Source organism: Ovis canadensis, chromosome 14, assembly GCF_042477335.2.
Source record: "Ovis canadensis isolate MfBH-ARS-UI-01 breed Bighorn chromosome 14, ARS-UI_OviCan_v2, whole genome shotgun sequence".
In the NCBI taxonomy this organism is placed as follows: domain Eukaryota; kingdom Metazoa; phylum Chordata; class Mammalia; order Artiodactyla; family Bovidae; genus Ovis; species Ovis canadensis.
In genome coordinates this window covers 71,429,738-71,533,080 of record NC_091258.1, presented here as the reverse complement: position 1 = coordinate 71,533,080, position 103,343 = coordinate 71,429,738, and the positions used below count along the sequence as shown (strand labels likewise).

The following is a 103,343-nucleotide window of genomic DNA, read 5'->3' as shown; positions in this document are numbered from 1 at the left end:
TGAGAAATTTTTCAATATTCTTTTCGAGAACGTTCGGTGTATTTCAGCTGCAGGTGGGTCCTGCCAGATGACCGGGGCTGGACCTCCTTTCTCTTTTTCTGGTTTCACTGCTTATGGGGCGATCCTGTGGTGAACATGAAATTCATTTGGAAGGTGATCGTGTCACATCCAGGCTTCCCTGGTATCTCAGTGGTAAAGAGTCAGGCTGCAGTGCAGAAGATGCGAGTTCAGTACCTGGGTTGGGAAGATCCCCTGGAGAAGGAAATGGCAACCCGCTCCACTATTCTTGCCTGGGAAATCCTGTGGGATGAGAAACCCAGCAGGCTACAGTCTCTGGGGTCACAGAGTCGGAGACAACATAATGAGTCAACAACAGCATTTCAGAATCACATCTGGTGGAAGCTCGCCAGCTCTGGGGGCTTCATGCTCTCCCCTGCAGCCTGTGGAAGCAGCGATGGGGGAGGGGCTGGAGGGAGAACGGGAAACACTGTGACTTCTCATCAACCCCCCACCCCCGCCTATGGAGTCCACCTTCCCCTTCTTCGCCAGCCAATCTTCATCACCTGCTGCCTTCCTGGCTGCCTGTTGGGGCTTCCTCCTTCCTTCCCCACATTCGGGGCACTTCCTCCCTGATGGAGGCACCTGGACCTGGGCCGGAGGATGCGGACATGGTACCCCTGCTGCTGCACCCAGAGACTCTCCATTCCTTGAAGCTCGCCCCCACCCCGAGGCGCCAGGACCACAGCACCGACCTCACCTGTAGGGTGAATCTCCAAGGATCTCAGGTGACCATGGACAGAGCCACCCAGCTCAATGTCTCCTGTGAGTGTGGAGGGGTGGCTGAGTCCCTGAGGCAGTGGTGTGTGTGTATGTGTGTGTGTGAGTGTGTAGAGAGAAGGCCAGCCTACTCTTCTATGGGTCTGCACCCTGGGAGCTGAGGTGGGGAGTGGCCGTGAAGGACAGCCTCGCCCCCAACACTTCCTGGTTTCCCTCCTGGGGTGCTGGTCAGTTTCCATCCCACTCCTCCCTCTGCAGCAACCCCATGTCTTTCTGCCCCAGATGCCCTGAGGAACCTCCACATCAGCCTCCCCTTCAGAAACGTCACAGGTAAGACAGGACCTCTCCTCTCCAGGGCTGGGTCCTGCTCCTGGGACCGCCTCCAAGGTGAGTCAGGGGAGTGGGTTTGAGTGTGATCAGATATGGGAAGAGCAAGGAGAAAATCACCACCCTGCCCCACCTCCCATGCACTAAACCACACACACATGCAATACACACATACACATAAGCACAGATATTAATAGATCCTGGGAAGGCCAGAGAGTGAGACCTCAGCCTCCCCCAGCTCTCCCACTACGCTTTCCCCAAAGTCCCTCAAGATTCTGCAGAACACCTCGTCCCTTCTCATCTCAGAGAGCCAGGCACCGCAGCTGCTGTGTGTTGCTGACAGCCACCCCCTGCACAGCTGAGCTGGTTTCCAGGGTCTCCCGCCCTGGAGGCCACCCCCAACTCCAGCACCGGGATCCTGGAGATGCAGGACTTAGGACCGGCAGAAAGAGAGTTCACCTGGTGAGCTCAGAACCCTCTGGACTCCCAGCATGTTTCCAGAGGACAGACGTGCAGACATCACTGTGAGCTTCTCCCTGGAAATGCTTGACTCCAAATCTGTCTCCTTTCCACCCAAGGGTTTTAATCTTTTAATTTGTAGAGGTGACTGTGTGATGACCCAAAGAGTAAATTCCATTGCAAAGAGACTTTTATTCCTTTCATTTTCCAAGAATACATGGTCCCTCATCAGGACAGGGCCCAGGGGGAAGCACAAGGTTGTGCTCAAGGAGCAGGAGCAGGGAAGCCTTCCTTCGAGTTTCCATGGGAAACACAAGGCTTCTTGTTGTTGTTCAGTTGCTCGGTCACGTCCAACTCTTTGCAGGACAGCATGCTAGGCTTCCATGTCCTTCACCATCTCCCAGAGCTTGCTCAAACGCATTTTCATTTAGCTGATGATGCCATCCAACCATCTCATCCTCTGTTGTCCCCTTCTCCTTCTGCCTACAATTTCCCCCATCATCAGGGCCTTTTCTAAGGAGTTGGCTCTTCACACCGCGTGGCCGAAGTATTGGAACTTCAGCTTCAGCATCATTCCTTCTGTTAGGGAAAGTGCACTGACTGAAACCACCCACCCTGGCAAGGCACCACAATAACCATTTGCATGAGGTGTTCTACGACAGGAGGCCCTGGTAAGGAACACGGAGCTAATAAGCCTCCACCAACCAGAAGAGTTCTGGAAAGGTCAAATGGAGACACCACATGTCCCACCACCTCCCAGAATCCTTCTCTCTGGCATCCATCTTGGCGGAACAAGGCATGCACCACCAGCAAGGACTCTGAGCCAGAATGTTTGGCTAAAGACAACCAGGAAACTAATCCCATCACCATACTGCAAGCCATGTGACAGAGCTGTTCTCCTGGGTTCCCTTACTCTGCTGCTCTCCACCTGGGTGCCCTTTCCCAATAAAATATCTTGCTTTGTCAGCACATGTGCCTCCTTGGACAATTCATTTCTGAGTGTTAGACAAGAGCCCAGTTTCAGGCCCTGGAAGGGGTCCCTCTTCCTGCAACACTTCCAGCGAATATTCAGGGTTGATTTCCTTTAGGATGGACTGGTTGGATGTCCTTGCAGTCCAAGGGACTTTCAAGAATCTTCTCCAACACCACAGTTCAAAAGCATCAATTCTTTGGCACTCAGCTTTCTTTATAGTCCAACTCTCACCTCCATACATGACTACTGGAAAAACCATAGCTTTGACTATACCGAAATTTATCAATAAAGTAATGTCTCTGCTTTTCAATATGCTGGAAGGTTTGGAAGGAAATATAGCTTTTCTTCCAAGCATCTTTTAATTTCATGGCTGCAGTCACCATCTGCAGTGATTTTGGAGCCCCCCCAAATAAACTCTGTCATTGTTTCCCCATCTATTTGCCATGAAGTGATGGGATGAGATGCCATGAACTTAGTTTTTTGAATGTTGGGTTTTAAGCCAGCTTTTCCAGTCCCCTCTTTCACCTTCACGTAGAGGCTGTTTAGTTTCCTTCTCACTTTCCACCATAAGGGTGGTGTCATCTGCATATCTGAGGTTATTGTTATTTGTCCTGGCAATCTTGATTCCAGCTAGTGCTTCATCCAGCCCAGCATTTCTCATGATGTACTGTGCATATAAGTTAAAAAAGCAAGGTGACAAGATGCAGCTGCGACGTACTCCTTCCCTAATTTTGAACCAGTCTCTTATTCCATGTCTGGTTCTAACTGTTGCTTCTTGACCTGCAAACAGGTTGTAGGAGGCAGGTAAGGTAGTCTGGTCTTCTCATCTCTTGAGGAATTTCCCACAGTTTGTTGAGATCCACACAGTCAGTAAAGAGTCTGCCTGCAATGCTGGAGACCTGGTTCAACTCCTGGGTCAGGAAGTTCCCCTGCAGAAGGGATAGACTACCCACTCCAGTGTTCTTGGGCTTCCCTGGTGACTCAGCTGGTAAAGAATCCACTTGCAATGGGGGAGACCGGGGTTTGATCCCTGGGTTGGGGAGGTCCCCTGGAGAAGGGCATGGCAACTGACTTCCAGTTTTCTTGCCTGGAGAATCCCCATGGACAGAAGAGGCTTGCGGGCTGCAGTCCCTGGGGTCACAAAGCGTGGGACATGACTGAGGGAACAAGCACATCACAGCAGCACAGCACTTCTTTCCTGGTGAGTGTGGACGTGTTTCGCCATAAGGCCGGCATTTATTTAATTCTAGAAGGCAGCCTCAAAGAGTTCTGTCATTAGCCAAGTCAGTTTCCATCCCAGCACCATATATGAGGGCTCTGAGCTTTTTACCACCTCAGCTGCACTTGTGTTACCTGCAGGCTCAGTTTTCAGTGCTGCACTCCACTTGGTAGCATCTCATTACCCTTTTCATTTATTTCCCTTTGGTGCAATGACAGGGTAAAAGGCAGGAAGGCCAGGGGTCACTGAATGGAGGAAATAGGCTGCAAGTCTCAGACGTTTTGTCTCTCCCTTAAGCAGCAGGAGGAAACAAACTACACGTGTTAGATTTTTTCCCCTTATCTGTACAAATTAAAAAGTGGTTTCTTTTAAAATCCTTTGTTGCCATGATGACACCTGGTTCCACTTGAACTTAACTTTTCTCAGACTTTGAACTAACTAATGCATTTTTCTTATGGAAATGTTTGTCTTAAGCTGTGTTAATGAACTGTGTTCAGTTCAGTTCAGCTGCTCAGTTGTGTCCCACTCCTTTTGACCGCATGGACTGCAGCATGCCAGGCCTCCCAGGTCATCACTAACTCCCGGAGTTTACTCAGACTCATGTCCATTGAGTCAGTGATGCCATCCAAGCATCTCACCCTCTGTCGTCGCCTTCTCCTCCTGCCTTCAATCTTTTCCAGCATAAGGGTCTCTTCAAATGAGTCAGCTCTTCGAATTTTTGTCTCCAGGCTATGGGCTTCCCTCAGTTCAGTGGGTAAAACATCTGCCTGCAATGTGGGCGACCTGGGTTCCATCACTGGGTTGTGAAGATCCCCTGGAGAAGGGAAAGGCTACCCCCTCCAGTACTCTGGCCTGGAGAATTCCATGGGGGTCACAAAGAGTCACACATGACTGAGCGACTTTCACTTCACTTCTGTCTTCAAGTTGGTTCCACCTAACACTCAGAACTGACTTGACAAACCAGTATGTTTTACTCATGCAAATGTTCTCTAAGCTGCTTTACTGAGACTGTATTTGCTTGGAAACCTGCATTTCTTCAAGATTCATGTCGATCATGTTATGGCCCAGGATAACTCACCTTGTGCCAATGTTATCTCAAACTGCATGTTCTGAGTGAGGGGCCTGATGCCAGTCTCTGAGTTTTGAGACATTTCTTTTCTCCAATTAGCAGCCTGCTAGTAGCTATGTAACATCCAGCTAAAGACTAGCAGGGGGGCATTCTTTCTGCCCCCTTCTGATGTCTATGTCATAAGCTTTCTCTATCTCTTTTATATTTTAATACAACTTTATTACACAAGAGCTCTGCGGGATCAAGCCTTGCCCCAGACTGAATTCCTCTCCTCTGGAGGCCGAGAATCCTGGCGTCTTACACGGCTCAGCAACAACCATTGACAAAGATGTTGAACCATTTGACTTTGCTTTTGTGAAATCCCTGTTTGGTTTCTCACTTATTTAATAATAAAAATTGGGCAGTCTGTTTTGAAAAAATAAAAAGATTTGAGATCTTTATTCTTTATGTGTATTTTTAAAAATTGTAGTTAATGGTTTTATAATGTTGTGTTAGTTTCACAGTGCAGCAAATTGATTCTGTATACACACACACACACACACACACACACATACATATACATATATATATATATTCTGTTCAGGTTGTTTTCCATATATAATATATATAACATATATATTCTTTTCAGGTTGCTTTCTATCATAGCTTACTACAAGATGCTGAGTAATGTTCCCCATGTGATATATTTGGTACTTGTTGGTTATCTACTTTATATATAGTAGTGGGTACATGGTAATTTCAAACTTCTACTTTACCCTGTACAAAGTGAGTCTTTTGACTTGTGACTTTCTCTCCCCCTCTTCTCTCTCTCTCTTCTTTGCTGTGCAGGAGTCTAAAAATTATTTTATGAAATCCTCTCATCAGTGTTTTCATTTGTATGCAGTGTGCTGTCTGTCCACTTATGAAATCTTTGCAATATCAATATCTTTTAAGAATTAAAGTATAGATGATATATACATTTATGTTAGTTTCAGGTGTACAACAGAATGCCCCTCCACAAGATATATTCCAAAATGATCACCATGACAGGACCTAGTTACCAGCTGCCAGCATATACAGTGTTAATGACTGTAGTCAATTGCTATAGCTTTGTAGTAGAGTTGATATCAGAGAGTATCATACCTCCAGCTTTGTTCTTCTTTCTCAACATTGCTTTGACTATTTGATGTCTTTGATGGCTTCAATAAAATTTGAGGATTATTTGTTCTAGCCCTTTTCAAAATGCCATGGGTATTTTAGATAAGGATTGAATTGAATATGTATTGCAAGGCTACAACGGACATTTTCACAATTTTCCTTCTTCTGTTAGCATGGTATAGCTTTCAATTTCTTTGTGTCTTCTTCAGTTTCTTTCATCAATGGCTTATGTCTTTTCTTCTTGATGAAATTTATTCCTGGGTATTTTATTCTCTTTGATGCAATTGTCCATGGGAAAGTTTTAAAATGCTTTCTTTCTGGTAGATATCTTCCTGCATTTCCCCAGTACTACATACAATCATATTTTGTGTATATATTGGGGACAGCAGGAAAAAATGGTCCTTGAGGACAGGAACTAGCTTCACTCAGATACTAGGTATCATGTTGCAAAAACTCACCCTTCATTCTCACCAGAGAAGGCCTTTTCCTGGGTGTCTGTCTGGTGCCCATGCTGGTGGGGCCAGGAGTCATCTCCCCAGCCCTCCTCCCACTGTCCTGGGGTCTAGGACAGTCAACAGCACTTCCTCTCTCCAGCACAAGAAGGAGGCTCCAGGGCCACATTACTTTATCATCCAGCATCATTTAGCTTCCTCTTTGTCTCGTCTTTTTAAAGTTCACACCTCCAAAACTACCATTAATACTTCCGTGTCATGTGAATACCACCTCATAAAATATTACTATTGATTTGCTTTTAAAAATCCATGCATGGAACTTCCCTGGTGGTCCAGCGGTTAAGAACGCACCTGCCAATGCAGGAGACACCCGTTTGATCCCTGGTCTGGGAAGATTCCACATGTCCTTGAGCAACTAAGTCCAAGAACCACAACTGAGCCACTGAGCCCACAGTGGCAAATACTGAAGCCTGTGGGCCCAGAGCCTGTTCTCCACAACAAGAGAAGCCACCCCAATAGGAAGCCTGAGTCCCACAACTGGAGTGTAGACTCTGCTCCACGAAACTATGACTCAGCACAGCTAAAAATAAGTAAATAAATGAATAAACCTTTTTAAAAGTATAATATGTACACTTTTCACTGATAGGAAGTTGTAACTCTTTTGGAATATAAAAATGGTTGCTTCGTGTCCCCAGTTCAATTGTTTGGGTTATTTTATTTTCTATTAGAATAGTCATTAGCACTTAAAGATGCATTTGGTCCCTAAATAATGATGTGGGGTCTTTGAAAGGGTCCAGATGGCAGCGCAAGGTCTGGAGATTCTGAGAAACTGGGGGATCCAAGAAAGGCATACAAATGACACACTGGACATTGGGACATTTAAACTGATTGGTCAGAAATCACACACCTCTGGCCCCAAGCCAACCAAATAAGAACAGAGCAATTCTAATACAGATACAAATCTGCTGTTATTCCCATCTTTGTGGTTATGTCACACCCTTTCATTGTCTATGCTGAGAACTTTGTATCTCTATCTTTTTTTTTCTTAATTTTTTTTTTAATTTTAAAATCTTTAATTATTACATGGGTTGTATCTCTATCTTTTAAAATAAACTCTGCCTGTGTGTTTTTGAGTTTGTGGAATTCATTCTTCGGCTCCAGGATCAGAACACAGTTCCACGTTTCAGTGGGAGATAACTAACCAATCCAATCACATATCCTTGTCTAACTCAATGAAACTATGAGCCATGCCACGTAAAGCCACCCAAGACAGACGGCTCATGGTGGTGAGTTCTGACAAAACATGGTCTCCTGGAGAAGGGAATGGCAAACTACTTCTGTATACCTTGAGAACCCCATGAACAGTATGAAAAAGCAAAAAGATAGGACACTGAAACATGAACTCTCCAGGTCAGTAGGTGACCGAAATGTTACTGGAGATCAGTGGAAAAATAACTCCAGAAAGAATGACGAGCCGGAGCCTAAGCAAAAACACCACCCAGTTGTGGATGTGGCTGGTGATGGAAGTACAGTCCAGTGCTGTAAAAAATGATATTGCATAGGAACCTGGATGTTAGGTCCGTGAATCAAGGCAAATTGGAAGTGGTCAACAGGAGAGGGCAAGAGTGCACATTGACATTTTAGGAATCAGTGAACTAAAATGGACTGGAATGGGTGAATTTAACTCAGATGACCATTATATCTACTCTTGTAGGCAAGAATCTCTTAGAAGAAATGGAGTAGCCATCATAGTCAACAAAAGTGTCTGAAATGCAATACTTGGATGCAATCTCAAAAATGACGGAATGATCTCTGTTCATTTCCAAGGCAAACCATTCAATATCACATTAATCCAAGTCTGTGCTCCAACCAGTAATGCTGAAGAAGCTAAGTTGAATGGTTCTATGAAGACCTACAAGACCTTCTAGAATTAACACCCAAGAAAGATGTCCTTTTCATTATAGGGGACTGAAATGCAAAAGTAGGAAGTAAAGAAATACTAGAGTAAGAGGCAAATTAGTCATTGGAGTACAGAATGAAGCAGGGCAAAGGCTCATAGAGTTTTGCCAAGAGAACGCACTGGTCAGAGCAACACACTCTTCCAACAATAGAAGAGAAGACTACACATGGACATCACCAGATGGTCAACACCAAAATCAGATTGATGATATTCTTTGCAACCAAAGGTGGAGAAACTCTACACAGTCAGAAAAAAACAAGACGAGGAGCTGTCTGTGGCTCAGATCATGAATTCCTTATTGCCAAATTCAGACTGAAATTGAAGAAAGTGGGGAAAACCGCTAGACCATTCGGGTATGACCTAACTCAGATCCCTCACGATTATACAGTGGAAGTGACAAATAGATTTAAGGAATTAAATCTGATAGACAGAGTGCCTGACGAACTATGGACAATGGAGGTTCGTGACATTGTACAGGAGGCAGTGATCAAGACAATCCTCAAGAAAAAGAAATGCAAAAATGCAAAATGGTTATATGAGGAGGCCGTAAAAATAGCTGAGGAAAGAAGAGAAGTGAAAAGCAAAGGAGAAAAGGAAGGATATACCCATCTGAATGCAGTCTCAAAGAACAGCAAGGAGAAAAAAGAAAGCCTTCCTCAGTGATCAATGCAAAGAAACAGAGGAAAACAATAGAATGAGGAAGACTAGAGATCTCTTCAAGAAAATTAGAGGCACCAAGGGAACTTTTCATGCAAAGATGGGCACAATAAAGACAGAAATGGTATGGACCTAATAGGAACAGAAGATATTAAAGAGGTGGCAAGGATACACAGAAGAACTGTACAAAAAAGATCTTCATGACCCAGATAATTACGATGGTGTGATCACTCACCTAGAGCCAGTCATCCTGGAACACGAAGTCAAATGGGCCTTAGGAAGCATCACTACGAACAAAGCTAGTGGAAGTGATGGAATTTCAGTTGAGCAATTTCAAGTCCTAAACAACGATGCTGTGGAAGTGCTGCACTCAATATGCCAGCAAATCTGGAAAACTCGGCAGTGGCCACAGGACTGGAAAAGATCAGCTTTCATTCCAATCCCAAAGAAAGGCAATGCCAAAGAATGCTCAAACTACCGCACAATTGCACTCATCTCACATGCTAGTAAGGTAATGCTTAAAATTCTCCAAGCCAGGTTTCAGCAATACGTGAACTGTGAACTTTCAGATGTTCAAGCTGGATTTAGAAAAGGCAGAGGAACCAGAGATCAAATTGCCAACATCTGTTGGGTCATTGAAAAAGCAAGAGAGTTCCAGAAAAACATCTGCTTCTGCTTTATTGACTATGCCAAAGCCTTTGACTGTGTGGATCACAAGAAACTGTGGAAAATTCTGAAAGAGATGGGAATAGCAGACCACCTGACCTTCCTCTTGAGAAATCTGTCTGCAGATCAGCAAGCAACAGTTAGAACTGGACATGGAACAGTAGACTGGTTCCAAATCGGGAAAGGAGTACATCCAGTCTGTATATTGTCACCCTGCTTATTTAGCTTATATGCCAAGTATATCATGAGAAATGCTGGACTGGATGAAGCACAAGCTGGAATCAAGATTGTAGGGACAAATATCAATAACCTGAGATATGCAGATGACACCACCCTTGTGGCAGAAAGTGAAGAAGAACTAAAGAGCCTCTTGATGAAAGTGAAGTAGGAGAGTGAAAAAGTTGGCTTAAAACCGAACATTCAGAAAACTAAGATCATGGCATCCGGTCCCATCATGGCAAACAGATGGGGAAACAGTAGAAACAGTGGCAGACTTTATTTTGGGGGGCTCCAAATTCACTGGATATGGAGGTTGCAGCCATGAAATTAAAAGACGCTTACTCCTTGGCAGGAAAGTTATGACCAGCCTAGACAGCATATTTAAAAGCAGAGACATTACTTTGCCGATAAAGGTCTGTCTAGTCAAAGCCATGTTTTTCCAGTAGTCAGGTATGGATGTGAGAGTTGGACCATAAAGAAAGCTGACTGCTGAAGAATTGATGCTTTTGTATTGTGGTGTTAGAGAAGACTCTTGAGAGTCCTTGGACTGCAAGGAGATCCAGCCAGTCCATCCTAAAAGCACGGATGCTGAAGCTGAAACCCCAATACTTTAACCATCTGATGCAAGGCACTGACTCATTGGGAAAGCCGCTGATGCTGGAAAAGATTGAAGGTGGGAGGAAAAGGGGACAACAGAGGATGAGTTGGTAGGATGGCATCACCAACTCAATGGACATGAGTCTGAGTAAACTCCGGGAGTTGGTGATGGACAGGGAGGACTGGCATGCAGCAGTCCATGGGATCTCAAAGAATTGGACATGACAGAGTGACTGAACTGAACTGAATCATGTGTAACCAGCAGATCAGGTGTATATGTGACAACCTGGATGTGAAACAGGCATCTGAAACTGGAGGGGCAGTCTGGAAGGACTGAAGTCTTGTAGGATGTGATGCTATTTACAGGTGGACAGTGTCAACATTGAGTTGGATTGAGCTGAGTTGAATTCTGAGATGCACTGCTGGTGCCTCAGAATTGCTTGTGGGTGTGTGGTCAAACTGACAGACACATTGGAATTGGGCCCAGAATCATCTACATTCATTTTCTTGTACTAAATCTGGAAACCGAGTGTCATTTAACCTTACAGCACTTTGTGTGTCCCCTCCCAACACCCAGCCTTACAACTGTCTTTAAACCCTTTAATTGCCACATGTGGGGACTGGCCACCATTCGTCATGGCTGCTCTAGAACATGCATCCAAGCAGTGGAAATGTTTGGTCCTCATGTAAGAACCTGCTCAGCTTGCTGTATGAAGCTGTTTTCCTCTCCAATGTGTGGGCCAACTTACATTTCAACAACCACTGCTCCACACTTTCCCAGCAGTTGGCGTTTTGAGAGACTGTAATAGCTGGCTACTTGGAGCACGTGTAGTCATACCCTATTAGTGTCTTAACGTGCAGGTTCCTGGCTGCAGTGATGTGGGGCAGCTTTCCAGTCCTTGACGGTCCCCTTATACATTGTCCTCGATGAAATTCTTGCTCATTTGGGCCCATTTCTGTATATTTCTTTGACCTTAGGCATTTTAGATACTCATATTTTGGCTACTGTTACTTTGATGGTTATCTGTGTTTTCTGTATCTTCTCCCACCTGATGTCTTTCAATTCCGCACTCCCAGGGGTGTCTGTTATGAAGAGTTCTTCATTTTAATCCAGCTCGGGATTTCAGCGTCTCTCTTAGAGATGGTGTTCTTCCTGTGCTGTTCGGGAATCCTGCCCCACCACAGCTCATGGGGATACCTGCTGCAGTATCTTGCCGCAGCTCTGCTGTTTGTCTCTAAATAGGTCTCAGCCCAGCTGCACTTGATTTTGGTTCCCATATGAGCTAGGGGTGCAGCTTCACTTGACTGGCTTCAGATCCCCTGTCGCCCACAGAGTGATTGAAACATTTATCTCTTTGTCATTTCTTTCTCTCACCTTTGCTATTACACATGATGCTTCCCGTGGTTGGGGTTTATTTCTAGGTTCCCTATTCTGTTCCACTAGTCTACTGGACTATCCCTCTTTCAGTCCAAAAGTTTTGTTGTACTATGCTGTAATATACCCTGGAGAAGAGAATGGCAACCCAATCCAGTATTCTTGCCTGGACAACCCCATGGACTGAGGAGTCTTGTGGGCTACAGTCCATGGGGTGGCAAAGAGTCAGACATGACTGAGCGACTAAGCAAGCAGGCAGGCTGTAATGTATCTTCACAACTTGCAGAGCCAGGCCTCACACATTGTTCTTTTCAAGGTACCCTTGCCATTCTTGAAATGTCTGCTTCCTTATAAAGTTTACAGTGGAGTTACTGAGTTCCACAGATGTCCACTTGAGATGTGGTGACATACGTTTGGATTCTGCACATTATTTTGAGTAGAATGGACATTTATACTCTGTTTTTTCAAACCCTTAATGTGGTGTATTTTTCCATTTATATATGTCTTTAATATCCTTCAAGACAGATTTATAATTTTCTCCATTGAGATTTTGTATATCCTTTTGTTATATACCTTTCTAAATGTTAGATAGATTCCAGGTATATCCTAATTTTTGATGCATTTGTCAATGGTTCTCATACAGTTTTATATTACTGTGCTATGGGAATGTGATTGATCTGTTTTGACCGAGTTGCAAGGCATGTGGGAATCTTAGTTCCCTGCGAGGGGTCAAATCCCCATCTCCTGCTTTGGAAGGTGGGTGCTTGATCACTGGACCACAGGAGGTCTGCAATGATTTTTAAAATTGGAATATGTCTCAAGTCATCATGCTCTCTTGTTAAACCTCTAAATGGATCTGTATAAACTTTTGGATTTTTCTACAAACACAAACTTATATCAAGAGAAATCTCTTTCTTTTTCCTTTCAACTGTTACACCTTTTACCAATATTTATTGACTTGCTAGGGTGGAACCTATACTACTTTATTAAGTGTGATGTTTTCTAAAGACACCCTTCATCTTTTTAGGGAATTTCTCTTTTATTTCCAATGCACTGTGAATTTTATCACAAAGGCATTGGCAATCATCCAGTGCTCGTTTTTTTCATCTCTGGAGATTTAATCAGTAAACTGGGGACAGTAGCCACACTAGAAGCCACACTACATAGCGTATATTGCCACAGACGAAATGTAACATAAGTAATTGATTATGCAGGTTTTGAAAGGCCAGTGGAGCCTGTCAACCAGGGAACACTCTCTTAGCTTTGTACCACTCTAATCTAAGCTCCCAGCTTGACATTTTTCAAATCTTTTACATATATAGATACATATTCTCTTTGAGATACAGGTATAACATTGTATTAGTTTCAGGTGTATAATATAATGATTTTATATTACATACATATTGCAAAATGATCACCAAATATGCTTAATTAACATTTATATCGATAAGGCTAAAATTTTTGTGTGTGATGAGAAATTTTAAGATCTAATCTTTTGGCAACTTTCAAATATACAGTACAGTAGTGTCAACTGTATTAGTGTCCCTAAACATTTTAAATATAATCACCATGGTGTACATTACATGTCCATGACATTTTATTTTATTCCTGAAAATATGTACCTTCTGACCACTTTTGCCAGTTTTGCCATAGACTCCACTCTCTACCTCTGAGGACCACCAGTTATTTCTCTTTATCTGTGACTTTATGTTGTTTGTTTATTTTTCATTTTCACCTACTTGTGAGATCATACAGTATTCTTCCCCTGTCTAATGTACTTCATTACCCTAATGCCCTCGTGTACCATCCATGTATTGTAAAGGCAGGATTTCCTCCTCTTTTATAGCTGAAGAATGATCACGAGTACGCACACACCGCAGTCTCTTTACTCATTCCCTCATCATTGGATATGGAAGTTGTTTCCATGTCTTCAATAATGTACATAGCGCTTCCATGAACGTGGGGTGCATGTATCTTTTCAAATTGCCACTTTCATTTTCTTGAAAGGCCCCAAAGCGAAAGTGCCTGAGGCTCTATTTCTAGTTTAGAGGAACCTGCAGCGCTCCCCATAGTGGCTGCGCCAGCTCACACTCCCGCCAGCAGGGCCCAGGGGTTCCCTTCCCCCACGTGCTCACCAGCACCGCTTGTTTCCTGTCCTGTGACCGTCCCAGCTTGACATTTGCTGGACACCAGCTGCTGTGAAGGTGTGCTGCACAGCCCTGTGGCTCCTGGCCTTCTCCAGAGCCTGCTTGTCCAGCAATGTTTCCGCAACAGGTGAGGAATGAAGGCGAGAGCTCGTCTCCTCTTGTTCACCTGGACCCTGGGCAGGGCCAGTCCAAGGTTCGGTGGATCCTGACATTGACTCAAGGGTTCGGATCCCTCCTTAGGAAAAAAAAAAAAAACAGTGTCACCGAATACAATACAGACATGGCTCCCAAATACAAAATGTGACCCCCAGGTCTCCGGTGCGGCCCTGAAGTGTTTTCAGGGACTGAGAACAAAGAGCAAATGAACAAAGAAGCTGCCATATCTCTTATCAGTCAGTAAATTCCAAGAACTCATGAATCTGTGAGCCAGGAACTGTGGATGGAGGCCAAATACATATTTCCTAAAAGTCTCAATATCACAGGCACATCACATCTGAGTTTCTTTTGAATGAGAAATCTGTGTAATCAATCACAAAACATAAAATGCTGAAAACCAAAAGATAAGATATATATTGCAGACTATTTTTCTTTCTTCCATTTTCTGGTTTTTGTTTTTTTTTTACATCCATGCTCTAGGGCTTGTGGAGACTTAGTTCCCAGACCAGGGATTGAAGCTGGGCCAGAGGCAGTGAGAGTGCAGAGTGCTAAGCACTGGGCCACCATACCACTTTTCTCAGAAGTCAGGCACACATATCACACCTGCATAACACCTGTGCCCCATACTTTTGGTCTGATCCTCTTTGATTGCCTCGTTTGGGGAGAATAATCATGTATATTAATTAATATGAACAGTCTACTCATAAAGTGTTAGTTAGCTGTGTTTGACTCTTTGTGATCCCATGGACTGTAGCCTGTAAGAGCCCTCTGTCCATGGAATTCTCCCAGCAAGGATACTGGAGTGGGTTGCCATTCCCTTCTCCAGGGGATCTTCCTGACCCAGGAATCGAACCCTGGTCTTCACACTGAGGGCAGATTCTTTACCATCTGAGCTAGCAGGGAAGCCCATTATACGAGGAAGTGAGATTAATTATATTATATCTAAAATAGAATAGAAAGAAGATGCAGTATTTCCACTGGCACGATTGACGGACATTTCCTTTCGTGTCTGTAGTTTAAAAAAGTAAAAAATATATTAATATTTCTATCTAACTATAAAAGAAACTTTCCATCAGTCCCATGGCTTCTTCCTGAAAGTGTCTAAAATGTTTATGATCATAGTCAAACTTGTGAAACTTAAAGAATTTTTTCCCGAAAGGGCAGCAAGTTCACAGGTTTTTTCCATACATGACTTAAGCCTTCCTGTGGCTTTGAAAAGAAGGCCATCCAGAGTGAGGGGTCGTGAACTGTGTTTCTGTGTGAGGTCTGGACTTTGGGGTCCCAGCTGAATGGGCAAAGTTCTTCCTTTACCACCCCACTTTGCGTGGGCCTGTGTCCGGGTCGGCTGGTCGCACAGACCCTCAGATCCATGAAGACGCACAGCCCGTGTGCCCTGTTCTGGAAACCCTTCTGGGCAAAGGAGCTTTTCACGCTCAGCTTTCCTTCCTGGGTTCCACCCTCCACCGTGTGTGAGTCCTCCTGCCCAAGTCTGAATGGTTTTGAGAAATCTTTCAGTGTTCTTTTCCGGAAAGTCCAGAGTTTCTGTGTTGCAGGGTTGGTCCCACCCGATGACCAGGGCTGGAGCCCGTTTCTCTTTTCTGGTTGTGCGGGCCGCTGCGGGATCCCACCATGGACCTGAGCATCACTGGACGGGTGGTCATGTCAGAGCCACGTGCGGTGAAGCCTCTCAGCCTCTGGGGGCCTCAGGATCTCCGGCTGCAGCGTGGGGTGTGGGGTGGAGGGGTGGGACCTTCAGCCTTCTCAGGGCCGCCCCTCCTCCATGGCCTGGGGCGTCCAAGTTCCCCTTCTGTGCTTGGCCAAGGCTCTGTCTCCGTCACCCTCTGGCTTCCTGTTGGGGCTTCCTCGTTCCCTCCCCACATTTGGGGCACTTCCCTCCCCCGCAGAGGGACCTGAACTGGCTCTGTGCTGGCGGATGCCGACATGGTGCCCTTGCTGCTGCTGCTGCCCCTGCTGTGGGGGGGTGAGTGGGGGAGGGGTGGGGAACAGGGCTGACGGATGGAGGAGGGGGTCAAGTGTGGGGAGGGGCTGGAGCTCCCGCTGAGCCTCTGTGTCCCCCAGGGTCCCTGCAGGAGCTTCAAGGGTATGAGCTCCGAGTGCAGGAATCAGTGGTGGTGCAGGCATGCATGGACGTCCACGTGCCCTGCTCCTTCTCCTATCCCTGGAGTTCGGGAAATTCCTGGCATTCCTCTGACGAACCCTTCATCTACTGGTTCCGGGAAGGAGACCCCCATTACAGTGATGCTGTGGCCACAAACGACCGAAAGAAACGAGTGAAGTCAGAGACCCAGGGCCGATTCCACCTCCTTGGGGACCCCAGGGACAACGACTGCTCCCTGAGCATCCAAGAGGCCAGGCTGAGCGACTCAGGAGTCTACTACTTGCGAGTGGAGAGAGGACGATATGTGAAGTACAGTTACAGAGAGAAGAAGCTGAACTTGCAGGTGACAGGTGTGACAGGGGCCCCAGGAGAGGACCCTGGCCCGTGGAGGCTCCTCTATTAGAACGGGAATGGGGTATAGGAGCCCTCCCTGCTCCAGGTCTTGGGGTTTGAGGGTTCAGGAGAAACTCAGAACTGGGAATGAGTTGTGACCCTGACCCTCTGGGTTCCCACACCCCTGCGTCCAGGCATCTCCTTCTGTCTCCTCGTCTCCCTTTCTCCAGAGAAACCCGACATCCAGTTCCTGGAGCCTCTGGAGTCTGGCCGCCGCACACCTCTGACCTGCAGCCTGTCGCTGGTCTGTGATGGGCCACAGATTCTCCTGTTCTCCTGGGCGGGGGACACCCTTGATGCCATGAACCCAGACACCCTCCACTCCTCGGAGCTCACCCTCACCCCGAGGTTTCAGGACCACGGCACCAACCTCACCTGTCTGGTGACACTCCATGGAACGCAGGTGACCCTGGAGAGAACCGTCCAGCTCAACGTCTCCTGTGAGCTTGGAGGGGTGGCGGGGTCCCTGAGGGTGGTGGGGTGTGTGTGTGGGTGTCTGCGGTGTGTAGAGAGGAGGCTAGCCCATTCTTCTATGGGTCTGCGCCCTGGGAGCTGAGGTGGGGAGTGGCCGTGAAGGACAGCCTCCCCCCCCAGCACTTCCTGGTTTCCCTCCTGGGGTGCTGGTCAGTTTCCATCCCACTCCTCCCTCTGCAGCAACCCCATGTCTTTCTGCCCCAGATGCCCCGAGGAACCTCCGCATCAGCCTCTCCTTCAGAAACAGCACAGGTAGGACAGGACCTCTCCTCTCCAGGGCTGGGTCCTGCTCCTGGGACCACCACCAAGGAGTGGGGGGATGGGCTTGAGGGTGATCAGATATGGGAAGAGTAAGGAGACAATCCCCACCCCGCCCCACCTCCCATGCACTAGACCACACACACATGCAGTACACACAGAGACTCACACACACAGGCACACACACAGAATACATACACATGAACATTCACTGAGACACGCACAGAAAGGCCCATACACACAGGCACACACACATCACACATGTACACATATACACAGAGTTATACCCACAGCACAGGCACCCACCATGCACACATACACTCATGGACACATACACGTGCACTCATGCACATATACACACAGGCACACACACATACACCCCACACATTTACACACGCACACATCCTGTTCAAGGCCCATTTCCTTCACCATGGGTCTATTATGTGGCTTTCTTCCACAAAAGCCTCCTGAGTCCCATCTCCTGCTTCCTTCAGTGAATCAACTTCTCAAGCCTTGAGTCTCTGGGTTTTCTTTCCACCAAACAGCCCAGGCCTGTCCCGTTGAGACACCAAGCCTCCCCTGAAGATACGAGGCCCAGACACATTGGCTCAGCCTGCTTAGGGTGGAAAGGTCCAGCCCTGGGACCACAGGGAACCCACCTGGCTGGCTGGGGGAGGAGAGAGTGACGCCAGGAGATCCTGGAAGGAGGGAGGAGGAGACCTCAGCCTCCCCCAGCTCTCCCGCTGCACTTTTCCCCAAAGCCCTCAAGATTCTGCAGAACGCCTCGTCTGTTCTCATCTCAGAGGGCCAGGCACTGCAGCTGCTGTGTGTTGCTGACAGCAACCCCCCTGCACAGCTGAGCTGGTTCTGGGGATCCCCAGCCCTGGAGTCTACCCCCATCTCCAGCACCGGGGTCTTGGAAATACCACAAGCAGCAGCTGGAGATGGAGAAGTCACCTGCCAAGCGCAGAACCCTCTGGGCTCCCAGCAAGTTTTCTTCAGCCTCTCTGTGCAGAGTGAGTTGCAGGACAGGTGCTGGGGATGGGCAGCCTGGGCAGGTGTGTGCCTTTGGGAGGGCTGGGTCTGGGGACTGAGCTTCACCCCCTCTCCCTTCCCCAGAAGGCCCCCCTCCCTGCAGCTCTGAGACTGAGGAGCAGCAGGGCTCCTGGCCCCTGGTCCTCACCCTGATCAGAGGGGCCCTCATGGGGGCTGGCTTCCTCCTCACCTATGGCTTCACCTGGACCTACTACACCAGGTGAGCACAGCTGTCTCCCTGCGGGGAAGTCCAGAGAATGGCTCTGGAGTTGCCTGTGGGGCTTGGCGGTCCTGTCCTGCCTGCAGCTAAACTGTGTGACTCTCCAGGGACTTCCGTGTCGGTCCAGTGGTTGAGCCTGCGAGTTTCCACTGCAAGGGGCAGGGGTTCGATCCCGGGTTGGGGAACTAAGTTCACACATGCCTTGAGGCAGAGCCCAGAATGAATGAAATGGGTCTACCTCTCTGACCTGAGACCGTGTGGGCTCTGCAGGTGTGGCGGCCACTAGGGAGCTGGGCTGAGGGGTGTGGCCGAGCCTGCTCTCTGTCATGAGGAGATTCACCTGAGGATGCAGAGCCCAGAGGAGAGATGTGGGGACATCACTGGGAGGTTCTCCCTGGAAACTCTCGCCTCCAACCCTGTGTCGTTTGCATCCACGAGCCTTCATTTGTAGAGAAGACTGCGAGACAGTAGGAAGAGTCACTCCCACTGAAAGGAGACTTTCTGACTTAACTCGCTTAGTATGAGATTACTCATGTTTTCACATGTATCAATAACTCATTGTTGGTTCTGCTTGGTTTTTGTCTTGAAAATAGTATTTTACATATGACTATTCCTCCAGTTATGTATGGACTCTAAAATACGATGACATTGCCTTTGCTTGCAAATTTTGTCTCTTTCACAGTAATGTTGATGTGAATGGTGTGATGAAAATAGGAGGCCTAGCACTTTTCTCCTGGTGGGTGTGGAACTGCTTCATCATACATTTGGCATATATTTAGTTCGAGAAGGTAGCCTCAGAGAGTTCTTCTGAGTAGTTAGATGAGCTTATAGCCCGTGGTCATATATGAGGGTTCTGAGCTTCCTACACCCTCAGCAGTGCTTGTGCTACCTACATGGTCCGTTTTCAGCACTGCACTCCACTGTGGCAGTATCTCCTTGCCTTTTTAGTTTATTTCCCTCACGTGCAATGATGTTGAGCCATCTGAATATCTTCTTTAGGGAAATTCCTGTTTGGATCTTTGCCCATTGAAAAATAAAAATTGGGCAGTCTTTTTCTTGTTAATTGAGTTCTTTAGTCTGGATGTGACTTTTTAAAAATCAAAATATAACTGATTTATAATGCTGTATTTGTTTCACGGTACAGCAAGGTGGTTCAGTTATATACGTCTATTCTCCTCAGATTCTTTCCCGTTATACTTTTTTACAAGATTGTTAGTATACTTCCCTGGGCTAGACAGCTGGTCCTTGTTGGTTATCTATTTTAGATACAGCAGGGGAGCCTGGTGGGCTGCCAACTATGGGGTCACACAGAGTCAGACACGACTGAAGTGACTGAGCAGCAGCAGCAGCCGTGTGTATTTGTCAATCCCAACCTCCCAATTTATCCTTCCTCCCTCTGAAAAAATTTTAGGATTTTTACCCTTTAAGAAACTAAGAAATGTAAACAGAGTATTTCTAAATAAATATTAAAGAAAGCTTTTTGTTTGTTTGTTTGTTTTTGTTTGTTTGTTTCCAGAACTGGTTAATGGGAGGGTGTAAAATGTTTAGAGGCCCTGTCAAATTTGGGAAACCTTATGAAACACCAATTCTAAAGAGCATCAAGGTCACAGGTTATTTCCACACATGGCTTGAGCTTTCATGCGGCTTTGAAAACAAGGTCATGCAGTGTGAGGGGTCCTGAATGCCCTTCTCGTGAAGCCCAGGCTTCCGGGGTGCACTGAGTGGGGCAAGGCTCTCCCTTCAGCCACCCCGTTTTGCATGGGCCTGTGCCCTGGGGGTTGGTCCTACAGACCCTCAGGTCCACGAAGACCCATAGGCCTGTGCCATGTTTGGAAAACCCTTCTGGCAAAGGAGCCTTAATGCTCAAGTTTTCCTTCCTGGGCTCCATTCTCCACTGTTTTGGGGTCTGGAAACTTTTTCCTGCCTGAACTGGAGTGGTTTTGAGAAATTTTTCAATATTCTTTTCCAGAACGTTCGGTGTATTTCAGCTGCAGGTGGGTCCTGCCAGATGACCGGGGCTGGACTCCTTTCTCTTTTTCTGGTTTCACTGCTTATGGGGCGATCCTATGGTGAACATGAAATTCATTTGGAAGGTGATCATGTCACATCCAGGCTTCCCTGGTATCTCGGTGGTAAAGAGTCAGGCTGCAGTGCAGAAGATGCGAGTTCAGTACCTGGGTTGGGAAGATCCCCTGGAGAAGGAAATGGCAACCCGCTCCACTATCCTTGCCAGGGAAATCCTGTGGGATGAGAAACCCAGCAGGCTACAGCCTCTGGGGTCACAGAGTCGGAGACAACATAATGAGTCAACAACAGCATTTCAGAATCACATCTGGTGAAACCTCGCCAGCTCTGGGGGCTTCATGCTCTCCCCTGCAGCCTGTGGAAGGAGTGATGGGGGAGGGGTTGGAGGGAGAACGGGAAACACCGTGACTTCTCATCAACCCCCAGCCCCGCCTATGGAGTCCACCTTCCCCTTCTTCGCCAGCCAATCTTCATCACCTGCTGCCTTCCTGGCTGCCTGTTGGGGCTTCCTCCTTCCTTCCCCACATTCGGGGCACTTCCTCCCTGATGGAGGCACCTGGACCTGGGCTGGAGGATGCGGACGTGGTACCCCTGCTGCTGCACCCAGAGACTCTCCATTCCTTGAAGCTCGCCCCCACCCCGAGGCGCCAGGACCACAGCACCGACCTCACCTGTAGGGTGAATCTCCAAGGATCTCAGGTGACCATGGACAGAGCCACCCAGCTCAATGTCTCCTGTGAGTGTGGAGGGGTGGCTGAGTCCCTGAGGCAGTGGTGTGTGTGTGTGTGTGTGTGTGTGTGAGTGTGTAGAGAGAAGGCCAGCCTACTCTTCTATGGGTCTGCACCCTGGGAGCTGAGGTGGGGAGTGGCCGTGAAGGACAGCCTCCCCCCCCAGCACTTCCTGGTTTCCCTCCTGGGGTGCTGGTCAGTTTCCATCCCACTCCTCCCTCTGCAGCAAGCCCATGTCTTTCTGCCCCAGATGCCCCGAGGAACCGCCGCATCAGCCTCCCCTTCAGAAACAGCACAGGTAAGACAGGACCTCTCCTCTCCAGGGCTGGGTCCTGCTCCTGGGACCGCCTCCAAGGTGAGTCAGGGAGTGGGTTTGAGTGTGATCAGATATGGGAGGAGCAAGTAGAAAATCACCACCCTGCCCCACCTCCCATGCACTAAACCACACACACATGCAATACACACATACACATATGCACAGATATTAATAGATCCTGGGAAGGCCAGAGAGTGAGACCTCAGCCTCCCCCAGCTCTCCCACTACGCTTTCCCCAAAGCCCTCAAGATTCTGCAGAACACCTCGTCCCTTCTCATCTCAGAGAGCCAGGCACCACAGCTGCTGTGTGTTGCTGACAGCCACCCCCTGCACAGCAGAGCTGGTTTCCAGGGTCTCCCGCCCTGGAGGCCGCCCCCAACTCCAGCACCGGAATCCTGGAGATGCAGGACTTAGGACCTGCAGAAAGAGAGTTCACCTGGCGAGCTCAGAACCCTCTGGGCTCCCAGCACGTTTCCAGAGGACAGACGTGCAGACATCACTGTGAGCTTCTCCCTGGAAATGCTTGACTCCAAATCTGTCTCCTTTCCACCCAAGGGTTTTAATCTTTTAATTTGTAGAGGTGACTGTGTGATGACCCAAAGAGTAAATTCCACTGAAAAGAGACTTTCATTCCTTTCATTTTCCAAGAATACATGGTCCCTCATCAGGACAGGGCCCAGGGGGAAGCACAAGGTTGTGCTCAAGGAGCAGGAGCAGGGAAGCGTTTCTTTGAGTTTCCATGGGAAAGAAAAGGCTTCTTGTTGTTCAGTTGCTCGGTCACGTCCAACTCTTTGCAGGACAGCATGCTAGGCTTCCATGTCCTTCACCATCTCCCGGAGCTTGCTCAAATGCATTTTCATTTAGCTGATGATGCCATCCAACCATCTCATCCTCTGTTGTCCCCTTCTCCTTCTGCCTACAATTTCCCCCATCATCAGGGCCTTTTCTAAGGAGTTGGCTCTTCACACCAGGTGGCCGAAGTATTGGAACTTCAGCTTCAGCATCATTCCTTCTGTTAGGGAAAGCGCACTGACTGAAACCACCCACCCTGGCAAGGCACCACAGTAACCATTTGCATGAGGTGTTCTACGAGAGGAGGCCCTGGTAAGGAACACGGAGCTAATAAGCCTCCACCAACCAGAAGAGTTCTGGAAAGGTCAAATGGAGACACCACATGTCCCACCACCTCCCAGAATCCTTCTCTCTGGCATCCATCTTGGTGGAACAAGGCATGCACCACCGGCAAGGACTCTGAGCCAGAATGTTTGGCTAGAGACAACCAGGAAACTAATCCCATCACCATACAACCCAAGACTGCAAGCCATGTGACAGAGCTGTTCTCCTGGGTTCCCTTACCCTGCTGCTCTCCACCCGGGTGCCCTTTCCCAATAAAATATCTTGCTTTGTCAGCACATGTGCCTCCTCGGACAATTCATTTCTGAGTGTTAGACAAGAGCCCAGTTTCAGGCCCTGGAAGGGGTCCCTCTTCCAGCAACACTTCCAGCGAATATTCAGGGTTGATTTCCTTTAGGATGGACTGGTTGGATGTCCTTGCAGTCCAAGGGACTTTCAAGAATCTTCTCCAACACCACAGTTCAAAAGCATCAATTCTTTGGCACTCAGCTTTCTTTATAGTCCAGCTCTCACCTCCGTACATGACTATTGGAAAAACCATAGCTTCGACTATACCGAACTTTGTCAGTAAAGTAATGTCTCTGCTTTTCAATATGCTGTCTAGGTTTGGAAGGAAATATAGCTTTTCTTCCAAGCATCTTTTAATTTCATGGCTGCAGTCACCATCTGCAGTGATTTTGGAGCCCCCCCAAATAAACTGTCATTGTTTCCCCATCTATTTGCCGTGAAGTGATGGGATGAGATGCCATGAACTTAGTTTTTTGAATGTTGGGTTTTAAGCCAGCTTTTCCAGTCCCCTCTTTCACCTTCACGTAGAGGCTGTTTAGTTTCCTTCTCACTTTCCACCATAAGGGTGGTGTCACTTGCATATCTGAGGTTATTGTTATTTGTCCTGGCAATCGAGATTCCAGCTAGTGCTTCATCCAGCCCAGCATTTCTCATGATGTACTGTGCATATAAGTTAAAAAAGCAAGGTGACAATGTGCAGCTGTGACGTACTCCTTCCCCAATTTTGAACCAGTCTCTTGTTCCATGTCTGGTTCTAACTGTTGCTTCTTGACCTGCAAACAGGTTGTAGGAGGCAGGTAAGGTAGTCTGGTCTTCTCATCTCTTGAGGAATTTCCCACAGTTTGTTGAGATCCACACAGTCAGTAAAGAGTCTGCCTGCAATGCTGGAGACCTGGTTCAACTCCTGGGTCAGGAAGTTCCCTGGAGAAGGGATAGACTACCCACTCGTGTTCTTGGGCTTCCCTGGTGACTCAGCTGGTAAAGAATCCACTTGCAATGGGGGAGACCGGGGTTTGATCCCTGGGTTGGGGAGGTCCCCTGGAGAAGGGCATGGCAACTGACTTCCAGTTTTCTTGCCTGGAGAATCCCCATGGACAGAAGAGGCTTGCGGGCTGCAGTCCCTGGGGTCACAAAGCGTGGGACATGACTGAGGGAACAAGCACATCACAGCAGCACAGCACTTCTTTCCTGGTGAGTGTGGACGTGTTTCGCCATAAGGCCGGCATTTATTTAATTCTAGAAGGCAGCCTCAAAGAGTTCTGTCATTAGCCAAGTCAGTTTCCATCCCAGCACCATATATGAGGGCTCTGAGCTTTTTACCACCTCAGCTGCACTTGTGTTACCTGCAGGCTCAGTTTTCAGTGCTGCACTCCACTTGGTAGCATCTCATTACCCTTTTCATTTATTTCCCTTTGGTGCAATTGACAGGGTAAAAGGCAGGAAGGCCAGGGGTCACTGAATGGAGGAAATAGGCTGCAAGTCTCAGACATGTTTTGTCTCTCCCTTAAGCAGCAGGAGGAAACAAACTACACGTGTTAGATTTTTTCCCCTTATCTGTACAAATTTAAAAAGAGGTTTCTTTTAAAATTCTTTGTTGCCATGATGACACCTGGTTCCACTTGAACTTAACTTTTCTCAGACTTTGAACTAACTAATGCATTTTTCTCATGGAAATGTTTGTCTTAAGCTGTGTTAATGAACTATGTTCAGTTCGGTTCAGTTGCTCAGTTGTGTCCCACTCCCTTTTACCGCATGGACTGCAGCATGCCAGGCCTCCCAGGTCATCACTAACTCCCGGAGTTTACTCAGACTCATGTCCATTGAGTCAGTGATGCCATCCAAGCATCTCACCCTCTGTCGTCGCCTTCTCCTCCTGCCTTCAATCTTTTCCAGCATAAGGGTCTCTTCAAATGAGTCAGCTCTTCGAATTTTTGTCTCCAGGCTATGGGCTTCCCTCATGGTTCAGTGGGTAAAGAATCTGCCTGCAATGTGGGCGACCTGGGTTCCATCACTGGGTTGTGAAGATCCCCTGGAGAAGGGAAAGGCTACCCCCTCCAGTACTCTGGCCTGGAGAATTCCATGGGGGTCACAAAGAGTCACACATGACTGAGCGACTTTCACTTCACTTCTGTCTTCAAGTTGGTTCCACCTAACACTCAGAACTGACTTGACAAACCAGTATGTTTTACTCATGCAAATGTTCTCTAAGCTGCTTTACTGAGACTGTATTTGCTTGGAAACCTGCATTTCTTCAAGATCCATGTCAATCATTTTATGGCCCGGGATAACTCACCTTGTGCCAATGTTATCTCAAAATGCATGTTCTGAGTGAGGGGCCTGATGCCAGTCTCTGAGTTTTGAGACATTTCTTTTCTCCAATTAGCAGCCTGCTAGTAGCTATGTAACATCCAGCTAAAGACTAGCAGGGGGGCATTCTTTCTGCCCCCTTCTGATGTCTATGTCATAAGCTTTCTCTATCTCTTTTATACTTTAATACAACTTTGTTACACAAGAGCTCTGCGGGATCAAGCCTTGCCCCAGATTGAATTCCTCTCCTCTGGAGGCCGAGAATCCTGGCGTCTTACACGGCTCAGCAACAACCATTGACAAAGATGTTGAACCATTTGACTTTGCTTTTGTGAAATCCCTGTTTGGTTTCTCACTTATTTAATAATAAAAATTGGGCAGTCTGTTTTGAAAAAATAAAAAGATTTGAGATCTTTATTCTTTATGTGTATTTTTAAAAATTGTAGTTAATGGTTTTATAATGTTGTGTTAGTTTCACAGTGCAGCAAATTGATTCTGTATACACACACACACACACACACACACATACATATACATATATATATATTCTGTTCAGGTTGTTTTCCATATATAATATATATAACATATATATTCTTTTCAGGTTGCTTTCTATCATAGCTTACTACAAGATGCTGAGTAATGTTCCCCATGTGATATATTTGGTACTTGTTGGTTATCTACTTTATATATAGTAGTGGGTACATGGTAATTCCAAACTTCTACTTTACCCTGTACAAAGTGAGACTTTTGACTTGTGACTTTCTCTCCCCCTCTTCTCTCTCTCTTCTTTGCTGTGCAGGAGTCTAAAAATTATTTTATGAAATCCTCTCATCAGTGTTTTCATTTGTATGCAGTGTGCTGTCTGTCCACTTATGAAATCTTTGCATATCTCAATATCTTTTAAGAATTAAAGTATAGATGATATATACATTTAAGTTAGTTTCAGGTGTACAACAGAATGCCCCTCCACACAATATATTCCAAAATGATCACCATGACAGGACCTAGTTACCAGCTGCCAGCATATACAGTGTTAATGACTGTAGTCAATTGCTAGAGCTTTGTAGTAGAGTTGATATCAGAGAGTATCATACCTCCAGCTTTGTTCTTCTTTCTCAACATTGCTTTGACTATTTGATGTCTTTGATGGCTTCAATAAAATTTGAGGATTATTTGTTCTAGCCCTTTTCAAAATGCCATGGGTATTTTAGATAAGGATTGAATTGAATATGTATTGCAAGGCTACAATGGACATTTTCACAATTTTCCTTCTTCTGTTAGCATGGTATAGCTTTCAATTTCTTTGTGTCTTCTTCAGTTTCTTTCATCAATGGCTTATGTCTTTTCTTCTTGATGAAATTTATTCCTGGGTATTTTATTCTCTTTGATGCAATTGTCCATGGGAAAGTTTTAAAATGCTTTCTTTCTGGTAGATATCTTCCTGCATTTCCCCAGTACTACATACAATCATATTTTGTGTATATATTGGGGACAGCAGGAAAAAATGGTCCTTGAGGACAGGAAATAGCTTCACTCAGATACTAGGTATCATGTTGCAAAAACTCACCCTTCATTCTCACCAGAGAAGGCCTTTTCCTGGGTGTCTGTCTGGTGCCCATGCTGGTGGGGCTAGGAGTCATCTCCCCAGCCCTCCTCCCACTGTCCTGGGGTCTAGGACAGTCAACAGCGCTTCCTCTTTCCAGCACAAGAAGGAGGCTCCAGGGCCACATTACTTTATCATCCAGCATCATTTAGCTTCCTCTTTGTCTCGTCTTTTTAAAGTTCACACCTCCAAAACTACCATTAATACTTCCGTGTCATGTGAATACCACCTCATAAAATATTACTATTGATTTGCTTTTAAAAATCTATGCATGGAACTTCCCTGGTGGTCCAGCGGTTAAGAACGCACCTGCCAATGCAGGAGACACCCGTTTGATCCCTGGTCTGGGAAGATTCCACATGTCCTTGAGCAACTAAGTCCAAGAACCACAAATGAGCCACTGAGCCCACAGTGGCAAATACTGAAGCCTGTGGGTCCAGAGCCTGTTCTCCACAACAAGAGATGCCACCCCAACAGGAAGCCTGAGTCCCACAACTGGAGTGTAGACCCTGCTCCCTGAAACTATGACTCAGCACAGCCAAAAATAAGTAAATAAATGAATAAACCTTTTTAAAAGTATAATATGTACACTTTTCACTGATAGGAAATTGTAACTCTTTTGGAATATAAAAATGGTTGCTTCGTGTCCCCAGTTCAATTGTTTGGGTTATTTTATTTTCTATTAGAATAGTCATTAGCACTTAATGATGCATTTGGTCCCTAAATAATGATGTGGGGTCTTTGAAAGGGTCCAGATGGCAGCGCAAGGTCTGGAGATTCTGAGAAACTGGGGGATCCAAGAAAGGCATACAAATGACACACTGGACATTGGGACATTTAAACTGATTGGTCAGAAATCACACACCTCTGGCCCCAAGCCAACCAAATAAGAACAGAGCAATTCTAATACAGATACAAATCTGCTGTTATTCCCATCTTTGTGGTTATGTCACACCCTCTCATTGTCTATGCTGAGAACTTTGTATCTCTATCTTTTAAAATAAACTCTGCCTGTGTGAGTGTTTTTGAATTTGCAGAATTCATTCTTCGGCTCCAGGATCAGAACACAGTTTCACGTTTCAGTGGGAGATAACTAACCAATCCGATCACATATCCTTGTCTAACTCAATGAAACTATGAGCCATGCCACATAAGGCCACCCAAGACAGACGGCTCATGGTGCTGAGTTCTGACAAAACGTGGTCCCCTGGAGAAGGGAATGGCAAACTACTTCTGTATGCCTTGAGAACCCCATGAACAGTATGAAAAAGCAAAAAGATAGGACACTGAAACATGAACTCTCCAGGTCAGTAGGTGACCGAAATGTTACTGGAGATCAGTGGAAAAATAACTCCAGAAAGAATGACGAGCCGGAGCCTAAGCAAAAACACCACCCAGTTGTGGATGTGGCTGGTGATGGAAGTACAGTCCAGTGCTGTGAAGAATGATATTGCATAGGAACCTGGATGTTAGGTCCATGAATCAAGGCAAATTGGAAGTGGTCAACAGGAGAGGGCAAGAGTGCACATTGACATTTTAGGAATCAGTGAACTAAAATGGACTGGAATGGGTGAATTTAACTCAGATGACCATTATATCTACTCTTGTAGGCAAGAATCTCTTAGAAGAAATGGAGTAGCCATCATAGTCAACAAAAGTGTCTGAAATGCAATACTTGGATGCAATCTCAAAAATGACGGAATGATCTCTGTTCATTTCCAAGGCAAACCATTCAATATCACATTAATCCAAGTCTGTGCTCCAACCAGTAATGCTGAAGAAGCTAAGTTGAATGGTTCTATGAAGACCTACAAGACCTTCTAGAATTAACACCCAAGAAAGATGTCCTTTTCATTATAGGGGACTGAAATGCAAAAGTAGGAAGTAAAGAAATACTAGAGTAAGAGGCAAATTAGTCATTGGAGTACAGAATGAAGCAGGGCAAAGGCTCATAGAGTTTTGCCAAGAGAACGCACTGGTCAGAGCAACACACTCTTCCAACAATAGAAGAGAAGACTACACATGGACATCACCAGATGGTCAACACCAAAATCAGATTGATGATATTCTTTGCAACCAAAGGTGGAGAAACTCTACACAATCAGAAAAAAACAAGACGAGGAGCTGTCTGTGGCTCAGATCATGAATTCCCTATTGCCAAATTCAGACTGAAATTGAAGAAAGTGGGGAAAACCGCTAGACCATTCGGGTATGACCTAACTCAGATCCCTCACGATTATACAGTGGAAGTGACAAATAGATTTAAGGAATTAAATCTGATAGACAGAGTGCCTGACGAACTATGGACAATGGAGGTTCGTGACATTGTACAGGAGGCAGTGATCAAGACAATCCTCAAGAAAAAGAAATGCAAAAATGCAAAATGGTTATATGAGGAGGCCGTAAAAATAGCTGAGGAAAGAAGAGAAGTGAAAAACAAAGGAGAAAAGGAAGGATATACCCATCTGGATGCAGTCTCAAAGAACAGCAAGGAGAAAAAAGAAAGCCTTCTTCAGTGATCAATGCAAAGAAACAGAGGAAAACAATAGAATGAGGAAGACTAGAGATCTCTTCAAGAAAATTAGAGGCACCAAGGGAACTTTTCATGCAAAGATGGGCACAATAAAGACAGAAATGGTATGGACCTAATAGGAACAGAAGATATTAAAGAGGTGGCAAGGATACACAGAAGAACTGTGCAAAAAGATCTTCATGACCCAGATAATCATGATGGTGTGATCACTCACCTAGAGCCAGTCATCCTGGAATGCGAAGTCAAATGGGCCTTAGGAAGCATCACTACGAACAAAGCTAGTGGAAGTGATGGAATTCCAGCTGAGCAATTTCAAGTCCTAAACAACGATGCTGTGGAAGTGCTGCACTCAATATGCCAGCAAATCTGGAAAACTCGGCAGTGGCCACAGGACTGGAAAAGATCAGCTTTCATCCCAATCCCAAAGAAAGGCAATGTCAAAGAATGCTCAAACTACCACACAATTGCACTCATCTCACATGCTAGTAAAGTAATGCTCAAAATTCTCCAAGCCAGGCTTCAGCAATACGTGAACTGTAACTTCCAGATGTTCAAGCTGGATTTAGAAAAGGCAGAGGAACCAGAGATCAAATTGGTAACATCTGTTGGATCACTGAAAAAGCAAGAGAGTTCCAGAAAAACATCTGCTTCTGCTTTATTGACTATGCCAAAGCCTTTGATTGTGTGGATCACAAGAAACTGTGGAAAATTCTGAAAGAGATGGGAATAGCAGACCACCTGACCTTCCTCTTGAGAAATCTGTCTGCAGATCAGCAAGCAACAGTTAGAACTGGACATGGAACAGTAGACTGGTTCCAAATCGGGAAAGGAGTACATCCAGTCTGTATATTGTCACCCTGCTTATTTAGATTATATGTCAAGTATATCACGAGAAATGCTGGAGTGGATGAAGCACAAGCTGGAATCAAGATTGTAGGGACAAATATCAATAACCTGAGATATGCAGATAACACCACCCTTGTGGCAGAAAGTGAAGAAGAACTAAAGAGCCTCTTGATGAAAGTGAAGTAGGAGAGTGATAAAGTTGGCTTAAAACCGAACATTCAGAAAACTAAGATCATGGCATCCGGTCCCATCATGGCAAACAGATGGGGAAACAGTAGAAACAGTGGCAGACTTTATTTTGGGGGGCTCCAAATTCACTGGATATGGAGATTGCAGCCATGAAATTAAAAGACGCTTACTCGTTGGCAGGAAAGTTATGACCAGCCTAGACAGCATATTTAAAAGCAGAGACATTACTTTGCCGATAAAGGTCTGTCTAGTCAAAGCCGTGTTTTTCCAGTAGTCAGGTATGGATGTGAGAGTTGGACCATAAAGAAAGCTGACTGCTGAAGAATTGATGCTTTTGTATTGTGGTGTTGGAGAAGACTCTTGAGAGTCCTTGGACTGCAAGGAGATCCAGCCAGTCCACCCTAAAAGCACGGATGCTGAAGCTGAAACCCCAATACTTTGACCATCTGATGCAAGGAACTGACTCATTGGGAAAGCCCCTGATGCTGGAAAAAATTGAAATCGGGAGGAAAAGGGGACGACAGAGGATGAGATGGTTGGATGGCATCACCAACTTGATGGACATGAGTTTGAGTAAACTCCGGGAGTTGGTGATGGACAGGGAGGACTGGCATGCAGCAGTCCATGGGATCTCAAAGAATTAGACATGACAGAATGACTGAACTTAACTGAATCATGTGTAACCAGCAGATCAGGTGTACATGTGATAACCTGGACGTGAAACAGCCATCTGAAACTGGAAGGACTGAAGTCTTGTAGGATGTGATGCTATTTACAGGCGGACAGTGTCAAAATTGAGTTGGATTGAGCTGAGTTGAATTCTGAGATGCACTGCTGGTGTCTCAGAATTGGTTGTGCGTGATGTAGTCGAACTGACAGACGCATTGGAATTGGGCCCCAAATCATCTATATTCATTTTCTTGTACTAAATCTGGAAACCCAGGGTCGTTTAACCTAACAGCACTTCGTGTGGCCCCTCCCAACACCCAGCCTTGTAACTGTCTTTAAACTCTTCAACTGAAACTTGTGGGGACTGGTCACCACTCGTCATGGCTGCTCTAGAACATGCAGCCAAGCAGGGGAAGTGTTGGGTCCTCATGTAAGAACAAGCTCGGCTAGCCGTATGAAGCTGCTTTCCTCTCCAATGTGTGGGCCAACTTACATTTCAACAACCACTGCTCCACACTTTCCCAGCAGTTGGGGTTTTGAGAGACTTTAATAGCTGGCTACTTGGAGCATGTGTAGTCATACCCTATTAGTGTCTTAACGTGCAGGTTCCTGGCTGCAGTGATGTGGGGCAGCTTTCCAGTCCTTGACGGTCTCCTTATGAAAGACTGTTGCCCTAGATGAAAGTCCTGCTCATTTGGGCCCATTTCTGTATATTTCTTTGACCTTAGGCATTTTAGAAACTCATATTTTGGCTACTGTTACTTTGATGGTTATCTGTGTCATCAGCATCTTCTACCTGATGTCTTTCAATTCCGCACTCCCAGGGGTGTCTGTTATGAAGAGTTCTTCATTTTAATACAGCTCGGGATCTCCGCGTCTCTCTTAGAGATGGTGTTCTTCCTGTGCTGTTCAGGAATCCTGCCCCACCGCAGCTCATGGAGATACCTGCTGCAGTCTCTTGCAGCAGCTCTGCTGTTTGTCTCTAAATAGGTCTCAGCCCATCTGCACTTGACTTTGGTTCCCATATGAGCTAGGGGTGCAGCTTCACTTGACTGGCTTCAGATCCCCTGTCGCCCACAGAGTGATTGAAATGCCTATCTCTTTGTCACTTCTTTCTATCACCTTTGCTATTACACATGATGCTTCCTGTGTTTGGGGTTTATTTCTAGGTTCCCTATTCTGTTCCACTGGGCTACTGGACTATCCCTTTTTCAGTCCAAAAGTTTGTTGTACTATGCTGTAATATACCCTGGAGAAGAGAATGGCAACCCAACCCAGTATTCTTGCCTGGACAATCCCATGGACCGAGGAGTCTTGTGCGCTACAGTCAATGGGATGGCAAAGAGACAGACATGACTGAGCGACTAAGCAAGCAGGCAGGCTGTAATGTATCTTCACAACTTGCAGAGCCAGGCCTCACACGTCGTTCTTTGCAAGGTACCCTTGCCATCCTTGAAATGTCTGCTTCCTTACAAATCTTACAGTGGAGTTACTGAGTTCCACAGATGTCCACTTGGGATGTGGTGACATACGTTTTGATTCTGCACATTATTTTGAGTAGAATAGATAATTATATTCTTTTTTCAAATCCCAAATGTGGTGTATTTTCCCATTTATTTGTATCTTTAATGTCCTTCAAGACAGATTTGTAATTTTCTCCACTGAGGTTTTGGATATCCTTTTGTTGTATACCTTTCTAAATGTTAGATCGATTCCAGGTATATCCTAATTTTTGATGCAACTGTCAATGGCTCTCATACTGTTTTCTATTACTGTGAAATGAGAAAGCAATTGATCTTTTTTGGCCGAGTTGCAAGGCTTGTGGGACCTTGGTTCCCTTACCAGGGATCAAATTCCCATCCCTTGCCTTAGAAGGCAGATGCTTGATCACTGGACCACAGGGAAGTCTGCAAAGGATTTTTCAAATTGGAATTTGTCTCAAGTCATTGTGCTCCCTTGTTAAACCTCTAAATGGATCTGTATAAACTTTTAGATTTTTCTACCTGCAGAACTTTTATGAACATAAATCTTTCTTTTTTCCTTTCAATTGTTACACCTTTTACCGATATTTAATGACTTGCTAGGGTGGAACCTATCCTACTCTATTAACTATGATGTTTTCTAAAGACACCCTTCCTCTTTTTAGGGAATTTCTCTTTTATTTCCAATGCACTGTGAATTTTATCACAAAGGCATTTGCAATCATCCAGTATTCATTGTTTTCATCTCTGGAGACTTAATCAGTAAATCAGGGCCAGTAGCCACACTAGAAGCCACACTATGTATTGTATATTTCCACAGAGGAACTGTGGCATAAGTAATTGATTATGCAGGTGTTGAAAGGCCAGTGGAGCCTGTCAAGCAGGGAACACTCTCTTAGTTCTGGACCACTCTAATCTAAGCCCTCAGCTTGATGTTTTTCAAATGTTTTACATACCTAGACATGTATTCTCTCTGAGATTCAGGTATAACACTGTGTCCGGTTCAGGTGTACAATGTAATGATTTAATATATGTACATATTACAAAATGATCACCAAATGTGCCTAATTAACATTTATATCGATAAGGCTAAAAATAGACCTTTTTGTGATGAGAAATTTTAAGATCTAATCTTTTGGCAACTTTCAAATATACAGTTCAGTTGTGTTAACTGTATTAGTGTCCCTAAACATGTTAAATATAGTCACCATGATGTACATTACATGTCCATGACTTATTTATTTTATTCCCGGAAATGTGTACCTTCTGACCACTTTTGCCAGTTTTGCCATAGACTCCACTCTCTACCTCTGAGGACCACCAGTTATTTCTCTTTATCTGTGACTTTATGTTGTTTGTTTATTTTTCATTTTCACCTACTTGTGAGATCATACAGTATTCTTCCCCTGTCTAATGTACTTCATTACCCTAATGCCCTCGTGTACCATCGATGTATTGTAAAGGCAGGATTTCCTCCTCTTTTATAGCTGAAGAATGATCACTGGTATGCACACACCACAGTCTCTTTACTCATTCTCTCATCATTGGATATGGAAGTTGTTTCCATGTCTACAATAATGTACATAGTGCTTCCATGAACGTGGGGTGCATGTATCTTTTCAAATTGCCATTTTCATTTTCTTGAAAGGCCCCAAAGCGAAAGTGCCTGAGGCTCTATTTCTAGTTTAGAGGAACCTGCAGCGTTCCCCATAGTGGCTGCGCCAGCTCACACTCCCGCCAGCAGGGCCCAGGGCTTCCCTTCCCCCACGTGCTCACCAGCACCGCTTGTTTCCTGTCCTCTGACCGTCCCAGCTTGACATTTGCTGGACACCAGCCGCTGTGAAGGTGTGCTGCACAGCCCTGTGGCTCCTGGCCTTCTCCAGTGCCTGCTTGTCCAGCAATGTTCCCGCAACAGGTGGGGAATGAAGGCGAGAGCTCATCTCCTCTTATTCACCTGGACCCTGGGCAGGGCCAGTCCAGGGTTCTGTGGAGCCTGACATTGACTCAAGGGTTCGGATCCCTCCTTAGGAAAAAAAAAACAAAAAACAGTGTCACCGAATACAATACAGACATGGCTCCCAAATACAAAATGTGACCCCCAGGTCTCCGGTGCGGCCCTGAAGTGTTTTCAGGGACTGAGAACAAAGAGCAAATGAACAAAGAAGCTGCCATATCTCTTATCAATCAGTAAATTCCAAGAACTCGTGAATCTGTGAGCCAGCAACTGTGGATGGAGGCCAAATACATATTTCCTAAAAGTCTCACTATCACAGGCACATCACATCTGAGTTTCTTTTGAATGAGAAATCTACGTAATCAATCACAAAACATAAAATGCTGAAAACCAAAAGGTAAGACATATATTGCAGACTATTTTCCTTTCGTCCTTTTCTTTTACAACCATGACCGAGGGCTTGTAGGGTCTTAGTTCCCAGACCAGGGATTGAAGCTGGGCCAGAGGCAGTGAGAGTGCAGAGTGCTAAGCACTGGGCCACCATAGCATTTTTCTCAGAAGTCAGACACACCTATCACACCTGCATAACACCTGTTCCCCATACTTTTGGTCTGATCCTCTTTGATTGCCTCTTTTTGGGAGAATAATCATGTATATTAATTAATATGAATATTCTACTAATAAGGTGTTAGTTAGCCGTGTCTGACTCTTTGCGATCCCATGGGCTGTAGCCTGCAAGGGCCCTCTGTCCATGTAATTCTCCCAGCAAGGATACTGGAGTGGGTTGCCATTCCCTTCTCCAGGGGATCTTCCTGACCCAGGAATCGAACCCTGGTCTTCACACTGAGGGCAGATTCTTTACCATCGGAGCTAGCAGGGAAGCCCATTATACAAGGAAATAAAATTAATTATATTATGTCGAAAATAGAGTAGAAAGAAGATGCAGTATTTCCACGGCACGATTGATCGACGGACATTTCTTTTTGTTTCTGTAGTTTAAGAAAGTAAAAAATATATTAATATTTCTATCTAACTATAAAAGAAACTTTCCATCAGTCCCATGGCTTCTTCCTGAAAGTGTCTAAAACGTTTATGATCATAGTCAAACTTGTGAAACTTAAAGAATTTTTTCCTGAAAGGGCAGCAAGTTCACAGGTTTTTTCCACACATGACTTAAGCCTTCCTGTTGCTTTGAAAAGAAGGCCATCCAGAGTGAGGGGCCGTGAACTGTGTTTCTGTGTGAGGTCTGGACTTTGGGGTCCCAGCAGAATGGAGCTAAGTTCTTCCTTTATCACCCCACTTTGCATGGGCCTGTGTCCCCATCAGCAGTTCCCACAGACCCTCAGATCCATGAAGACGCACAGCCCGTGTGCCCTGTTCTGGAAACCCTTCTGGGCAAAGGAGCTTTTCACGCTCAGCTTTCCTTCCTGGGTTCCACCCTCCACCGTGTGTGAGTCCTCCTGCCCAAGTCTGAATGGTTTTGAGAAATCTTTCAGTGTTCTTTTCCGGAAAGTCCAGAGTTTCTGTGTTGCAGGGTTGGTCCCACCCGATGACCAGGGCTGGAGCCCGTTTCTCTTTTCTGGTTGTGCCGGCTGCTGGGGGATCCCACCGTGGACCTGAGCATCACTGGACGGGTAGTCATGTCAGAGCCACGTGCGGTGAAGCCTCTTGGCCTCTGGGGGTGGTGCTCAGGATCTCCCGCTGCAGCGTGGGGTGTGGGGTGGAGGGGTGGGACCTTCAGCCTTCTCAGGGCCGCCCCTCCTCCACGGCATGGGGCATCCAAGTTCCCCTTCTGTGCTTGTCCAAGGCTCTGTCTCCCTCACCCTTTGGCTTCCTGTTGGGGCTTCCTCGTTCCCTCCTCACATTGGGCGCGCTTCTCTCCCCTACAGAGGGACCTGAACCGGCTCTGTGCTGGCGGATGCGGACATGGTGCCCCTGCTGCGGCTGCTCCCCCTGCTGCCGCTGCTGCCCCTGCTGTGGGGGGGTGAGAGGGGGAGGGGAGGGGGACGGGGCTTAGTGCTGGGGGAGGGGGGCACACGTGGGGAGGGGGGCACACGTGGGGAGGGGCTGGAGCTGCCGCTGAGCCTCTGTGTCCCCCAGGGTCCCTACAGGAGCTTCCAGGGTACGAGCTCCGAGTGCAGGAATCAGTGGTGGTGCAGGCGTGCATGGACGTCCACGTGCCCTGCTCCTTCTCCTATCCCTGGAGTTCGGGAAATTCCTGGTATTCCTCTGACGAACCCTTCATCTACTGGTTCCGGGAAGGAGACCGCCGTTACAGTGATGCTGTGGCCACAAACGACCGAAAGAAACGAGTGAAGTCAGAGACCCAGGGCCGATTCCGCCTCCTCGGGGACCCCAGGGACAACGACTGCTCCCTGAGCATCAAAGAGGCCAGGCTGAGCGACTCAGGAGTCTACTACTTGCGAGTGGAGAGAGGATCTCTGAAATACAATTACAGAGAGAGGCAGCTGAGTTTGCAGGTGACAGGTGTGACGGGGGGCCCAGGGAGACTCCTCTATTAGAACGGGAGCAGGGTATAGGAGCCCTCCCTGCTCCAGGTCTTGGGGTTTGAGGGTTCAGGAGAGACCCAGAACTGGGAGTGAGTTGTGACCCTCACACTCTGCGTCCCCACACCCCTGCGTCCAGGCATCTCCCTCTGTCTCCTCATCTCCCTTTCTCCAGAGAAACCCGACATCCAGTTCCTGGAGCCTCTGGAGTCTGGCCGCCGCACACCTCTGACCTGCAGCCTGTCGCTGGTCTGTGATGGGCCACAGATTCTCCTGTTCTCCTGGGCGGGAGATGCCCTTGATGCCATGAACCCAGACACCCTCCACTCCTCAGAGCTCACCCTCACCCCGAGGCCCCAGGACCACGGCACCAACCTCACCTGTCGGGTGACACTCCAGGGAGCGCAGGTGACCCTGGAGAGAACCGTCCTGCTCAACGTCTCCTGTGAGTGTGGATGGGTGTCGGGGCCCCTGAGGGTGGTGGGGTGTGTGTGTCTGTCTGTGAGTGTGTAGAGAGTAGGCCAGCCCACTCTTCTATGGGTCTGCACCCTGGGAGCTGAGGTGGGGAGTGGCCGTGAAGGACAGCCCCCCGATTGCTGTTTCCCTCCTGGGGTGCTGGTCAGTTTCCATCCCACTCCTCCCTCTGCAGCAACCCCATGTCTTTCTGCTCCAGATGCCCTGAGGAACCTCCGCATCAGCCTCTCCTTCAGAAACAACACAGGTAGGGCAGGACCTCTCCTCTCCAGGGCTGGGTCCTGCTCCTGGGACCGCCTCCAAGGGGTGGCAGGGGAGTGGGCTTGCATGTGATCAGATATGGGAAGAGCAAGGAGAAAATCCCCACCCTACCCCACCTCCCATGCACTAGACCACACACACATGCAATACACACATAGACTCACACACACAGGCACACACACAGAATACATACACATGAACATTCACTGAGACACGAATAGAAACGCCCATACACACAGGCGCACACACATCACATCACACATGTACACATATACACAGAGTAATACCCACAGCACAGGCACCCACCATGCACACATGCACTCATGGACATATACACGTGCGCTCATGCACACATACCCACAGGCACACACATACACTGCATACATTTACACACTCACACACTCTGTTCAAAGCCCATTTCTCTTCACCATGGGTCTATTATGTGGCTTTCTTCCACAAAAGCCTCCTTAGTCCCATCTCCTGCTGCCTTCACTGAATCAACTTCTCAAGCCTAGAGGCTCTGGGTTTTCTTTCCACCAAATAGCCCAGGCCTGTCCCATTGAGACACCAAGCCTCCCCTGAAGATACCAGGCCCAGACAGTTTGGCTCAGCCTGCTTAGGGTGGGAAGGTCCAGCCCTGGGACCACACAGAACCCACCTGGCTGGCTGGGGGAGAAGAGAGTGAGGCCAGGAGATCCTGGAAGGAGGGAGGAGGAGATTTCAGCCTCCCCCAGCTCTCCCGCTGCGCTTTCCCCCAAAGCCCTCAAGATTCTGCAGAACGCCTCATCTATTCTCATCTCAGAGGGCCAGGCACTGCAGCTGCTGTGTGTTGCTGACAGCAACCCCCCTGCACAGCTGAGCTGGTTCTGGGGATCCCCAGCCCTGGAGTCTACCCCCATCTCCAGCACCGGGGTCTTGGAAATACCACAAGTAGTGGCTAGAGATGGAGGAGAAGTCACCTGCCGAGCTCAGCACCCACTGGGCTCCCAGCAAGTTTCCTTCAGCCTCTCTGTGCAGAGTGAGTTGCAGGACAGGTGCTGGGGGTGGGCAGCCTGGGAGGTGTGTGCCTTTGGGAGGGCTGGGTCTGGGGACTGAGCTTCACCCCCTCTCCCTTCCCCAGAAGGCCCCCCTCCCTGCAGCTCTGAGACTGAGGAGCAGCAGGGCTCCTGGCCCCTGGTCCTCACCCTGATCAGAGGGGCCCTCATGGGGGCTGGCTTCCTCCTCACCTATGGCTTCACCTGGACCTACTACACCAGGTGAGCACAGCTGTCTCCCTGCAGGGAAGTCCAGAGAATGGCTCTGGAGTTGCCTGTGGGGCTTGGAGGTCCTGTCCTGCCTGCAGCTAAACTGTGTGTCTCTCCAGGGACTTCCAGGTCGGTCCAGTGGTTGAGCCTGCGAGTTTCCACTGCAAGGGGCAAGGGTTCGATCCCAGGTTGGGGAACTAAGATCGCACATGCCTTGAGGCAGAGCCCAGAATGAATGAAATGGGTCTGCCTCTCTGACCTGAGACCGTGTTGGCTCTGCAGGTGTGGCGGCCACTAGGCAGCTGGGCTGAGGGGTGTGGCCAAGCCTGCTCTCTGTCATGAGGAGATTCACCTGAGGATGCAGAGCCCAGAGGACAGATGTGGGGACATCACTGGGAGCTTCTCCCTGGAAACTCTCGCCTCCAACCCTGTGTCGTTTGCATCCACGAGCCTTCATTTGTAGAGATGACTGCGAGACAGTAGGAAGAGTCAATACCATTGAAAGGAGACCTTCTGACTTAACTCGCTTAGCATGAGATTACTCATGATTTTACATGTATCAATAATTCATTGTTGGTTCTGCTTGGTTTTTGTCTTGAAAATAGTATTTTACATATGACTATTCCTCCAGTTATGTATGGACTCTAAAATACGATGACATTGCCTTTGTTTGCAAATTTTGGCTCATTCAAAGTAACGTTGATGTGAATGGCGTGATGAATTAGGAGGCCTAGTGCTTTTCTCCTGGTGGGTGTTGAACTGCTTCATCATACACTTGGCATATATTTAGTTCGAGAAGGTAGCCTCAGAGAGTTCTTTTGAGTAGTTAGATGAGTTTATAGCCCATGGTCATATATGAGGGTCTCCTCGTTCAGCTTCATGTAGAGGCTGTTTAGTTTCCTTCTCACTTTCGACCATAAGGGTGGTGTCACTTGCATATCTGAAGTTATTGATATTTGTCCTGGCAATCGAGATTCCAGCTAGTGCTTCATCCAGCCCAGCATTTCTCATGATGTACTGTGCATATAAGTTAAAAAAGCAAGGTGACAATATGCAGCTGTGACATACCTCTTCCCCAATTTTGAACCAGTCTCTTGTTCCATGTCTGGTTCTAACTGTTGCTTCTTGACCTGCAAACAGGTTGTAGGAGGCAGGTAAGGTAGTCTGGTCTTCTCATCTCTTGAGGACTTTCCCACAGTTTGTTGAGATCCACACAGTCAGTAAAGAGTCTGCCTGCAATGCTGGAGACCTGGTTCAACTCCTGGGTCAGGAAGTCCCCCTGGAGATGGGATAGACTACCCACTCCAGTGTTCTTGGGCTTCCCTGGTGACTCAGCTGGTAAAGAATCCACCTGAAATGGGGGAGACCGGGGTATGATCCCTGGGTTGGGGAGGTCCCCTGGAGCAGGGCATGGCAACTGACTTCCAGTATTCTTGCCTGGAGAATCCCCATGGACAGAAGAGCCTTGCGGGCTGCAGTCCCTGGGGTCACAAAGCGTGGGACATGACTGAGGGAACAAGCACATCACAGCAGCACAGCACTTCTTTCCTGATGAGTGTGGACGTGTTTCACCATAAGGCCGGCATTTATTTAATTCTAGAAGGCATCCTCAAAGAGTTCTCTTGATTAGCCAAGTGAATTTTCATCCCAGCATCATAACAGAACTTAGTTTCACGTTTCAGTGGGAGATAACTAATGAATTCGATCACATGAACCACAGCCTTGTCTAACTCAATGAAACTATGAGCCGTGCCATGTAGGGCCACCCAAGACAGCCGGGTCATGGTGGAGAGTTCTGACAAAATGTGGTTCACTGGAGAAGGGAATGGCAAACCCTTCAGTATTGCCTTGAGAGCCCCATGAACAGTATGAAAAGGCAAAAAGATAGGACACTGAAAGATGAACTCCCCAGGTCAGTAGGTGCCCAATATGCTACTGGAGATCAGTGGAGAAATAACACCAGAAAGAATGACGAGCCAGAGCCTAAGCAAAAACACCACCCAGTTGTGGATGTGACTGGTGATGGAAGTACAGTCCAGTGCTGTAAAGAATGATATTGCATAGGAATCTGGATGTTAGGTCTGTGAATCAAGGCAAATTGGAAGTGGTCAACAGGAGATGGCAAGAGTGCACATTGACATTTTAGGAATCAGCAAACTAAGATGGACTGGAATGGGCGAATTGAACTCAGATGACCATTATATCTACTATTGTGGGCAAGAATCCCCTAGAAGAAATGGAGTAGCCATCATAGTCAACAAAAGTGTCTGAGTGCAATACTTGGATGCCATCTCAAAAATGACAGAATGATCTCTGTTCATTTCCAAGGCAAACCATTCAATATCACATTAATCCAAGTCTATGATGCTACCCATAGTAATGCTGAAGAAGCTGAATTTGAATGGGTCTATGAAAACCTACCAGACCTTCTAGAACTAACACCCAAGAAAGATGTCCTTTTCATTATAGGGGACTAGAATGCAAAAGTAGGAAGTGAAGAAATACTAGGAGTAACAGGCAAATTAGTCATTGGAGTACAGAATGAAGCAGGGCAAAGGCTCATAGAGTTTTGCCAAGAGAACGCACTGGTCATAGCAAACACCCTGTACCAACAGTAGAAGAGAAGACTACACGTGGACATCACCACATGGTCAACACTGAAATCAGATTGATGATATTCTTAGCAGCCAAAGCTGGAGAAACTCTAACGGTCAGCAAAAACAAGACCAGGAGCTGACTGTGGCTCAGATCATAAACCCCTTATTGCCAAATTCAGACTGAAGTTGAAGAAAGTGGGGAAAACCACTAGACCATTCAGGTATGACCCAACTCAAATCCCTCACTATTATACAGTGGAAGTGACAAATAGATTTAAGGAATTGGATCTGATAGACAGAGTGTCTGATGAACTATGGACTAAGGTGGTTCGTGACATTGTACAGGTGGCAATGATCAAGACAATCCCCATGAAAAAGAAAGGCAAAATGGTTGTCTGCGGAGGGCTACAAATAGCTGAGAAAAGAGAGAAGCGACAGGCAAAGGAGAAAAGGAAGGATATACCTATCTGAATGCAGAGTCTTAAAGAACAGCAAGGAGAGATAAGAAAGCCTTCCTCAGTAATCAGTGCAGAGAAATAGAGGAAAACAATTAAATGGTGGAAGACTAGAGATCTCTTCAAGAAAATTAGAGGCACCAAGGGAATTTTTCATACAACGATGGGCACAATAAAGGACAGAAATGGTATGGACCTAATAGAAACAGAAGATAGTAAAGACGTGGCAAGGATACACAGAACTGTACAAAAAAGATCTTCATGAGCCAGATAATCACGATGGTGTGATCCCTCATCTAGAGCCAGACATCCTGGAATGGGAAGTCAAGTGGGACTTAGGAAGCATCACTACGAACAAAGCTAGTGGAGGTGATGGAATTCCAGTTGAGCTATTTCAAGTCTTAAACGATGATGCTGTGGAAGTGCTGCACTCAATATGCCAGCAAAGTTGGAAAACTCAGCAGTGGCCACAGGACTGGAAAAGATCAGCTTTCATCCCAATCCCAAAGAAAGTCAATGCCAAAGAATGCTCAAACTACGGCATAATTGCAGTCTACTGACACACTAGTAAAGTAATGCTCAAAATCCTCCAAGCCAGGCTTCAGCAATATGTGAAATGTGAACTTCCAGATGTTCAAGCTGGATTTAGAAAAGGCAGAGGAGCCAGAGATCAAATTGCCAACATTTGTTGGGTCAACAAAAAGGAAGAGAATTCCAGAAAAACATCTACTTTTGCTTTATTGACTATGGGAAAGCCTTTCCCTGTGTGGGTCACAACAAACTCTGGAAAATTCTGAAAGAGATGGGAATAGCAGACCACCTGACCTGCCTCTTGAGAAATCTGTCTGCAGATCAGCAAGCAACAGTTAGAACTGAACATGGAATAACAGACTGTTCCTAATCAGGAAAGGAGTACATCAAGGCTGCATATCGTACCCTGCTTTTTTAACTTATATTCCGAGTATATCATGAGAAATGCTGGAGTGGATGAAGCACAAGTTGTAATCAAGATTGTTGGGACAAATATCAATAACCTCAGATATGAAGACGCATATGGCATCTGGCATATGACAGAAAGTGAAGAACTAAAGAGCCTCTTGATGAAAGTGAAATAGGAGAGTGATAAAGTTGGCTTAAAACTCAGCATTCAGAAAACTAAGATCATGTCATCCAGTCCCATCACTTCATGGCAAACAGATGGGGAAACAGTGAAAGAATGGGGGGCTCCAAAATCACTGGATATGGAGATTGCAGCCATGAAATTAAAAGACGCTTACTCCTTGGCAGGAAAGTTATGACCAGCCTAGACAGCATATTTAAAAGCAGAGACATTACTTTGCCAATAAAGGTCTCTCTAGTCAAAGCCATGTCTTTTCTAGTAGTCATGTATGGATGTGAGAGTTGGACCATAAAGAAAGCTGACTGCTGAAGAATTGATGCTTTTGTATTGTGGTGTTGGGGAAGACTCTTGAGAGTCCTTGGACTGCAAGGAGATCCAGCCAGTCCATCCTAAAGGAGATCAGTCCTCAATATTCATTGAAAGCATGGATGCTGAAGCTGAAACCCCAATACTTTAACCATCTGATGCAAGGAACTGACTCACTGGGAAAGCCCTGATGCTGGAAAAGATTGAAGGCTGGAGGAGAAGGAGACAACAGAGGATGAGATGGTTGGATGGCATCACTGATTCAATGGGCATGAGTCTGAGTAAACTCTGGGAGTTGGTGATGGACAGGGAGGACTGGCGTGCTGCAGTCCATGGGATCTCAAAGAATTGGACATGACAAAGTGACTGAACTGAACTGAATCATGTGTAACCAGCAGATCAGGTGTACATGTGACAATCTGGATGTGAAACAGCCGTATGAAACTGGAGGGGCAGTCTGGAAGGACTGAAGTCTTGTGGGATGTGATGCTATTTACAGGTGGACAGTGTCAACAGTGAGTTGGATTGAGCTGAGTTGAATTCTGAGATGCACTGCTGGTGTCTCAGAATTGGTTGTGCGTGATGTAGTCGAACTGACAGACGCATTGGAATTGGGCCCCAAATCATCTACATTCATTTTCTTGTACTAAATCTGGAAACCCAGGGTCGTTTAACCTAACAGCACTTCGTGTGGCCCCTCCCAACACCCAGCCTTACAACTGTCTTTAAACCCTTCAATTGCCACATGTGGGGATTGGCCACCATTCGTCATGGCTGCTCTAGAACATGCATCCAAGCAGGGGAAGTGTTGGGTCCTCATGTAAGAACAAGCTTGGCTAGCCGTATGAAGCTGCTTTCCTCTCCAATGTGTGGGCCAACTTACATTTCAACAACCACTGCTCCACACTTTCCCAGCAGTTGGGGTTTTGAGAGACTGTAATAGCTGGCTACTTGGAGCACGTGTAGTCATACCCTATTAGTGTCTTAACGTGCAGGTTCCTGGCTGCAGTGATGGGGGGCAGCTTTCCATTCCTTGACGGTCTCCTTATACATTGTCCTCGATGAAAGTCCTGCTCATTGGGGCCCATTTCTGTATATTTCTTTGACCTTAGGCATTTTAGAAACTCGTATTTTGGCTACTGTTACTTTGATGGTTATCTGTGTCATCAGCATCTTCTACCTGATGGCTTTCAATTTGGCACTCCCAGGGATGTCTGTTATGAAGAGTTCTTCATTTTAATCCAGCTCGAGATTTCAGCGTCTCTCTTAGAGATGGTGTTCTTCCTGTGCTGTTCGGGAATCCTGCCCCACTGCAGCTCATGGAGATACCTGTCACAGTACCTTGCAGCAGCTCTGCTGTTTGTCTCTCTAAATAGGTCTCAGCCCATCTGCACTTGATTTTGGTTCCCATATGAGCTAGGGGTGCAGTTTCACTTGACTGGCTTCAGATCCCCTGTCGCCCACAGAGTGATTGAAACGCCTATCTCTTTGTCACTTCTTTCTATCACCTTTGCTATTACACATGACGCTTCCTGTGGTTGGGGTTTATTTCTAGGTTCCCTATTCTGTTCCACTGGGCTACTGGACTATCCCTTTTTCAGTCCAAAAGTTTTGTTGTACTAAGCTGTAATATACCCTGGAGAAGAGAATGGCAACCCAACCCAGTATTCTTGCCTGGACAATCCCATGGACCGAGGAGTCTTGTGGGCTACAGTCAATGGGATGGCAAAGAGACAGACACGACTGAGCAACTAAGCAAGCAGGCAGGCTGTAATGTATCTTCACAACTTGCAGAGCCAGGCCTCACACGTTGTTCTTTGCAAGGTACCCTTGCCATCCTTGAAATGTCTGCTTCCTTACAAATCTTACAGTGGAGTTACTGAGTTCCACAGATGTCCACTTGGGATGTGGTGACATACGTTTTGATTCTGCACATTATTTTGAGTAGAATAGATAATTATATTCTTTTTTCAAATCCCAAATGTGGTGTATTTTCCCATTTATTTGTATCTTTAATGTCCTTCAAGACAGATTTGTAATTTTCTCCACTGAGGTTTTGTATATCCTTTTGTTGTATACCTTTCTAAATGTTAGATCGATTCCAGGTATATCCTAATTTCTGATGCAACTGTCAATGGCTCTCATACTGTTTTATATTACTGTGAAATGAGAAAGTAATTGATCTTTTTTGGCCGAGTTGCAAGGCTTGTGGGACCTTGGTTCCCTTACCAGGGATCAAATTCCCATCCCTTGCCTTAGAAGGCAGATGCTTGATCACTGGACCACAGGGAAGTCTGCAAAGGATTTTTCAAATTGGAATTTGTCTCAAGTCATTGTGCTCTCTTGTTAAACCTCTAAATGGATCTGTATAAACTTTTGGATTTTTCAACATGCAGAACTGTTATGAACATAAATCTGTCTTTTTTCCTTTCAATTGTTATAACTTTTACCGATATTTAATGACTTGCTAGGGTGGAACCTATGCTACTCTCTTAACTATGATGTTTCCTAAAGACACCCTTCATCTTTTTAGGGAATTTCTCTTTTATTTCCAATGCACTGTGAATTTTATCACAAAGGCATTTGCAATCATCCAGTGTTCATTGTTTTCATCTCTGGAGATTTAATCAGTAAATCAGGGCCAGCAGCCACACTAGAAGCCACACTATGTATTGTATATTTCCACAGAGGAACTGTAGCATAAGCAATTGATTATGCAGGTGTTGAAAGGCCAGTGGAGCCTGTCAAGCAGGGAACACTCTCTTAGCTTTGGACTACTCTAATCTAAGCCCTCAGCTTGATGTTTTTCAAATGTTTTACATACCTAGACATGTATTCTCTCTGAGATCCAGGTATAACACTGTGTCCGGTTCAGGTGTACAATGTAATGATTTAATATATGTACATATTACAAAATGATCACCAAATGTGCCTAATTAACATTTATATCGATAAGGCTAAAAATAGACCTTTTTGTGATGAGAAATTTTAAGATCTAATCTTTTGGCAACTTTCAAATATACAGTTCAGTTGTGTTAACTGTATTAGTGTCCCTAAACATGTTAAATATAGTCACCATGATGTACATTACATGTCCATGACTTATTTATTTTATTCCCGGAAATGTGTACCTTCTGACCACTTTTGCCAGTTTTGCCATAGACTCCACTCTCTACCTCTGAGGACCACCAGTTATTTCTCTTTATCTATGACTTTATGTTGCTTGTTTATTTTTCAGTTTCACCTACCTGTGAGATCATACAGTATTCTTCCCCTGTCTAATGTACTTCATTACCCTAATGCCCTCGCGTACCATCGATGTATTGTAAAGGCAGGATTTCCTCCTCTTTTATAGCTGAAGAATGATCACTGGTATGCACACACCGCAGTCTCTTTACTCATTCTCTTATCATTGGATATGGAAGTTGTTTCCAAGTCTTCAATAATGTACATAGCGCTTCCATGAACGTGGGGTGCATGTATCTTTTCAAATTGCCACTTTCATTTTCTTGAAAGGCCCCAAAGCGAAAGTGCCTGAGGCTCTATTTCTAGTTTAGAGGAACCTGCAGCGTTCCCCATAGTGGCTGCGCCAGCTCACACTCCCGCCAGCAGGGCCCAGGGCTTCCCTTCCCCCACGTGCTCACCAGCACCGCTTGTTTCCTGTCCTCTGACCGTCCCAGCTTGACATTTGCTGGACACCAGCCGCTGTGAAGGTGTGCTGCACAGCCCTGTGGCTCCTGGCCTTCTCCAGTGCCTGCTTGTCCAGCAATGCTCCCACAACAGGTGAGGAGTGAAGGAGAGAGCTCGTCCCCTCTTGTTCACCTGGACCCTGGGCAGGGCCAGTCCAGGGTTCTGTGGAGCCTGACATTGACTCAAGGGTTCGGATCCCTCCTTAGGAAAAAACAAAAAACAGTGTCACCGAATACAATACAGACATGGCTCCCAAATACAAAATGTGACCCCCAGGTCTCTGGTGCGGCCCTGAAGTGTTTTCAGGGACTGAGAACAAAGAGCAAATGAACAAAGAAGCTGCCATATCTCTTATCAGTCAGTAAATTCCAAGAACTCATGAATCTGTGAGCCAGGAATTGTGGATGGAGGCCAAATACATATTTCCTAAAAGTCTCAATATCACAGGCACATCACATCTGAGTTTCTTTTGAATGAGAAATCTATGTAATCAATCACAGAGCATAAAATGCTGAAAACCAAAAGATAAGACATATATTGCACACTATTTTTCTTTCTTCCTTTTTTAATTTTTTTTTTTTAACATCCATGCTCTAGGGCTTGTGGAGTCTTAGTTCCCAGACCAGGGATTGAAGCTGGGCCAGAGGCAGTGAGAGTGCAGAGTGCTAAGCACTGGGCCACCATACCACTTTTCTCAGAAGTCAGACACACCTATCACACCTGCATAACACCTGTTCCCCATACTTTTGGTCTGATCCTCTTTGATTGCCTCGTTTTAGGAGAATAATCATGTATATTAATTAATATGAATAGTCTACTAATAAAGTGTTAGTTAGCTGTGTTTGACTCTTTGTGATCCCATGGACTGTAGCCTGTAAGAGCCCTCTGTCCATGTAATTCTCCAAGCAAGGATACTGTAGTGGGTTGCATTCCCTTCTCCATGGGATCTTCCTGACCCAGGAATCGAACCCTGGTCTTCACACTGAGGGCAGATTCTTTACCATCTGAGCTAGCAGGGAAGCCCATTGTACGAGGAAGTAAGATTAATTATATTATGTCGAAAATAGAGTAGAAAGAAGATACATTATTTCCACTGGCACGATTGATTGACGGACATTTCCGTTTGTTTCTGTAGTTTAAAAAAGTAAAAAATATATTAATATTTCTATCTAACTATAAAATAAACTTTCCGTCAGTCCCATCGCTTCTTCCTGGAAGTGTCTAAAACATTTATGATCATAGTCAAACTTGTGAAACTTAAAGAATTTTTTCCTGAAAGGGCAGCAAGTTCACAGGTTTTTTCCATACATGACTTAAACCTTCCTGTGGCTTTGAAAAGAAGGCCATCCAGAGTGAGGGGTCGTGAACTGTGTTTCTGTGTGAGGTCTGGACTTTGGGGTCCCAGCTGAATGGGCAAAGTTCTTCCTTTACCACCCCACTTTGCGTGGGCCTGTTTCCGGGTCGGCTGGTCGCACAGACCCTCAGATCCATGAAGACGCACAGCCCGTGTGCCCTGTTCTGGAAACCCTTCTGGGCAAAGGAGCTTTACACGCTCAGCTTTCCTTCCTGGGTTCCACCCTCCACCGTGTGTGAGTCCTCCTGCCCAAGTCTGAATGGTTTTGAGAAATCTTTCAGTGTTCTTTTCCGGAAAGTCCAGAGTTTCTGTGTTGCAGGGTTGGTCCCACCCGATGACCAGGGCTGGAGCCCGTTTCTCTTTTCTGGTTGTGCCGGCTGCTGGGGGATCCCACCGTGGACCTGAGCATCACTGGACGGGTGGTCATGTCAGAGCCACGTGCGGTGAAGCCTCTCGGCCTCTGGGGGCCTCAGGATCTCCCACTGCGGCGTGGGGTGTGGGGTGGAGGGGTGGGACGTTCTGCCTTCTCAGGGCCGCCCCTCCTCCATGGCCTGGGGCGTCCAAGTTCCCCTTCTGTGCTTGGCCAAGGCTCTGTCTCCGTCACCCTCTGGCTTCCTGTTGGGGCTTCCTCGTTCCCTCCCCACATTTGGGGCACTTCCCTCCCCCGCAGAGGGACCTGAACTGGCTCTGTGCTGGTGGATGCCGACATGGTGCCCTTGCTGCTGCTGCTGCCCCTGCTGTGGGGGGGTGAGTGGGGGAGGGGTGGGGAACAGGGCTGACGGATGGAGGAGGGGGTCAAGCGTGGGGAGGGGCTGGAGCTGCCGCTGAGCCTCTGTGTCCCCCAGGGTCCCTGCAGGAGCTTCAAGGGTATGAGCTCCGAGTGCAGGAATCAGTGGTGGTGCAGGCGTGCATGGACATCCTCGTGCCCTGCTCCTTCTCCTATCCCTGGAGTTCCGGAAATTCCAGGCATTCCTCTGACGAACCCTTCATCTACTGGTTCCGGGAAGGAGACCCCCATTACAGTGATGCTGTGGCCACAAACGACCGAAAGAAACGAGTGAAGTCAGAGACCCAGGGCCGATTCCACCTCGTCGGGGACCCCAGGGACAACGACTGCTCCCTGAGCATCCAAGAGGCCAGGCTGAGTGACTCAGGAGTCTACTACTTGCGAGTGGAGAGAGGACGTAATGTGAAGTACAGTTACAGAGAGAAGAAGCTGAACTTGAAGGTGACAGGTGTGACAGGGGCCCCAGGAGAGGACCCTGGCCTGTGGAGACTCCTCTATTAGAACGGGAATGGGGTATAGGAGCCCTCCCTGCTCCAGGTCTTGGGGTTTGAGGGTTCAGGAGAAACTCAGAACTGGGAATGAGTTGTGACCCTGACCCTCTGGGTCCCCACTCCCCTGCGTCCAGGCATCTCCCTCTGTCTCCTCATCTCCTTTTCTCCAGAGAAACCCGACATCCAGTTCCTGGAGCCTCTGGAGTCCGGCCGCCGCACATCTCTGACCTGCAGCCTGTCGCTAGCTTGTGGTCAGTCACACTATCTCCTGTTTTCCTGGGCGGGGGACACCCTTGATGCCATGAATCCAGACACCCTCCACTCTTCGGAGCTCACCCTCACCCCGAGGCCCCAGGACCACGGCACCAACCTCACCTGTCGGGTGACACTCCTGGGAGCGCAGGTGACCCTGGAGAGAACCGTCCAACTCAACGTCTCCTGTGAGCGTGGAGGGGTGGCGGGGTCCCTGAGGGTGGTGGGGTCTGTGTGTGTGTGTGAGTGTGTAGAGAGAAGGCCAACCCACTCTTCTATGGGTCTGTGCCCTGGGAGCTGAGGTGGGGAGTGGCCGTGAAGGACAGGCCCCCCCCCTTCCTGGTTTCCCTCTTGTGGTGCTGGTCAGTTTCCATCCCACTCCTCCCTCTGCAGCAACCCCATGTCTTTCTGCCCCAGATGCCCCGAGGAACCTCCGCATCAGCCTCTCCTTCAGAAACATCACAGGTAGGACAGGACCTCTCCTCTCCAGGGCTGGGTCCTGCTCCTGGGACCACCTCCAAGGGGTGGGGGGTTGGGCTTGAATGTGATCAGATATGGGAAGAGCAAGGAGAAAATCCCCACCCCGCCCCACCTCCCATGCACTAGACCACACAGACATGCAGTACACACAGAGACTCACACACACAGGCACACACACAGAATACATACACATGAACATTCACTGAGACACGCACAGAAACGCCCATACACACAGGCACATACACATCACATCACACATGTACACATATACACAGAGTTATACCCACAGCACAGGCACCCACCATGCACACATACACTCATGGACATAGACACGTGCACTCATGCACGCATACACACAGGCACACACACATACACCCCACACATTTACACACTCACACACCCTGTTCAAGGCCCATTTCCTTCACCATGGTTCTATTATGTGGCTTTCTTCCACAAAAGCCTCCTTAGTCCTATCCCCTATTGCCTTCAGTGAATCAACATCTCAAGCCTTGAGGCTCTGGGTTTTCTTTCCACCAAACAGCCCAGGCCTGTCCCTTTGAGACACCAAGCCTCCCCTGAAGATACGAGGCCCAGACACATTGGCTCAGCCTGCTTAGGGTGGAAAGTCCAGCCCTGGGACCATAGGGAACCCAGCTGGCTGGCCTGGGGAGGAGACAGTGAGGCCAGGAGATCCTGGGAAGGAGGGAGGAGGAGACCTCAGCCTTCCCCAGCTCTCCCGCTGTGCTTTCCCCCAAAGCCGTCAAGATTCTGCAGAACACCGCCTCTATTCTCATCTCAGAGGGCCAGGCGCTGCAGCTGCTGTGTGTTGCTGACAGCAACCCCCCTGCACAACTGAGCTGGTTCCAAGTGTCTCCCACCCTGGAGTCTACCCCCATCTCCAGCACCGGGGTCCTGGAGCTGCCGTATTCAGGAACTACAGAAGCAGAGCTCAGCTGCCGGGCTCAGAACCCGCTGGGCTCCCAAAATTCCTCCCTGGGCCTCTTCGTGTTCTGTGAGTGTGGGATCCCCTGGAGAAGGACATCGGGGTTCCAGGGAGGGGAGGGGTGCCCCTGATCCCTCCCATCTCTCCCCACAGCCCCCCCAGAGCTGCTGGGCCCCTCCTGCTCCCAGGAGGATGAGGGTCTGCGCTGCAGCTGCTCCTCCCAAGCTCGGCCGGCCCCCTCCCTGCGCTGGCGGCTGGGCGAAGGGCTGCTGGAGGGGAACTTCAGCAATGCCTCCTTCAAGGTCACCTCCAGCTCCGCTGGGCCCTGGGCCAACGGCTCCCTGAGCCTCCACGAAGGGCTCAGCTCCGGCCTCAGCCTCAGCTGCGAGGCTCTGAACATCCATGGGGCCCGGAGCGGGTCTGTCCTGCTGCTGCCAGGTCAGGAGTCTGTTGGAGGGGAAGAGGCTTAGAGGGGCAGGAGTTATGATCCTAGAAGATGATACTTGGCGGGGAGAGGGGCTGGGGTCAGGGCAGAAGGTGCTTTTTAGGACAGGAGGCTCCTTCTCAGGCCTGAAGAGGCTCTCCAGAAAGTTCTGCAAGGAGGCGGGAGGGCAAGAGACTGAATCTTGGGAGCGTGATCATCTCCTGGCCGTCTTCCCTGCAGGGAAGCCTGCATTCCTGGTCGCTGGGGCTCTTGGAGGCGCTGGCGCCATGGCCCTGCTGTGCCTGTTCTTGTGCCTCCTTTTCTTTTTCATGTAAGTCTGTGTTCTTGGGGACGTATAGGGAGGTGTGTGGCAGGGAGTGTGGAAAGAGGTCCCTTAATCGCAGAAATGCAGAGAAGCGTAGATTAGGTTCAGAGTTGGGTAACAGCCTTAGCAAGATGTAATTCCCATGCATTAAGGTGTACAGTTCATTGGCTTTTAGTCTATTCAGAGCTGCGTGTCTTTAACAGTGATTTTGACAGAATTTTTGCATTAGCCCCAAATGAAAGAGAAACCAAAAGGAAATCCACACTCGTGGTCATCCCTTCCGTTCCACCCTCTGCCCTAGGCAACCGCCAGGCTGTTTCCCATCTGTCTAGAGTTGTCTGTTCTGGACATTTCAAATAAGGGCAATCATAAAATATGCGGTCCCAGGTGACTGACTTCTCTCACTTTGTGTGATGTTTTGAAGGTTCATGCATGGCAGTCCTTCACTCCTGTTTTTTTAAAAAAAATTAATTCATTAATTTTTGGCCGTGCTGGGTCTTGGTTGTAGTACACAGGCTTCTCATTGCCGTGGCTTCTCTGATTGCAAAGCGCAGGCTCTAAGGTGTGCGGGCTTCCAGAATTGCAGCTCGAGGGCTCTAGAGCGCAGGCTCAGAAGCTGTGGCGCACAGGCTTAGTTGCTCAGAGCCACGTGGATCTTCCCGGACCAGGGATCAAACCTGTGTCCTTTGCACTGGCAGGCAGATTCTCATCCCCTCTGCCACCAGAGATGTCTCCGTCATTCTTTTTTATTTCCAAACAATGTTCCCTCGGATGAATGGAGCACATTCTACTCATCTGTTCATCCACTGATGGACATTTGGGTTGTTTTGGCCACCATGTGTCAATAATAATGACATTCATGCACAAGTTTGTAAGTTGAGTCTCTAGTGATGGAAATTCAGTCTTGGCCAAAGTCCTGGTCATCCAAGAAGATGAAGCGCTTACTTCTGTGTCAGGAAGGCCTCTGGGTCCACTGTTTCAGGGTCTGGATGCCCGAGCCATCGTACTGGGGGCGGTGGGGGGCAGCTTGCCCACCTTTGTCTGAGCCGCCCTGACTGCAGCACACCGGTTTCTTCTCTTAGACTGAAATCCCGCAGAAAGCAGGCAGCCACGAGACCAGAGGGTGTGGAGGATGAAGACCCGGTCATGGGTACCGTCGCCTGGGTGAGTGATGCGGGCGTCTTCTCCAGCTGTGGGGGCCCCAGGCGTGTCCATTTGGCAGACTCAGGCTAAGCCCGTCAGTAGTTCCTGCTCCTGCCTGCTCCCCCAGGCAGACACCTGGGAGCTGGCGCCCCTTGCGTTCTTCCCCTTCATCTCCCAGGCCCAATGGTGCTCTGCTGACCACTGAGCCTGTTCACTTCTTTACTGGATACAGGCTGCCAGAACTATCTCCCCCCAAACCAGTACTTTCCAGCCATTCTGGAGTCTCAAAGCTGTTGCTCCCTTTGCTTAGAGAATCAAGTCATAATCGTTGGTCTGATATATGATGTCCTTCCTGGGGTCTCTCCTGACGGCTGCTCCAGCCACTGGTCCTGCCCTAGGGTCCAGCTACACTGGCCTTCTCCCTGTGTCCAGAGAGATCTATTCCCTTTGAATAGACAGACCCTATGACCTTTGAATATACAGTTACTTCTACCTGAACTAGGCTTCCTTGGTAGTTCAGATGGTAAAGAATCTACCTGCAATGCAGGAGACCTGGGTTCAACCCCTGGGTTGGGAAGATATCCTGGAGAAGAGAATGGCTACCCACTCTGTATTCTGGCCTGGAGAATCCCACGGACTATACACTCCACGGGGTTGCCAAGACTCAGACACGACTGAGCAACCTTCCCTTCACTACTTGAGCTGCCCTCCCTTTCGCAGATCAACCATCCACCTTGCTGCCTCCTTCCAGCTGCAAGGTCAGCATCTCTTACTCTGGGAACCTTTGTCTTCTCCCTTCCTTCTCTCCATCCACCGAGTCCTGTGTCCATCCCCGACACAGGGTTACATCACACAACATCACTGCGTTGATCTGTCTCTACCTTCTCATCGTATATGTAAAGTCCTTGAGAACGAGGGCTGTAATTTTGTCTCACACCATCCCTGTCCAGCAAGACCCCTGTTCCCTTTTTAAAAATTGAGCTTGTGTTGCCCTAAATGGAATTATCCAAAATGCTTTGTTCATCACCGAGCTAGTATCAATGGAACAAGCAGTATTCACTTTTACTTACTCATTGTTACACATGATATGATAAACACGTGTAAACCCACCATCCAACCTGAGACTTAAAACACCGGTGATAACTTTCATCTACCCTTCCACTCTGACCCGCCCCCAGTAACCACTGCTTTGAATCTTTTGTTGCTGGTTTTACCACATATATGTTTACCCAAAATATACACTCTTTAGTTTAATTGCTTCTGAACCTTCCAAGGGTGTCATGTGCCAGGTACGCTTCTTGGACTTGCCTTGTAGATACAGTCTTATATAGCAAAGATTCACTCACGTTTTTGCACAAAGTTGCAGTTCCCCATTGTATAATGATGCATTTTACGATTATGTCTATTATCTAAGCTCCTATTGATGGACATTGGAGTTGTTTCCTGGTGTTGCAATTACAAACATTCCTTATTCGTGTCTCATTGTATTCACATGCAAGAGTTTTCCTTTAGCATTACTTAGGAATTTAATTACTAGGTCACAGGGTCTGTAAAGTTCCTATTTAGAAGATCATGACAAATATTTTCCAAAGCAACTGTGTTCACTCATATTCTCATCTATGCCTATCAGATTCTGTTGATCTATAATCTCTCCAACACTTGGTTTCCTCAATTTTTTTTTTTCAGTCATGTCACGTTCTCACTATGGTGTTGATTTGCATGTCGGTTACCAATGAAGATGAAAATCTCTCTACAGCTTCAGTGGCATATGAACATCTTTTCCATAAAATGCCTGGTCCCATTCACAGCCCATTTTCCTACTGAATGTTTGACCTTTTCTGATTAAATTTGAGAGCTTTATACATGTTTATGCTTTTTAATAGATTATATATATCGTAAATATCTTCTCCCAGTGAGTAGCTTGTACTTTACCTTTTTAAAGGTGACGTTTGATGATAAGTTCTTAATTGTAGTAAGAACTTTGGGGTTTAAGAAATTCTTTCCCATCTTAAGATGTAGAAAGATATTCAAGGATAGTTTCTACTAAAAGTTTTCTGTTTTCCTTTTGCCATTTAAAGACTTCATCCATGGGAAGTTGATTTTTCTGTGTGGTGTAGTGTTGCCCTATATATATTCCTTCTTTTTTTGCAAAATAGTCCTTCACTTCCTCCCCTGAGGATGTGCCATTCATCAAAATTCCACATGTGGGTGGTCCTCTTTCTGTGACCTCTTCTATTCCAATGATCAATTTTAGTGTCCTTGAGTCAGAACTGTGTCTACGTTCAACAGTCTATAAGCTCAAAATAAGTCCTGGTATCTGATAGAGCAAGTCCTTCTCCAGATTCTTCTTTCAAAGTTGTCTTGTCAATTCTTGGACTTCTGCTGTTCTATTTAAATGTTAAAATCAGTATGTCAAGTTCCCCAAAACACTCCTGTTGGAGTTTTGATTGGAATTGCATTGAACCTATAGGTCAATCCAGGAAGAATGTATTTGTTTGTGAATTCAAGTCTTCTAATCCAAGAGAATAGATTAACTCTATTCATTTAAGTCTTTAAAAAAAAATGTTTTCAAGAAAGATGGAGAATTCCTTCACACAGGTCTTGGTTATCTTTTGCTATTCTAGTTACTCTATAACAATAACTAGCATTAAAAAAATTTTTTTCTTCCTAAATACTAGTTATTTCTACTACTGTACATGCATTTTTCTGATTGCTCATTGCTATATGCAGAATGAAAAGTAATTCTTTTTAAGTGTGAAGGTTTATTTTGTAATTTAAAAAAAATCTCAAATTGGTCTTGAGTGTCATTTAGATTCTTGTTGCTTGGGTAGCTGGAAAATTCTTATATCTTACTTGTAACCCTGCTGAACCATCCTTTTTCAGATAAAGATACCATCTGAAAAATTTGTGATATTCTTGCTTTTAATTGTCATGGCTTGTATGGATAGTCTTCATCAGGCTAAGGAAGTTCTTTTCTATCACTAAATAACTTTAAGTTTATATCATACATCTCAGTTGAACTTTTCAGATATATCCACTGATATGATTTTCCCTATAATCTGTTACCAGTGGTGAGTGAAACGGTTCAACATTTTTTATTTTGAAACTAGCATTCCTGAGAAAAGATGAAATTGTTCACAGTGAGTGTTTTTTTGTTCTTTTTCTAAAACTCTAGTAGATTCAGTTTGTTAATATTTTGTTGAGCACTTCTGCATCTGTATGCCAGAGTAAAATGAAGTGTAGCCATGAAGTGTCTTCCTTTCTCCTCTTGTTTTCTTCTTTGGGTATCAAGATAACATTGAGGAATTGTAGAATCTTCCCATTTTTACTATTAATATTATCTGAAAGAGAGTATATAAAATTGAAGTGATCTGCTTCTTGAATGATTAATAAGTATTACTCGTATAGGCCGCCTGGGTCTGCCCTTATCTTTATATGTGGTTTTTCTAACTCAGTCATTTTGTGTGTCCATTAACACACAGTGTGTTACAGATAACAGTTTAGAGATAACAGTTTGTTCATTTCATCTAAGTTTGATAATTTGTTGACAAAAGGTTATGAGTAGTATTCTCTTAATTGCATATTGTTTAATTAGGATTAATTCCCCTTTGGGGGCTTCCCTGGTGACTCAGGTGGTAAAGAATCCGCCTGCAATGCAGGAGACTGGGGTTTGATCCCTGGGTCGGGAAGATTCAATGGCAACCCACTCCAGTATTCCTGCCAGGAAAATCCCATGGACAGAGGAGCCTGGTATGGCTACACTTCATAGTACTCTGGCAAAAGAGTTTGTCAGACAGAACTTAGCAACTAAGCAACAACAACTTAGCTTATTAATACATAGCACCCTTCTTTCATGGTAAAAGTATTTATGGATAAATGTCTCTCAGAACACCACTTTAATTTCACCTCACACATTTTGAAATGTGTTATTTTAATACCATTCAGTTCTAAACACTGCGAAAACCTATTGTGATTTTTTGGGGGAATCTTAAATTATTGGGGGTTTTTAAAAATTCAAATGTAGGGGACTTCCCTGGTGGTCCAATGGCTAAGACTCTGAGCTCCCAATGAACGGGGCCCAGGTTCGATCTTTGGTCAGGGAACAAGATCCCACATGCTGCAGCTAAGACCCAGTGCAGCCAAATAAATAAATTTTAAAAAAATATTAATAAAAAAATCCAAATGTATGGGGATTTTAAAACATCTTTCCATCCTTAAATTCTAACTAAATTGAGTTTTGTCAGAGTACATTGTTTTGATGATACCTACTTTTTAACTTTGTTGAGACTTTATCTGTGACTTGGTTATGTGAAGAATTTCTGTAAATAGTTCCTATATGCTTAAGAAGTATGTATATTTTTCTATTTCATAAATTCCAACTAAGGTCAATAGGCCAGTGTGTGTTCATTGTATTGTTCAAATCCAAATCTTTACTAATAGGTCTTCCTAAACTATCATTATCTGAACTCTTATGATAGTTTACTTGTCAATTTTCCCCTGGAGTTCAATCAAATATATTTCTTACAGATGATGTACTTTTAAATTAAAAGTGTATAGGATCATATCTTCTCACGTTTAACCACAACTTGTGGTTGTCTCTGTTCCTAGTGATACTTTTTGTTTCAAATCTATTTGGTTAGATCTTAAGATAGACACACCACTTTGTCATTGGTTAGTTAGATATCTGGTATTTTTCCATCCTTTCCTCTCCCCACCCACCTCTAACTTTTTTTTTTTAATGCTTTAGCAATGATTCTTTTGAATAGTATATTTTGTTTTTTCTTAATTTTATTTATGATTTTTGGCTGTGCTGGGTCTTCGCTCTGCACAAGCTTTTCTCTGGCTGTGGCCAGCAAGGGCTACTCTCTAGCTGTGTACACAGGCTTCTCATTGCAATGGCTTCTCTTGTTGTGAATCTCGGCCTCTAGAGCACAGGCTCAGTACTTCCGGTGCAAGGGTTTATTTGCCACGAGGCATGTGGGATCTTCCTGGACTCAGGGATCGAACCTGTGTCTCCTACATTGGCAGGCAGATTCTTTACCACTGAGCCACCAGGGAAGCCCTATAACCAGGTATTTGAAAATCCAACTTGACATCCTGTGTCAAGTTCACGCTATTTGTATTTATTGTATTTATTGTTCTTGATATACGTGGACTTCTTTGTGCTATTTTCTCTTCTCCTTTTGCTTGGTTCCATTTTTTTCAACATTTCATTTTCTCCTCTCTTATTAAAAAAAAGTGACAGCTCTGTCTTACACCTAACAAAAAAGAACTCGAGTGCTTTTATATCTTTTGGTGTCCCCTCCATCCACCTTCTACGGCCACGCTGGTTCTTTCTCTAGATCTCCAGTTTTTATTCTGCATAATTATGAACACACTCAACATTTTTCTATTCTCTGGTCATTAAGAAAAAAATACACAGCTACACATTTCACTGAGGTGATCTGATCACCTTTGTATCTTATATTCACTGTGTGTGGTTTCTTAGTTTTCTTATTTTTATTTGCATTCTTTGTATTTGAGTTCTTTCTCCTAATGTGTTTTTAACTTGGTATTTCCTGTATCGAGACTTGTATCTGAAATATTTTTATGCCCCCACAATTGAATTTCATTTGGTAGACTCTCAATTCCAGGATCAAGGTGATTTCCTTTGGATACTCTGAACACTTGCTTCACTGTTTCTTGTACCTGGTATCCCTGTTAGAGGTCTCAAGTCTCACACAGTGGCAGGTAATCCAGTCATTCTCCCTGGAAACATTTGCATGTTTCTCCTTGGTTTTGACAGTCTTGAGATGAACTGTACTTTATTTGGTTGTGGGCTTTTCCTTGTGTTTGCGAGGTACTTTGTGCTGACATGGTTCACTTTTTCTGTAATTCTGACAATTTTATCTCCACTATTTTTGTCCAAACATCTCTTCTGCTTTTGGTTTCATTTTTATCTCATCTGGGGACTATTGGGACTTCCCTGGTGGTTCAGTGGTTAAGACTCCATGCTCCCAGTGTAGAGACACAGGTCTGCTCTCTGGCCAGGGAACTAAGATCCCACATGCTGGGGGTGTGGCCCCCCGAGAAAGCATGTCATCTGGGGACTATTATCATCTGAATGTTGAGATTTTCTATTTCCTTCATCATTCATAACTTTTATTTTCATGTGTTCTGGTCTTCATCCTCCCCTGCTTCCTTCTGTGGGAGACTTCAAAGGTTTTTCCAGCTCCCTGATGCACTTGAATTCTATTCATTCTGTTCTGCATCCCACCATTGGGTTCTTCCTATTTTTATATCTCAGACCTCATATTTCCATGTTTTACAGAACTGCACACACAATTCCTTTTTATGTAACTTACATGATTACATAACTTCTGGTTCTACATTTTATGTACATAATTACTGATGTGTATAATTTTCTTTTCCAGTCTTACTGAGATATATTGGACATATAGCATTGTATAAGTTTAAGGTGTACAGAATAATGAATTGATTTACATACATCATGAAATGACTAGCCTAATAAGATTAGTGAACATCCATCATCTCCTATAAATAAAAAATTAAAGAAATAGAAAAAAAATATTTTCCTTGGGATGAGAACAGTTAGGATTTACTCTGAATAACTTTCATATATAACATACAGCAGAGTTCATTCTAATGATTATGTTCTACCTCTCTAGTACTTATTTATCTTATAACTGGAAGTTTGTACCTTTTGACCGCCTTGATTCAGTTTCTCCATCCCCACCTTCTGCCTCTGGTAACCACAAATCTGATCTCTTTTTCTGGGGGTTTGCTTGTTTCTTCGTTTTTGAGGTATAAGTGATTCGATATTTCTGTTTCAAAAATGATCATCACGCTGTCTAGTTACAATATGTCACCATTCTGAGATAGTACATCGTTGCTGAGTGACTGTTTTTTTTTTTTATTTGGAGGATAATTGCTTTACAATGTTGTGTTGGTTTCTGCCATTTAACAATGTAAGTCAGCCACAAGTGTACATGTGTCCCCTCCCTCTTGAACCTCCCTCCCACCCCTCTAGGTTGTCTCAGAGCACCAGGTTGAGCTCCCTGTGTTATACAACAACTTCCCACTTGCTATCTAGTTTACCTATGAGAATACAGAGAGAGAACAGACTCGTGTTGGACACTGCTGGCGAAGGAGAGGATGGGAGGGATTGAGAGAGTAGCGTAATTTCTTATTCTCACCTCTACGATGTAACGTCAGCACTTACTCCTCTTGGTGCATTTATCATGCTTAGTTTTAAACTCTTGATCAAAGTGTTCTAATACTTGTATTTTGAAGGTACATGATGTTCCCAGCCTCCTTTGGTTGGTTTTTCTTCCAGGACATTTACACTTTGCAGGTGCTCAGTCCTCTGACCTGGTGGGGGGCGCATATTCCCCAGGGATGTTAGCTTTTTGGTCTGGACTGTTGATTGGGTGAAGGTGAAGGGCAGATGCTGGCCTGTGTTGGCTCAAAGGAGTGATGGGGACCAGTCGCAGGGTGGAGTTCTCCGGGCACCGCAACCACTCTCCACCAGTCTCACTTCCTGCCCCCCACCCCCACCACTGAAAAAGCAAAGTCACCCCTTTGCCTTCCAACCTCAAGGAGAAGGAGCTTTGGATTTTTATCTAGAATCTCTGTGGATTTTGATCCACCAGACTCTGGAGTTTGGAAAGAAGAAAGGGAGGACAAGAGTCCCAAAGGCCAGTGAGGCTCCATGGCATCTCTCCTTCTCTTCACCCCAGGGAGCCTTCGGTGCTCATCCACCATTTACCTCTGGACACATGCACATTACCGTCTTGTCCATGCTCTCTGAATTCTGCAGGCAATGATTGTCCTAAGGCGAGGGTGGAGGAGAGAAAGGAGCAGAGTTCAAGCACATCTGAGGGAACCTGTTCTTCCTCCCGTCTTCAAGCCAGCTTCCCTAGCCCTGGGCTGTAGCATGTCACCTCCCCAGCCCCATGTGTTCAAATTAGCTTTTACTTCCCCCCAGGAACCTCAGGGTGATTAATCAATCGACAATTGATTATAAAATTTTGTCATCCCGTAGTTCCGTCTATAGTTTTTGATTGTTGGATCTTGGTGAACAGAGCCAGTGGTATGTGTGAATTCACTACCTTGACAGGAACCCTGATAGAGCTTTGTTTTCCCCATTAGGTTGTTGTCGTTGTTGTTGTTGTACAGCCACTAAGGCGTGTCAGACTCTTTACGACCCCGTGGACCGCAGCACCCCATGGACTGTCCTCCACTATCTCCTGGACTTTGCTCAAATTCATGTCCATTGAGTCAGTGGTGTTATCTAACCATCTCATCCTCTCTCCCTACTTCTCCTTTTACCTTCAATCTTTCGCAGCATCAGGGTTTTTTTCCTGATAAGTCGACTCTCTCAACTTTTCTGTAACTTTGATACTGTAGGCAGAATAGTAAAGCAATGAGCTGCATAGTCCCTGGAGTTCATCCTCCTGTGTCCAAGTGCTGGACTTAACCACTTCCAAGCTGTGTGACCTTGGCCAAGTTAGTTAACCTCTCTGCTTCTTTATTTTCTCTTCTGGAAAGGAGCCCATTGCTATGCTGGTACCTGTTTCATTGGGTTGCTACGAGAAGTGCTTAGAAATATGCCTAGGTCATGGGAAATTGCTAACAACTCTTACCTAATGTCACTATACCCCTCTCTGATAAGGAACTGGGCATGCAAGCAGGTATTTCGGGCTGTTTCACTTCCTCATATATCCTCATTTGAAAGAACAGCACTTAATGGCACCTAGCTCATAACCAGCACTCAGCAAAGAGGTGTTGGATGAAGGAATGAACTTGGTGCTTTCTCCTGTTTATTCATCTGAGCTGCATCTGGTCTTATGCATGCTCAGCCACCTGATCGTGTCTGATTCTTTGCAACCCCATGGACTGCAGTCCACCAGGCTCTTCTGCCCATGGGATTTCCAGGCAAGAATACTGGAGTGGGTTGCCACTTCCTCCTGCAGGGGATCTTCCTGACCAGGGATGGAATCTGCGTCTTGCACTGGCAGGTGGATTCTTTACTACTAGCATGACCTGGGAAGCCCATGTTGTCTTATGAGGATAAATTCAACCCCCTCTTAATATATGGTAAGGCTATTTAGACACATGGTCTTATTTCTGCCTCTTTGGCTACAGAAGGGTCAATACACCTAGCTGTTTTGTGATTTCATCTTGCGCATGCAATATGGACAGCTCTGTCTAGATATGCTATTTTTTTTCTGAGGTTGTGAAACCGTTTTTTCCTAACCTGGAATTCTTTTTCTTTTCTTTATGAGCTACTATTTGAAGGCTAATGTTGCTTTTGACACACTCGTCTATAGCATGATGGTGTGTGTGGACAGACTTGGAGAAAAGAGAATGGCATACCAGTGTCTGGGTACCCTCTTTTCTTGGAGACTTGGGTCCTGCTTTATTTTCATTTTTGTTTTATGGGACCCAGGTCCAAGAGCCAGAATTGCCATCTCTTCTGGTTTCTGCATAAACTAGTTCATAAGTCACACCAGAGTTAGAATTTAGCTGTGTTTACTTGTCTCTAATCCAGTCTTCCTGGCCGACTGCAAGCTGCCTGAGGTCAGGGTCTATGTCTGTTTTCTCACACTGCTCATTTGGCCTCTCACCCAGGACATGCTACAGGGTACACTGTCAAGAAAACAGCAGGCCTGGGTTTGAATCCTGGCTCTGCCATCCACTCGAGGAGTGACCTTGGGCAAGTTACTTCACCTCTCCCCCACCTCAATTTTCCTACCTGTAAAATGGAAATAATAAGAATATCACTCCTACTGGGTTTCTGTGAAGGTTAAGTAGGATTCATAAGCCTGCAATACAGCCCAGTCAATCTTGACAAAATTATAAATGAATGAGTGAATATTTGAGTTCATAGGAAGCATGTGAGAAATAAGATGAATGAATAAACGTCCCATCTGCTGAACTTTCCTTTGGGGCTCATGCCTGCTTACTCCTTCTCTGACTCCTTTTTCTCCCTTTTTCTCAGGGTTCCAGGCAAAAGCCTTGCCCAGACAGCCCCCCTGACCAGATGGTGCTGTCCCCTGCAGAGGACGCCCCACCCCCAGGGGAACAGGAAGAGCTCCATTATGCCTCCCTCAACTTTCATGAGATGACATCTCGGGAGCCTCAAGACCAGGAGGCCACCAGCACCGAGTACTCTGAGATCAAAACGAGCTAATGAGGACTCATCCAGACCTTGGCCCCAGCTGGGGGAACCACAGCATCTATGGGGACAAGGAGAGGTCAGGGACTAGTTGATGAAGCCTTGGTGGCAATATTTAACTCCTGTATGAGTGTCCCCAGGTAGAGCAGAAAGAAGACAGGTGATGGGATTAGAGAAACAGGGTCACAGGCAGGTTCCAGCACTTCCTAAAGCATTGTCATCAAGCAATTCAGTCCACCTCTCTGTGTCTCGGTTTTCTGTTCTGTAAATCAGAGATCATGTGTCTTACCTCCAAGTTGGTGCACATTAAAGAAAGAACATATAAAAGAAAAAAAATTAAGGGGGGAAACCTCAAAGGAAGAAAAGGAAGAACATATTATAACCAACGAACAGAGGTCCCATCACATGGCGTGTGCCTAGTGTCCGGTTCCTCTTCCTGAACAGAAAGGTCCTCCCATCAAGTTCTTCTGAGGGTGACTAGTGTTGACTTGAAACAAGTGGACAGCCAGCTATTTCCCAGCAAAGATGAGTTTAATTTGGCATTAGCCCAGAATTGCAGCTTGGGGTCTGCAACCATGGAGAGCCATGTGCAAATTCCAATTGAAGGAGGGAAGGAGACCGCTTTTATAGAGGAGCGAAGGAAGTTGAGGGCTAGAGGAAACAGTGAGTCCATGGCTTTTGATTGGCTGAGTCCTTGCCAGGAAGGAAGGAGTCTTCCTTCTTCCTGTTGGGCTCTGGTATCATCACTGCCAGTGAGAGCGCCCCCTTCTGGACTCTAATTGAGGCTTCAGTTTATTCATTTTTTACACCAGGAACAGAGGACAGAGTGGCAACTTATTGATGTCATTCTCCATCCCGAAACTCTTTGGAGTCTCCCCAGGGAAAGACTAGCCCCTCAGCCTGGCATTCGGTTCATAATACAGCATCTTATAATCTCTCTGGGGTTATCTCCTTGCCTCACGTTTATCTGTCCATTCTTCCAGCATATTTCTTCACCCACTGACATCCAGTCCCTTCCTTATTTCATTTATATCCCCTAAAGGGATCTTTCCAACAGCCAGAGAGCTGATCCCGACTCTCCTGAACAAATCTATTCCCTCTTAGCACCACACTAAAACTGTCTATAGAGAGCTGGACTATAAAGAAAGTTGAGCACCAAAGAATTGATACTTTTGAATTGTGGTATTGGAGAAGACTCTTGAGAGTCCCTTGGACTGCAAGGAGACCCAACCAGTCCATCCTAAAGGAGATCAGTCCTAGGTGTTCATTGGAAGGACTGAAGCTGAAGCTGAAACTCCAATACTTTGGCCACCTGATGTGAAGAACTCACTCGTTGGAAAAGACCATGATGCTGGAAAAGATTGAAGGCAGAAAGAGAAGGGATCAGATAGCTGGACGGCATCACCAACTCGATGGACATGAGTTTGAGCAAGCTCCGGGAGTTGGTGACAGGGAAGCCTGGCATGCTGCAGTCCATGGGGTCGCAAAGAGTTGAACACTACTGAGCAACTGAACTGACTGACTGACTGTTGACCTCACTGCTATCTACTCACCCACCCTCTCCTCTTGGCCCATTCTTCCTTATGCCTTCCAGGCTGGTTCATACAAATGTCTTTGCAATTTGAAATCTCTTTCCTGGAGGTCATGCTGCCTGGCTTTTATCTGTTTCCACCATGTCATCCTTCAAACTTGAGCTCATGGACAGATTTCGATTGAGATACTCCCCCTCCTCTAAAATTGAATTAATTAATTTTTAAAGGAAAAGGCACTAATGCAGCAATAGACAGTATTTCACCAGCGCCTGTGTAGTGTGAGTATCTAACAATAAGCTTAAGCTTTTTTTGATGTAAATGCCTGACATTAAACTTTTGATTGCCCAGGCATCCATTTCAGAGGCATCCAGCTCAAATAATTCATCTCAAATAAACATATTGACAGCTATGACTTTAAAGAGCCAGGTGGCCCCACCCATGAAGTTCCCTTTTAAGGATTTTTTTTTTTTTGATGGGGACAATTTTAAAAATCTTTATTGAATTTGTTACAACATTGCTTCTGTATTATATTTTGGTTTTTAGCCACAAAGCATGTGGGATCTTAGCTTCCTAGCCAGAGATTGAACACACACACACACACACACACACACACACACACACACCCCAACCTGCATTGGAAGGAGAAGCCTTAACCACGGGACTGCCAGAGAAGTCCCTGAAGTTCCCATTTAGAAAGCTCTGGGTGAACTAGATAACTGACTCTTGTGTGACCCTGTTTTTCCCTTCTTACACTCTAATTCCAGTTCCTATGTTTTAAATTTGCCAATAAAAGTGAACCCATGATACCCCAGGGATCCCACCGTGTACCCCAATAAAGGCAGAGCTGAGGATCCATGCTCTCTCCCACCTCCTTCACCTGGCCTTCAGGTGTGCTATGTATCCTCCAGGACCTGTGTGCAGTAAGCCTTGCTTTTTTCAAAGTTTCTTGATAGTTTTTGCTGAAGTGTATCTTGCAGTCATAATAAGAACAGGGGCCAGCCCATCTACAACATTGGCTCTGGTCGAGGAATCTTTTTAGGTGCTGGCCCCAAGGGCTTCCCTGGTAGCTTAGCTGGTAAAGAATCTGTCTGCAATGTGGGAGACCTGGGTTCCATCAAGGCTGTATATTGTCACCCTGTTTATTTAACTTCTATGCAGAGTACATCATAAGAAACGCTGGGCTGGAAGAAGCACAAGCTGGAATCAAAATTGCCGGGAGAAATATCAATAACCTCAGATATGTAGATGACACCACATTTATGGCAGAAAGTGAAGAACTAAAGAGCTTCTTGATGAAAGTGAAAGAGGAGAGTGAAAAAGGTGGCTTAAAGCTCAACATTCAGAAAACTAAGATCATGGCATCTGGTCCCATCACTTCATGGCAAGTAGATGGGGAAACAGTGGCTGACTTTATTTTTCTGGGCTCCAAAATCACTGCAGATGGTGATTGCAGCCATGAAATTAAAAGATGCTTACTCCTTCGAAGGAAAGTTATTACCAACCTAGACAGCATATTAAAAAGCAGAGACATTACTTTTCCAACAAAGGTCCATCTAGTCAAGGCTATGGTTTTTCCGGTGGTCATGTATGGATGTAAGAGTTGGACTATAAAGAAAGCTGAGCAAAGAAAAATTGATGCTTTTGAACTGTGGTGTTGGAGAAGACTCTTGAGAGTCCCTTGGACTGCAAGGAGATCCAACCAATACATTCTAAAGAAGGTCAGTCCTGGTGTTCATTGGAAGGACTGATGTTGAAGCGGAAACTCCAGTACTTTGGCCACCTGATGCGAAGAGCAGACTCATTTGAAAAGACCCTAATGGTGGGAAAGATTGAGGGCAGGAGGAGAAGGGGACGATAGAGGATGAGATGGCTGGATGGCATCACCGACTTGATGGGCATGGGTTTGGGTGGACTCTGGGAGTTGGTAATGGACAGGGAGGCTTGGCATGCTACAGTTCATGGGGTCGCAAAGAGTCGGACACGACTGAGCGACTGAGCTGAACTGGGTTCGATCCCTGAGTTTGGAAGATCTGGAGAAGGGAAAGACTACCCACTCCAGTATTCTGGCCTGGAGAATTCCATGGACTGTATAGTCCGTGGGGTCGCAGAGAACTGGACACGACTGGGTGACTTGCACTTTCACCAAGTAGTGTGGGCCTTGGCGAGTACACCCCCACAACACAAAACAATCACCTAAACAAGGATAAATTATTTCCTAAACTTTATCAAGTGGCTGTGAGGAAAGTAGTTAATAGTTCTAGTGTGATGCTAAGAGGACATGGATTCCTAGAATCCATTACTGGGACCCCAGCTACGCTCCAGGACCATGGACAGCGACAACCCTTCAGCTAGGCGCTCCAGGGGTCTGGTAAGGTGATTGGAGTGCCCCCTGGGGGCAGATCCTCGACTAGTCTCAAATGCAGAAGAAAGAGGGCTGGGAAACGGGACTGATGACCTTCTGTCCCTCAGGACAGAGGTGCTGGGCAGGGGACAGCCAAGCTCCTCCTCAGTTTCCCCTGAAAACCTCCTCTTCCAGGGGGTTAGGGGACTTAGCTTCAGAGACACAATGCATTTCTCACAGGCCACTGAGTTCCTTTCCCTCAGGACTGACTACCCTCACCCTTAGCAGAAAATCTTCTGGGTCAGGTTTCTCCTCTTTCTCCCCTCACTTTCCAGTAGGTTGATATTCTGCGCTTGTTTTTAACCCCTTTGTCCTACTTCCATGGGACTCTGGATGATAGAGAACATGGTTATGATCATTTTCTATGCCTGGTGGTCTGCCAAGTCCTGATTCAGCCTAAATAAAGGAATGAAGTCTCAGAAATCTGGTTTAACTGATAGGTCACAAAAGTAAATTCTAAGTTTTCCTTCATTCTACATGAACGGTAAATATTCAGAGTGGGGAAAGGATCTTGGGGCCTCAATGGACCACTGCACAGAGAATTATGAAGAGTAGAGAAAGCCAGGCAAGGTCAGGAAAAAGTAGTAGTGGGGTAAGGGGAGGAAGATTCGATAGATGCTATAAAGAGGGAAGGTTTTCTGGGACTGGAGGAATTGATAAGAGGTTAGAACTCATTCTCAAGGCGTGATTGCAGGACTCATTAGAAACCTGAGAATCGACTTAGAGCCATCTACAGATCCAGCGGCTTTCTGAACCCAAATTGACCCCAGAAACCTGGAAACACCACATCTAATTCTGGGCTGGAGCCAGCACCTCACTTCCCAGTTTCAGCCTCTCGTTATTGTCATGCTTTTTGAGCTCTGGTTCTCTCTGTCCCTCCTCGGTGCTGGTTCTCTCTGTCCCTCCTCGGTGCTGACCCTAATACCTGACATTTGCATCCTTGCAACCCCGGAGTCAAGGCACAAGGAGATCCTGAACCCCATGCTAGGGTCTGGTGAGGGGGTAGGACACCCAGCTGGCAAGGGAGTGTCTCTTGTCACAACCATTCCTCACGATGGGCTGATCCTAATGCTCTTCCCTTCTGCCCAGTATTTTGGCCCCTCCAGTCCTGCCTGCCTCGTTGGCCCCACACTTCATTTCTGTCTCCAGCCCTGTGTTGCTACTGAAAGTTCAGCTCAGCTTAGCTTATGCTTTCTGCTTGCTTTCTCTGCCTTCTGGCCCCTCCTGCTGAACGAGCTGCTCTTTTTTCTGGGCTCTTAGCTGCCTTGATAGCTGTTTGATGTGTTCAAATAGCGTGTGTGTGTGTGTGTGTGTTCCTAGTTGGTCTTAGTGGAAGTGTTACTGACATGAGATATTCCATTAAGGCTGGAAACCTTGTTTGCTTTATTTGGTACTGTTTTAAAGATTTATTTGGCTGCACCAAGTCTTAGGGCACATGGGATCTTTCCTTGTGGTATGTGGGATCTAGTTCTCTGACCAGAGATCGAACCCAGGCCCTCTGCATTGAGAGTGCTGAGTATTATCCACTGGACCACCACGGAAGCCCCTTGTTTGCTTTATTCCAGTCTTTGCTCAAAAGTCACCGTCTCAAAGAGGCCTTGGCCTCTCAAAACTAAAATAGGACTCTTCACTCCCTTTCCCCTTAGGTTGTTTTGTTTCCTATTCATAGCACCCATCATCATGACTTCATATTACGTATTTACCTATTACCTCTCTCCCACAAGATTGTAAACTCCGCGACCAAATGGTTTTAATTTTTTTAAAATTTTCTCTCCCACAGATGTCTAGAAATGCCCTTGCAGACATCAAGGGCTCCATAAATGTGGAAAGAATGATGTTCTGTTATCCAGTGGAAACACACATCTGGTTTCTGTCCCCAGAGTTCAGTTCAATTAGGGAGAACAAGACCCCAAAGGGCTGAATGGCCACACGATGAGGACAGGACCCAGCAGCCGGTGTTTGGGAGAGTCCCGATGTCCTAGGCTGGGCAGGGTGGGAGAAGAGATTCAGGGACACTTCCAGGAGGCTCCTGGAGGATGTGAGCAGGAAGATGGGAAAGGAGGGCATTTCTAACAAAGGAGCAGCCCAGCAAAGCTTGGAGGTGGGACTGAGGACCCCATGCCTCCTCAGGCTTCAGGCAGGCAGTTTCCGAGCCTCACGCCTGTCTGGATCGGCAGGGCAGAAACTCCAAAAATCGAGCGCCCCCTGGTGGCCAAACCTTCGTGTGACCAGCCAAGTCGGACAGCATTTATTGAGCGCTTTATCAAATATTCACAACAGTGCTTTGGTGCGAGGCCTTGATTCCATTTTCAGCGGAGCAAATGGAAGATCCGAGAGGTTAAGTCACTGACCCAAGCTCACCCAGCTCTGCCTCTGGAACCTGAAGTCTGGAGAGCCGCCCCAGTTGCTCTTCATCCATCAGAGATTCAGGTGGTAGTGGGTATAAGGACTAATTCCACCGTCTTGAAGAGCCCCTGGTGGACCTGGGCGTGAGTCCCCAGGTGGGGCTCCAGAGAGGTGACCTCAGGCCAGTGATGGGCCTCGGGCTACAGCCAATGAGATCGTGTTGCGGGTGAAATGAGATGGCTCAGCGCTTGCAGTACACACAGCGCTCACACAGAAACACCACGAGCGCTGTAACTGGCATGTCCATCCAGCGGCGTGGTTGTGCTTAGCCTGCTGCTGCTACTGCTGCTGCTGCTAAGTCACTTCAGTCGTGTCCGACTCTGTGCGACCCGATAGCAGCCCACCAGGGTCCCCCATCCCTGGGATTCTCCAGGCAAGAATACTGGAGTGGGTTGCCATTTCCTTCTCCAATGCACGAAAGTGAAAAGTAAAAGTGAAGTCGCTCAGTCGTGTCCGACTCTTAGCGACCCCATGGACTGCAGCCTACCAGGCTCCTCCATCCATGGGATTTTCCAGGCAAGAGTACTGGAGTGGGGTGCCATTGCCTTCTCCGGTGCTTATCCTACTACAGGCAAACACGAACATCAGGTGGGCAGTAGGCGATCGAGAAGCGTTAGGGCTATCTGAGCACGTCCAGAACCCCACAGCGGTACAGGCAAGCAGCCCCCTAATTCCCACTCGCTCAGGAATGGAAGGTCGTTTAGTGCTGCCCTCTCTGAGGCGCAGGAGTCCCTGGCCCTCAGCCCCAGGAGCCCAGAGCCCCAGCGTCTGCAGGATCGCAGGTAACAGGTTCCGTCTCTCTCCCAGCTGCACACGAAGCCCGGGCTCAGGTAACGCGGGTTCATTCCGTGTCACTTATAGGCGGTCCCGTGCCCCCACGGCGCCAGATCCCCGCGGGGAACTGGAGTCTCTAGAAGTCGGGGACCGGCTCGGAAGTCGGCAGTCGGGACGGCTGCGGCTCCCGCGGCGGCCCCTCCTCGTCCAGCCCCCGGCGGCCCTTGCCGATGGCCAGGCGGGGCCGGCCGCGGTTCAGGCCGTCCAGGAGCGCGCAGGCCTGGCAGAGCGCGCGGCTGGCCAGCGCCCCGCAGCGGGAGCAGGCGCCGGGCGGCGGGGGCCGCGCGGCCGGGGCCAGCGCCAGGCGCTCGGCCGAGTGCACCAGGTCCAGCACCGCCGACGGCCGCGCCGCCTCCAGCATCTTGAGCAGGTCGCGCGCGTGGCCGCGGAAGGCCTCGGGCGCGTACACGCACTCCTCGGAGAAGTAGTCGAGGCGGCGGAAGTGCGCGTACAGCACCACCTCCTTCTGCGAGGCCAGCTGCAGCGGGCGGCAGCGCGGCAGGGCGCCCCCCTCGCCCGCGGAGCCCAGGCCCCCGCCCCGCGCCAGCCGGCCCGCGTCGCCCCGCAGGAAGTTCATGAGCACCGTCTCCGCCATGTCGTCCGCGTTGTGTCCTGGGAGAGGGGAGACAGGAGCCATGAGGAGGGGGCCGGGGCTGGCGGGGCCGCGGGAGGAGACCCCGGGGCACCGCGGGACGGCCTCGGGGAGGCTGCGGGGGGACCCGGCCAGAAACGAGAGGGCCACGCCCCCAGGCTCCCGTGGAGCAACCCGGGGTGCCTCACTTAACCCCTACTTATCTCAGACCAGGCCCCGTGCTAGGCGCCCTTTCATGTATTGAGAAAAAGTGCTTTACGCAACAAATCTCATTTCAATCTCAGTGAAAAGTGTACTTCAGACTGCGTAGACGTCCAAATGGCCTTTGATGGAGACTCTCAAGTGGGCTGTTGACACAAGTGCCTCTGGGAATGCAGATCATGGTGTTTAGAAGACCGGGAGGAAGTGCGCATTTACACATCAGTCACCGTAAAATTGAAGCTCAGTTTATTCTGCAACTTGTCATCTTGTGTGTGTGTGTGTGTGTGTGTTTGTGTGTGTGTGAGAAAGTCGTGTCCGACTCTTTGTGACCCCATGGAGCCTGCCAGGCGCTTCTGTCTATGGAATTCTCATACTTGAGTCTATAGTAAAAATGGGTCTTAGGGCTTCTCAACCCGGCCATACTTTCCCTCCTGAGGGCCTTTGCCGTTTCCTCTGCTCAGAATCTCTCCCAATCCCCTTTTGGTCCTTCATCTAAGGACCCACTCAGCCTTCAGGTCTCTGATTACTCAGGAAACTCTTCCTTTCTCCCTTCACTAGGTCTTCCTGCATCACTTTCCTTAGCTGCACTTCAGTTCAGTTCAGTCGCTCAGTCGTGTCTTACTTATCAGGTTGTAATTATGTATGTGAGAAACGGACAGGATCAGACACTGGCTTGTGCATCATCATAGCAGCAAATGTTTATAGGTTTACTGTTTCTCAGTCTTTTGTCTGAGTGTTTCATATATAATTCATCTAAGTCCCAGTAAGTCTAGGATCTGGATAATATTAATAGCCCTGTTACATAGGAGAGGAAACCGAGGTTAGGTAGTTTGTTCTCCGGTACATAGCTTGCATATGGTACAAAATAAATGGTCAATAATTATTTGTTGAAGTAATGACTGGGGCAGAGAAAAAGTTAGCAGAGGGAGAATGAAAGACAAAAGGAGTTAAAAGACAGTTGCGTTTCAGACTATAGATGGCTTCTGATGGGCAATACCCCTCCATGCCCCTCCTTTTATGAAAAGGGACACAGAGAATGTCATTTGAAAAAAAAAAAACAGTGCAGAAAACCACAGCCCTAGCCCCAGAGAGTACGCTTCCACCCCTCTATTTGCCAGCATGTGTGTACCAGGTAGGGCTTCTCCAGTGGCTCAGTGGTAAAGCATCCGCCTGCAATGCAGAAGCCGCAGGAGACGAAGCTTCTATCCCTGGGTTGGGAAGATCCCCTGGAGGAGGGCATGGCCACCCATGTCTGGAGAATCCCATGCACAGAGGAGCCTGGCTGTTGTCGGCTACAGTCCATAGGGTTGCAAAGAGTTAGAGACGACTTTAGAGACGACTGAAGCGACTTGGCATGCATGAATGTGTACCAGATAATGGCAGTGACTCAAAAGCTTGTAAAGATGTGCACACAATATGCCCATGAACCTTCAGTGAGCGTGCATATCTCCTTGCTATTTAGATTCTCCAATTAAGACACACGAGGCCTCCATTACCACTTGGGCACGCACTCCAGCGCCCTTACGGTGCCCTATCCCGCGCATGCGCCCCTCCCACCACGCCCTCTCTGGGCCGCGCCTGCGCTCACCGGTCACGACGTGCGTGGCTCCCACGAGGCGCGCCCCTTCCTCCAGCGCGCGGCGCCGCAGCACCCCGCAGAAGGTGCAACAGGCTCTGCTGCGGCCGGAGCCAGCCGTGCTGCGGGCCACGGCGTCCATCGTCCAGCCCCCGAAGAGGTCCGCGTAGGCCACGACGGTGAGCGGGAGCTCCCAGCGCGCCGCCTGCCGCCGCACGGCTGCTAGCGCCGCATCCCGGTAGCCGCCGATGCCCTCGTCCACCGCCACGAGGTGCAGCGAGATGCCCAGGCGCGGGGCCAGCTCGCGCAGCACGTGCGCCAGCACCGTGGAGTCCTTGCCGCCCGAGGCGCCCACGGCCACCACGGCGCCAGGAGGCAGCAGGCGGCCTGCGACCACTGTGTGCAGCACCTCGGCCTCGAAGGCGGCGCAGAAGCAGGTGCCGCACAGCGCCTGGCCCGAGCGCGGACGGCGGAGGGCGGCGCGCGCCGTGTGGCAAGAGACGCACTGCGGGGCGGGCATCGTGGGGTCCTGGAGAGGCGGGAGGGGTCGGCTTCTCCTGGATGGGTGGAGAGGGGAGGCGGGTTACACGTGGATTCCGGATTGCGGGGGTCGTTGCTTGCCTCCCGGGAGGCTGCCTAGATAGTGCCCAGCGTAAACCCACTGTCTGTAACCCTTTCCCTCAGCACTGTGCAGGCCTAGCACCTTCAAGTCTCATCTTAGCCTTTCAGTCACATTCATTCATTCTTTCATTCCGCAAATATCCACTCCGTACCTTCAAGGTGCCCAACGTTCTCTAGGAATTGGGGACACAGCAATGAGCAAAACAGGAAAGGTTGCAGGCACTAAATTATAGTGGAAGAGCCGACTCAAGATACTTTCCAGATATGAAAAGTAATAATATGAGGGAATTACCCTCTGAGCTGAGGCCAGAAGGAGGAGTCAGGCATTAGATCAGTGGGAAGGATATTCCTGATAAGAGTTAATAGCAAATGCCCAGGACATGAAAGGGCAGGTCCTGTCTGTGTTCAAGTGCGTTGTGGTTGAAGGCGCCAAAGGGTCCGGGGGCTTGGAGGTTGGCAGGGTAAGGAGCTTGGACTTTATTCCGAGAGAAATAGGAACGGTTGGACGGTTTTAAGCTCTATAGTGACAGAATCTAATTTTTATTTTAACAGGATCCCTTGGCCTGCGTGTGAATAGAGGGTGGAGCGTGGAAAGGGCCGACATGGGCAAACCAGTGAGAAGGTTCCTGCAGTGATCCAGGTAAGCAACAGTGGTAGCTCGGAGCAGAATGGAGACAGCGGAACTGGAGAGAAGTGGTCAGAGTCTGGATCTGTTGCAGAGACAGAGCAGATGGAACTTTTATAAGCCTTGGAGGAGGGCAGTGGATAAAAGAAACAGGACTCAGGACAACCTCAAGTTTTGTTTTGACTTGAGCACTTGGGCTTCCCTGGTGGCTCAGCCGGTAAAGCGTCTGCCTGCAGTGCAGGAGACCCGGGTTCGATTCCTGGTTTGGGAAGATCCCATGGAGAAGGCAATGACAACCCACTCCAGTAGTCTTGCCTGGAAAATCCCATGGATGGAGGAGCCTGGTAGGCTGCAGTCCATGGGATCACTAAGAGTCGGACACGACTGAGTGACTTCACTTTCACTTTCACTTTGAGCATTTGGAAGGTAGTGGGACCATTTAGTAGAGAGGAGGTGGGGTTTGGGGAAGAATGGGGAAATACTGTGAGAGGGGGGTTTGGGCATGGTAGATTTGAGGTTCTTTGCTCTGGAAGTCTTTTCAGAACCCTGAGCTGGGTGTGCCGCCTCCTCTAGGCTTCCACGACCACCTAATCCCTCCCTTTACCCCCGCCCCGACCACTCTCAGGTTGTAATCGGGACAGAAGAGCTTGGGGTGGAGGTGGGAGGGAACAAGGAGTCAGACCAGGCCGGCAGAGTTCAAATCAGGAACGCCAGCTGTTTAAGGCACTCCTGCCTGGAGGGCCGCCGTGAGACAGGCTTTGGGGGTTTATGGAGGGGAGTGCTGTCTCCCCAGGAATGCCTACCGAATACGTGGGAGAGATATAAAGACCGTCAACTCCTCCACTGCAGCGCTACAAAGGACCGAGATCGGCCCGCGGTGGGAGGAGACACTCACCTGAATAGAACCCACGCGGGAAGGTCCAGGCTCCGAGAAAGCGCGGAAGCAGGTAATAGAACTACGACTTCCAGAAGGCTTTGTGGTCTGCCCGCCTACAACTCCCAGGTACCCATGCGGCGATTGAGTCGGTGGCGCTTACTGCCTTCGGGCGAGCTGGGCCTACAACTCCCGGCGGTCCTCGCGGCGACGTCTCTAGCTCCGCCCACAGCTCCCAGAGTGCTCCATGCTTCCGGTCCAGCGCGAGCCCCTCGAGCTCCTGCGTAGGAGTTGGTACGGCCTGTGGTTCTTGCGCTTCTCTGCGCAGCGCGCCTTGTGTGGCTTATTCCAAAGATGGATGCTTTTCAAGTTTTGTGCTATTGTGGGAGCGTGGTGGAATTTGTGGTGGGGGTGGAGAGGCTTCGGAGTTGGGTATGATGGGGATGGGGTGCGAAAGGGAGAGGTAGCGAGGGCGCTGGACCGATTCTAAGGTTTGGGCTTACAGTTTGGGTTCTTGTTCGCGCGCGCCCGGCCCAGGCCGCCGCGGTGCAGACTGGCGGTGTTATGCTTATGCGGTGCAGAAATATAGCAGTTTGCCGTTCTTACACGCGTGCACCCGGTTCAGGTCAAGAACGCGGTGAGCAGTTACGCACACGCTTGGTGAGGGCCCATTGCTCACGCCTCCTGCCTGTTGGAGTTGAAGGCCGAGCTCCGGGTGGAGGACAGGTGAGACGCGTGAGACAGAGGGTCCCCGAATCAAAAGCCGGAGCACCTTCCCAAAAATCAGCCGGAGCCCTGCACCCAAGGTCCAGGCCCTAAGCCTCTTTCCAGCCCCCAGACTGCTCCCCTTCCTGCCTGTTATAGTATGACATTCTCTTATTTCTACCCCTGTGAGACCCTTGAGAGGGTAGGGATGGGGGACGTTTGAGTGTCTGAACCTATTGGCTGAAGCGTGGTCATCGGGTTCGTTCATTTGTCAATCATTTCCTAGGGCTTCCTGTGTGCCAGGTACTGTCCTCTGGGCGTGCCAGGCCTGGCTGGAGAGAGGATGGCAGAGCTTGATGTGGAGGGGCAGATGACCGGGACAGCAGGAGTCCAGAGGTGACAGGTGCTGCTGACCAGGGTATGGAGTGGGGATAAGGGAGCGGGACTGCACTTAGTAAGGAATCAGCAGTGTGCCAGACACCCATCCCCTGCACGTTCCTCGCATCATCTCAAGTTCCTGGTCAGTAAAATGGGGATGATGATAATGGTACGTGTGTCACAGTGTGTGTAAAAATAAATGAGTTAGTAGGGAACTGTTTACTGGAATTTTTTTCCACTTAATTCTCATAACTGGGCATGGCTCCCATTTCTGGAACATGTCTACATTTTCTTTTAAAGGAAGTCTTGAATTGGGCATTTCAAAACCTCAGACAACCTACAGAGAGTCTAAGGCAGTTCTCAGTTGAGGGTGAGTTTATCCCCAAGAGAACATTTGGTGATGTCTGGAGACATTTTTAATTGTTGCAACTATGATGCAAGGGGCAGAGTGTGGCCAGTACCCGGCAGGCAGAGGCCAGGGTTGCCGGTAAACATAGGCTGCACAGGATGGCCTCCACAAGGCAGAATCATCTGGCCCCACATAACAGTAGTGCTGAGGCAGAGGGGCCCTGACTTAAGAGGTATTCTGCTGTGCTTTGGTTTTCAACCCCCAAATCAGTATGAACATTCAGGTGTTCCTGTGTTGATTTTAGTCCCCGGCTTTGAAAGTTTCTTTGTTTAAGTATTTTAGTGGCTCTCCACACCACTCACATACTTTTGAGTGAGAAGTTAGTTAAAAAAAAAAAAAAAGTTTGTCTTACACTGGATGCCAATGAAAATAAAGAAAGTGGATGTGAAAGCTGCTCTGCCAGGGTGACTCCATGTGCCCCTTGCTTAGTTTCTGTGACCTTGAGTGAGTGACTTGACCTTCCTGGGCTTCCTGTATTCAGTGGGGATGATAAAATAGCAGCTGTTGAAGGAACTAGATGATTTCATATTTTCAAAGCACCCCAGACCGTGCCAGGTGCTTCGTTAAGTGCTGTGAAAAGAGCGGAGGGCAGTGTTCTGTTCTTTATGTCTCTTCCCGGGGCCGCAGCTCAGTGCTCATTAACTTTGTTTCTGAAGGGAAAGACTGAGTTGGTGTCAGGGGGCTTCTGGAGGGTGGCTGCGGCTTCTCATCGTTGCAGGGTAAAGACTGAGTCCCTCAGCCTGGTGGTAGTGACCTGGCCCCTGATGACTTCTCAGCCTCACCTCTCACCCTGCATCTCTGGCAGGCCCCCATATTTTCCGGAGGAAGAACTTTTCTGCCAGATGTTTGCACACGCTGTCTTTTCTTCTGAAGACTGTCGCACACTCCTCCTCCCCCGACACCCTGATTCCTCTTTCTCATCCAGATGGCCACGTGGGTGTACTTCCCCCAGGAAGCCTACAGGACCCCTCCTCCTCTGCCCTGGTTTAACAAGCCACCTCTGGGCTCCCATGGCCCTTGGTCCCTTGCTTTGTCAGAGGCCCTGTCACCTTGGGTTGTGGCTGTCTCCATTTCAGTGTCTCTTTGGGTTGGGTGGTTTCCAAGAGAAGGGTTTGGTTGGGTTTGCGTCTGGGTCCATAGCATCCCCATGCAGAAGGCCTGGGACAGAACAGGCAAGGTATTCATGGCCTGTCCTGAGCTGCTCCTGGCCTACCTCTCCTTCCTTGCCGCCTCCTTTTATCTGCACCCCAAGGAACACTGAGCTCAGGCAGGAAATAGCTGCTGTGGAATGTGGTGGTTAAGGACGGAGGCAGCCTGGTTCAGATCCTGGAGTCTGGTTGTGTGAATGTGGCTAAGTTATTTTTCCTCACCTGTAGGGGATGAAATAGTCCAGCCTTCAGAGGAGTAGAGCAGTGGTTCTCAACTTGGGATGGTTTTGACCCACAGCTGGGGTTGGGGTACTGGCATCCAGTAGGCAGAGACCAGCAATGTTACTAAATCTCTAACACACAGGTCGGCCTCCATGGCAAAGAACTAGCTTGCCCAGAATGTCAGTAGTGCTGAGATTGAGAAGAGATACATGCTGAGTGCTTAGAACAGCTCTGGGGCCACAGAAAGCACTCTAGATAATTAGCTGCCTTTACCGTGGTAGCACTAGTGGTAAAGAACCTGCCTGCCAGTGCAGGAGACACGAGATTCGGGTTTGATCCCTGGGCCAGGAAGAACCCCTGGAGGAGGGCGTAGCTGCCCACTCCAGTATTCTAGCCTGGAGAATTCCATGGACAGAGGGGGCTACAGTCCATAGGGTTGCACAGGGTCAGACAGGACTGAAGCGACTTAGGACGAAGACAGGATGAAGCTCCCTGTTGCCTCCACCTCTCTGCACAGAATACCCTTCCCCCTGCTTTGAATGGGGCTTAGATGCCTACTTATCCTTCAAAATCTACCCAGATGTTACCTCTTTGGGGAAGCCTTCCCTGACCTCTACCACCATTGTCCCCCCAAGACACACCTTCAGTCAGGCAATGTCTCTTTGGAGTAACACATACAAACCTGGACTCAAACCCATGTGCTTTTTTCACACCTGAATAACTTTGAGCCCCAGTATCCCTTTCTATGAAACCAAAGGATGGCTTTGAGGATGAAATAGACCAGCACCAGGCAAGTGTTTGATTAATGTCAGGACTCCCATTGTGGAATGTAGAGTCAATAAAACCTAAAGGCTTAGTGGTGGTTTAGATTGAGGGAAATTGTTAAGAAATATGCTTTTAAGTATGTTTTACTGCAGAAAAAATAGGAACAAACAAAATTATCTGTAGCACAGGGAAAGTTAAGAAGATGTTATGCTATGTTCACGAGACCCACTTCTAATGAATAAAGACTCAGAAAGTGAAAGCAAAAGGGTGGGGAAAGATATACTAGGGATTTAACTCAAGAAACCTTTTAGCCACATGAGCCACCAAACAAAACATTTTGAGTCAAAAAGCACTGTTAGTAATGAATGTCATCACAGATGAAAAAGGAATAACCAGGATGACGGAACAGTTCTAAACTCAGATGCACCTAACAACATAATCCCCAAAGAAATAAGGTTAACAGGAGGACAAGAAGAAATTGACACATTCCAGAAAAACCGTGAGTGACATTTTACTGCATCTCATTAATTAATAGCATTAAAGCTATGGAAAAGTTGAACATGACCGCTCACAAGCTTGCACTCAGCGACTGAAATGAAATCCAATGATGTGAGAATATAGGTTTTTGCCAGGCACATGTAGATTATATACAGATGTCCAAGGTGTGGCTGTTCAAAATGGTACCCACTAGCCATGTGGCTAATGAGCACTTAAACTTTGGATAGTCTGAATTGAGCTGCGCTGTAAAGGTAAAAATATATCAGATTAGAATACTTTATGTGAAAAAAACATGGAATATCTCACAAAAATGTTTGTATCTTGATTACATGTTAAAATAGTCATCTTTTTTAAATGTAATATTAAAAATTAATTGTACCCATTTATTTATAAATGTGGCTAATAGGAAATTTTAAATTCCATCTGTGACTTCTGTTATGTTGGATAGCAGCAACCTGCAACTGAGTCTCAGCAAATAGCAAAGTCACTCTACTCCCCAGGACAAGGGACCTTGACCAAGAAGCTTAATATGTGTACTTCTGATCTAATAAATGAATTTTTCCCAGTAGCCTCTATTTTATGATGTAGGAGGGCTTCCCTTGTGACTCAGCTGGTAAAGAAGCCACTTGCAACTCGAGAGACCTGGGTTTGATTCCTGGGTTGCAAAGATCCCCAGGACAAGGGAACAGTTACCCACTCCAGTATTCTGGCCTGGAAAATTTCATGGACTGTATAGTCTATACGGTTGCAAAGAGACAGACAGCTGAGCAACTTTCACTTTGTGATTTAGGAAATAGCTAAAACAGTTTTTCATAAATCTTGAAACTAGCTAAGACATTAAGTCTGAGTTGTGTGTGTATGTTCAGTCGCTCAGTCGTGTCCAACTCTTTGTGACCCCATGAACCACAGCACGCCAGGCCTCCCTGTCCATCACCAACTCCCGGAGTCCACCCAAACCCATGCCTGTTGAGTTGGTGATGCCATCCAACCATCTCATCCTCTGTCCTCCCCTTCTCCTGCCCTCAATCTTTCCCGCATCAGGGTCTTTTCCAATGAGTCAGCTCTTCACATCAGGTGGCCAAAGTATTGGAGTTTCAGCTTCAACATCAGTCCTTTCAATGAACACCCAAGACTGATTTCCTTTAGGATGGACTGGTTGGATCTCCTTGCAGTCCAAGGGACTCTCAAGAGTCTTTTCCAACACCACAGTTCAAAAGCATCAATTCTTCTGTGCTCAGCTTTCTTCACAGTCCAACTCTCACATCCATACAAGACCACTGGAAAAACCATAGCCTTGACTAGATGGACCTTTGTTGACAAAGTAATGTCTCTGCTTTTCAATATGCTGTCTAGGTTGGTCATAACTTCTTCCAAGGAGTAAGCGTCTGTTTTCATGGCTGCAGTCACCATCTGCAGTGATTTTGGAGACCCGAAAAATAAAGTCAGCCACTGTTTCCACAGTTTCCCCATCTATTTGCCATGAAGTGATGGGACTGGATGCCATGATCTTAGTTTTCTGAATGTTGAGCCACCTTTTTCACTCTCCTCTTTCACTTTTCATCAAGAGGCCCTTTAGGTACAGGCATATATTACAGTCATCTTAAAACCCTTTTGTTTGGGAGACTCCCAAATAAGTTTGAAAAGCTTTGTACCACTACCTCACTCATTTTAAGTCAACACCTGAAAGTTTTCAACATGACGTTTATGTTGTTATTTACTGGTAGAAACGGTACATCTTATAAGGTAACATGAGGGTAGGTTGTTCATGGAATAATTATTTTATCACTCAGATAGGTTTTAATTATCCTAATGAAGAATGTTCACAAATTCTAACCAGTTACATGGATATTATATTCAGTGTAACTTGAAAATTTTGTCCCTGGAAACATTCCAGTTAATTTTCTTTTAATTAGCTTCACTAAATTGAAATGCTTTTGGTTGTTCTGAAAACGGAACATCCCAACATGAGCCAAGCTTCGCCCTCACTAAGATGAGTAGAATAGAACACTTCACCGTACAGGGAGTTTTGTGTACATGCCCCAGTTGGAAGACCTCTGCCTTGTTAGAACAGCTTCTGTATCCTGAAAGACATTTCTTACCTCCTTGGAAGTCAGGAAGTTTAGGGATGGCCTTAGAACAAAAAGCACAGTCTGATTTTGGGCATGGACTTCTGAGCCTAACAAATGTAGCCAGAAAGATATTCTGGGAATTTCATGGAGTGGGTAGGTCTCCGAACTTCCACTGCAGGGGTTGAAGATTCAACTCCTGGGTGGGGAACTAAGATCGCACATATATATATATAATTTTTTCCTAATTAAAAAAAAATAGTTTTCATCCTTAAGACACACTATTTCTAATGTGAGATTTTCTTTGGAAAGGGGAGTTTCTCAATGGTCTGCTTTCCACACATTCCCTCTTGGTTAATGAAAATATAACATTATTATTAGTGCAAGCTGTACCATGTCACTCATGAAACATGAGTGTTTACTCTCCTAATTTGAAGCATGTAACATGGATGAGCATTGCTGTTAAGACATCAGGATTTTTTCATGAAATCTTACATGACTTTGAGAAACCAAACAGAATCTATCTTTTCATCAGTAGTGAAATGGAGGTGCACTTTTTCTTTTTTTAGATGAAACAACAGAAATTTATTTTTTCATAATGCTGGAGGCCAGAAGTCCAAGGTCAAAGTTTGATATCTTCTGCAGAAGTAACAAGAACACACCTTTATGCTTCCATACTTACAGTCATGATAATACTGCCAAATTCTTTTGAAAAGTTGTTTATAGTTAAACTTTGGCAGAAAGTGAAGAGGAACTAAAAATCCTCTTGATGAAAGTGAAAGAGGAGAGTGAGAAAGTTGGCTTAAAGCTCAACATTCAGAAAACAGATCATGGCATCTGGTCCCATCACTTCATGGGAAATAGATGGGGAAACAGTGGACAGTGTCAGACTTTATTTTCTGGGGCTCCCAAACCACTGCAGATGGTGACTGCAGCCATGAAATTAAAAGACGCTTACTCCTTGGAAGAAAAGTTATGACCAACCTAGATAGCATATTCAAAAGTAGAGACATTATTTTGCTGACTAAGGTCCGTCTAGTCAAGGCTATGGTTTTTCCAGTGGTCATGTATGGATGTTAGAGTTGGACTGTGAAGAAGGCTGAGCACCGAAGAATTGATACTTTTGAACTATGGTGTTGGAGAAGACTCTTGAGAGTCCCTTGGACTGTAAGGAGATCCAACCAGTCCATTCTGAAGGAGATCAGCCCTGGGATTTCTTTGGAAGGAATGATGCTAAAGCTGAAACTCCAGTACTTTGGCCACCTCATGCGAAGAGTTGACTCATTGGAAAAGACTCTGATGCTGGGAGGGATTGGCAGGACAGAAGGGGACGACCAAGGATGAGATGGCTGGATGGCATCACTGACTCGATGGACTTGAGTCTGAGTGAACTCTGGGAGATGGTGATGGACAGGGAGGCCTGGCGTGCTCCAATTCATGGGGTCGCAAAGAGTTGGACACGACTGAGCGACTGAACTGAACTGAAACTTTGGCCTTCACGGGCCCCAAATACAGTAGTGTGTGGCACTAAATCACAAACACTGTGGGTACAATAGAGATTAATTGTAAAGCAGAAGTAAGAAAACAATCGCTTGAGATCTATAAAACTCTCAGTCTCTAAAATACATGCCTCCCATGTATCCTGTGGAATCAGGGTCATTTTTACTGGATTTTTTGAGAGACAGATCACTCGAATAGCAGCTGCCTTTCCCATCCCAGCACGAGGAGGATGGGAACGTGAGTCTGAGCATCCGCATTCTGTAACCAATGTGATGTGTAATCGATATGTGTAACTAACACACTTACTCTGTTGGTGGCTCCCCGGAAACCACATTATGCATCCGACTCCTGCATGAAGTATGCTCCTGAGAGGACGCACCCCACCTGAGACTCTTCACTCCTCCCAGCTCACCGACTCCCTGCCTTAGAACAGGAAATATCACCATCGAGGCTTTGTTGGCACCTCCTGTTCAGAGCAGCTGGACACCAGCCCCTGTGACATGACTCAGGCCTGGTCCACACCCACAGCATTCCCATCTGGGATATAGGGATTATGACAAGCTCTGCTATTTTCATCCCAGCAAATGCGTCCATAAATTGCTGCTGGGCCAACTCTACCAGGGTATTTCAAAGACTGGTCTTGGTCCCCGAAGGACAGCACCAAATCCAGCTGAAGTTCCTGCAGTGTTCCTTGTGTATTGATGGAGAAGGGCATGGCAACCCCCTCCAGTATCCTTGCCTGGAGAATCCCATGGACAGAGGAGCCTGGCGGGCTACGGTTCATGGAGTCCCAAAGAGTCGGACACGACTAAGTAACTAACCCTCTTCTTCTTGACTGTTGAATCTCTTCTGTGTGTGAATGGGATGTATTTCCACCATAACTGTGGGGTCTTAGTTCTCATTTTGCTTAAAAGAGGGGTGTCTAAATCTAGCTGTGCCACTCAAAGTCTGGGTGGTATTCTCTGAAACAGTGCTGCTTTATTTTTGGCTGCACTGGGTCTTCCATTGCTGCAAGCGGGCTTTTCTCTGGTTGCAGTGAGTGGGTGCTGCTCTCTAGTTGTGATGCTGGGGCCTCTCATTGCAGTGGCCTCTCTTGTGGAGCACAGGCTTCAGTAGTTGTGGCTCCAGGGTGGAGCACAGGCTCAGTAGTTCCAGTGCATGGGCTTTAATTCCTCTGCAGCATGTGGCATCTCCCCAGAGCAGAGATCGAACCTGTTCCTCTCCCTGCATTGGCAGGAGGATTCTTGCCCACTGTACTACAAGGCAAGTCCACAGTGCTCCTTTAAAAGCTGCCTTTCCAGCTGAAAGGCTGCAAGAAATTCCACCTTATACCTGTCCCACTTTGCTACAGAAATTGGATTCTTGTTTCCTTAATGCTCCAAAGTTGAAGGATTTTCTATCCCTGATCATATTCTGTCTTGCCCCACCTTTGAGATTTGGTCTGGAGTATGCCTCTGACAGAGATCATTTTCTAGTTCATCTAAAAGTACACTCGCCCATTTAGTGACCAGGACGATGGATGATGCTGGGGCCCAGAGATGAGTCATGCCCAGGGCCACCCTCCCAGAGCTCCCAGGCTGGTGAGGGGGAGAGAGTGGATTTGGATCCGTCCGGGTCTGCTTGCCAGAGCTGTGGCAGCAGAGATGCCAGGGACTAGGAGAGTCCTGACGGGTAGACAGGAGTGAGGGACTTAGAGAAGAGTCCCTGGATGCGGAGAACATGAAAGATGAGCAGGAGTTTTCCAGGTGGAGAATAGCATCTCATTCATTGGTTCACTCATTCATTCGCTTCTCGGGGCCTCTTGTGCGTGGAAATGCTGGGCACCTAGAACTGAGTCAGTCCTGAACTCTGTTCTTAGCAAGCCCCATGTCTAATGGGGGCAGCTGACACGGACAGTCACAATCTATGATGATCAGATGATGGGTGAGGGAGATAATGGGCTACGGAAGCCACGAGGGGCTACTTGGTGCCTCTGGTGGCAGGGGGGAGAGGGCTCACCCAGGATGAGCAGGAGTGGAATAGGTCCCTTCCTTTCAGGATGCTGGAGATGTGAGAGAACCTGGCTCTGTCCTGGGAAAATGCTGAGTCCAGTCCAACCCCTTGATTTATTCACATTGCAGGTCCTTGAACAACAAGCTGTAAGTCCCTTTTTACAGACAAGAACATTGAGCCCGAGGGACATTAATCACTTCGCCAAAGGAGCACCAAGCCAGCGTCCAGTGTGCCCAGAAGGTAGGAGTGATGAGGCTGGAGGTGGGTGCACAGCAGGTCCTCAGAGCAGGTGGTGTGACCTTGAGTGGCTTCGGCAAGTCTCTCTCTTGTTCTGCCTCTGTGCAGTGTTCAGAGCCAGGTGGGGAAAGATGGGAGCAGGAGACAGGGATGGAGCCCCCCAGGGCTGAAGTAAAGGGTTTACAAGACGGGAGGAATGACCTTTCGCTTTCTTCCCCAGAATGGTACAGCAGAGGGGGATGCTGCTATTTCTGGGGGTGCAGTTGCTGCTGGTGGGGGCATTCCTCTACCAGACCACCACTGCTGCAGCCTCACTTTCCTGCATTTTAACCAGTGACATCTGCAAAACCTTTATTTCCAAACAAGATCATGTACTAAAGTTCCAGGTGGGAGTGAATGTTGGGGGACATGATTTAACCCAGTACTCCTGAGTAATGGGGGTTTCTGGGATAGGTCCCTGCTGGGCATGGCCCCATGTGGCAGTAGTGGTGCCCTACTATGGGCAGGCCCAGCTGCTCTCCCACCTGCACTCCTTCCTACGGTGCCAGCGACTGCACTGTGCCATCTGCGTGGTGAACCAGGTGCAGCAGGAATGAGGAGGCACAGGAGCAAGAGGCCAGAGGGCTCTGAGCCTGGCCTTGAAGAGTCAGGGCTGGAGTCGTCAGTGTCTGAGCTGAGAGTGTCTGGGCCAGAGAGTATCCAGGGGCTAGGATTGATGAGTCAAGAAGAACTTGGACTGGTGAAGACCAGAACCAAGGGCTATATGTTTGGTCTAGACTGGCTTAGTCTGCAATCTGCTTGGGTAGCTGACTAAGGGAAGGGCTCATCCCACTGAGTCTGGGTCTGTGAGACCAAGGCTTGTTGGATTGGGCAGCAACCCAAGGGGTAAAGTAAAGCGCTGGGTCTGAAGTCTGTTAGATGCCTGTTTGAATCTTGGCCTTGCCCATTACTACTTGTGTGGTGTGAGGTTGGGACCAGTCTTCATCTCTCCATCCATATATCCATTCATTCAACACTGTTCTTCAGTATTACTATGTATAAACGGGGAATCTGCTCTCTGTGCTACTGTTTTCTCATTCATGAGTCAAAGGTTCATTGAGATAATGAGTGTAAAGCAATGAGGCCAGTGCCTGGCACATTGTAGATGCTTAATAAGTGACAGTGATGATGACGATGGTGGTGGTGGTGGTGATGGTCATGATGATGATGTTGGTAATAGTGATGATGGAGGTTAAGTGACTGCTAATGATGTTGAAGATGATGAAGACAGTGATAATGGTGGTGATGCTGATGATGAATATTATGGTAATGATAAGTGATGATGGTTATAGTTAGATGGTGATGAAGATGATGATGATAGAGGAGGACAAGGAGGAATGGCAGATCTTATCCTGAGCATCAGACCTAATCTTTGTCTGGCAGGAGCAGAAAGAGAAACACAGGCAGTCCCCAGTCTCTCCTGACCTCTGCCTCCCTCAGATGACCCCTTGAAGGTGATGATCCTTGAGAACTTTGAAAATGGCCAATAAGGGAGAGCTGAGAAACTGAAGATGCTGAGTCTGCCGAGGATGGGGGTGGGGATCCAGGGAAAGTTTCCTAGGGGGGGTAACCTTTGAACTGAGCCTTCCTGGACAAGTCTGAGAATAAGAAGGGGTTCCAGGCAGGAGAATGGCACTTGGACAGGTGAGAGAGGATGGGCCTGGCAAGTGGCAGGGACACCACTACTTGTGGTGAGTGTCTCCATCCACCCCAGGTGAACACCACCACCTTCAACCAGGGCAAGCTGTGCAATGTGGGGTTCTGGGAGGCCATGCAGGAGGAGGACTGGGACCATGTCTTTTTCCACAATGTGAATCTCCCAGAGGATGACCACAACCTCTGCATCTGCGACATCTTCCCTGCCCCTGTTCCATGGCCATCAACAAGTTCAACAAGTAGATGGAGGGAGGGGACCTCCTGCCCATCTGTACAGTCCAGGCCCTGATCCCTGGGGCCGATGATGGAGAGGATGAAGAGGCCTGGGGAAAGGCCTTATAGATGGGGAGAAGCTTCCTCCTGGGTGTGGGTATCAAATGAGAGTGGGATTAGTTATCAGTGGGGGTCAGGATGCATTTAATAAAGTGGTAGGCAGAGAAGTTGTAACAGAGGTCAAAGGAGAACTTATAACAGGAGGGACCATCTTGGGGTCACAAGATGGGCCTGTCAGATGATTCAGGGAGGGGATTTCCAGGGTTACATGAGGGGTCATCTCAAGGGGCAGGGCTGCCCCAGGATCAGGCACAGGGACATCCTAGGGGTCAGGGAGAGGTTACCAAGGGAGAGAGTAGGGAATGGCTGACCCAGAAATAAACCCTGTGCTCCTGGCTAGCAAAGGGTCAGGGCCCATTGCCTGAAATGCCCTGTGCTTCCAACTCTCCCTGCCTCTATAGGCTGCCCTACCGAGGCTACCATGGAGGGGTGTTTGCCCTGTGCCCTATTCACTACCTGAGGATCAGTGGCTTCCCCAACACCAGCTGGGGCGGGAATCAGGACAGAGACCTCACTACCAGGTAGGGGGCACTGCTGTAGGGAGCCTCGCTTGAGGCAGCAGGCCCCTCCGTGGTGTGGGGGCCATGGGGTGCCCAAGACTGAGTGGGAATGTGAGCTGTGTTGGGTTGCGGGAGACGCAAGCCGCTCTGGCCTGAGGAGCCGGGTGTGGATGGGGACCTCATCAAAGGAAACAGGCATCTGGCCTCACGCCCTCTCCCCTGTAAGGGTGCAACTCAGCGGGATGCTCTTCTTATGGCTTTGTCTGCTCTTTGGCCAATACCACATGCTGGAGGAGGGGCAGGACCCCAGCTGCAAGCAGAGCTCCCAGGGGTGAGTCAGGGTGTGAGGCAGGGGTGGCCAGTCCTGGACCTGTTCCCAAGCCCTCAGCTTGCACGGCTGCCCCCTCAGTCCCTCCAGTCCTGGCCTTCTGGCCTAGATCTGCCGGAAGTGGTGGCACAATGCTGCAAACTCGCCAGGATACAGGCTGCTCTCCAAGGAGCTGTGGCCCCTCTACACCAACCTCACCATGGACATCGAGCCCTTAATTCCAGAAGCCCCCAGGCTAACGGGTTTCTGGAGCCTGGAAAGAATCCCCTCAACCATCCCACCTAGTTTCTTGTTAAAGGAGGCTTTATTTTACTGGCTTCTCTCTGCCATCCCTAATCCCCATTCTTTCATTGCTATTCATTTGGTCACACAGGTCCCCACTCAAATTGACCATGCTGTGGGTCTTTCCATACAAAGTGCTTAATGCTTAGTCACCTGTTTATTTCTCACAGGGACTTGTGGGGTAGCACTACTGTCATCTTCCTTTTGAAAACCAGGGTCAGATTAACATCTTGCTTGATTGATATAGAATCAAGTAAGGAACCCAAGGGCTTCCCAGGTGGCTCAGTGGTAAAGAATCCACCTGTCAGAATGTAAACTGATACAGCCATTATGGAAGATAGTATGGAGATTCCTTAAAAAATACAAAAAACTAGGAATGAAACTACCGCATGACCCAACAATCCCACTACTGGGCATATATGCTGAGAAAACCATAATTGAAAAAGATACATGTATCCCAGTGTTCATTGCAGCACTATTTACAATAGCTAGGACATGGGAGTGACCTAGATGTGATGAATGGATAAAAAAAGCTGTGATTCATATATACAGTGGAATATTATTCATCCATAAAAAGGAATGTATTTGAGTCCATTCTAATGAGGTGGGTGAACCTAGAGCCTATTACACAGAGTGAAGTAAGAGAAAAACAAACTTCGTACATTAATGCATATATATGGAATCTAGAAAGATGGTACTGCTGAACCCATTTGCAGGGCAGCAATGAAGTTGCAGACATAAACACACTTGTAGACACAATGGAAGGAGTGGGTGGGACAAATGGAGAGAGCAGTGTGGAAACATACATTACAATGTGTAAAACAGATAGCCAGTGGGAATTTGCTGTATGACTCAGGAAGCTCAGACCTGTGCTCTGTGACAACCTAGAGCAGTGGGATGGGGTGAGAGGTGGGAGGGAGATTTAAGAGGGAGTGGGCATATGTATACCTATAGCTGATTCATGTTGATGTATCGCAGAGTACAACACAATATTGCAAATCAGTTCTTCAATTAAAAATAAAAAAGAATCCACCTACCAATGCAGGAGACACAGGAGGTGCAGGTTTGACCTCTGGGTCAGAGAGATCTCCTGGAGAAGGAAATGGCAACCCACTGCAGTATTCTTGCTTGAGAAATCCCATGGACAGAAGAGTGTGATGGGCTACAGTCCATGGGGTTGCAAAGAGGCAGACATGACTAAGCAGGCACCGATGCACAGGAACCTGGCTTCTGGGCCTGTCTACTTAGAAAGTATGCTGTTCTACTTCTTTCTTATAGCAGAAAAAAAAAAAAAAAGGAGGGGAGTAGGAAAGAAAAATAAGATACATGGAGACTTCCCTGGCAGTCCAGCAGTTAAGACTCTAAATTCCCAAGCAGAGGATACAGGTTTGATCCCTGGTTAGAGAACTAAGAACCTGGGTATGGCAAAAAAAAAAAAAAAAAAAATGAGGGTAGTTGAATAAATTACAGCATGTCCTCATACTGATAGAATACTGATGCAGTCACTGAACAGCTGTGTTGTAGACTGAAAAGAAAACTGCACAAGGTATGTGATATGATTTGATATTTACCAAACAAAGAGGGAAGAGTACCTATATAGGTGTACGCTTACGAGCATAGTGTGTGGGAATAACAAGTGTTGGCAGACCTCTCTGAGCTGGAGGGTAAATACTTTCAGTTTGCAGGCCATATGGCCTTTGCCACAACTACTCAGCTCGGCCACTGGAGCATAAAAGCAGCCACAGACATCACACAAACAAATGAACATGGCTGTGTTCTAATAAAACTTTATTTAAAAAACGTGTGGCCACCCAGATTTGGCTGATGGACAGTTTGCTGACTCCTGACATAGATGATTAGGAGCCTGTATAAACATATAAAAGACTCCATACTAAAAGGTTCGCCATAGATGGTGGAGGTGGAAAGGGGAGAGTAGAGCTGAATTAATCATGAAAGAAGAGAAAAACTACACTGAATATCAGAATCACATTTATGCATTTACCAAAAAAAGTACATTCATCTGGGTACATAAAGAAATTAATAATTATTAATTGTGCAACTTCAGGATGTAAATTCAATAGGGAGTAAATATGATTAAACAATTGTTAGGTTCTTTTTAAAAAATATAATCAGCACCTCTGGTTACACAGTGAATTCTGTAGCAAAAACTACAGAATTGAGTATATGTGTGTATGTGTGTGTGTGTGTACACACTGACCTGCAGATATAAATATACATACATACATAAGTATACAGATACACACACATATACATAATATTGCCAAGGCATCATTTAGTTTGCTGGCAGCCTAAAAATAATTATATTCCACATTAAACAGGGTTATCATTAAATTCCCACAAATTTTCCTGTAAATAATCTGGTAACAATCTTACTCTACAGAAACTCTTTTCTCAATGTATTAGGGTTTCTTCCTCAAATGAATTTTATAACTTTTAATGAAGCTAGTACAAATATAGACATTTCCACTCATTCTTAAAAGTTCTTTCCTGAGTTATTTCCCTCACATAAAATATGTGTAACTTGGAGACATGCAGTGCATCCCTAGAGTTTTTCTGAAGCATGAATTCTATATGATTATATCTGCCTCATGTTTTTTCTTCTTCAAGAAATTCAGTTAGTTTCATTGATGTTTATGATGTTTATGCATACTAGGAATTGACTTCTGAGTAAAGCCTTGCACAGGTTAACTGCTTTTATAAGATTTATCTCTGGTGTGAGTTGTCTGGTGTTTATTAAAATTTGACCTGTTGTTGAAGCTCTTCCCACACTTGGAACACACATAAGGTCTCTCTCCTGTGTGAATTCGTTGATGCACTTTGAGTTGTGGTTTCCTACTGAAGGATTTCCCACAGTCACAGCATTCATAAGGTTTCTCTCCAATATGTGTTCTCTGATGTGTGATTAACTCTGATTTCTCGACGAAAGTGGTCCCACACTTGTAACAGGCAAAGGTTCTCTCTCTATTGTGAGTCATCTGATGTTTATGGAAATTTGATCTACCATTGAAAGCCTTCCCACATGCAGCACATACGTAGGGTTTCTCTCCTGTGTGGATCCGCTGATGCTCTCTGAACTGTGACTTGGAAGTAAAGGCCTTCCCACAGTCACTGCATTTGTAAGGCTTCTCTCCAGTGTGAATTCGCTGATGCATGCTGAGGATTGACTTCTGGTTGAAGGCCTTCCCGCATTCACTGCACACATGGTGTCTTTCTCCAGTGTGAATTTTCTGGTGTATGTTGAGGTGTGACTTTTGAGTAAAGGTCTTCCCACAGTCACTGCATTCATAAGGTTTCTCCCCAGTGTGGATTCGATGATGTATATCAAGTTGTGACTTGGAAATGAAGGATTTCCCACAGCTGTGACACTGATAAGGCTTCTCTCCAGTGTGACTTCTCTGATGTACAATCAGGTGCGCCTTCTGGATAAAAGCCTGGCCACATTCAATACACACATAAGACTTCTCCCCTGAATGGATTCTCTGGTGCAAGCTGAGTGTTGATTTCTGGGTGAAGGCCTTCCCACATTCACTGCATACATACTGTCGCTCGCCAGTGTGGATTTTCTGATGTATACTGAGAGTTGAATTCTGGGAGAAGCCTTTCCCACATTCACTGCATTCATAGAGTTTTTCTCTTGTATGAGTTCTTTGATGTCTGAAGAGAGATAACATCTGGAAGAAAGTTTTTCCACATTCATGGCATTTATGGGGCTTTTTTCTAGTATGAGTCTTCTGGTGTGTAACCAGTTCTGGCCTCTGAATGAAGACTTTTCCACATTCCTTACATATATACGGTATGTTACCTGTATGATCTGTCACACAGAACCCGAGTTTTGGTTGTGAGGTGAAGGCTTTCCCACATTTACCACATTCCTGGAGGTTTTCTACACTATGGAATCTCTGTTGCTCAAGCAGGTGTGACTTGTGGGTGAAGTCCCTCCCACATTCAGTACACTTATCTGCTTTTTCCTGAGTATGAACTTGATGTTGTGTGAGTAACTGTTTCTGGCTGAAGGCTTTTGTACATATATTACCTTCACGGAAGTTCTCTCCTGTGTGAGTATTCTTGCAGCTGGCACTGGAGGAGCTATGGATAACTGGCTGACCAGATCCAACCATATCATCAAGGTGTTTTGTGGTACTGCTTTGATTTTGACGAGTTGCTTCTAGGTTAGGCTTCAACCTTTTTGCAACTGAGCAACGTTTATGAGGTCCCTTTTGTGAAGAAATAAGGTGGGGCCTTGCCTGAATGACTTTTCCAGGGTACTTGTAATCACAGTCTCTCTCTGTGTTCAGTGTTTTCTTATTGAAGAAAGCCCCATGATGTGAAGGTTTATTTTGATTTTTCAGATCCCTCTCTGTTTGGTCAGCTTGTTTCCACAGTTCTTCTAAAATGGAACACCATGAACCATCCCTTGTGACTCCACCCATCATCTCATTGTGAAATGAAGCTTCTTCAGAAATTTCCTGTTGTGGGGTTTCAAGCCCAAACTCCCCTTCTAGAAGGAGAACAAGATGAAATAGATACAGTGAACAGTTAGCAAAGGATAGAGGAGAAGTCACATGGAGCTAACTGAGATTATGCATGGAGAAACTGCTGAGTCATATACCAGTGGTCGTGCTGATGGTGATCATGAGAGAAAACAGTTACACAACCCTTACTATTTGTCAGGCACTTAGCTGTATAGCACTTAGCATTTGCTAGGCAATGTTCTATGTGATGCACACATAAACTCATTCAATCCCCAAAACAATCCCAGGAGGTAACTACTTATTATCCTGTTTTTCCACATGAAACGAAGGAAATACAATGGTTAAATAATTAACCAAAATTACTTTGCTCAGCTGTGGGGAAAGTTAAGAGTTTAACAAAGGCAACCTGACCCCACTCATGCAGGTGATCTAGATACCCAGACGTAGCAGAATGACTACAGGATAAAAGAGACAGGAGTGTCATAGGGCAGCATCTGTGCATAGCCAGAGCTTGAAGGAGGGGTTCAGAGTTTTCTCAACTTACAATGAGGTTATGTCCTGATAAGTCCATCATAAGTTTAAAATATCATAAATCAGAAATGAATTGAATACACCTAACCTACTAAACAAAGCTTAACCCAGCCTACTTTAAATGTGCTTAGAAGACTTATGTTAGCCTAAGTGAAAATGAAAGTGAAGTCGCTTAGTCGTGTCCGACTCTTTGCAACCCATGGACTGTAGCCCACCAAGCTCCTCTGTCCATGGGATTCTCCAGGCAAGAATACTGGAGTGGGTTGCCATTTCCTTCTCCAGTGTTAGCCTAAGGTTGGGCCAAAGCATCTAACAAAAGACCTATTTTATAATACAGTGTTGAATATCTCATGCAGTTTATTGAATACTGTACTGAAAGTGAAAAAAAAAGTGGTTATCTGGGTACAGAAGGGTGGTAAGTGTATTGGTTGATTCCCCTTATGATCATGTGGCTGACTGGGAGTCTGGCATCATGAGAGTATAGTACTGTATATCACTAGCCTCGGAAAAGATCAAAATTTACAATTCAAAGTATAGTTTGTACTAAATGTGTATGACTTTTGCAACATTGTAAAGTTGAAAAATTGTAAATTGAACCATCACAAGTCTGGGACCATCTGTATAGGTTTTCGTTAAAGATCTACATTGTGATTAATCTCCCAGCTTCCTCCTACTTGTTGGAAACAATACCAAAATCATTCAGCCCTAGACATCCTCTGATAGACTATTAAAGCATCAATCCTGACATAGCCAAGCAGTGAAAGAATACCTATACTCAAACTCTCAATTCTATGAAACTGAAATTTGTTTCCCTGAACTTAGACATGTACATATCCCAAGAAAGGTAAACTGGAAGACTGGACAAACAGGCTGTCCTCTAGAATCTGTTTCACCCTCTTCCACAAAGGTTAACTGTGGCCAGGCACATGGCAGCCAAGCCATGTAATGACTCACAATTTCCTTTGCAGTGATATGTGACGGTGAGACTGTTTTTGCTGACGAAATGGGCATACAACATTGTGCACCAGTTCTAGCCAGAGAAACACATCACAGTTTCTCAGTACCCTCCACCCCTTTTCTGCCTAGTAGAACCTGGCTTTGGTTGCAATACGCTCATTCCCAAAGATTGACAGCATCATAAAAGATGGTACTGCAATGACAAGAGAAAAACTTCAAGACCTGAATGAATACAGAACATAAGGCGTCCTGCTGAACTGACTTTTAGAAGTGTTTTATAGGGGGAGAATTATTCTGGAAATTATTATACTGGACCTTGGTCTCTTTGTTATAACTTTCAGCTTTATGCTACTCAATATACCATTTTTTGGTTAAGAACAGGAGTCACTGATCATATCCAGTTTACTAGTAAAAACATAAGACACAACAGATTCTTTTTAAAAAGGTGGCTGAATTTTACTATTACTTTATCCTATCAGAGATTTAAATACTGAGTATGGTTAAGACCGTCACATCTTGTTTTCTTTTCCCTTTCAATCACTTGGATTAACTGTATCCCAGACCCTTGTCCTGTTCCCAAACCTCAGTCATCTATCACTTTTTTTAAAAAATGAGAATGCTCTTTATTTTTACCATTATTAGTAGGTATGTATGTGTGTGTGTGTGTGTGTGTGTGTGTGTGTGTGTGTGTGTATAGCATTAAAATCTGAGAAAAAGAAATAAATCAATCTTTGGGGTAATCTATCAATGTCATCTTGACTAAACTCATGATGACGGGGAATCCACAAATCCCATTAGGAACAAAATAACCCAAGCATGAGAAAATAGCTGGTTTATGGTGATACCCCTGGAGTTAAGAAAAAGAGTCAACTAAACTGTGCTTTTATAGTAGAATTTCTAAAATAACAAGTTAGAAGACTAAGATGGGAGAGCCAAGAAACAGAAGAATCTTCTGGACAAAATGTATAAGGTGAGAAGAATTTCTGATGTGTGTAATGATTCCAATTTCTGATATCCTTAAAATAAAGGAAATGAGACACCCCACAGGAACTGTCTACCATGAAGCTAAATAAGAGAACATGGTTTAGGCATGGGGACTAGAGGCACTGATAAAGGATCATCAGGGGAAAAAAAATTAGGCCTTAAGTGTTGAGAATAGAAGGGTCCTTTAATTCCTCTATGAAGGGATGACCAGAGGGAAGTACAGGGGCCCAAGTTGGAGGCACCACAATCAGGGATAAAGAAGAAGGATTCAGTGCAGAAAAGAGTTCAAAGGACAAATAAGAAAAAAGGCCTTCAGGAAATTCCACAAAGGGATAAAATGAGATGACAAAAGCAACATACAGACGGAAAATCCAATCAGATAACAGATATGATGAGATGCTCTGTTCCCAGAAAAATGAAAACAGCTCTATCATAACATGGGCCATAAATGAGAAATTTGATAAATATTATATATGTTGGCAAGCAAGATGTAAAAATGATTAACAGCTGGATTAAGTCTAGTCATATCCAGTGATCAGGCAATCCCTCTTGACTATTCACCTCTGATTAATTCTTTTGTTGGCCCCTATGGAACATTTACAGAATAATGTATGGCAGCATTAGCCTTAATGCCATATATTACAAAATAATGTATAGCAGCGTTAGTTTTGAGGAGTAGGAAATGACGTGTGTGCACCACTGGGGAATGGATAAGTGCGGTAGGTTGAATATGGCCCCTCGTGGATCTACACGACTTGACAGTCACTCACCGTGATACCTCTGACATGGGACTTCAGTCTCCCTCATCCATGGTTCCTTTCCTTCTTCAATCCTGAAAATGATCTCTGGGTTGGGAATGTGATACCCTGTGAATAAGAAAGGATATTGCATTAGGATGTGGTATTGGGCTTGGCGACCCACTCTAGTATTCTGCCTGGAGAATCCCATGGACAAAGGAGCCTAATGGGCTATAGTTCATAGGGTCAAAAAGAGTCTGACACAACTAAAGTGACTTAGCGTGCAGACATACACTGGGCTTCAGGGGTTATTCAATGAAGCTTTCTTTCATGGACACATCTTTCATTAGGAACAAAGTAACATTCAAAGATGACCAAGAGGAATGAACAATTTAGGACAAGCCCAGGACAAACTGATTACATTCTTCAGATGTCCCACTTCATGCCACAAGAAGGAGGGACATCTCATGGAGGCCCGTCCAAGAGTCCCAGGTCAGGTGTGCTCACCCACGGAGAAAAAGTGGCTGTAGATCTCCAGCATCACATCCTGATACAGGTGTCTCTGGGCAGGGTCCAGTTGCTGCCACTCCTCCCTGCTGAAGTCCATGGTCACATCCTCAAAAGACACTAACCCCTATAACAACATACCCCAGCTCAATGAGAATTAGTCATCATTGGTGAACTTACATACAGGGGTGTGTTCTTAATGACTTCACCATGATATATATGGCTTCCCACTAACTACCTGTTTCATATTGTATGAAATCATAATCAGGGCAAGAAAACAATATTTTAAATATTAAAATAAGAACAAAGCTAATAAGGATTAAGTTGGCCATAAAGTTTGTAGTTTCTATATGTTCCTTAACAAACTTTTTGACCAACCCAATATCATGCATCTTAACACCTTAGCTGAACAAGAAGCGCTCTTAAAATTCAGCCAACTCCAGCACAAAATGAAATACATTTTTCTGCAAGGCAGTGTTTGCCACTATTATGGGCTGAAATGTGCCACTCCCCCCCTCCACCCCGCGCTCATTCACATGCTGAAGTCCTAACCTCCAGAACCTCAAAATGTGTCTGTATTTGGAGATACACAGTATTTAATGAGGTCCTTAGAGTGGGTCATTGTTATTTTAAAAACACATGAAAGGTCATGAAATACACAGAACAACTTGGAATTTCAGGAAATCTTGAGTATAACCAAGAACCCTGCTTCCTCACTCCAAAATATCAAATACCAATATCTACATTATTCCTGGGCACTTTTATTCATCTTTTAAAAGAGGGAAAACCACACAGTCCTTAAAAACTAGTTCTTGCTCTGTGACTGTAAATTCTGAGGACAGAGGAGAAACCAGCCAATCTCCAGTGAGGAGGAGTCAGGTGGGGATCAGCTGAAACAATGCAAAGACCCAGCAGTGGATGGAGGATGAACATATGGGTGAAGGATGCCTGAGCTGAGCAGGAAGGAGTCAGCATTTCCTGGCCTGTGGCTGGAGCTACGGTTTCTTCTTCCTTTGCCCCAGGGCCAACCCTCTTCTACACATCCTCCTGCATCAGTCAGTTCAGTTTCCTCTATAAGACACAGTGCCTGTGGATGAGGAAACATTAGCTATCAGTGCTCTGCTCTCCGCAGGAGAATCCACATTGTCTTGACACAGGGAGTCCAGAGTTCGCTGCTTCCTGTGTCTGCCCTCAAGTTCCGGAGAACTGCCCCTGGGCTGGGGATGGCTCCTGCTTACCTCACACGATACATCCTGCTCCTCTAAACCCAAGACCTGGGGCCTCTGGGGCAAATTCGCATCAGCAAGCATGTCCCTTCTGGGCTTCAATTCTTGGTCTCTCTCGCTGACAACTCCACTCTTCCCAGGAGCCTGCAGCTGGGTGGGCATCAGAGGGCTCCAATCAGAGCTGCTGGGAAGAGTCAACTTGAGCTGTGTAGGGAGATCCTGCAGTCTCCGTGATGTGGCCTGACCCAGGGGCTCTGGAGGGACACTGGAAATCCTGGAAAGGCAGTAACCACATCGTTACTCATCTAATATCCACGCCACAGGAATTTCTGAGGGCCATTAGGTGAAAGTCACTGTGTTCACAACATGAGGGTAAACAAAACTCAGGAATCTATCTATTGAGGTAAAAAATAAGAAAAGATGGAAAAGCTTTGGATTAAAGTTCATGAAGGTTTAAGTGCAGCTCTGACACACCTTTTAACTATGAGAAGAGAGAGAGATTATTTTACTGGCAGTTTCCAAAATGAAGAGGAAGGTATTTATCATAGGCACTGAGAAACTTCCATGAGATGAGGTTTGTCAAGTCCTCAGAACCTGCCAGGCACATGATAAAATAAAAATTATTTTATTATTTGCTGAAGAAAAATCAGCAAGTTGCTGAGTCAGGTATCAGATACCTTGAGTAATTCTCATACCACCCTGTCAGCTAAATATCATTATTATACCCATTTGGGGCTTCCCTGGTAGCTCAGTTGGTAAAGAATCCGCCTGCAATGCAGGAGACCCTGGTTCAACTCCTGGGTTGGAAGATCCCCCGGAGAAGGGAAAGGCTACCCATTCCAGTATTCTGGCCTAGAGAATTCCATGGACTGTATAATTCATGGGGTGGCAAAGAGTCGAACTGAGCGACTTTCACTTTCATACCCATTTCGTGGATGAGGAAAACTGAAGCTGACTGCTGTTACCTAATTTGCCTTAAGGTCACTCAGTCTCCAAAGGGAATTCTGAGGCATCCCAGGTCTGCCTCATTTTAAACTGCACACAGTTGCCACTATCCCATGTAGTCTTCTACATAGTCAATTTCCAGAAGCACTGTTTACATTTTCTGTTGCCTTCAGAAAGCTTAGGCTTCAAGTAGCCCATGTCTGGAACTGAGGTTCTGGACATTTCAGTGCCCATCCATAATACAGACAGCTCAACCTTTTCTGACAAAATTCAAATTCAATGTATGGAATCCCACCTTCACTTGGAAAACCTGCAGACATGTACTAGGACTCCCAATCACCACTAGACAACCCCCAATATAGGGTTCCAAATAATGCACCCCAGGAAGAAACTATCATTGATTTGCTCAACACCCAATCACTTATCCTTAACCATGTCCACAGAGACCCAAGTTGAGACCAACACTGACCCTCTCGTTCATTTCCAAAGGACAACTCTCACTGCCCAGAAAGCAAATCAATCAGCTTCACAAACCTCCATCACTGGCCCACTAGGTCTCCCATCAACTGGTTCCCAGATGCTGCCCTTAGCACCCCAAACACTTTACTGATTTCACAAATCCACCCTCAATCACTGTCTCCCTTGAGTGTGTTACAATGTGACCGTCAAAGCTCCTGCTCCCAGTCATTGCCTCCTACAGTCCCCCAAGCAGTGGATCACTTCCCCAAGTGGTTCCCAGTACCAATACCAAGGCCCTCTTAAGACCCATGTTCACTATCATATAAACAAATTTCATGGGCCAACAATATGAAATCTGATATTAAAGTACACTTGGAATTCAAGTTACAAAAGTACTTATATACATACAGAAGTAAGGCAAGAAATAGTGAAAATCAACGAGCCAAGCATTAAATTAGAAAACCCCACTTACGCTATAGCTCCCATCACTAAGAACCCCACCACTCACTCCGCAGACCCGACATCACTCATCCCAGACCCCCATCACTCGGCCGCCAATTCCCAACATCACTCACACCAAGCGGATTCCCCCTCATCGACCCCGCGGATTCCCCATTGCTAATGCTCCAAATCACCTCAGCATCCCACAGGCGATTCACAGGGTAGAAGAGTTGACAACAGAAGCGAAATGGCCGCTCTGGGCCACTTCCGATTCGAATTCCTGTCAGGATTTGAGAGGCTGTGTTTGTGAATGTTGCTCATGCTTACTAGCACCTTGGAAGCCACTGTCTGCCAATAGTTATCATGGCGTATGAAGTCCGTTGGTCTATTCCGCGGTTCATTTTCCCTCAGGGACGGTATCGAGAGAACAACATGGCCGCGCCCATAAGGATTATATGAAGGCGGACGCCATTTTCAAAAACTCTCCATTCCGTACAGCCAGGGAACGCACTAAGCAATCGAGTTGAAGTCTTGGTGGTGTTTCCCATTGGCGAGGGACCAATTAAAGAGGTGCGTAGATATAGTTCTAGGAGAAAAACAGCATTGCATAGTCTGAAAAATATCCTTTCTCTGTACTTTTCACACTGATTTAAAGCCCCTTTCTCACTATCTGGCCTCTTCCCTGTCAAGACTACCCAGGGAGTCAGATCTGTCAGGAGCCCAAAGGTGCAGAACTTGGCAGAGAACTCCTAAAGGCTTAGTGATTTCCTTAGTAATGAGAGCCTTTGAAGAATCTTGTGTGACGTTAATGAGGTGATTTTTTAGAGGCCTAAGGCATTTCTCATTTTACTGTCTTGACTTCATTGTGCTTCACAGATATTGCTCCCCGCTTTTTTTTAAAAAACAAGTTGAAGGTTTGGGGCAGCCCAGTGTAGAACAAGTCTGTTAGCGCCATTTTTCCAACAGCATTTGCTCACTTCATGTCTCTGAGTCACATTTTGGTATTTCTTGCAGTATTTCAATTTTTTGTATTATATTTTATGGTGATCTGTGATAGTGATCTTTGATGTTACTATTAAAAAGATTACAAATCTCTGAAGGCTCAAATGATGGTTAGCATATTTTAGCAAAAAAGTATTTTTGAATTAAGCTTTGTACATTAACAAATATTTATTTTCACTTATTTTTGTCACTACTGGGTCTTTGTTGCTGCAAGGACTGCAGCAACAGCCCTCGAGGTGTTGAGATGAGCAAGGGCTATTTTCTCATTGTGGTGTTCGCACTTCTCTCATTGCAATGGCTTCTCTTCTTGCGGAGCATGGGCTCTTGGTGTGTGGACTTAAGTAGTTGTGGCATATGGGCTTAGTAATTGCAGCTGCCAGGCTCTAGAGCACAGTCATAGTAGTTGTGGTGCTCAGGCTTAGTTGCTCTGTGACATGTGGGATCTTCCTGAACTAGAGATAAGAACCCGTGTTTTCTGCATTGGCAGGGGGATTTTTTACCACCAAGCCACCAGGGAAGCCCTGTACATTTTTTTTTTTTCAGAGACATATTGTTATGGCACACTCACTGCACTGTGCGATGTAAAAATATAGTGTAATCATAACTTTAATGCACCGGAAAAATAAAAATTATTGTTTGCCTCACCTTATTGAGGTATTTGCTTTATTGTGAACTTGAACTATCCCCAAGGTATGCCGGTCTGCTAAAATGTCTGTGTGAATTTGAATTCCTCAGTCAGAGGGCACATACATTACCAGTGTTGATAGAATAGAGTGTGGCCAAATGACTCTCCAGGAGGTTGTACCAATTTGCATCACCATCCCCTATAATGTGACTCACCTCTGCTTCTCTCCAACCTCAACAGCAGTGTGCATTAGCACTGATTTGGATCTTTCTATCTTACCAATGAAAAATGTACCCATTATAGTTTTAACTAGAATTTCTCATTATAGACATGAAAGTGAAGTATTTTTAAGTAGGTTTCATAATGATTACTACTTTCCATTCTAATCTGTTCTGCCAACCCTGAATAGTCATTGGAAGGACTGATGGTGATGCTGAAGTTCCAATACTTTGGCCACCTGATGTGAAGAGCCTATTCACTGGAAAGACCCTGATGCTGGGAAAGATTGAGGGCGGGAGGAGAAAGGGATGACAGAGAATGAGATAGTTGGGTGGCATCACTGACTCAATGGACATGAGTATGAGTAAACTTTGGGAGACAGTGAAGGATAGAAAAGCCTGGGGTGCTGTAATTCATGGGATCACAAAGAGTCGGACATGACTGAGCAACAACAATCTTTTCCACAATTCTGCCATTCAATGGCTGTTCATATCTGTCTCATCATTATTAGTGTATATTTCTTTCTTAAAAATTTAGATAATTCTTTTATATAGGAACTACAATCATTAGTCTATAGTAGGATTATGAATATATTCTCCTGGCTTGTCCTTGTCTTCTGATTTCATTTACCTTGGATTTGCTATCCAAAGTAAATATATTCTCCTGGCTTATTCTTGTCTTCTGATTTCATTTACCTATCCAAGGTAAATGTTTTTTGTTTTATAGAGTTGAACTATATAAATATAGTTCATATAAATATAAAAAATTTAAATATATAAATAAATTTGTTTACTTATATAAATAAAGTTGAACTTATGTCTTTAAAGCTTTTAACTATTTGCTTATCATTCTGGCATTTCCAACTCTGAGAATATATATGATGTTGTGAAATGTGAAATAAAATGGAGTCACTTATGTCAAGAGTGTTTTTTTCCTTAGTGGAGCTAGGAGGCCATTAAGGGGATGGACCTTACACACATCCCCACCCAGGTGGAATCTTGAACTTTTCAACTGGGCCAACCACAGATATTTCAAGAACTCTGCAAGAACACCTGCGACTTGTCACAACAACGAACTTTTTCCACCCTCTAGTTATAGCCTTAGCAGTCAAGCATGTTCAGCCAACACTAGATCCTGCCTCCAACTCCAGTGAAAATTCTCTGTAATGCAAATCTCCCTTCTTTGCTTTTAAAACCCCCTGACTTTTACTCCCATGTGGGACACGGTTTGGTTGCTCCTTGAATTTGTGTGCCCCAAATTGCAAGTCTTTGATCCCAAATAAGTGCTTTCTGCCTGCTCATTGCTTCCTAGGTTTATTTAGATTGATGATGTATGTATTATAATGTATACACATATGCACACAAACACAATTATATTTATGTTTATACTTAATTGGATTTATATTTATATGAAATCTTGCCAAGGTTTCCTCTCTTTGCCTCTGCCCTCCACACTTCCATACCCACTCCTTTCCTTTTGCCTTTTAGGATTATTATCTGTGCCTTGAAAATCCAAGGCCACTTCTCAACACAGTTGTTTCTTCCATTTCATCCTCTCTCCTTGCTCAGATGACTATTATCTCTGTAGAGCAAGGTGTTTTGTAGCCCCTGGGTTTGACTCTGCTTAAAGGGATCCTCTTGGGGCCAGCTTCATACTCACCCGTGGATCATCTGAATCTAGGTGAGCAAGCTCTTCCTCAGGT

The 103,343-nt window shown here is 46.4% G+C and overlaps 5 protein-coding genes, 1 long non-coding RNA gene and 1 other non-coding gene across 55 annotated transcripts; 5 read left to right on the top strand and 2 right to left on the bottom strand.

Moving 5' to 3' along the window:
• The first annotated feature begins 15,743 nt into the window (after positions 1 to 15,743).
• On the top strand, positions 15,744 to 23,170 carry LOC138419163 (sialic acid-binding Ig-like lectin 14). Of its 22 annotated transcripts, none has more exons than XM_069551478.1 (11): positions 16,034 to 16,171; positions 16,270 to 16,659; positions 16,873 to 17,142; positions 17,381 to 17,428; positions 18,238 to 18,450; positions 18,554 to 18,689; positions 20,659 to 20,683; positions 21,141 to 21,413; positions 21,693 to 21,740; positions 22,000 to 22,259; positions 22,697 to 23,170. In XM_069551478.1, the coding sequence occupies exons 1-11, from the start codon at positions 16,132 to 16,134 to the stop codon at positions 22,824 to 22,826; spliced, it is 1,833 nt and encodes a 610-aa protein (XP_069407579.1). In that variant the 5' UTR covers positions 16,034 to 16,131; the 3' UTR covers positions 22,827 to 23,170. The 22 variants fall into 22 exon arrangements, with proteins under 22 accessions (XP_069407590.1, XP_069407597.1, XP_069407579.1 ...); XM_069551476.1 differs by having other exon boundaries at positions 18,196 to 18,450; XM_069551477.1 differs by having other exon boundaries at positions 17,357 to 17,428.
• Positions 23,171 to 36,532: 13,362 nt separating this feature from the next.
• Positions 36,533 to 49,517, top strand: LOC138419174 (sialic acid-binding Ig-like lectin 14). Of its 11 annotated transcripts, none has more exons than XM_069551573.1 (8): positions 36,533 to 36,746; positions 36,863 to 37,249; positions 37,445 to 37,714; positions 37,943 to 37,990; positions 38,807 to 39,022; positions 39,125 to 39,260; positions 39,368 to 39,436; positions 39,531 to 39,925. In XM_069551573.1, exons 1-8 carry the CDS (start codon positions 36,689 to 36,691, stop codon positions 39,544 to 39,546), a joined length of 1,200 nt encoding a protein of 399 aa, XP_069407674.1. In that variant the 5' UTR covers positions 36,533 to 36,688; the 3' UTR covers positions 39,547 to 39,925. The 11 variants fall into 11 exon arrangements, with proteins under 11 accessions (XP_069407674.1, XP_069407673.1, XP_069407676.1 ...); XM_069551572.1 differs by having other exon boundaries at positions 38,765 to 39,022; XM_069551575.1 differs by lacking the exon at positions 37,943 to 37,990 and having other exon boundaries at positions 38,765 to 39,022.
• On the top strand, positions 49,351 to 65,839 carry LOC138419165 (sialic acid-binding Ig-like lectin 5). Of its 13 annotated transcripts, none has more exons than XM_069551536.1 (10): positions 49,351 to 49,517; positions 49,616 to 50,005; positions 50,219 to 50,488; positions 50,718 to 50,765; positions 51,580 to 51,792; positions 51,877 to 52,161; positions 52,388 to 52,478; positions 53,555 to 53,636; positions 54,163 to 54,373; positions 63,619 to 65,839. In XM_069551536.1, exons 1-10 carry the CDS (start codon positions 49,478 to 49,480, stop codon positions 63,654 to 63,656), a joined length of 1,668 nt encoding a protein of 555 aa, XP_069407637.1. In that variant the 5' UTR covers positions 49,351 to 49,477; the 3' UTR covers positions 63,657 to 65,839. The 13 variants fall into 13 exon arrangements, with proteins under 13 accessions (XP_069407637.1, XP_069407632.1, XP_069407635.1 ...); XM_069551531.1 differs by having other exon boundaries at positions 52,292 to 52,478; XM_069551534.1 differs by having other exon boundaries at positions 51,538 to 51,792.
• Positions 65,840 to 69,267: 3,428 nt separating this feature from the next.
• On the bottom strand, positions 69,268 to 75,641 carry LOC138419181 (cytoplasmic tRNA 2-thiolation protein 1). Of its 2 annotated transcripts, XM_069551598.1 has the most exons (4): positions 75,479 to 75,522; positions 74,251 to 74,668; positions 73,350 to 73,894; positions 69,268 to 71,580 (listed from the first exon to the last, which is right to left on the bottom strand). In XM_069551598.1, exons 2-4 carry the CDS (start codon positions 74,283 to 74,285, stop codon positions 71,045 to 71,047), a joined length of 1,116 nt encoding a protein of 371 aa, XP_069407699.1. In that variant the 5' UTR covers positions 74,286 to 74,668; positions 75,479 to 75,522; the 3' UTR covers positions 69,268 to 71,044. The 2 variants fall into 2 exon arrangements, with proteins under 2 accessions (XP_069407699.1, XP_069407700.1); XM_069551599.1 differs by lacking the exon at positions 74,251 to 74,668 and having other exon boundaries at positions 75,479 to 75,641.
• Positions 74,783 to 74,854, top strand: TRNAC-GCA (transfer RNA cysteine (anticodon GCA)). The gene has a single exon. It is a non-coding gene; the product is annotated as a tRNA-Cys (tRNA).
• Positions 75,604 to 76,755, top strand: LOC138419194 (uncharacterized). The gene is made up of 3 exons (XR_011248863.1): positions 75,604 to 75,751; positions 76,083 to 76,183; positions 76,449 to 76,755. It is a non-coding gene; the product is annotated as an uncharacterized lncRNA (long non-coding RNA).
• Positions 76,756 to 79,579: 2,824 nt separating this feature from the next.
• ZNF175 (zinc finger protein 175) lies at positions 79,580 to 100,201 on the bottom strand. Of its 5 annotated transcripts, XM_069551439.1 has the most exons (7): positions 99,990 to 100,108; positions 97,963 to 98,224; positions 96,725 to 96,851; positions 96,251 to 96,346; positions 89,553 to 89,605; positions 83,455 to 83,567; positions 79,580 to 79,825 (listed from the first exon to the last, which is right to left on the bottom strand). In XM_069551439.1, the coding sequence occupies exons 1-7, from the start codon at positions 99,995 to 99,997 to the stop codon at positions 79,795 to 79,797; spliced, it is 690 nt and encodes a 229-aa protein (XP_069407540.1). In that variant the 5' UTR covers positions 99,998 to 100,108; the 3' UTR covers positions 79,580 to 79,794. The 5 variants fall into 5 exon arrangements, with proteins under 5 accessions (XP_069407540.1, XP_069407542.1, XP_069407541.1 ...); XM_069551441.1 differs by lacking the exon at positions 83,455 to 83,567 and having other exon boundaries at positions 99,990 to 100,167; XM_069551440.1 differs by lacking the exons at positions 83,455 to 83,567; positions 89,553 to 89,605 and having other exon boundaries at positions 99,990 to 100,160.
• Positions 100,202 to 103,343: the final 3,142 nt, after the last annotated feature.

What these genes read in the sequence shown, in the direction of transcription:
- LOC138419163 (XM_069551475.1), top strand. Translation starts at nt 16,132, where the DNA reads ATGGTGCCCTTGCTGCTGCTGCTGCCCCTGCTGTGGGGGG. An exon ending in CTCCTTCAGAAACAGCACAG is followed by an intron (nt 17,429 to 18,195) that starts GTAGGACAGGAC and finishes TTTTCCCCAAAG; the next exon opens with CCCTCAAGATTCTGCAGAAC. An exon ending in ACAGACGTGCAGACATCACT is followed by an intron (nt 22,260 to 22,696) that starts GTGAGCTTCTCC and finishes CCCCATCATCAG; the next exon opens with GGCCTTTTCTAAGGAGTTGG.
- LOC138419165 (XM_069551530.1), top strand. Translation starts at nt 49,478, where the DNA reads ATGGTGCCCTTGCTGCTGCTGCTGCCCCTGCTGTGGGGGG. An exon ending in CCTGGGCCTCTTCGTGTTCT is followed by an intron (nt 51,793 to 51,876) that starts GTGAGTGTGGGA and finishes CTCTCCCCACAG; the next exon opens with CCCCCCCAGAGCTGCTGGGC. An exon ending in TGCCTCCTTTTCTTTTTCAT is followed by an intron (nt 52,479 to 53,554) that starts GTAAGTCTGTGT and finishes TTCTTCTCTTAG; the next exon opens with ACTGAAATCCCGCAGAAAGC.
- LOC138419181 (XM_069551598.1), bottom strand. Translation starts at nt 74,285, where the DNA reads ATGCCTGACTCCTCCTTCTGGCCTCAGCTCAGAGG. An exon ending in TTCTGGCCTCAGCTCAGAGG is followed by an intron (nt 73,895 to 74,250) that starts GTAATTCCCTCA and finishes CCACCCATCCAG; the next exon opens with GAGAAGCCGACCCCTCCCGC. An exon ending in AGCCACGCACGTCGTGACCG is followed by an intron (nt 71,581 to 73,349) that starts GTGAGCGCAGGC and finishes CCCCTCTCCCAG; the next exon opens with GACACAACGCGGACGACATG.
- LOC138419174 (XM_069551572.1), top strand. Translation starts at nt 36,689, where the DNA reads ATGGTGCCCCTGCTGCGGCTGCTCCCCCTGCTGCCGCTGCTGCCCCTG. An exon ending in CGTCCTGCTCAACGTCTCCT is followed by an intron (nt 37,715 to 37,942) that starts GTGAGTGTGGAT and finishes TTTCTGCTCCAG; the next exon opens with ATGCCCTGAGGAACCTCCGC. An exon ending in CTTCAGCCTCTCTGTGCAGA is followed by an intron (nt 39,023 to 39,124) that starts GTGAGTTGCAGG and finishes TCCCTTCCCCAG; the next exon opens with AAGGCCCCCCTCCCTGCAGC.
- ZNF175 (XM_069551437.1), bottom strand. An exon ending in AGCAGGATGTATCGTGTGAG is followed by an intron (nt 96,852 to 97,962) that starts GTAAGCAGGAGC and finishes ATGTTGTTATAG; the next exon opens with GGGTTAGTGTCTTTTGAGGA. An exon ending in CAGCCACTTTTTCTCCGTGG is followed by an intron (nt 96,347 to 96,724) that starts GTGAGCACACCT and finishes TCTTATTCACAG; the next exon opens with GGTATCACATTCCCAACCCA.